Source organism: Alternaria conjuncta, assembly GCF_024043145.1.
Source record: "Alternaria conjuncta strain BMP 0040 chromosome Unknown scaffold_6, whole genome shotgun sequence".
NCBI classification, from domain to species: Eukaryota; Fungi; Ascomycota; class Dothideomycetes; order Pleosporales; family Pleosporaceae; genus Alternaria; species Alternaria conjuncta.
In genome coordinates, this window is record NW_026250095.1 from 1840019 (window position 1) to 1973795 (window position 133777).

General features: G+C 53.4%; 47 protein-coding genes across 47 annotated transcripts in view; 27 read left to right on the forward strand and 20 right to left on the reverse strand.

The window, feature by feature from the left end:
• Nucleotides 1–1520: 1520 nt before the first annotated feature.
• J4E85_005027 (uncharacterized protein) lies at nt 1521–2518 on the reverse strand (the record flags this gene model as incomplete). Its single annotated transcript, XM_051469277.1, has 2 exons — nt 1521–2024; nt 2192–2518. 2 exons carry the CDS (start codon nt 2516–2518, stop codon nt 1521–1523), a joined length of 831 nt encoding a protein of 276 aa, XP_051327492.1.
• Nucleotides 2519–2975: 457 nt separating this feature from the next.
• J4E85_005028 (uncharacterized protein) lies at nt 2976–5724 on the forward strand (the record flags this gene model as incomplete). Its single annotated transcript, XM_051469278.1, has 6 exons — nt 2976–3004; nt 3058–3141; nt 3189–3315; nt 3364–3532; nt 3581–4183; nt 4229–5724. 6 exons carry the CDS (start codon nt 2976–2978, stop codon nt 5722–5724), a joined length of 2508 nt encoding a protein of 835 aa, XP_051327493.1.
• A 729-nt stretch (nt 5725–6453) lies between these two features.
• J4E85_005029 (uncharacterized protein) lies at nt 6454–7642 on the forward strand (the record flags this gene model as incomplete). Its single annotated transcript, XM_051469279.1, has 3 exons — nt 6454–6515; nt 6604–7102; nt 7157–7642. 3 exons carry the CDS (start codon nt 6454–6456, stop codon nt 7640–7642), a joined length of 1047 nt encoding a protein of 348 aa, XP_051327494.1.
• Nucleotides 7643–9489: 1847 nt separating this feature from the next.
• Nucleotides 9490–11043, forward strand: J4E85_005030 (uncharacterized protein; the record flags this gene model as incomplete). Its single annotated transcript, XM_051469280.1, has 1 exon — nt 9490–11043. One exon carries the CDS (start codon nt 9490–9492, stop codon nt 11041–11043), a length of 1554 nt encoding a protein of 517 aa, XP_051327495.1.
• A 396-nt stretch (nt 11044–11439) lies between these two features.
• On the forward strand, nt 11440–12890 carry J4E85_005031 (uncharacterized protein; the record flags this gene model as incomplete). The annotated part of the gene is made up of 3 exons (XM_051469281.1): nt 11440–11517; nt 11572–11837; nt 11975–12890. The coding sequence occupies 3 exons, from the start codon at nt 11440–11442 to the stop codon at nt 12888–12890; spliced, it is 1260 nt and encodes a 419-aa protein (XP_051327496.1).
• A 982-nt stretch (nt 12891–13872) lies between these two features.
• On the forward strand, nt 13873–14934 carry J4E85_005032 (uncharacterized protein; the record flags this gene model as incomplete). The annotated part of the gene is made up of 4 exons (XM_051469282.1): nt 13873–14058; nt 14154–14380; nt 14454–14733; nt 14791–14934. The coding sequence occupies 4 exons, from the start codon at nt 13873–13875 to the stop codon at nt 14932–14934; spliced, it is 837 nt and encodes a 278-aa protein (XP_051327497.1).
• Nucleotides 14935–15495: 561 nt separating this feature from the next.
• J4E85_005033 (uncharacterized protein) lies at nt 15496–17322 on the reverse strand (the record flags this gene model as incomplete). The annotated part of the gene is made up of 3 exons (XM_051469283.1): nt 15496–16089; nt 16145–16782; nt 16839–17322. 3 exons carry the CDS (start codon nt 17320–17322, stop codon nt 15496–15498), a joined length of 1716 nt encoding a protein of 571 aa, XP_051327498.1.
• Nucleotides 17323–20855: 3533 nt separating this feature from the next.
• J4E85_005034 (uncharacterized protein) lies at nt 20856–21964 on the reverse strand (the record flags this gene model as incomplete). The annotated part of the gene is made up of 2 exons (XM_051469284.1): nt 20856–21487; nt 21538–21964. 2 exons carry the CDS (start codon nt 21962–21964, stop codon nt 20856–20858), a joined length of 1059 nt encoding a protein of 352 aa, XP_051327499.1.
• A 1615-nt stretch (nt 21965–23579) lies between these two features.
• Nucleotides 23580–28006, forward strand: J4E85_005035 (uncharacterized protein; the record flags this gene model as incomplete). The annotated part of the gene is made up of 4 exons (XM_051469285.1): nt 23580–23668; nt 23719–24266; nt 24318–27720; nt 27775–28006. The coding sequence occupies 4 exons, from the start codon at nt 23580–23582 to the stop codon at nt 28004–28006; spliced, it is 4272 nt and encodes a 1423-aa protein (XP_051327500.1).
• Nucleotides 28007–28695: 689 nt separating this feature from the next.
• J4E85_005036 (uncharacterized protein) lies at nt 28696–30735 on the forward strand (the record flags this gene model as incomplete). Its single annotated transcript, XM_051469286.1, has 1 exon — nt 28696–30735. One exon carries the CDS (start codon nt 28696–28698, stop codon nt 30733–30735), a length of 2040 nt encoding a protein of 679 aa, XP_051327501.1.
• A 339-nt stretch (nt 30736–31074) lies between these two features.
• Nucleotides 31075–32821, reverse strand: J4E85_005037 (uncharacterized protein; the record flags this gene model as incomplete). Its single annotated transcript, XM_051469287.1, has 2 exons — nt 31075–32723; nt 32779–32821. The coding sequence occupies 2 exons, from the start codon at nt 32819–32821 to the stop codon at nt 31075–31077; spliced, it is 1692 nt and encodes a 563-aa protein (XP_051327502.1).
• Nucleotides 32822–33452: 631 nt separating this feature from the next.
• Nucleotides 33453–35093, reverse strand: J4E85_005038 (uncharacterized protein; the record flags this gene model as incomplete). The annotated part of the gene is made up of 4 exons (XM_051469288.1): nt 33453–34796; nt 34845–34877; nt 34924–34985; nt 35042–35093. The coding sequence occupies 4 exons, from the start codon at nt 35091–35093 to the stop codon at nt 33453–33455; spliced, it is 1491 nt and encodes a 496-aa protein (XP_051327503.1).
• Nucleotides 35094–36702: 1609 nt separating this feature from the next.
• Nucleotides 36703–37932, forward strand: J4E85_005039 (uncharacterized protein; the record flags this gene model as incomplete). Its single annotated transcript, XM_051469289.1, has 1 exon — nt 36703–37932. The coding sequence occupies one exon, from the start codon at nt 36703–36705 to the stop codon at nt 37930–37932; it is 1230 nt and encodes a 409-aa protein (XP_051327504.1).
• A 559-nt stretch (nt 37933–38491) lies between these two features.
• J4E85_005040 (uncharacterized protein) lies at nt 38492–40056 on the forward strand (the record flags this gene model as incomplete). Its single annotated transcript, XM_051469290.1, has 2 exons — nt 38492–39416; nt 39617–40056. The coding sequence occupies 2 exons, from the start codon at nt 38492–38494 to the stop codon at nt 40054–40056; spliced, it is 1365 nt and encodes a 454-aa protein (XP_051327505.1).
• A 1620-nt stretch (nt 40057–41676) lies between these two features.
• J4E85_005041 (uncharacterized protein) lies at nt 41677–45717 on the reverse strand (the record flags this gene model as incomplete). The annotated part of the gene is made up of 3 exons (XM_051469291.1): nt 41677–43069; nt 43237–45340; nt 45474–45717. 3 exons carry the CDS (start codon nt 45715–45717, stop codon nt 41677–41679), a joined length of 3741 nt encoding a protein of 1246 aa, XP_051327506.1.
• A 349-nt stretch (nt 45718–46066) lies between these two features.
• On the forward strand, nt 46067–48426 carry J4E85_005042 (uncharacterized protein; the record flags this gene model as incomplete). The annotated part of the gene is made up of 3 exons (XM_051469292.1): nt 46067–46581; nt 46631–47405; nt 47458–48426. 3 exons carry the CDS (start codon nt 46067–46069, stop codon nt 48424–48426), a joined length of 2259 nt encoding a protein of 752 aa, XP_051327507.1.
• A 387-nt stretch (nt 48427–48813) lies between these two features.
• J4E85_005043 (uncharacterized protein) lies at nt 48814–50835 on the reverse strand (the record flags this gene model as incomplete). Its single annotated transcript, XM_051469293.1, has 1 exon — nt 48814–50835. One exon carries the CDS (start codon nt 50833–50835, stop codon nt 48814–48816), a length of 2022 nt encoding a protein of 673 aa, XP_051327508.1.
• Nucleotides 50836–51288: 453 nt separating this feature from the next.
• On the reverse strand, nt 51289–52233 carry J4E85_005044 (uncharacterized protein; the record flags this gene model as incomplete). The annotated part of the gene is made up of 1 exon (XM_051469294.1): nt 51289–52233. The coding sequence occupies one exon, from the start codon at nt 52231–52233 to the stop codon at nt 51289–51291; it is 945 nt and encodes a 314-aa protein (XP_051327509.1).
• A 2539-nt stretch (nt 52234–54772) lies between these two features.
• J4E85_005045 (uncharacterized protein) lies at nt 54773–56017 on the forward strand (the record flags this gene model as incomplete). Its single annotated transcript, XM_051469295.1, has 3 exons — nt 54773–54780; nt 54835–55054; nt 55079–56017. 3 exons carry the CDS (start codon nt 54773–54775, stop codon nt 56015–56017), a joined length of 1167 nt encoding a protein of 388 aa, XP_051327510.1.
• A 2376-nt stretch (nt 56018–58393) lies between these two features.
• On the reverse strand, nt 58394–59502 carry J4E85_005046 (uncharacterized protein; the record flags this gene model as incomplete). Its single annotated transcript, XM_051469296.1, has 2 exons — nt 58394–59095; nt 59152–59502. The coding sequence occupies 2 exons, from the start codon at nt 59500–59502 to the stop codon at nt 58394–58396; spliced, it is 1053 nt and encodes a 350-aa protein (XP_051327511.1).
• Nucleotides 59503–62114: 2612 nt separating this feature from the next.
• J4E85_005047 (uncharacterized protein) lies at nt 62115–62681 on the forward strand (the record flags this gene model as incomplete). The annotated part of the gene is made up of 1 exon (XM_051469297.1): nt 62115–62681. One exon carries the CDS (start codon nt 62115–62117, stop codon nt 62679–62681), a length of 567 nt encoding a protein of 188 aa, XP_051327512.1.
• A 1253-nt stretch (nt 62682–63934) lies between these two features.
• Nucleotides 63935–64858, forward strand: J4E85_005048 (uncharacterized protein; the record flags this gene model as incomplete). Its single annotated transcript, XM_051469298.1, has 3 exons — nt 63935–64207; nt 64263–64492; nt 64549–64858. 3 exons carry the CDS (start codon nt 63935–63937, stop codon nt 64856–64858), a joined length of 813 nt encoding a protein of 270 aa, XP_051327513.1.
• Nucleotides 64859–66347: 1489 nt separating this feature from the next.
• Nucleotides 66348–68116, forward strand: J4E85_005049 (uncharacterized protein; the record flags this gene model as incomplete). Its single annotated transcript, XM_051469299.1, has 3 exons — nt 66348–66896; nt 66943–67642; nt 67695–68116. The coding sequence occupies 3 exons, from the start codon at nt 66348–66350 to the stop codon at nt 68114–68116; spliced, it is 1671 nt and encodes a 556-aa protein (XP_051327514.1).
• A 754-nt stretch (nt 68117–68870) lies between these two features.
• On the forward strand, nt 68871–70775 carry J4E85_005050 (uncharacterized protein; the record flags this gene model as incomplete). The annotated part of the gene is made up of 2 exons (XM_051469300.1): nt 68871–69425; nt 69690–70775. 2 exons carry the CDS (start codon nt 68871–68873, stop codon nt 70773–70775), a joined length of 1641 nt encoding a protein of 546 aa, XP_051327515.1.
• Nucleotides 70776–73848: 3073 nt separating this feature from the next.
• J4E85_005051 (uncharacterized protein) lies at nt 73849–76251 on the forward strand (the record flags this gene model as incomplete). The annotated part of the gene is made up of 5 exons (XM_051469301.1): nt 73849–74373; nt 74427–74531; nt 74578–75510; nt 75563–76001; nt 76052–76251. 5 exons carry the CDS (start codon nt 73849–73851, stop codon nt 76249–76251), a joined length of 2202 nt encoding a protein of 733 aa, XP_051327516.1.
• Nucleotides 76252–76770: 519 nt separating this feature from the next.
• J4E85_005052 (uncharacterized protein) lies at nt 76771–78778 on the reverse strand (the record flags this gene model as incomplete). The annotated part of the gene is made up of 5 exons (XM_051469302.1): nt 76771–77732; nt 77788–78127; nt 78188–78513; nt 78574–78589; nt 78689–78778. The coding sequence occupies 5 exons, from the start codon at nt 78776–78778 to the stop codon at nt 76771–76773; spliced, it is 1734 nt and encodes a 577-aa protein (XP_051327517.1).
• A 561-nt stretch (nt 78779–79339) lies between these two features.
• On the reverse strand, nt 79340–81269 carry J4E85_005053 (uncharacterized protein; the record flags this gene model as incomplete). The annotated part of the gene is made up of 2 exons (XM_051469303.1): nt 79340–80013; nt 80060–81269. The coding sequence occupies 2 exons, from the start codon at nt 81267–81269 to the stop codon at nt 79340–79342; spliced, it is 1884 nt and encodes a 627-aa protein (XP_051327518.1).
• A 502-nt stretch (nt 81270–81771) lies between these two features.
• YSH1 (endoribonuclease ysh1) lies at nt 81772–84826 on the forward strand (the record flags this gene model as incomplete). The annotated part of the gene is made up of 5 exons (XM_051469304.1): nt 81772–81921; nt 81974–82071; nt 82330–83461; nt 83518–84199; nt 84255–84826. 5 exons carry the CDS (start codon nt 81772–81774, stop codon nt 84824–84826), a joined length of 2634 nt encoding a protein of 877 aa, XP_051327519.1.
• A 1524-nt stretch (nt 84827–86350) lies between these two features.
• On the forward strand, nt 86351–87886 carry J4E85_005055 (uncharacterized protein; the record flags this gene model as incomplete). The annotated part of the gene is made up of 1 exon (XM_051469305.1): nt 86351–87886. The coding sequence occupies one exon, from the start codon at nt 86351–86353 to the stop codon at nt 87884–87886; it is 1536 nt and encodes a 511-aa protein (XP_051327520.1).
• A 439-nt stretch (nt 87887–88325) lies between these two features.
• J4E85_005056 (uncharacterized protein) lies at nt 88326–89534 on the forward strand (the record flags this gene model as incomplete). Its single annotated transcript, XM_051469306.1, has 4 exons — nt 88326–88501; nt 88620–89039; nt 89092–89423; nt 89476–89534. The coding sequence occupies 4 exons, from the start codon at nt 88326–88328 to the stop codon at nt 89532–89534; spliced, it is 987 nt and encodes a 328-aa protein (XP_051327521.1).
• A 3326-nt stretch (nt 89535–92860) lies between these two features.
• Nucleotides 92861–95336, forward strand: J4E85_005057 (uncharacterized protein; the record flags this gene model as incomplete). The annotated part of the gene is made up of 3 exons (XM_051469307.1): nt 92861–93788; nt 93841–94038; nt 94087–95336. 3 exons carry the CDS (start codon nt 92861–92863, stop codon nt 95334–95336), a joined length of 2376 nt encoding a protein of 791 aa, XP_051327522.1.
• Nucleotides 95337–96245: 909 nt separating this feature from the next.
• J4E85_005058 (uncharacterized protein) lies at nt 96246–97133 on the reverse strand (the record flags this gene model as incomplete). Its single annotated transcript, XM_051469308.1, has 1 exon — nt 96246–97133. One exon carries the CDS (start codon nt 97131–97133, stop codon nt 96246–96248), a length of 888 nt encoding a protein of 295 aa, XP_051327523.1.
• Nucleotides 97134–98678: 1545 nt separating this feature from the next.
• J4E85_005059 (uncharacterized protein) lies at nt 98679–99666 on the reverse strand (the record flags this gene model as incomplete). Its single annotated transcript, XM_051469309.1, has 4 exons — nt 98679–99043; nt 99092–99155; nt 99213–99525; nt 99629–99666. The coding sequence occupies 4 exons, from the start codon at nt 99664–99666 to the stop codon at nt 98679–98681; spliced, it is 780 nt and encodes a 259-aa protein (XP_051327524.1).
• A 612-nt stretch (nt 99667–100278) lies between these two features.
• J4E85_005060 (uncharacterized protein) lies at nt 100279–100833 on the forward strand (the record flags this gene model as incomplete). Its single annotated transcript, XM_051469310.1, has 4 exons — nt 100279–100321; nt 100376–100411; nt 100564–100679; nt 100780–100833. The coding sequence occupies 4 exons, from the start codon at nt 100279–100281 to the stop codon at nt 100831–100833; spliced, it is 249 nt and encodes an 82-aa protein (XP_051327525.1).
• A 2527-nt stretch (nt 100834–103360) lies between these two features.
• Nucleotides 103361–105470, reverse strand: J4E85_005061 (uncharacterized protein; the record flags this gene model as incomplete). The annotated part of the gene is made up of 5 exons (XM_051469311.1): nt 103361–103786; nt 103838–104271; nt 104410–104809; nt 104864–105064; nt 105114–105470. 5 exons carry the CDS (start codon nt 105468–105470, stop codon nt 103361–103363), a joined length of 1818 nt encoding a protein of 605 aa, XP_051327526.1.
• Nucleotides 105471–109092: 3622 nt separating this feature from the next.
• J4E85_005062 (uncharacterized protein) lies at nt 109093–109767 on the reverse strand (the record flags this gene model as incomplete). The annotated part of the gene is made up of 1 exon (XM_051469312.1): nt 109093–109767. One exon carries the CDS (start codon nt 109765–109767, stop codon nt 109093–109095), a length of 675 nt encoding a protein of 224 aa, XP_051327527.1.
• Nucleotides 109768–110198: 431 nt separating this feature from the next.
• J4E85_005063 (uncharacterized protein) lies at nt 110199–111242 on the reverse strand (the record flags this gene model as incomplete). Its single annotated transcript, XM_051469313.1, has 1 exon — nt 110199–111242. One exon carries the CDS (start codon nt 111240–111242, stop codon nt 110199–110201), a length of 1044 nt encoding a protein of 347 aa, XP_051327528.1.
• Nucleotides 111243–112327: 1085 nt separating this feature from the next.
• Nucleotides 112328–112889, forward strand: J4E85_005064 (uncharacterized protein; the record flags this gene model as incomplete). Its single annotated transcript, XM_051469314.1, has 3 exons — nt 112328–112549; nt 112604–112766; nt 112816–112889. The coding sequence occupies 3 exons, from the start codon at nt 112328–112330 to the stop codon at nt 112887–112889; spliced, it is 459 nt and encodes a 152-aa protein (XP_051327529.1).
• A 2756-nt stretch (nt 112890–115645) lies between these two features.
• J4E85_005065 (uncharacterized protein) lies at nt 115646–116899 on the forward strand (the record flags this gene model as incomplete). The annotated part of the gene is made up of 3 exons (XM_051469315.1): nt 115646–115997; nt 116044–116256; nt 116307–116899. The coding sequence occupies 3 exons, from the start codon at nt 115646–115648 to the stop codon at nt 116897–116899; spliced, it is 1158 nt and encodes a 385-aa protein (XP_051327530.1).
• Nucleotides 116900–118372: 1473 nt separating this feature from the next.
• J4E85_005066 (uncharacterized protein) lies at nt 118373–119026 on the forward strand (the record flags this gene model as incomplete). Its single annotated transcript, XM_051469316.1, has 3 exons — nt 118373–118624; nt 118673–118791; nt 118843–119026. The coding sequence occupies 3 exons, from the start codon at nt 118373–118375 to the stop codon at nt 119024–119026; spliced, it is 555 nt and encodes a 184-aa protein (XP_051327531.1).
• Nucleotides 119027–119668: 642 nt separating this feature from the next.
• On the reverse strand, nt 119669–120310 carry J4E85_005067 (uncharacterized protein; the record flags this gene model as incomplete). The annotated part of the gene is made up of 2 exons (XM_051469317.1): nt 119669–120088; nt 120221–120310. 2 exons carry the CDS (start codon nt 120308–120310, stop codon nt 119669–119671), a joined length of 510 nt encoding a protein of 169 aa, XP_051327532.1.
• A 932-nt stretch (nt 120311–121242) lies between these two features.
• On the reverse strand, nt 121243–121738 carry LSM7 (Sm-like protein lsm7; the record flags this gene model as incomplete). Its single annotated transcript, XM_051469318.1, has 3 exons — nt 121243–121370; nt 121420–121491; nt 121543–121738. The coding sequence occupies 3 exons, from the start codon at nt 121736–121738 to the stop codon at nt 121243–121245; spliced, it is 396 nt and encodes a 131-aa protein (XP_051327533.1).
• An 896-nt stretch (nt 121739–122634) lies between these two features.
• J4E85_005069 (uncharacterized protein) lies at nt 122635–124566 on the forward strand (the record flags this gene model as incomplete). The annotated part of the gene is made up of 2 exons (XM_051469319.1): nt 122635–123274; nt 123329–124566. 2 exons carry the CDS (start codon nt 122635–122637, stop codon nt 124564–124566), a joined length of 1878 nt encoding a protein of 625 aa, XP_051327534.1.
• A 359-nt stretch (nt 124567–124925) lies between these two features.
• Nucleotides 124926–126276, reverse strand: J4E85_005070 (uncharacterized protein; the record flags this gene model as incomplete). The annotated part of the gene is made up of 2 exons (XM_051469320.1): nt 124926–126129; nt 126191–126276. The coding sequence occupies 2 exons, from the start codon at nt 126274–126276 to the stop codon at nt 124926–124928; spliced, it is 1290 nt and encodes a 429-aa protein (XP_051327535.1).
• A 324-nt stretch (nt 126277–126600) lies between these two features.
• J4E85_005071 (uncharacterized protein) lies at nt 126601–127093 on the forward strand (the record flags this gene model as incomplete). Its single annotated transcript, XM_051469321.1, has 2 exons — nt 126601–126798; nt 126860–127093. The coding sequence occupies 2 exons, from the start codon at nt 126601–126603 to the stop codon at nt 127091–127093; spliced, it is 432 nt and encodes a 143-aa protein (XP_051327536.1).
• Nucleotides 127094–127320: 227 nt separating this feature from the next.
• On the reverse strand, nt 127321–127626 carry J4E85_005072 (uncharacterized protein; the record flags this gene model as incomplete). The annotated part of the gene is made up of 2 exons (XM_051469322.1): nt 127321–127520; nt 127569–127626. The coding sequence occupies 2 exons, from the start codon at nt 127624–127626 to the stop codon at nt 127321–127323; spliced, it is 258 nt and encodes an 85-aa protein (XP_051327537.1).
• A 5841-nt stretch (nt 127627–133467) lies between these two features.
• The window catches only part of J4E85_005073 (uncharacterized protein), a gene marked incomplete at both ends in the record, with an annotated part of 1113 nt that continues 803 nt past the window's right edge, over nt 133468–133777 (forward strand). Inside the window, one exon of the mRNA XM_051469323.1 lies at nt 133468–133777. This exon is cut by the window's right edge and continues 553 nt beyond it. Within this exon, the coding sequence (XP_051327538.1) occupies nt 133468–133777 (310 nt within the window).

Sequence of the window (133777 nt, forward strand, 5' to 3'; positions counted from 1 at the left end):
GGGGCGTCATCCGTGGTTTCCTTGGAAGAATTTGCCCGAAACAACAACAGTCCATCGTTCGTTCTTGATCTTGACCGAAGCGGGATTTGAGGCGTTTCGGTAACGTCTAAGCTTGATTGAGAAGAGACGTATCGACGATGCCGAAGAGGGCGTTTCGCGACAGAATCGATTTCGTGCTCTGCCATTTGGGGAGTCCGGGTGATTGACACTCCTTCCATCGATGCGTCGTTACAAGCTATGTACGCACTGATGTCTTCATCGCATCCTAACTGGCTGGGTGTGCATACAGGCGCGTCTTCGAACAAGGTTGTATCTGAGGTCGGGGATGCTGTGTCACTGGAGTCTTCAGGGTGCGGCGTCGGAGGAAGAGATCGTGGGGCGGGTGCATCCATGGCAGGGAAGCAGAAGGTGGTGAAAATCTGGTACTCGTGGTCGGTCCCTTGCCACGCCTTTGTGACAGTATCGCGTGCAGGCAAGCCGAATCCGTCAGCACATGAGGTTTGTGCAGCATTTGCTCCCGTGGCCACCGCGCCTCTGTCTGCGTTGGGTTGCAACGCCGCCAGAAAGGTACTGCCAGTGCGTTCGCTCATTAACATTGGCCTCCAAACGCCCGGCTTGCGGAGACGTCCTATCGAAATTCTGTGTAAGCTTTTGTATAATAGACATTGCATCTACTCTGCACCCGACCGGGACTTACTAGGTGCTGTACTAATCTTATCCAAAGCGATGGTCCTGACGCCGACTGCGACTGTGTCGCATCTCTCGTTCGTGGTCGATGTGACGAGGGACTGTACATGATTTAGCGCTGGCTGAACTTGCGCCTCCGTTGTTTGCTTGTCTGGCGTTTGTTCAATGGCGGTGCTTGAGAGATCGACTTGGTGCTCCGGGCGAGGGCGATTGACAGCGTCACAAGATGGCTGTTTTCTTCGGCGCAGGTATTCGTTTGCGATCGCACAGCGAGCGACAGTCGACGGCTTCATCATGGCTATGAGTCTGGACAGAGTTCGGACGCATATGACGATGGCGCGCAAGCGGTGGTGGGGCGGTTGTTGTGGTCGGGTGAGGATCACGCGTATCAGGAAAACATGACAACAGACGGCTGCAAGCTCCACTATTACCAGCCTGAGTGACTTCAGATGATCGAAAAAGAGTAGAACGATTCGCAACGCGTAGTGCAACCAGACAATGTACACCATTGCTGTGTCGACAGGTGCATTACGGAAGGAGACCCGGTCAGCGGCGATGTTAGCCTGTAGTTTGATTCTCTTAAAGTCGTATACATACCTTGCTATCTCGATCGATAGCAATACAGGATCGCCGAGGAAGACCAGTGGTGTCGTAATGAGGATGGCGTCAAGTGAGATGTTGTTGTAACCACTACCACGTGGCAACCGACATTTGGAAGGAACGCAAGGCAACATGACTTGACAAGAGATGCAACAGAAAGAACGATCACAGGAATGTAGAAGAAAGACAAAAGTATCAGCCGAACTCTTCTCTTTCCTTATAAGGCTGCATCTTCAGACACCTCCTCCTCTACCCTTTGTGCGCGCTACCCGGACACTGTGAGGAACAAACTTCAGTGCAGACATGCTAGAAGCCAGACTGTCCATGGAATCGGTCGGCTGATCAGTAGTGGCTGTCTTTGGGGCAGTGATACCTGCTGCATCTTCTCGTGCGAGCCCGCGGCCTCCGAATCCTCCACGCCCGCGAAGCCTGGTGGGGTAGCGACGCGTTTCTCCTTCTTCCTGAGCTTCTTCGTGATCCATCTCCATAGTGTCACAAGTACTTGCGCTGGACTCACCTCTCCGCCTCCTTGGAGAACCAGCAGCGCCATTCGCCGAACTCATTGTCGAGCTTCTTCGTCGGTGAGAGGGTATTAGCATGCTGCTTCGGCGATCGATACCGTCTTTCACAACGATGAAGTCGTATTCGCGAGGGAACTGGTGCTTATCAATGCAGTGGAGGCGGCGCTTCTGTGGCGTGCTGCACATGCGATCGCAGTCAGGTAAAAGACATGCATACTGCGAGCTATCAGCTACAGTGTCTTTGTGAAGGCGCTCGTGCTCCGCATACCTCACCAGTCTGACTCCAAATGGGTGGGCGATCTTGTCAAGAGGAAGGAACCACTCGGGAGATCCGGAAAGGGAAGGAGCAAACACGTGACAAACAAAGTAAGGAAATGACCTACCGTTTTCTCTCCCTGGTCTCGCTTGGCAGCATTGATAGGATCGTGATATTCTGCAATATGCAGATGTAGAAAGTGCTGATCCGGAAAGTTCTTGTGGCATTCGCTGCATCGGTTCATGTGAACTTGCTGATAGTGCACATCGTGGTCTTCAATGGAATTGAACGCAAGCGGTTCGTGCGGAGGCAGTGAGCACTTCATGATGATGGGGTCGTCAGAGACGGCAGATTCGGTATCTAGGTGGACAATCTTGACGTCGACCGATGTCTCACGCGAGTAGGGTGTGCTGTCTGATGACGAGGAATCGCGGTGTGAGCGCTTGATCCCCATTGTATGTTGATTGGGGTTGATTGTGACTGTGACGAGGCGTAGATGAAAGGGGCAGTACCTTTTACCGGGGAGAGTGCCGTCTCGCAGGGCTGTTTCACTTGGGTGTTGGCTGTGCGGTGAAAGAGAGAGGGTTGGTAGCCAGCCAGGCCGGGACGTGGTACCTTAGCTCCGAGACTGCTGCGCCCGCTAGTTCTCGCGACTCATCCACCAACCTCACTTTCTCACACCTCTCACCACGGCCATCGCCTCCGACTCTGACGCCATAGCTCCGCGTCTTGGGCGCTGTTTGCCTCCGAGACCCTCCCGCTCGCTTCTGTCCTTTACGCAGGGCATACCCCTTCACCATAAATGGAGCACGCCAGCCACAACGTCCGCCGCCTGCTCCGTGCCTTCGTCTGACCTGCCCGCCGACCGTGGGGTCACATATGAACGTCGCCGGCTCCTGCACATAGAAGGCATGGCCGCCAACACCGAACAACTCGACAGGTGCGTCATTGCGCCATTCCGGTGATGTCGGCCGGGTGCTAATAAAAGTATAGACGGGCGAAGGCGATCGAGAAGGACCTGTATAAGCGCGCTGATGGCGGCTCTCCGTGCGCCGAGTTAGCTGCGGTGCTGCAAGAGTAGGCATGATTGCCACCTTATACCGGCGACGACTAATGTCCGACAGGTACCGCGCCGCCTGCGAGGCCCTTATCTTCTCCAACTTCGAATACGCATCCGCCCGTGAACTCCAGACGACGCTGTGGAATGCGCATCTGAAGGTTAACACCAAATTCAGGCAGGAACATAAGCTGGTGCGTCACCACGCGAGAAGGACGAGGGGCATCGCTAACATATGGCAGCTCAAGCGATCCAAGGACCATGTTGTCGAGATCCGCAAGTTCCAAAAGACCTATCTGCAGTTTATCAAGGCCAGCCAGCGCTTCTACCGCCAATACATACTGAACCTCGACACTCAGTTCGACGGCATCCCAGAGCTGCGCAAAATCGCCCAGAAATGGAAGGATGATAGTAAGCACGCCCGGTGTGCACCACGCGACTTTGCTGATAAGAGAGCAGCCTCCAAGTCCTCCCCGCGCCAGCGCATCGCCGCGAACCTGAAAACGCAGGTCCTCATCTCTTGCCACCAGACGCTCATCCAACTCGGCGACCTTTCCCGCTACCGCGAAACCGAACTCGTTGAGAAGAACAAGGACCGCAATTGGGGCCCGGCCAAAGGTTACTACGACCTGGCCGCAGAGATATACCCAGATTCCGGACATGCGCCGAATCAACTCGCAGTAATCGCCCGTGAGGATGGCGATCACTTCCGCTGCGTATACCACCTCTATCGCTCGCTGGCAAGCAAAGAGCCGTACCCGTCGGCCAAGGCCAACCTCGCGACCGAGTTCAAGCGCGTCATAACTGCATGGGATAATGGGCAGCTCATCAACAACCACAAGTCAGCCGACGGTAACACCGGTCGGGCTTTGATTGCTTGGTTCATCAGACTGCACAGCAAGCTCTACAAGGGCGAGGAATTCGCGGCGCATGATGAGTTGGAAGGCGAGGTGCTCAGCCACTTGGCTATCGAGCTCAAAGAGCGCCCGTTGGACTCCATCTTGACTAAAATCATCCTCATTAACATGTCAGCGGAATACTTTGCGACGGTGCAGTTGCAGAGTAAGTTGTCCACTCTTCACAAGCTAACTTCGCTAACCATAACAGGCGAGAACCCACCCCCGAACATTATGCGCACCTATTTCTACTACCTTCGTCTGAACGTCAAGACCTTCTTCATCCTACTACAAGTCCTGCAGCCGGAGTTGGACCGTCTCTCCGAGGGCAACGATGTGAAGCACCAGAATGGCGACCGCGCGGCCCACCTATCCGACAAGATTACAGCCGTGGCACGCCGCATCCTCCCAGGACTTCGTCTATACAGCACCTGGTTCACGCGCTACTGGAAGGTACTCAACGCCAACATCGCCGATACCTTGAATCCTGTCGACGTCCAAGAGCTCTGGAAAGCCTACGCCGCTACCTTATCTCTTTTGGCCTCGAGCTTTCCCGTCGACCAACTTCCCCAAGAAGACTACATGTTGGAGGAGGATACGGATACGATTGGTTTTGAGCCGCTCATTTCCCCGGATACAATGAAGCTCTGGTATAAGGGAGATGTAATGAAGCAGAAGTGGACTGAGCTGGAGCGCAACCACCCCAACGTCGAGATGCTCATGCGAGTTAAGGATTTGCTGATCGATGGTCTGCTCCTCACACAGATTGATGATGCACCACTGGACTTGGCGGGCCCGCGATTTATATACCGAGAAGAAGGATTACCATCGGAGCTTCTGGCGAGCCCAACGACTCGGCCTGATGGATCTCCTGTTCTTTCAGTTCAGGCTACCGACATACCTCTGTTCAAACACACAGAGGCGCCTATTCCAGACGACCAGAAGTCACACTCCGTTGCGGCAGCGTCAGAATCTGCATCCACTACGCTTGCTAAGGACAATGCGATGCGCAACATGGTGGACGACCTAGTAGGCGACGAGACCGGACTGGACCCTTTAGTTGAAGAAGATGAGAATATCCCACCTACGCCACCAGAGCAGACATTTGATGACACGGCCGTTGTCAACGACAACACGTTTGTGCCGGGGGCATTGTCGATCAACGACTTGGTCAACTCGGTGAGGAACTACAAGCCCTTGTCTCCTGCCCCCATGCCTGCAATGCTCTCCACGCCGATGGGTAGGTCGGGTTCTACGTCTTCCATCCGTCAGCCACCGAACCTACCTTCTGTGCCAGATGGTCAGTGGAACTCCAACTCCATCTGGAATCGCACGCCCGGTCCGGCGTCTCCCTCTATGCTAAATACCAACGGTCTTGGCAACGATCTCCGTCGCCCTTCAATGAATGATAAACCCCGGATGTCTGGTCATGTGCGAGGGGATTCAGCAAATTCGCTTCTGAGTGTCGAGGCTGGTACTCCTACTGCTACTAGAGCTCCCAGTGGTATCGGCAGTGGCGCTGCATGGGGAAATCATGTCAGCAGTCCCTCGAACTGGGGATCGTCATATGGCAACGACTTGAACAACAACCACCAGTATGGATACGCGAATGGAGCAAACATGGCGAGTCCGCTTCTGTTCAGCTCGTACCGGGGCAATGCCGAGAGCTCCTGGGGGCGCACTCCTCCCAACGGCCAAGGTGGCTGATCCAACGCCAGCGCAGCCGTAGCAGGCTGCTCAATGCTGTCTTATCATCAGTCGTTACCGTCGCTAGACATACGGTTCGCCAGACTACCAACCTGGTTACTACAAGACTGTCGTGTCGGAGTTGAAGAGCTCCGTTGGATGGGTTACGAGCGAACTCTCCAACCAAGTGAGCGTGGGTGCTCTTCCGCATGCGGCATGTGTGCTCCCATCATGCTTCGCTTGCATGCCATGACTTGTCCAGAGCACCATCGAAGATCAAGGGAAGGTAGTTAGATGGGGCGATTTGCTTTACAGACTGAAATTATTGCGTTATTGCATGGGTTGGTCCCGCGGACCAGCCAGGCTATGGTCCGACTTGAGAAATGGCTCGTCTTCCAGATGACCAAAGGCTTTGAGCTTCTGGGTCGGAGGTGAGTCGAGGCTCAACGTTTTATGCCTAGTCTGGCAGATCTACTTGACTTTATAGATTTAACAAGGAGTTATGCGTATGACCACAGGCCTCATAGTTGCCGTGATTTTAAGCCATGTTTCTACAGGATGCTTTCCTCCTATGCACGACAAGATGCTCCACCCGGCTGCACTTACCTTGCTCGATTCGGAACTTTACGTGTCGGTGCAATTGTTAGCGCGGAGCTTGCTGCCCCTCGTTGTCCGAAACCCTGCCCCACATTCAGCACTTTCACTCCATTACGACACCAACAACGTCTTTTACCACACACAACAAACACAATGCCTGGAAACTACGAACTATTCTGCCTCGAGAACCCGCTTCTGGACATCCAGGGTGTCGGGTAAGTCTATCGTCCTTTAGCTAGAGTCGCAATGCTCTGCAGCAAGTGCGGAGGAGCACCAGAGTGAGCTTTTGCTGACAGCTAGCAGTGACCAGGCTCTTCTCGACAAGTATGGCTTGAAGGCCAACGATGCGATCCTCGCCGACCCCGAGAAGCACATGGGCCTGTACGAGGACCTTCTCCAGAACTACAACGCCGTCCTGATCGCTGGTGGTGCCGCCCAGAACACTGCCCGCGGTGCGGCTTACATCCTCGAGCCCAACTCGGTCGTATACGTTGGCTGCATCGGCAAGGACAAGTACGGCGAGACTCTCGAGAAGATCTCAGCCGATGCTGGTGTCAAGACCGAGTACCTCTACGATGAGAAGACTCCCACTGGTCGCTGCGGTGTTGTCATCACCGGCCACAACCGCTCCATGTGCACCGACCTCGCTGCTGCCAACAACTACAAGATCGACCACTTGAAGGAGGAGCGCATCTGGAAGCAGGTCGAGAACGCCAAGGTCTACTACGTTGGTGGCTTCCACTTGACCGTCTGCGTACCAGCCGTCAAGGCCCTGGCTGAGCACGCTGCTGCCAAGGACAAGGTATGAAGACCATGGGTGTGTTGAGAAAAGATCAATGTGCTAACAGCTTTCTAGCAATTCATCCTCAACCTTTCCGCGCCCTTCATCTCGCAATTCTTCAAGGATCCTCTCAACGAGGTCCTCCCTTACGTCGACATCGTCATCGGCAACGAGACCGAGGCCGCCGCATTCGCCGAGGCACAGGGCTGGGAGACCAAGGACGTCAAGGAGATCGCTAAGAAGCTGGCCAACACACCCAAGCAGAACAGCAAGCGACCTAGGACTGTTGTCTTCACTCAAGGCACTGACCCTACCATCGCCGTAACCGCAAAGGAGGGCGGTGACGCTGACGTTAAGGAGTTCTCCGTACACGCCATCAAGGAGGAGCAGATCAACGACACCAACGGTGCCGGTGACGCGTTCGCCGGTGGTTTCGTCGCTGGCATCGTCCAGGGCAAGCCGCTCGACAAGGCCATCGACATGGGTCAATGGCTTGCCAAGCTCAGCATCCAGGAGCTGGGCCCTTCATACCCCCAGCCCAAGCAAACTTACAGCAGCTAAGCGTCTTCACACTGAGTGAGCGCTGAAGCTCGTGTATTTCAACAATCTACGAGGGCATGCCATCGTGAGCAGGTTCGTGCTTGCCGTACCTAGCGACTGCCATCGGATGCGCGCAGCTAGGTATAGGCTTCGTCGAGGCATCTTGCCAAGGAGGTGTTTCTGGCGTAAGACAAAAAAGTAGAATCTGGCCTTTCAACAGCCGGAGATAGATACCCTCAGCTTTGATGCTGCTAAATGAATGAACAAATGAACAAATCAAGACAGACACATATTTCTTTAGTCATCGATGTTGCGCTCACGACAAGGGGCTTTATTTTAATAATGCTAAACATGGAAGAGGAAGCGTGCAATCGCATGGGAAGTATGACCTTGAGGAGATCGCTGTCATAATATAGATCCTAAAAAAGCCTTGTCAAAGCAACAGACAATGTTGATTATTCTCTAAGCTATGACGAAGAAGTGTAAGTCTACCCCACGAGCAAAAAAAGGGCGGAGCCTCTCTCCATGTTAAGGGGCCTCGAAATGCGACGACAAAAAAAAAGAAGTTGTGATATGCCCACTACCCGAATCTAGAGAATTGTTAGAGGGGGAATTCGAAGTGTGGAACTTATGGGTTGAAGCTTACCGAACGAGTGATCTTCGCATTACAAGTGCGACGCCTTACCGCTTGCTATTGGAAGTTGTTAGGACATGTTTCATGCAGTTGGATGAACAGTCGAACTTACGCCAAGCGGGCCTGTTACAACAGGATTGATGGCAAAAAGTCCAAAGGGTAACACTATGTTCTTGGGCAATGGCGTGAATTTTGAAGATTTGGTGGGCAATGGTGGGCCAAGAGGGGTAGACTGGCCGAGTCCGCAGCCAGTGCGGGGCAGGAATGACACCACGCTTCAATGCATTGATGAGGGTGCTTAGTGGGGCTGTACTATTTATTGGTTTCAGCTGGGTTGGTTGCGCTTCGTCAACTGGTGGTAAGAGTGTAGGTACATCACTGAGATAAGGGGAGAAAGTGAAGCGCTCAGTCCGTGATCCTCGATTTCGAATACATATCGAAGAGGTTCCGCTCAAGCTTGGGTAGCTGTGGCTACCTGATTGCTACCAACAGGACCAGCGGTGGCTTCATCGGTTACGGTCGTGGCTTACCAGGTGTCTTGAATTACAATAATTCTGGAGAGATGTATGATGCACCTTGACTGAGTATTGCTGGTATTGGAAGTTGTTGCTTGCTGGCGTGCGCCCTGACTATTTGCACGTCTTGCTACATATTGGGATTCAATTGGGCTTACTTGTGGAACGAATATTTTTAGAGATATGGCGGAAACCTTTAGGCGTGATTGCCAAATACCAAAGAGCCTATTTCGAACTCTGAGATCGTTGATCGTGCGCAAACGATTCCAAGGTTGTGTCAAATGGATGGCACTGCTGCAAATGTGACTCGGCGCACGTACCTAGGTACTTAACAAGCGGGTTCAGAACATCCATGGGTGGCCTGGAGATTCGGTATGTAGCATCCACGATATTAGGCGGCAGCCTCTATCACCCATCCTATAGTTGTTGGGAGAGCAATCGCAACAATGCTGATTCACCAACTACCCCGTGGGTTATTAGTTTCGTGGCGAAGGCTGATCATTCAAGGTTAGCCTCACCTTTGTCCCGTAGTTCGAGCGTAAGCTCCGACCACCGCTACATCACCGCCGCTGTAAAGGCAACACGTAGACCAACTTTCACCCCACACCACATTTCCACACTACAGTCCTTTCCGATATAAACCTCTGTCGCAGAATCTGGGATCTATTCACACACAACTCAAAACCTCAATCTAGAATCAGACAAGCCGGATACCTAAGATGGCGGACAGCGGCGTGGATATCGCATCCCTCACAGCCGACCAGCAAGCCGCACTCCAGCAATACACCGCCGTTACCGATCAAGCGACGTCCGACGCGATACCAATTCTCCAGCGCGCGCAATGGAATGTCAACATAGCAGTAACCCGCTTCTTCGACGGCGAACCGACCGAAGACCCAGTCGCTGCCGCCGCCGCTCAGTTACCACCGCCCCAAGACATCCGCCGACAAGAGACACTGTTGAATGGTTTTGCTTCACCACGATCCTCAACAAGTAGTGGGAGGAGAATCAGGATAGAGCCTGCGCCGAGGGTGGTCCCGCAGCCAGAAAGCCAGGTCACCACACAAGTTCCGCTGGTGCTTGCGATATTCTTTGCGCCATTCTCGCTCGTGTACTCGTTATTCGCGAAGTCTTTCCGACTATTAGGCTGGTTATTCCCCTTCCTACCCCGCGCATGGGGGAGGGTGACGGCTAGCAATATCAACACACCCGCCTCTCAACGCAGCGCAAGCGGACGCCGACCTTTGAACCCACGAGATACAGCGGCGCGGTTCATCCGCGAGTTTGAGGAGGAATATGGGAGCCACACCCTGCCGTTCTTCGAGAGCGGATACGCGCAAGCCTTCGATCTGGCCAAGAAGAACCTACAATTCCTGATGGTCGTGCTGGTCAGTCCCGAGCACGATGAGACGTCTTCTTTCATAAAGGACACACTTCTCGCACCAGAGGTCGTGGAGTTTGTACGGAACCCCGAGAACAATATAATACTGTGGGCGGGCAATGTGCAAGATTCGGAGGCATACCAGGTTTCTGCTGCGCTATCGTGCACGAAGTTTCCTTTTACTGGCCTTATCGTACACACACCGCAAGTGTCGTCGACAGCTATGGGCATCGCGGCGCGCGTAGCCGGTCCTACAACTCCACAGCAGTACATCGCAAAGCTAAGACAGGCGATGCAGCAACACACAGAGCCGCTGAATCGCGTACGCAGTCAGCGCGCTGAACAGCAGGCGACAAGGAATATCCGAGAACAACAGAATAGCGCATATGAACGCTCACTTGCAGCGGACCGAGAAAAGGCGCGCAAGAAGAAGGAGGAAGCGGAGCGGAAAGCCCGAGAAGAAAAGGAAGCACTTGAGCGCGAACAAGCCATTGAACGATACGCACAAAACCTCGCCCAATGGCGCAAATGGCGCGCCGCATCAATTCGCTCTGAGCCCAGTCCCGAGGAAAAGGACATCGTACGCATCAGTCTTCGCATGCCTAATGCCGAGCGTGTGGTCCGCAAATTCGCCGCGGATGCTCATATCGAGGAACTCTACGCGTTCGTGGAATGCTACGATATCCTGCAGTCTGGAGAAGCCGCACAGGAGAAGGTCGAAGAGCCAAAGGACTTTGAGCATGAGTACAAGTTCCAGCTGGTCAGTCCTATGCCGCGCGAGGTGTACGAACTCAAGACTGGTGGCACGATCAAGGAGCGCATTGGACGAAGTGGTAATCTGATCGTTGAGCGGACGGACCTTGAGGATGAAGAAGACGAGGATGAGGAGTAATCGCATGAATATAGTCATTGCGCTGGCGTTACGCATTTCTGCTCGACTTAGCGTGGGACTTGGACATCCACTGAGGTTTTTGATATGATAGATACGTTGGTTACGAATGTGAGAATGTATGTACGGCCAAACACGTACATCTCTACTATATGCAGTTCTATTTTTGTCCTTTTGAGCCAGATTGCCCTATAAGTATTTGCAAGACGATGAACACAGCCACAACTGTGCTTCGAGTGCTTGTATCGGGTAGGCTACGGCTGTCTCGGGTGCACGGGCCATATCTTAGTGCCGCTCCCGGTTTCGTCGACGGGTGACGCATCACAAGCGTAGATCGTTCAATCTGCCCATCGCGTTCCTCCAGACAAGCCTCCGATATGATCGCATCAACAACATAACATGGACAGAGCTAAGACTCGCAAGCCTCATAAGAAGTCGCGAAACGGCTGCTTACCGTGCAAAGGCCGACATGTCAAAGTGCGCCTTCCCATTCGAGTTACGAATTCTACTTGCGACTAACAAACTTCAAAGTGCGATGAACAGAGGCCCAACTGCGCAAACTGCGTGAAGCAAGGCACGGTGTGTGAATACCGACCTTCCACCAACCGCGAGAGTCGCGAGGCGTCCCACGTATCGCCTTTGCCGGCTGGAACACCAGCTTTTACGCCGTCATCCACAGATGGTCATGCCAATGCTCTTGATCAGCAACCATTACCAGAGTTTGGAACTATCGATCTTAATGGCGCATCCAGCCGGCCTGATCTGACACTGAATATACCCCAACTACGGTTGCTCCAGTACGTCCTTTCAATTCGATCTTGACGCTTTGAGAGTGTCTCACTCTACCTCCAAGACCGGTCATAACTTTCAGTCACCAGAACATATTCACTGCTTACGGAAAAGATCAAGAAATTTGAACTGACTCCGTCCGCAGTCACTATACTAATGTCACCGCCAAAACCCTCGCAGCGAATAATACTGATGCTGAGGATGTGTGCTCGACCTTTCTGATACAGACAGCTTTCGATCATCCCTACCTTCTTCAGGCAGCTCTTGCTCTCAGCGCGCTACACCTGAGTCGGACTTCAGCTCCAGAAGAGGCTCCGCAATACTCGTACCAGGCCGAGAAGTACCATGACGCAGCTCTACTCAGTTTCCAAACATCGGTTCGCGACATCGATCATTCGAACTTCAAAGCGGTCCTTCTGTTTGCCGGAGTCCTATTCCCACACGCATGTGTAGCTTCAGTTGCAGCTCACTCGGATATGGAGCACGCGTTCGACAGCGTGCTTTCTAATCTGGTTTTGACCCGGAGGATACGGCCCATGGTGACTGGCTTTTACACGGAAATGAAGGCGAGCGAGTTGGGCCGCATGATTCCGGACGACGTCAAAGATATTGATTGGATGACAGAAGAACAACCACCCAATACTGAACTTGTGCAACTGCGTAAGTTCTCGGAGGTCGTCCATCATGTCTATCCTCCCGATATCGTGGATGCATATGGCTTTGCCTGCCATATCCTCGAACTGGTCTTCCAGGTCGCGGAAAAGTCTGATAAGCCGCCTTCCGACGCGTTGCTGAAGATTTGGATCCACCTCATCTCAAATCGCTATATCGAACTTCTATCGGAGAAGCAGCCGGGATCTCTAATCATCTTTGCACATTACGCGGTCATGATGCACAGAGCGGCAGCGAGTTATTGGTATCTGGAGGGGCTCGCAGAGCAGATACTCAAGATCGCGGATCACATGGTCCCTAGCGAGTGGAAGCAGTGGCTTCAGTGGCCCAAGGAGCAGATACGAGGTGGCTCTGTTCCGCCGACACCATATTCTGGACATGCGACATGAAGCCTTGGAACTTTTCTTGGCATTCGACATTTTTATCATTGTGCGCCGAGCTGTGTACGCTCCCGACCTGCTGCAAAAGGCGAGATGTTCCTCCATGGAACAAATCCTCCGACGCAGGCTATGCTGCCCGTTGCGGAGACGCGGAGGTTGCAAACATGCCTGACTACCGCCAGCTTGCGTACAGCTATTGCATCGAAACAACATCCCTACGCCAAATCAGTATTGATTATTCCTTCTACCAGACTGCTTTGGGATATGCTTGCGAAGAATGTGTGGCTGGCTTGACGAAGTCTTATGTCGTAAGTGGAATCAGGCTAGGCTCGAGTATCCGCATGTTGACTGATCAGGTAGACTGCCTTTACATGACTTGGCTGGTCAGCGTAGAACACGACCATTCGAAGCGATGATAGTTATCAGGGGGAGGCTGTGCGAAACGTGCGAAGCAGCCGACTTATCTACTTGCACGCACCACGTCAAGATTTACGACGTATTCTGGAAGAGACACTGAAGACTTCCTCCTGCTACCCCGTGTTTGACACCACTACACGCGAGGAACTAATGTAGGATGTTCGAGGAAAGAACAAAAAGAGTGGAGCTCAGTATTCTGGCAGCAATGCGATTGGCGCGTCGTATCTGTACGCGCTAGTCGTATGCACGGGCCCTTCTCCTTCTCTATCCGGGATATGTACGCATTCCAACAGAAGGCGGGAACGTTGCTCGGGCAATCTATGTACGGGTCCAGGGAATCTAGATATGGGATACGCTAGGTGGGCTGTGCCCCGCGGTAATTCATGGCGAGTTCTATACATAAATACATTGCTATACTCTACTCCATCAGCCAACCTCAGTCCACATACCAACAGTTCAACAGTGTACTGCCACAAACACTTCTCACTTCCTCAAACACATTAGCATAACTGCTTCATCTGGAATTGCAGTACCTCACAGGCTCCTGCCTCATACCTCCAACCTCCCACCCAAGATGTCGACACCGGGACCAGTAGACGACTCAAACGCGATACCAGAATATGTCCTCTGGCCGTACACACCCACGATCGCGGCCGGTGCCATTACCGCCGTGATCATGTTCATACTGTTCTTCATCCACACATACCGCCTTGTCAAGAACAGGACATGGTTCTGCATACCCTTCGTCATCGGAGCTCTGGTACGTATTCAATCCCTCTCCAACCCTCCAGCCCTCCAGCTTCTGGTTACAAAAGCTGCTTAACCCAAGAAAACACATGCTAACACCCACTCCAGTGCGAAGCCATAGGCTACTCCGCCCGAGCCGCAGCCCACAACGACACCGAGAACAAAACCCCGTACATCATCCAATCCACGCTCATCCTCCTCGCACCCATCCTCTTCGCAGCGTCCATCTACATGATCCTCGGTCGTCTCATCCGCCGCACAGACTCTGCTGAGTACTCATTGATCAGAGTGAACTGGTTGACCAAGCTCTTCGTTGGCGGCGATGTTCTCTGCTTGTACGTCCCCCCCCCCCCTAAAAAAACACAACACAACTCCCAAGAATCCATCATGCTAACATGGGTATTACAGTATGATCCAAGGCGGTGGCGCCGGCATGCTCGTATCCGCCTCCGACGCCGCGGGCTTCAAACGCGGCGAAAACATCATCCTCGGCGGCCTCATTCTCCAAATCCTCATCTTCGGCTTCTTCGTCGTCGTAGCGGGTATCTGGCACGTGAGACTCCAAAAGGGACCTACGGCTGCGTCGGCAGATATCCCGTGGGAGAAGTTGATCTGGTTTTTGTATGCGGCTAGTGTGTGCATTACTATTCGTAACCTTTGTAGGGTTATTGAGTATGCGATGGGCAAGGTATGTTTGGTCCTTTCGATTGGTGTTTGTTGAGTGATTGCTAATGGATGGATACAGGATGGTTACCTGCTGTCGCACGAGTGGCCGATTTATGTTTACGATTTCTTGCCTATGATGATTACGCTTATTGTGTGTGTTTGGTGGTACGACCCGAACATTAAGCCGGCTCGCAAGGGAGATATTGAGTTCGCTCGCCGATAGATAGGCTTGGGATTGGTTTTTGTCAACGGCAGCATATTACAGCGTGAGGCTGGGAGGGCATGGTTCTACCGGGTCTGTCAATTTGACGACCAGAGCGGGAGCTTTATTATTGGCAAGCCGCGTGTTGTTTTCTTTGTGTAGCGTTTATGTTGATGCTTTGGAGTTCCGTGGGGAAGAGCGATTAGCGAAATAGGTTTATGGAATTCTTATTTGGATTTAAGTGTAGATACCTAGCATAGCACATAAAGGCCTTATTTATCTGACTCTGTAGCGAGTACATCGCTCATATTATCAACTTTGTATTAAGTACGGATCTCTTCAAGATCATCATCCCACCTTAAGCACGGGGAAATTTGAACAGGTCTACGGTCTACACGAAGACAGCAACATGCAGACTCGGTGACCCAACGTCAATGTGTGCTCTAGGGTGTTCACTTATCTCCTCGGGCGAGATTGTTCACTTTCGCTTTTATTATTAACACGGATCTACACATGTCCTACGTCTACCTCTGAATCTCCCTCTCTTCGTGGTTCCTCTCTAGGCCAACCCTTCCAAGCAGGCTACTCCTGCCTCTCCCTCGCATCATCAATCGCCTTGTCCCAATTATAAAACTTCATATAAATACCCTCCGATATCGTAATGCAGCTCGAGCCCACCGCACACCCAGTCCAAAGCCCCACCAACTTCATATCCTGCTTGAAACAAAGGAAAAGCGCCAACGGCACCGCAATAACATAGTACACAAAGAGATTGCACCAGCCGCCGATATTCTGTTTACCCAGTCCGCGGAGCAAGGCGTTTACGAGTGCGGTTGTGGAATCGGCGAATTGGAACGCAGCGAGTAGGGGCAGTACCGTGGCGACTATGCTGACGACTTCCGGGTCGCTGGTGAAGGCTTTGGGGAGGACGTTTCGACAGGCGGTTAGGAAGGCGAAGTCGATGAGGCCGATGGCGAGGAAGGTTAGGATGTACGTTTTTGTGGCGGTGCGGGCGGCGGAGAGGGAGCCGGCGCCGATTAAGTTGCCCAGGCGGGTTGAGACGGCTACGCCGACGGAGAAGGGGACGTGGTAGATGGCTACTGCTAGTGTCATGACGATTGACTGCGCTGCTAGGTGAGCTGTGGAAAGATAACTTGTCGAAAAGGTAAGAATGTCCTACAAGAGGATTAGCGTGTGTTCCATATCCGAAGATTCAGTGCATGAAACTTACAAAAGCCAGCCACTCGGTCTCAACCATGACGATGCCTGGGATTGCGAGTTTGGCCATTGGCCCCCAATGGGTGAACGCATCCTTCGTGAAGCCGCCCCAGCATTCCAGCGAAGACGGGTTAACGAAGTATACGTAAATCCAGAGCAGTAATGGTAGGAGGCTGTTGGAGATGACAGTCGCAAGAGCGGCACCCGTGAGATCCCAATCCAAGACAAAGACGAAGATATAGTTCAGAGCTATATTGATAGGCGTCGCAATGAGCAAGACAAAGAGCGAAGCGTTGAACAGGCCTTGGGCTTGCGTGAATCGCTTGCCAGCTTCGAAGATGGCGTATCCTGGTGCTCCTGCGAGGAGTAACGAGAGGTAGTATCCAGCGAGATGCGCAATCGCCTTCTCGGGAACCAGGGCAGCCAAAATCCAACCTGAACACAGCCAGATTGCTCCGATGGGGATGGTCACAGCTAACATGAAGAGGATCATGCGTTGAAGGTGGAGTCCTACCATGGTCTTCTTCCCGGAACCATAAGCTTGCGCACAGAGAGTGTCTAATGATGTGGCCAGTCCTTCGTAGATTGCTAGTCCGGTGATGTTGGCTGTCATTGTGGCAAGAGAGACCGCACCAAGCTCATCCGTTCCGACTATACACAATAAAAGTCAGCTCGCATCTAATGGGATCTGTATTACGAAGACTTACTATGCCCTACGACGAATATCGTCACCAAACTGAATGAGTACTGCAGCAGGTACGTCCCCATCAACGGAACGCTGTACTTCAGCAGCAACTTGGCTTCCTGCCCCGCCGTGGTCCCCAGCTCTTCTGTCGTCCCATCTCCGCCTAGCAGACTCTCAATCTCAGAGGGATCCGGAATTGCGCCATATTGATTCTGCTTCGCCGCGTTTTCGTGCGCCCTAAGTAAGCCGACGCGCTCAGCCGTGCTCGTCGAGAACCTGCGCGCCTCGGGAGCGTCCATTGTGTTATAGGTAACGCCGCCACCAGATGTAAAAGGGAACGGAACAAAACCCAGTGCTAAAGACGAGATGTCATAGTCGTACTCCAAGTGCGTGACCTCGATGTGCTGGACTTTGTCCTGGTGTTTCGCTCTCACAGTCGTCGGCTCGGGCAGCCAAAGTGGGGCTAGGAGCTGGGCCTCTGCCGTCAATGGCGCATCTCGGCGCATGGCGATATCGGGCAGCTTGCAGCGAAGCAGTAAAGCGTCGGACGACTAACGAGGGGCGGGCATAGTCTTGCCTGTGCCGTGTGGAGTTTGAGTGCGACAGGTGCCCGGATGCGGGAATGTTTGTCCAGAGTCTGCAGCTTTTCACGAGGTTTTTGTGGTGCGAGATGGGCACTGTCGTGGGCTCATTTCCCGCGCTGGGCTGGCACCAGGGTCTCCGCTGCTCTCGTTGCCATGTTTACTGCGAGCTGTGCCTGCACCGACCATTCGCAACGGCGGGCCGCGAGACATAGTCTGGTAAGAGCGAGGCGTTGGGGTGCGTGGCGATGATCGTACCATCGTAACGCCCTTCGGAAGGAATCCCATTGGCGCGCACTGGTTCGTGATTCTATCATCTCCGAACCTCCCGGTTCGCGCTACTGTCGAGCACGTATGCTGGATTACCTCACCGAGCATTTCCATTCAAGCGCAAACTGTACTGAAGACGGGGAGGACGATTCGACTAGATGCTGTCTATCGCAGCGGGAGCATGCGCGAGGCGAGAATTGCGAAGTTTGGCTGACCTGCGTGTAGCTTTTCATCATCTCAGAAGAGAACTATCCTCAGTCAGCATAATGTCGACTATTCTTTGCTCATAAATGATATCAACAGCTCTGATTGTTTCCTACGTCACATACATCGGAGCTGCACTATCGTCGTGCAGATGCGTTGTCGAGCATGAAATGGAGCTCAAGGTCTCATACTGCGTTGACAAGAACGAAGGAAGAGACTTGATGTACCTGTACTACAGACCCAGACTGGACGTCAGTGTAGCGTCGCCATGACGGCTGAGGCCTGACACAAGGCAGAGCGAGCCACAACCATGTTAGTCTCGACACGGGTGAGCGACCATGCCCAGGAAAGCCGTCTTGCACTCTACACCCAACTTGACAAGTATCAAGAAAATCGACTCGAGTCCAGGCTGCAGTATTCGTACCCGCTGCTTTCATTAACATCTACCACATCTTCCGCATTCTCTCCACTGTGTCGTTGGCGCGTTGCGTATTCGCGGGTTTCCAGACTGCGGTTCATGTAATCTGATAATCGGATCTGATCAAGAGTCTACCGCGAGTTCAATCACTTCCTACATTACTAGTACCATATGTCAGGAGTGACTCTTCATACCCTTATAAGAAGGCAGATTATCTAGTATACCTTCCAGGAAATCCCAAATCTGATACATAAGATTGCCCTGCATACATATGATACGAAGCCAAACCCAGATTCCAGCGAAATGGAAACACTGCAACCACATCTGCATAGCCGCGAGCACGTACATTTGATATATCTCGAGCGGTTGCGTCCTTGTACATATGCTGTCATTGCATACTCTTTCGTAAGAATACTTCAAGTTGAGCGTGGGCTAGCCCGTCTCACCAACCACGTACGAAGTGTTCAGCAATGATTGCTAACACATGACCTCGGGAGACATCGCTCCAGTGTCTTTCATCTACCAAGTACGCCAAGAACGTCTACAGAACAGCAAATCAAACATACCAATTATCAGTCACCGTCTGACATCACATCACATGACCCTTTGAGTCCAACGACATCACCAGGCGACATTCATGTAACCATCGTGACAACCGTAGAATGTAACGCTATTGCGCTCACATTCTCCCGGTGGCACACACACACACCACCCATCTTACATCACCCAAGCACCCATCATCATCTTTATATCCATCATCCCACCCTTATTCCCAGCACCGCTTACCCCATCCATCAGCTCCGAGCGATCCGAGTCTCACTCGCCACAGCCCTACCCAACAAAATCCCATCGTCGAATTTCGCGTGTAGCCCAAAAACCCGCATGTGCCAAACGCGTACGGTACCCTCAATATTCACGACTCAGAAAACCTTCCGCAGCACCCACCCCACGACCTCGCGCAAAGCAAGTAACCCGGCAGTACCCAGCGGGGCTGCACCAAGGCACTTGCTCATCCTTTTTCTCGGCGGCATTCATGGCGGAAAGCAGGGAAGACATTACGTCAGGGAGGTTTTTCGCCCAGTCCGCCGAGAGGAACAAGCGCGGGGTGGGGTGGCGCGCGCAGAGAGGATCGACTAAGCGGTTGTACGTAAGAGGTAAGCCGTCCTTTGTGCTGTGCCGTGTCGCCTCGCGACGAAACGAGACGACATCGTGCGATCGGATGGCGTGTGGGTTCCGCAGTGCGGAATGCACTGTAGGTAGGATGCGATGCGAGTCGGATGAGTATTCCCTGGCGAATCGATGAGGGTATATCCCTATCCTCCATCCTTCCCAACGGAAGGACCGGCAGCGCAAACTTCTTTCACTGCACTCATGGCGTGACTATCTTCCATGCATCTGCATATCGAAGGTTTCTTCCATGGGAGGTTTTCTACTGGTTCGTTGCTAGAAACGACTTCCTTGTACCTATATAGAATAGGTTTAGATGTATCCCGGGGTAATACATTGTACTACAACGCATCCAGCATAACGTGCAAAACGTACGCCTAGGGTAGGCAAGCTGCAAATCCATCTATCAATAAACGCCCGCCCCCCACGAACCTACGAAAACAACGAGGAACGGGCAAAGTGGGCCGAGCGCGCGTCTGCATCTTGCATCAGCATCGGGCGGCGCAACAGTAAAAAGAAAGCGGTTGACAGGACCCCGTTACTGTACATACATACAATACTTCCGGAGTCCCGTACCGTACAAACCTTCACGCGCGCGTTGAGCTGCAATGCATAAGTATAATGTGGAGTTGAGCAGCACTTAGGCCCACCGCACCGCGTGGGAGGAGACGAGACAAAAGGGAAAAAAGGAACATTGATGTTGATCAGAGATGATCGGAGAGCCGTGCACGCGCGACGTCGACACTGTGCAATTAGAGCGGTAAAGGAGAAGAACAACGCGACGACGCAATGCGACGCGTGTTCTGGGCGAGGATAGACGGTCGTGTTTGATGGCCATTGGGGAGTGGGTATTTCTTTCTTCTTCGTGGCTGGGATGCGCAGAGTGAGGCTCAGCGAGTGACGGTGCATGGCAATGCAGGTTGTGATGATCGCTGGCTGCTGGGGTGCACGTGGGTGGCTGTGGCCGGCTCCGAAGACCGCACGTCGCTGTTGAGTGATTGAGCGCGTGCTGCCGACGCATAACGATCTTCACGTCAGACATTGTTGAATCGCAGGTGTATTGTGAACTCGTGAATTATTATTACGGAGTAATAGGAGTGCACCTGTGATCGCACAGACACGAGACGGAGCTCAAACGTGACAAGACTGAAGATGTAAAGAATTTGAAGAATTTCATTATGTGATGACGTGAAAGTGAAACCGTTGACGATGTCAGATGTAGTCTATGAGACATTCCAGCCCAGAACGTGAAGGGAAAAAAGCCAAGCCTGGCTTGTGAACATGGAACCGATCAGAGGGTTCTTACATGGAGTAACGCCGAGAAATGCAATGGACAATATGTACAGACCGAATGCATCGAATATCGACAATGTGAAGTGAACGCTAATGCAGAGAGAAATCAATCAGGCCTCGCGAGGATCGCGGCAATGGCGTCACAAGGAGCGCAGGGCTGAGGTTTGCGTTGCGGAGCTTCGGCAACTTGAGGCGGACATACGCACTCGTCCTCAGCGGAGCTGGAGTCGGAGACGGAGATCTGACGTGCTTGCGTCAGGCCCGGGGCGTTCATTGGGACGAAGAAAGATTCGCGGCGATCGTACTGCGGGGTGCAAGAGCCGTCTTCGTTTTCTAGGAAAACCGATGCCCGTCTCGAGAAATGGCCTCTGGACGGTGCGTCGTCGCACGAGGGGTATGCAGTGCCCCAGAAGGGCAGCTTTGGAGGCGTGCCTTGGCCGTTGTATGGTACGTAGATGGATCCACCACGCGGCCTCAGGAAAGGGCTTGGGTCGTCAAAGTCCTCGAATGGACTCTCGCTGGCACTCTTGTCCGACTCCTCTTTCGTGGCCTCGAGGTGCGACCTTTGTAGTGCGATCTCGAGCTCTTCTGGCGAGAAAGGTTGCGAGGGATTACGAGTGCGGTCGGAGCCGGTGGCAGGTCTCGAAGGCTGTTGGACGGAGCTGGAGCGGCGAGCGCCTTGTGATTGTTTCCGGCGGGCGTCGCGAGGGTCTTCGGTTGGATTACGGGAGAGGCCCACTAGGCAAGTCAGTAACGCAACGGTTATATGCAAACATAGTCAAACACACCATTGAGCACATCTCCTTCGTCATCGGACGCCTCCTTGATGTTTGCCGGCCTGTCGTCACCGGCGATGCTCGCTCCGATGCCGCTGTCTACCCACTCTTCAGCATCGTAGTCGGAAGAGCAACTTCCTCTCCGACTTCGGTGCATACTGCGGCTGCGGCTTCTTCTCCTAAAGCTGCTCCTGCGGCTCGGTAGCCTGCTACCCATGGGTGAGTACAGCGAGGCGTTGCTGTGGCGGCGCCATGCAGTCGAAAAGCTGAAAGCCTCGAGCTTTTTCTTGTGTTCGGGGTCGACGGCGCGACGGTACTTGAGGGGAGGCATCTTCTCGCCAGGCTTGTAGAAATCCGACTCGGGCTCCTCTGGTTTTGCATTCTTGTGTGAGCCAGCAGTGAGGACGCGCTTTAAGCGAGTGCGGAGATGGCCAGGCATTGTGGGCGAAGAATAACAGAGCGGATGGGTAGTGGCCGGTACGGAGCTGCGAGGGTGATTAAGTGGTAGAAGTGATTAAGGTGGTAAAGTGTGGGTGTTGTGTGAATGCTGGGAGTGCAAAAGCGTTGTTGAAGAACAAGCGCAGAGGCACTCGGAAGGATGGTCCGGTATGATGTCGGCAGCAGGGTGAGGCTGATTAGGGAGTGGGTCGGAGCACAGACGCTGGTGCTATCCTTGCCCTGGTCGGGTGCTGGGCAAAAGATGGAGTATCCGAAACTGCGGTGGGACGCTCCAGAGGTCGGGCGCTGAGCACTGGGGAAGAGGGAGGGTTGGATGATATGGCGACAGCTGCAGCGGATGAAACGCGCAGCAAGGCTAGAAGAAAACGCGGAGAAGCGCCCTGCACTCAATACGGCGCTGTTGGGCGTAGGCTTGGGGGTGACGGAGGCTCGCTACGACGCTGAGCCGAGTCGCGAAGGGGGGGTCAACTGCTCCCACTGCGCGACACTATTGCTGCATGCATCCATGCCTGGCGGTAGAAGTTTTCTAGAATGGAAGCAGGCGCGAAAAGCGCAACAGACGGCGGCGTGAAGCGACTGGGTTGCGGTCGGCCGAGCACCAGCTAGCGACAGCCCAGTGCAGCAAAAGGTGGGCCAGACTGCGCGTGGGTGAGCGCTAGGCTGATGGAGGGTGAACTGCCGTTGGGAGTCGCATCCATGGCTTGCCACTATCGTTAATTCGCGCACCCAGCCCTCATTGAAGGCTCATTCGCTGACTGTCGGATAGTGGCACGCAGGTGCGGAAGGTGGTTGGCATTGGGATGGTGCGTTGAGGTGCACGCCGAGCCTCAGAGCAGCGTATTCGAGGCTGTTCGGATACGCCTGGACTCATGCAAACTTCTAAGTTCTGTCAAGATCTGACGTCCCACCACAGACCAGGCCCATTCAGATTCAGTTGCCGCGTGCCTGCATTCGGCCTACCTCAATACGTCTTGGTCAGGTGCTCGGAAATTGCGCAACTGTGTGGGGTAGATTCGTGTGGGACGCATCGGTGAAGTCATCTCTATATTTGTATGCCACACCGCAACGCGAGAGTGTCGAATATGTAGATATGATACGCCAAGTCATTCACTCTACCATCTATCAAGCAGCACTGCCTTCAAGGTTACTCATCACCTGGACATCCAAGTCACTATGTTTGCCGAGGATCCGCCGACGGCCTCCGACCTCGAATCGAGTGATCGTATACCAGGATGACGCTGCCCCGCATGTCAAACAACTTGCTTTGGCTCCGTGTGCACCTTCACCTGCACCAGCGACAGCTCGAACCGCTGCAATGGGCATGAGGCGCGTCTGTTTGTGGCTGGAACGCGGTAGCTAGCCATGCCATTGGAAGGTGGGGGTCTAGCTCCTGCCGCCAACCCCTCTGCATGACCTCATCGGCGTCGAGCTAGGTAGCTACAACAAACGCCAGCACGCCGTGGACCTCACGAGCTGTGCCCTGCTTTCTGCTACTCTAGTCCCGCGCTTGACCTGATCCTTGACTACAACTAGAGCCTTCCAAGCTCATCCTTCCGCTTCATTGCATCCTAGCTACCTAGGCAAACAGCAACACCATGGAGAAGATCAAGAGCGTCCTTCACGGACACAAGAAGGATGACACTGTTGCCCACGATGCGCCTACATCCTCTTCCACTGCTGAGGGGTATGTGCTTACATCGCCTTGATTGCAGCCCGTGCTAATATCAATCCCAGCCAGGAACACCCAATCTACGACAGCCAAACATCCGAGCGCAAGGCACGGAATGACACTCCGGGAGAGCCAATGTACAACATAAAGACAACCAGTGGCGCTCCATACACAGAATTGGCTCACGGAAGCGGCTCAGCAGGCCTTCACGGAAGTGGTGCACATGGAACACCCACACATGTTGGTACCGATGGCCCTATTGGGACGACGGCAGCGGCGACCGGAGCTCATGACCCAATCCGGACGCAAGATTACTCTACTACCTCGCAGCCTCTCCAAAGTGGAACCGCGACTGCTGGAGGAGCTCAACGTCCCGATGCCTACCCCCATGGCCACACCGCAGACCCAAGCGTCGCGAGCATCAAGAGCGGCGTTATTGGATTTGGTCCGGGAGCCAACCAGGGACATGCTGCCATGTCGACACACAACCCCACTCAGGAGTATCTGGGTCAAGACCAAGTAGTTGGAGGTGGAGATCATGAAACTGCCGGAATGACCAGGGGAGCGGGAATGACCGAAGGAACAGGCGTTAATCCAGGCCAGACATATCCTCGTACGTAGATCTAATCTACTATCTAATGCGCAAGACCTGACCAGACCGCAGAATCCAGTGCCATCGGTGGTGATTCAACAGGCGCTAATCCTGCCTACGCGAGAGAAACCCAACCATATGAGAACACGCTGCGACAGGAGAGCTACACCGCCGATACTGATCGATCCTTCCCTCTCGCGGGCGGTGTCATCTCAAAACCTCATCAAGATCCCACATCTACCCAATACCCGACTGAGCACACCTCCCCTCTCCAGAACAAAGGCATCAGCGAACTCGACTCTGGCACAACAGAGAGGGGAGTCGGTGTTCATGACAGCCCTTCTCAAGATAGTTATGGGAGGGAAGGGTTGGCTGGAGCAGCCGCCGCCGCTACTGCCATTGGCGCTTCTCAGGCACACTCACAGCCAGAAAGGCAGCCAGAGGCACAGGGTGCTCGGAACCGAGGTCTACATACTCGCCAGCTTTCATACAGACATGTTGCACCGGGAGACACTACGGGAACTCCTCAGGCAGGCACTGTTTCGAGCCAGCCGACGTCCAGCCACCATCCCGAAGCTTTGGCAGCTGCTACTGCGGCGGCCACCACTGCAGCCGCCTCGAATTCTTCCGCTCTTCCTGCATCTACTCAGGGGAATGAGCACAGATCCCGGGATGTCAACGCGGCAGAAGCTCTTCAGCCTATCGCTGGAGCTCCGATGACTGGAATGTCGAGCACTGGTGAGCGCCCAGTAAACCCCCGACTTGAGTCACATAGGCACATTCCTGGCGAATACATCGCTACACCTAGCGACGAGAAGACATTCCTCAACTACGCCCCCGTTATTCAATCCTCATCCACAGACACAAGCGCACCGATTGCGGCCGCGGAGCCTACGTCTACATTGGACCCATCTCACGTTCAGCATTCGAGCATTGACCCCACATCTACAAGCGAACCTCATGAGCTGAGACACACTGGAACACTTGGAGAGCCTCAGCCAAAGTACGCAGATGACCACCACTACGCTCGCGATGCTGCCATTGCTGGAGGACTTGGTGCTGGCGCAGCGGGCTTAGGCGCGCATGCAGCTTCGAAGGATCACGACACCAAGGACGTTGCTGGTAGCCAGCCGTTGTACGAAGAATCTAGCCCGTACAGTAGCAAGATGCTCGACCCTCGTGTTCTAGGCGCTTCTAAGCCAGAGGAGCAGAGATTCGATGAGCAGAGGTTCGATCCATCGGCCAAAACTGAGACGGCTCCTACCAGTGGTTCAGCTATTTCTGGCCCTCCTGTCTCGCATAATCAGTCCGAGACCGCAGACTCACAGCACAGTTACGGCCGTGATGCTGCAGTATTGGGTACAGGTGCTGTAGGAGCCGCTGGAATGCACCACATCCTTCACCAGAACGATACTCCTAGCACTACTACCTCTGCAATGCCCGAAAACTCATCTTACCCTTCTGCCACGGGATCGAATGTTGCTGCTCCTCAGCCAACCTCAAACTTCTCTAAGCCGCTCACCACTGCGAGTACCTCTGCCTCTCAGCCTGTTGCGAATGATCATTTCTACGGTGCCACAGGAGCCCCCGCACCAATTTCAGACACGAGTGCACAACAACCATCAAGTGGTCTAGGTCAGACATCTAGCGCCAGCGCGGTTCCTGAAAGACATCCAGAGCACCACTATGGTCGCGATGCTGGCCTCGCCGGAGCTGGCGCTGCTGCCGCCGGTGGTCTCTATGCTGCCAACCGTGACAACACCGACAGCGGACCAGCTTCCAGCACTATCGGACCTCATTCGAGCAACGCTGCCAACATCGTGGACCCTAGGGTTCAGCCAGAGCCAAGCAAACAGATACACCACAACGTCGGACCAACAGCTGAGGACCCTGCTTCGCGCACGATCGGCCCGCACAGTAGCAACATTGCCAATATCGTCGACCCAAGAGTTAAGCCTGATCCATCCAAGCAAAAGGAACATACCACAGTTGGACCGCATCAGTCAGACACATTGAATCGCCTGGATCCCAAGGTTGACGAGAAGGCTGGCCAGCAGAGTGAGCATCATTATGGTCGGGATACTGCTTTGGTTGGAGGTGCAGGCGCCGCCGGTTACGGTGCATACCAAGCCGGAAATGCGTACGGCGATCACAAGACGACACAGCCTGAAGCATACGAAGCTGGCACTGCTGGCACTGCGTATGGTAACCAGAGCATGACACAGCGAGCACAAGACGCTATCAATGCGTACGGAGACCACAAGATGACTCAGCCTGCCGCTTCCATGCCAGACCAGAGATACGATCCCACGGCTGCCGGCGCACGAGCAACCAACCCAGTTTCTCCAACAAGTCAATACAACTACAACGACCCCACTACCCAAAGCAATGTCAACCGCACTGATCCCAACGACCACATCAACAGGAATGTCGCGCTTGGAGGAGCAGGTCTTGCAGCTGCCGGATTGGGAGCAGGAGCTTACGCTGGATCCAAACATGACGACAACACTACTCAGCTTCCACTTCGACAGAAGCAAGACATTGCGTCTTCCGGTCAGACTGCGTACCCAACGCAAGGAATGGCACAGGCTTCCTATCCTGTTCACGAGACTAGCACGAGTACATCATACCCCACCACAGGTACCATCGCGCCTTCCGGTCAAACCGCGTACCCAACGCAAGGTATGGCACAGTCTTCCTATCCCATGCACGAGACTAGCACGGGCGGATCGTACCCAAGCTCAGGTACCATCGCACCACACAACACGCATACCCAGGAAATGTCATCTCAACCCTGGGGAGCTGGGGCAGTTCCCGTCAACGACAGTCACGACAAGCGTAACGCGGCTCTTATGGGTGGCGCCGCAGGTGCAGCGGGCCTAGGTGGTGCAGCTTACATCAACTCTCAGAACCAAGACGAACGCGAGGCGGAAGAGCGTCTGAAGAAGATTGCCCATGATCGCGAGAAGGAGCAGCATAGACTCGACAAGGAACAGCACAAGCATGACAAAGAAGTGCACAAGCACGACAAGGCCGTCGCAGCACACGAGAAAGACGAACATCGTCTGGCCAAGGAACATGAGAAGGAGCAAGCGCGTCTGGTCAAGGAACAACATCACCGTGAGGAGGAGCTTGAGAAGGAGAACGAAGGCGAAGAGAAGAAGAAGCACGGTCTGCTTGGATTTTTGCATCGTGACAAGTCCAAGAAAGAAAAGTCGACTGCCAGTCCTGAGTCTTCACCACGCCAGTCTCGAGATTACAGTCCTAGACACTCCAGAGATTATGGCGATGATCACCCCGATTCACCACGCTGGAAGGGCAAGCACCTTCTTCACAAGGACCCACCGAAAGGCCACCCCGCCCGTGAGGCTATGGAGCACCAGCAGATGACCGATTCAACTGGTTCGGTAGGAAAGAGGGAGCACATGGGTGTTGATGGTCCGATTGGCAACCCAACCATGATCTCGGGCGATCGGTAAGTTCATTCTGTTCATTCCAACAGCTTTGATTAATTCTAACATACACACAGCGAAACTCAGCATGGCGTCTACGGTGCGCATCCCATCTCGGATTTAGACCGCGACACCACGGTCACTGAGCCACACACTGGTCTGCCCATGAACACCGGGCGCTTCGGCACCGGTGCTGGCGGAACTGACGGTAACCCTGCCATCCATGGCCACCACGAACATTCTGGTCCGGCACCGGGTCAGAGCACTACGGATTGGGAGGCCATCAGGAAGGGCAACACACCATACTAATTTCTTGATGGAATGATGGATTATGATAATCAACGTATACGAATAATGATTTCACGGGATGCACGTATGAATGCAATGGCTAGCTGAATATGATCTGATTCAATTTTCTCATCTTAGCGTTCTGACTGAGTAACATCTGAAGTTGAGCACATTAGCGCAAGGTCGTGAATCACAGAACCCAGTCTTTACCCCAGACTACTACCTTGATCTTCACCCCACGAACACGAACAACAACCGCGGCACCGGCTGAAGTCTGCATAACAATTTCTATACAACCAGCTCTAAATCTTGTGTAACGTTGCGACGGAGAAATTGTGTCCGTGATGATCTCACAGATCGCGGGGAAGAAGTGGGGCTCCTCATATGGATCCTGGCTCGGAAAGGCGCCGTCGGTTGATTCGCGATGGGCCAGATACGAAGGCACGCGTAGCTCCATGCTTTTTACAGAAATACTCCGCGGCGCGAGAGCGAATAATGGCACGGCGCTAGCGGTATGCACGGCGCACGTCACGAATGTAAATCTGGAGAAAGAACGATGGTGACGAGGATCCTCGCATTCGGATCATGGGATGCGCGGTAAACTTAATCGCAAAGAGGAGGACGGACTATGTAAAGAAAGGGGATCGCTACATGCTGAAAGGCATGGTAGTGTTTGGGATTTCTCTAACTACAGATTCTATCTGCCCATCATGAAGCTCTGCAGCTCACTTGCTTTCATACCTTTGTTCCAGCTGGGTTTCGCACTCCTCGATGTCGACGCTATAGTAGACAAGCACTACGGCAACGACGCAGCATGGTACCGCGACCGCATTCCTCTTTTCGAGTCGAGCGACCAGGACATAACTGATGTGTACTACTACCGATGGTCCATTTTCCGCGCCCATCAACGCGATCTCGGTGCTTACGGCTACATTTCTACTGAATTCCTTGACGACGTCGGCTGGCAGACCAAACCTTTCGCAAGTCTAAACGATGCAACAGGCTTCCATCTCTTGGAGGGACGATGGTGCCGCGACCGCCGCTTCAAAGAAGACTACGCGACATTCATGTACAGCAACGACAGCAACAGTCGCCAATTCTCCGAGAGCATGGCCGCAGCAGTCTGGCAAGGCTATCTCGTCGACGGCGTAAAAGAAGACGCAATCAAGCGCCTCTCCGATATGACGCGCGTATATGAAGCCTGGGACGACTCTTTCGACACGTCAAAGGGGCTCTACTACGTCGAGCCCATCCGCGACGCAACCGAATACACAATCTCGTCCATCGACTCGTCGGGCGGCTACGACGGTTTCTTCGGCGGCGATTCCTTCCGGCCCAGTATCAACAGTTATCAGTATGCCAATGCGCTTGCTATCGCCAATATGGCGTCTCTAGCCGGCTCCGTGAACAGCACCGTTGATACATATACCACCCGCGCCGAAGCACTCAAACAGCGCGTTCAGGAAGCTCTCTGGAACACAACCTTTTCCCACTTCATCGACCGCTACCAAGTCGACAACGAAAACGTAACTTACTGGGACCCGATCCGCGGCCGCGAACTCGTCGGCATGGTCCCTTGGACCCACGACCTACCCGACGATAACGCAGACTACGCACAAGCCTGGAGTCACATCCTCGACAGCGGAAAACTAAAGGGAGAAGCCGGTCTAAGGACTGTAGAACCCAGTTACGAGTACTACATGCGGCAGTACCGGTACGAAGGCCCCAACCCAGAATGCCAATGGAACGGCCCCGTGTGGCCATTCCAAATGACACAAGTCCTCTCCGGCCTCGCCAACTTCCTGGATCACTACGAAAAGGGCAAAGAGACGGGTGTTATCAACAGCGATGACTACACGAACCTCCTCCGTCAATACGCACAGCTACACCGGAACCCCGACACAAAGATTTTGGATCTAGAAGAAGACTACTACCCCGACACCGGTCTCCCCATCGTAGGTCTCAAGCGCTCGCACCACTACTTCCACTCCGGCTACGCCGACCTCGTCCTCTCCGGCCTCGTCGGCATACGACCTCGCTCCGACGACGTACTAGAAGTAGCCCCTCTAGCCTCCGCCACCCAACTGTCCTATTTCCGGGCCGAACGCATCCTCTACCATGGCCGCGAAATCGCCGTACAATGGGATAAAGACGGCACCCACTACAGCGGCAACAGCACAGGACTAACCGTCGAAGTCGACGGGAAAGTCGTTGCTACAAGCCCCAATCTCAGCCGCCTCACGGTTGACTTGGAGAGGAAAGCGCCCCCAGCCATCACCCGCAAGCTAGCAAAGTCCATCCAACTCAACTCCACAACCGCCTTCCCCCGTGCGTCTGCCTCAGTCGGTAACTCCAGCCAAGCATCCACATACCCCGCGATCGACGGCCGCATCTGGTTCTATACGGAGCCGGACGCGAAGAACGGGTGGGATACACCCGTTGGTAACGGCTCTTCCGTGTGGTTTGAAATCGACTTTGGGAAGAGTGTTAGTATGAGTAGTGCCGAGCTGGCGTTTTTTGCGGATGAAGAGCAGGGGTTTGCGGCGCCGAAGGGGTACAAGATTGAGGTGCCTGCTGCTGGTGGAAATGGTACGGAGTGGACGGATGTGGAAGGGGCGGTGTATGGGGATGCTGTTGCGAATGGGATTACGGGGGTGGAGTGGAAGGAGGTTGAGGGAGAGAAGGTTAGGGTTATTTTTACGCCGGAGGTGGGGAGGAGGGTTAGGATTGCGGAGTTTAAGGTTTACTAGTTGGGTACGCGGAATTGTATGATGCAGTTTTGGTGCTTACAAGTTCCGCGACCTCGGAGAAATGGTCTTAAGAAAAGAGAGACAGATGGGTGTTACGTAACGCAAACTATGCTTACTTTGCAAGCTTTGGTGTGATATCTAAATCAATAGTAGCATGAATCCATTTACGGGTTTTACTTCCCTACTCGACAAACACATCACGTCAACCCTACGCAGCCATCGTACTAATGCGTTGAGTTATATCAAGATAATATATATTCGCATGAAAATGGGTATGTACAAACTCCCACCAACGCCTCCCAGACAACCCACAGCTCACCACCCATCCCCCCTCCACCATCACCGCCTCCCCGGCCCCAACCCCCCAGCCCACCACCCCGAATCAACCCAATACCTATTCTCCACCTGCGCCGTCTCAACCGCCCTAACCAGTTTCCTCCGATCAACATGCAAATCCGCATGACCATTCGTCGCCTCACCAGGCGTGCGCCTCCCACTCCTTTCCTTCCCCAATCCAGCAAGTCCAGCAAGTCCAGCAAGTCCATCTTCAGCCGCAACCTCAGTATCAGACGTCGACACCGGCGACACAGACCGCGGTGTCGAGGAAGTAGGCGAGGGGGAACTGTACGGAGAGTACGATGTCGGTATAGCGCCTAGGATGCGGCCAGCGGCGAAGACGCAGCCGCCGATTGCGTGCCGGATTAGGGAGTCGCCGGTTAGACTGCCGATGATGAAGACGTCGCGGGCGACTTCGAGGGACGTGGCTTCTGCTTTGGCGCGGAGGGTGCGGCCGGAGATTAGGTGGATGGAAGGCGTGTCGGGAGGAGTAGTGTGCTCGGGTGTGTTGAGGATCTCGGCAATGAGGTTGGTGGAGAGGAAGTCTAGGGTTCCGCGGCGGCCGACGACGTAGGCTAGGCCGCCTACTTCGCGCGTGATGGTTTCGCCTGATGGGAGGCGGAGGGTGACGGTCGCTGTTTTTCCAGACGTTGATGCGCTGATGACTTCGGCGTTGGGCAGGCCTTCGTAGAGGGACCAGTCGCGCTGTTGGAATGGGTTTGATTTCCGTCGGACTGAGGGTGACTTTGCGGTTTTCTTCTTGGAGGCGATTGCTGCAAGCTTCATTTGGCGATAGACTGTCGCATACTCGGGGTATGCGGTATGGTGGCAGCCTCGTAGTGGAGACGGCCTCTTCTCAGGAGCCCACTGGTAGATATGTATGATCCTGCGAGTCGGAGGTGCTGAAATGATGACATCGGCAGCGGAGAATCCAGATCCAATGACAAGCAGAGGCGCTTCTGGCGACTCCATCTGCGCAACGGGCGCGAGGTACTGAGGTGGCGGGATGTTGACCGTGAAGATACCAGAGGCAAGCACAAGATGCTTGCACCGGATCCCAAGACTGCCAATGGAGAACCCGCGAACCGTTCGATGTACGTTCTCGACCTTCAAGCCTGTATATATGCTATCGGCGATGCCCACCGCCTCCGGGTATGTCCTCAGATAGTCGGCAACTTCCACCCTGGATGGTCGCACGAATTCGGCTTCATCCTCCCTCCCACTCTTAGCCAGATGATCCGCGTACGAATAGCCCGGGAGGCTCAGCTGTTCCGCATAGCTCAGTGTCCCAATGTCAGCGCTCGCAGAGACAGGGTTCTCCGCCCACTGTCCGCCTGCATGCGCCGTGTCTCCAATCGCGACATGAGGTATCGCCTTGTCAGGCTCGTATCGCCACTCAATGCAGGACGTGGGATTCAACTCGGTGTCGGCATTCGGGCGAACGAGGGTATCGAGCAGCGTGTTGACGGGCAGCGCCTGGGTCGAGTAGCGCAACGAGGACAGGAAATGCGCGTAGAGGTCTGGCGTCAGATGCAGCAGGTTGGGCGATTTCTGCAGTTTCGCGTCGAGAATCGCGTCATGATGGCCGCCAATGTAGTAGGGGATATGGCCGTGTAGGATGTACGAGAGGATGAGCGCGGACGGCCCATTGCCTGGAATTTGTAATCAGCATGTCGCCTCGGAGCGCGTGGTATTCTCAGGGCGTACCAATGATCAACGTGTCGACGCATTTCGGAAGCGAACGAGCCATGGACTATTGCAGCTGAAGGCCATGGGGAAGTGAAGACCGGCAAGGGCGAAGGGAAGGGCGGATGGGGCTGTCAATAGTGTATGTCTTCAACATGACGGCTTCTTATTTTCTTCGGCGCTAGAAGCGGCGGAACAGGGACCGCAGTGGGGGACGTCGGGTCTCGCCTTCCAGATTGGAGGGGTCGGTTGCGAGCCGTCGCTGACCAAGCTGATGCATGGGTGAAAGTGCCGTATCATGGTGATGATTCAGGATTCAGGCGCAGTGTGGAATCGATGGATTGCGTGATCGCTGCACGAGAGCGACGCGTGAGACGCACGCGGTCACTGCATGGCCGTGGGGGTGCGCTTGCAAGTGCGGGGCAGGCAAAGGTAGAATAGCATTAAACTCTAAATCCAGATGAAAGTCAACTATGGTATCTCGTCCTAACTGTCGCGCTCCAAACCGCCCTGTAAACTACGAGTTGCAAAACTCTGCGCAAGAAAAAGAGCGTGCACTTTGTGATTATCGATCTTGTGACTATCGATTTCAAAGCACCGGGATTACCCGTGGGATCCAAGAGTGAAATCGGTCCTGCCAAACGCTACCCCACATCTCACGTCCGCGTCTAGTCCGCGAGACGACCCATGGTTCTCTAGTATCTGTACGTGACGGTATTACGCTCTGCAACGGGCGAAACGTCAGGGGCCTGTTGCTGAGGCACGTTGAGATCGGGAGTCCGAGGTCGTTCGGCCCGCGGGCGCATGTGGTCATCCTCTTCTTGAATCGTCGGTTGCGCACCGTGCATGGTCAGATTGTTGGCAGAGCTCTCTTGCCGGCCCAGGTATGATGGAGTAGATTGAAAGCCTGGGTGATATGGGTCTGGTGAGCCACCGTAATTGTTCGTCGACGTAGAGTTTTGGTACGATGCTGGAGGTGTGTAGGTAGTCGTATAGTGATCGGCAAATGGGTTCTCTTCTTGCGCGCTGGGTTGTGTGCGGCCTGGTGCAGCTTGCAGTGACGGGGGAAGAGAGCTGTTGTCATTGCCATGGTTAGTAGCCAGTGCGCTGGGTTGTGTCGTTCCGAAATCCATAGGGGCCAGCGAAGGCGCGTCGTTGTGCGATGGGAGATTTGACAGCCCGGGAGACTGCGCAGGCACACCAGCTGGACTACTGGTGCCGTTGGGTGGTGGCGCGTAGGCTCCGTTCTGCACTGGTGGAGAGGGTGAGGCACCCATGAATTTACGAGCTTGGAGGATGGCGCGCTGGTGCTTGGAGGCAGCGAGGGACAGCTGCTCGTTGGTTTCGATGAGAGTGAGCATAGTGTCATCGTCAGGCGCTGGGTTGTCGCAGGCGATGTAGCCGTGTATACTGCGCTGGGCGGCCGTGCAGCGCTCAGCGAATTCCTTGACCAAGTCGTTGCCGAGCAGTTCATTCGCTGGTGTAGACTGTACGAGCTGGAGGAGTAGCTTGGCCGATGTACGTGCTTCCTCGATGCGCCCCGCGAGCTCCACGGGTGGCGGCAACGACTTGGAAGACGACTTGTGTCCGCCTGAACCGAAGCCGCCGTGTATGTTCTGTGAGCCCGACCAGCCTGGCGCATTGAGCTTCCGGGGGCCAAACTGCTTTGCCGCGGCTGCCATGAGACCCTTCTCCTTCCTGTACATGGCGAAGAGCGTGTTCAGGTTGGTGTCGTATGCCTTCTCGCGCTCCATTGAATCCAGCGTCTCCTTGACGATTTGCGCGACACTGGGGTCTTGCCCATGGCGAAGTAGGTGTTTGACCGTGTCTGCGAATTGCTTGTCGAGGTTCTTGGTGAAGGAGGGCCCTGGGTTGTCGGCCAGGATCCTAATGAGCATGACAGAATTGTACTGGACATGAGGGCGGTTGAAGTTCTCTTTGGAGAGGAAGATGCGGATCTGTCTGGCGGCGGCTGCGGCTGCGCTGGGGCTTGCGACGGCGGACTCGACAATGGTAGGCAAGTGGAGGACCTCTTCACCCTGGGCATGTTAGTATGCCGTGTGGAAGTTATGGGTTACCAAACATACCGAGTTGGCGGCACCAGACTCGCAGAAGAGCATCTACTCGCTGTCAGCTTGGTGGATGCGACGAAGCGGTATGACCTACCACTCCCTTGGTAGCATTGGCCTCGGGCGTGTCGGCGTTTGTATCAATATTGACATCCTGGGCTGCGTGCGCTGTCAGTGTTAGGGTGGAATAAGGAAACGAAGGCGATGCGACGCACAGGATCGTTTGCGCATCAAACTGCCCAACTTGAGGCGCTTCTTGAGGTCCATATCTGCCTTGGTAGCGGGGCCGTTCCGCAACGTAAAACGGTCGCAAGGGTATTTGAGGGCAGCTGCGCAAAAAGAAAGCACAGAAGCGCAGAGAGGCCAGAGTCGCGAGGCCGGGGCGTAAGCGTAAAGGAGGCAGATGCGGTACTATCGAGGTGTTGATCGAGGCCTCCAACGCGCCTTCCTCGCGCGGACGGACGGTTACCTAGGTAGGGCTGCGCCTCTTGTCGCCAAGCCATGACAGACTCGCGAAGCACGACGGCCGACGTAAACAGCCGCGTATAACGTGTGGCGACGCTGCACCCATCTCAGTGCTGTTCTCCCATCTACTCCTCTCCTTCGGCACATCTACGCGTCCTGGATGGCGTAGGCTGTGCCAAGACCTGCCATCGGCCTTTACCTGCAGACCCCACTGGCCCGTAGTCTGCGTTAATCGGACCCTTTCCGTTCATCCACCTTGGGGCCATCGCAGAATACGTCGACACTGTAGCACATGACCGGGTTCCTAGCCTGTGGCACCGCCGCGTGATACCATGTCGCGCCTATTCGACGGGCGACACCAAGATGAGGAGGCCAAAGGCGGTTGAACACAGAACCAAACCAGGGCAGCGATGACAATAATTTCCTTTGTCGCCGAGCGAGGTATGACGGTGACGAGTTTGAGCACAGTACCGATATAGCCGTTCCAACGCGACTGTATGCTGCAAGATACGTCAACATCACGTCGCAGCATGACTCTTCAGTAGCACCCGATTTCACCTCGTCCTCGACGAAGTCTGGCGCAGCCAAGCATGGCTTTCATCAACCGACACTGTCAGCGATACCCCATCTGAGCGCAAGAGTATTGAGCGTCACGCGTACCTGCAGATATCAAGACTCACACCCGTGAACTGACCCAAGATTGATGAATCAGTTACGTCACTCCGCTAGCATTGGCACGATGGGAGGCACCCAATTGCTGCAGCCTGCTGCGACTATACTATTCCGCTGTTAGTGTTGGAGGCTGCGACTACCTCAAAAGTGTCGCGGAGTGCTTCGCTTTATCTGGCGTTAGCGTTTTGCTAGACCCTCACATTATTCTCCGCCTGCAGTGTGGCTACCTGCACTTGCAACACCAGCTGAAAGAAGCTCGTTTGGGTTAATCTGTACTTTGGAGCATACCCCAGGTATAACAGTACCCATTCTGAGAGACTCGTAACACAAATTACCTTTACCCTGAGGGCGCAATTTCAAGAAGAGGTCCAAGTAGAAGGAAAAGTCTCTTGTGAGGTCACAAATAACTTGCGATTCATCATCTCGCTCAGCTGCTGAGTTGTCACTCCTAACTCAAGGCGATACGCCGACAAGGTTCAAGGATCGGCGCGCTCGGCAAGCGATCATTCCTACAGGATGCGGAGCCATGGCTTGGCTAAACGTCATTCCTCATGCACACTGGGCCCATTCCTGAGACACAGCAACAGCCACTCGTCAAGTCCTGGTCAAGTGCCAGGCACAAAGTATATGACCTCGACCATGGCCCTCGCCTCCCTTTGTCCCGTGCAATACACCCACCTCCTGACCTCACCAACCCACCAGGCACCCGCGCCTTTGTCTAACATTACCATCATACAAAATGGCTCCCGAATCCGCTTCCGCCATGGCTGGCCGTGTTCGAATGCGCACCGAAGAAACCGAACAAGACCGCATCACCAGAGAAAACTCAGGCTTCGCCGCATTTGAAGCAGACATGCCGAAACTTACCAGCCGATTCAGCTTCTCCCTCAAAGACAACCTTTCGTCATATTTTGGTCGCAAGAACCCTTTCTACAACAACGTTAACCCAGAGACCGACTATGTGTGGATCTTGGATACTACAGCATACCAGAATCGCCTAGGAAGGTGGAATGCCGAGTTTGTTGCTGCCTATTTCGTCAAGAACAGTGGCAAGGATCTCTCCAAGATCGTCGCATGGGTCAGTGAGAAGATCGGCTTAGCAGACGACGAGCAAGCCAGGGCAACCGTCGCGCAGAGGCTCCAGCCTTTTGCGGACCAGATCCTTCCCGCGCATGCCGTCCAAATCGATCTACTGGGTATCAACACCAGACTGGGTCCCAGCGGACGCGACGGCATCAGCTCCGATGTCTTGGCTATTCCAGGGAACGACTACAAGGAAGGCCAAGTCAACAAGTTCAAGGCCGTCAACGCTGATGCGACGCCATTCAACATCACTTTCGCCAAACCCAAGGGCTGGGCCATCCTTTCCGACGTGGACGACACTATCAAGAAGACGCTAACATCTTCACCCGTCGGTATCCTGACCACCACCTTCGCCGAAGAGCCAGAGCCTATCAAGGGTATGCCAGAATTGTACAGGCACATTGTACAAAAGCTCGACAACCCGCCCTTCTGGTATCTCTCCGCATCACCATACAACCTCTACCCATTCCTTCGCAAGTTCCGCGAGCAATACTACCCCAACGGCACCATGATCCTACGCGATGCCAGCTGGATGAATCTTGCCGGCTTTCTCGCAAACTTGACTCAGGGCACCGAGGCCTACAAGGTCGACCGCATCGAGAAGGTCCACGGATGGTTTCCCAAACGCAAGTTCATTCTCATCGGCGACTCGACGCAAACAGACCCTGAATCTTATGGTGAAGCCTACCGCAAGTTTGGCAAGAACTGGATCGGCGCTATTTACATCAGGAAAGTCACGGGCGTAGCGGAGATGGACGAAGGCAGGAAGAACGACCCGGAACGATTCGAGAAGGCGTTTAAGGGTGTACCTAAGGATATCTGGTATATCTTCGAGGATGCGCAGGAGCTGTATGCGAAGATTGATGCTTTGCCTAAGATTGAGTAAGAGTTTGATGTCCAGTTTATGAATATTATGGGTCACGAAGGAGCTCATATTGGGCGAGCTTCTTCGTATGGTTCGGGATGGGTGTGACTATTGCTCCTCCGATGCTTTTTGTTTTACGCGAAGTCATATCAACGGGTCAATTATGGCACACGGAGGAGAACATACTGGAGTACGGCGTCCCGTTTATTGTTTACTTTACATAGCCAAGCAACACTATACCCAATTCTATGTTTTATCTTCAACTTTCCTGTACTTTCCTGTTCTTTGAGTTCCCTTATTTTACACGGCAAACACTGACACTGGGAACGATCAAAAGGAATGGTTATCGTTTGTTCTTGCCTATTTATCGCCATGCCTGATGCTGGCAAGCGGAACTGTGAAGAAACTACAGCATTCAATCTCGAATTCAGATGCACATCATTCACATTGCCACAGTACTGAAGGCTCGAAAACATGTCACCGCACCTGCAACCTCAGCAATGGCAATCTGGACTTGTACACAATCCCGCCGCTCAAAGTCCACAGTGCGACTACATTCTTATCTATCCAGCTGCTCGATATGGCAGCAGGCCCGCTACACCTGCAACAACCCGGACCGATACCCCTATATGTCCTTCTCGTTCTCGTTGTCGGCATCTGCTGCTACTTCTTCTTCATAGGCACTGCCGCAGTACGGCTTTGGTTCTACAAAGGCGCCCTCGGCCCCGCCCCAGAGAAGTTCATCGTCATCAGAAACGAGCCTCAGGAAGAAGATCACCATGCAGCGCCAATCCACAGCAAACACAACGAGCTCGGAACAAGCGCTGAAACCCTAAGGAAGCGGCGCATGACCGTCTTCACCCACGACTCCTTATCAGCACCGACAGAGACCATAGCACACAGCACCGCGTTCTCCGCCCGAAACCTCTCCACCGCCACAACAACAGTCAACCTCCAAGACATCTCAGACATCTCAGACCTAAGCTCCTTCACAAACCCCCAAACACGAGCCTACCTAGCCGAAGAACGCCGCATCTCGCGCATGCCCGCCTTCGACGCCGACGACTGCGGAACAGGCGACTACTTCCCAGACATACCGCTTACAAACCGGCCCATAGAATCCACAGCCCTACATTTCAACGCCCTCTCCCCTTCACACTTCGGTCTCACACCCACACCCCGCAGCAACTGGCTCACCATCTCCCCCCAATACATCGAATACCACGCCGCACGCACCCACCTCCTCGCGCGCAACCGCTCATCCTGCATCCATGTCACCCCCGAGGGCGAACGCGCATGTCGCGAACTACTACAGGAAGTCACGTCTTTCCTTGTGGAGATGTATCCGCACCAATTCCGTTTCCTGACGAAGACGCGCAGGAAGCATGTGCTCAATGAGCTTACGAGAGAGGATTTCGAAATAGAGCATGGCCTGGAATGTCATCCGTTGGAAGTAGTTGCTAGGTTATGTGCGGAGGATTTCATGGTTTGGGGAAGGAGTGAGAGTACGTTGAATTGGTATTTACAAGCTGCTACGACGCTGTTTCCGAGCGGGTATGTTGTAAGTCCGTATATGGGGAAGACGGTTGATGTTGTGGTTGGTGGGGAGGGGAAGGGGAAACCACCGATGATACCTTGGTCCAGTCAGTCAACACCCCTGTCCCTTGAAACAGTTGAATGACGGAAACTAACATGCCCCTCACAGACCTCCCCTCAATCCTCAAACTCACCCTCCCAACACTCTCCCCTTACTCCTCCACCGGCCCCCTATCCCACACGCAAACCTTCATCCAAACCCGGCCCCTCCGCGCAACTCTCGCCTCAACCCTCCACATCCCGCGGCCCATGGACTTTTTCGCCGGCCACATAGCTGATCTGCAGCCTACTGAACTGCTCGTGCGTACAGAAACGCAGATGTATGCGCGTTTACCTAAATCAGGTGCTGTCATTGTGACCACGCGGACAAGCACCGAGACGCTAAGTGAGATGAAAGACAGGATGACGATGAGGGAGAAAGAGGCGTTTTTGAAGGAGATAGGGGAGTGGGGAGAGGAGGAGGCGAGGGTTAAAGGGAAGGATTTGTGGATTGGGGTTGTGGAACGGTGTTTGAAAGGTTTGTTATTCCGAGTTGGGATTGCTGGTTGAATAGCGTAAGCTGACGAATTTGTGGACAGGGCAGAAAGCGTTTAGGGACGATGTAACGGTTTATAGTAGGGTGTCGGTGATGGGAGGGATTAAAGGCTGAGGCTGAGACGGACAGTGGGCGACGTTTGGAGCTTGAGGCAATATGCTGTTGAGTGTGATATCGCACTAGCGGTAGTCGTATGAGGACGTATGACTATGTAAGCTATCCTAAAGACGACGTACATTCCAAACAAATCACACTACACAAATACAAAACCTCATCACTGTATCCGTTTTCTGCAAGTAGCGAGGTGGCTTTGTATCACAAGACGCCTCAGTGGTGCGAATCCCAAATCGCTACCACACAATTTCCGCAACAGTGGAGCACGGAAAAAACATTTCCTCGCGCACAAAATTCCAAATTGAACACTCTTCAGACACCATATCTCACACAAACGAAAGATGGCGTACGCAATCCCTTCCAGTTCCCTCAGCACGACAGCAGCAACAGCAGCAACAGCAGCAACAGCAGCAACAGCAGCAACAGCAGCAACAGCAGCAACATCCGCTCCCTGGCTAACAGAACACCCGAAATCGAACCTCACCAATATATCCTCCGTGACAATAACCAGCATGTTCACTCCAACATCCATATCCAACTACGCATCCCCACCGTCAACCACACCCCTCCTCCCCTCCCCACCCCCCACACAACCCACCAACCTCACCTGCCTTCTCCTCCCCCCCTCCTACGACCCCCTCCCCCCAGTCGAAAACACCCCATATACCTTCTCCACCTGGCCTCAAATCCGGCAACCCGCTCTCACCGCCCTCACACCAGAGCGCTACAGTCTGTCTTTCCAAGACCTCAACGCTTCGTATGTCGGAAGTGGGTATCTGGGACATTACGAATTGCGGGCGTATGATGCGGGGGAATGCGCGAGGAGGTGTGATGGGTGGGGTGTGAATGGATCGGAGCGGGAGGGATTTACAGGATCCTCCAACCCGTCTTCGTCTGAACAAACGCCGCCATCCGGTCTTCCAACACCACCACCATCCCCACCACCATCCCCCCACCCCCAAATCTGCGCCGGCTTCAACCTCTACTTCGAGCGCTCACCATCCATCCACCTCGGTCCGAACTGCAGAGACGCAGCCAGCCGGACGATAATAAAATGTGCGCTGTGGGGCGAGGGGGTCGAGGAGGAAGGAGCCACGAACACCGGGTATACGGAGTGGGACTTCAACGTTGTTATTGCGGGGTCGAATGGGTATAGACTGGGTGAGGAAGATGTCAAGAGCGTTGCCTGGAGGACACGGAGTGGAGGGTTGATGGCGATTTCGGTGGCTGTTGTGCTGGGATGGTTGGTCATTGGGTTTTGATGACGGAGACAAAGTCATGCCGGTAGCTGACAGTGACACAGTAGGAAGCACCACCGGTTCAGACTCATGTCATAATTGAACGCAGCTGAAGAGGACTCTCGGGTATCATTTGGGTCTATTGTGACCTACGTTCCTATGTACAAATACAATTACTGCTCCCCATTCATCAAAAAGACGCTAGAAGCGCGGGTTATAAGTACCAACCGCTTTTCATGGCCCGTATTTCCAAACGCCGTAATGTGCACAAACATGCTTCTACTAGAAGGCATAGAGACCCCGCATGTTCCAGATCGCTTCATCAATCATGCTGGGGGTCCATTCCGCACCCGTCATCTGCCCAGCGATGCTCTCCCGCTTGTCGCGTGACAGTACTAAGAAGCGCTCGATCAGATCGCCATCAATGACACTCTTGACCGGTGCAAAGTAGCTGCGGAAGGCGAGATGATCCCGGCCAGACAACGGCTTATCGTCCGACCGAAGTTGAAGCTCCAGTTGCTGGAACATCTTGTGTTGTCGGCGGGAGTTGAAGGGGATGAGTGCACCAAGAGTGCCTTGAAGACCGGCCCAGAATATGATGCGCTCACCACCAGACAGGAGAACCGTCTTTTGTATCGAGACAGGAATGTCGTTTGTGAAGTAGTGTGCGATGAGGTCAAGACGGTTCGGTGTACCGCCCAGGTAGCCCTTGTCTACTAATAGGTCGGAGCCGTCGGGCGATTCGTCTGAAGACTCGGAAACTTTCTGAGGGCAGCGCACGAGCCAGATATTACCGAACTTGTCACCACCGACTGTGGTATCGTAGTCCAGCATTTCTGATGCGGAGGTATGACGGGCGATGGTGTCATCTACAAAAGGAATGAGACGGTTGGGGTGGACTTGGTCCTTGTGTACAACGTAGGTGACGGATTGCGCCTGGTCGGAAACAACAAGTCGACTGCCTTGAGTCTTGAGATCGGTGATACGTGTCGCTACGCAGTTCGGAGCCTGAGCTTTACGAAGGACCGACTTCATACCACAGTCGTAAAGACACAGGTGACGACCAACACCAGCGATGAGCTTTCCCTTGAAAGCCAGTAGCGCTAGAGGTGGATCGCTGACCTCGGTCTCGTGGAAGAACTCCAACTCGCGGCCAGTGGGGTTAATCTTGTACACCTGTATAGAAGCAGATGTGTATTTGAAGGGATTGAAGCTCAAGTCTTTAGCAGTACCGACAGCTAGGAAAGCTTCGTCACCGCGGCTCTCAAAGAAGACTAAAGCAGCACTGACAAGTGACTGGTTGCCGTTGAGCTCCACTGTGTGGGTGACGGTCTTCTCGCTCACAGGGTCGACCACTTGGATGCAAGAGGCCCAGCTGCCTTGAGCCCTTGGGTATCCAAAGTCGATCGCCGGGAGTTCATCGCCATTGGCATCCTCAGTCTCCATGGAGCCGTTGGTGCCGTCAGTCTCTTCCATCTTCACACCAGCCTCTTCCTTCTTTACACCAGCATGTGCTATCAGCTGCTGGCGTCTATCGGCGCTGATAGTGTTGTTATCGCTCTCGATCACGTAGAAGACACCCTGGTCGTGCCATCCGACCATCTTCCTGGGGGTGTACTTGAGTGGGATGTTCTCGTAGGTCGTGTTGTCCGTCAAGTCGTTGAAGGTGAAGATTCTGTTTCGTTAGCAACTGTTCATTCCTTTTGTAGTTTTGACAAATATGAGTTGGTAACTGCTTTCAGTAGGAACAATTGGAAATTTTGTTTCAGCCTCATCTTGATTCGACGGTAGGAAACATATTTTCATCATTGCAGTTGGAGCGAAAGAAATAGGGGTGCTTACCGTAACTCATTAGCGCTGACGCAGATGATTCCCTTGAACTGAGAACCATCAAAGTTCCAAGCGGACTTGAAAGGGATGTAGTTCAAGGGTGTCAGCTGCAATACGCCGGTCCTGGGATGGGTGTAGCCTAGCCATGGCCTTGAGGTCATTGCAAGGATAGCAGGTTCGCCGGCAACAGTCACCTTCGCAAACTTGATAGGCTCGGGACCAAGGAAGCGCCTCCGGGTGTCACCGATGTCTCCAGTCATCTCATCCAGTACTGATCGAATGTATACACCGCTTCGAAGACCAATGTGCAAGAACTGGCTGTATCCACGGGGCGACTTGTCTGTCATGAGGTTGATAGTCAGGTCGCTCGGCGGTGATGTAAGAGCTTGAACAGAGATGCTTCGTAGGATGTTGCCTTCCATGTCAGGACTCAGATTGAATATCCGGACAGTCTGGTCGCTGCAGCCGACAGCCAAGAAGAAAGCTCGCACGCTACCCTCCGGGACATCGGGCATCGCCAGGCAGTTGATGGTGCTGTCCAGGGCAATCTCCTCCTCGGCCATGGCAAGTGAACCATCGGAGTCGCACTCAAAGTACAAGATCTGGCCTGAACTCAGCGCGATGGCAACCTGTCGGTTGTTGGTGGCGCAGGCTACGATGGTACGATGGGCTGGGGGTTGCCAATCAGTCAAACTAGCATGTGTCGCGCTCGCATCTTCGTTGGGAAACTGGATACCCTGAATGTGGCGGATACCCTTGGGATGGATCTGGATGATACAGTCCTCACCAAATTGTTGCACACCGAGCGTGTTCGTATCTGGGAGGAAGCCAGTGTTAGAGGCTTCCTCGACATCATCGCCGATTTTCAGAACTAATGTTCTGCTGTGAAGGCACATGACGATGAGGGTGTCAGTCTCGTCTTCGCTGGTGAGCTTTGTAGTCCAAACATCTGACGCGTTTTGCGGCAAAGGCGACTCGATGAGGTCCAAAACCTCTAGAGCATTCCTGGTGGTGCGGAACGAACTTCGGCCTCCTGTGCCATTGATCGTGTAAACCTGTGGCGCGTCTTCGAGGGCAGGGTTGGCAACCTCCATACCCATGATTGGGTTCAGACTGGCCATCGACTCTACCGCTGTGAGGTTGACCAGGGCTCGAGGCTTGAAGAAAGGAGGCGCGAAAGCAGTCTCCGGATCGACAGGGAACTGGTCGCTCTCGAACACGGGGTCCTCTGTCTCGTCTCCCAATGACTCGAGCTCGTACAGGATGCGGTCCCCAGATTCGCAGGCAGCATACACGAAACCTGCCCTGAGAATGCAGATGCTGGTGACGACAGGAATAGTATCAAAGTACTTGATCTTAATCTTGTCGACTGTGCCATTTGTTGCTTCCACGGTAAGCTTGAAGACATCGCCGTCCTCTGTTTGTAGGAGGTAGAAGAAATCGCCGCCCTTCAGAGAGTACAGGGTACCGGCAACAATCATGCGCTTACGGTTGGGGTCTTCGGTCGCTCCCTCACGGCGGGGGATAGCCAGTCGGTGGACACTCGATTTGTTGTTGAAGATACGGCGGTAGGTGATGCTGTCTTCTCCACAGCACAGGACACCGCTTGGAGCATTTGGACCACCGGGTACTCGGAAAAGGGTATTGGCGGTCCGATCAACTGGCTCTGACCATTTCCGGACGATGTGGTTCAGACCAAGGTCCAGCTCGTAGTATACCAGCTCCTTCTTGATCTCGTCATACGCCTCGCCGGTAGGATCGGTCTCGGAGTTGGAGTAGTCCACCTCGAGAGTAGCGAACATGGGGTTGTCGTATCCGACATCAAGCCCGATGAGGCAGTACACTAGCGTCTGTGGCTTGTGTGCCTCTAGCGGTGAGGAGATGGCAATGTCCGTCTGGCCACTTCGAGTGAGAATGTAGACAAGCTTGTTCTTCTCCGTCGAGGCAATCATGATAGCGCGCCCTTTCGGATCGGCTGCCAGATACTCGCCCGGCACTACGCGTCGTATTCCAGACTTGCCGAACGTCTCGAAGTGGACCGTCTTGAAGGTGTGCTCATCGGGCATGTACTCATACGTGACTAACCGTCCTGAATCGGTGGTTATGACGATATGGTCTGACGGAGTCAGCAGAGGTTCTTGTTAATTGCAATCCAGTCCACCGCGGGCTCAGTGAGCTGGGAGCTCGGAGGTGTCGTGTGCTTTGAAAATCACTATACTGCTTGTAGCGGGGAAGTAGGACTGACATACCTTTGGTTCCGCCCGCGATCCTGAACTTGGCGATGCGGCGAATGATGCCAAAGACATCCTGCGAGTAGAGCTCTTGGAAGCCCTTCTGCCGCCGCGAGACCTCCAGGATAGCTAGCCGTGAGCCGCTCGCTGTGAGGATTTGCTGCTTTCCGTTTCCGAGAAAGTCGCCGGAGATGGCGTCCTGTGTGGCTGTGGGCTGTTTGACCGTCAAGGCGTACAGGGACATGGAAGAGAAGCTCGTCATGATGGGCGGCGGTGGGCGCTGGCCCAGTTACTCTCGTCGCGTCGAGGTCTTGAGCGCGTGTGGGAAAAGTTCAAAATTAAGTCGCGACAATCGAATGTAATGCTCGAGCTTGCAGAGTGCAGTGCGCGCCGGTGTCAGGCAGCGCGGCTGAAGAGTTGCGGGCGCAAGTTGTCGAGGCTCGTGAGAAAGATTTACGCGCGAAGAGGCCAGAGCTTCTCGGCCTAGTGTCGGTCCGCCCTGGCCAATTGGTGGGATGGGCCCCACTAAAATTTCATGTCGCAAAGTCCTCGAAGGCGCATACAGACGACGCTCTCGATAACTGATACAGTCACGACACCGTATATACACCATGAAGCGCAAAGTTGGCGCCCTAGAGAAGCTCGAGTCGGACCATGCGGCACTCCGGTTCAAGCTGAAGCGAGACCCCCAATCGTACAGAGACGACTTCGAGCAGCAGTACCAGCAGTACCGAACCCTTCTCGACCTGTTCCTTGCCGACCCCAGCACCTCAGACAGTGGTCTGGTTGCGCTGAAGGATCTTATTGAGTTCGTTTCGCACACTTCGGACCTCTACCCCGATGTCGCATCCGAGTTCCCCAGGGATCTCGAGCTTCTGCTCACCCACCATGAGGTACTTGAGTATGATCTGAGGGACAAGATCGTCGGCGCATACTGCTTGCTCAAGCGGAAGGAAGTCATAGACTCGGTCAAACTCCTCAACACACTGTTCCCGCTCCTTGTGGCGACGAACAGCAAGAGTCTGCGACAATTGCTCTATACCAAGATTATCTCAGATCTACGTTCGTCCAACGCGAAGACTGTGAACCACAAGCTCAACAAGTCTATGCAAACGGCACTTTACAAGTACGCAGTATCCTCTCAATGCTTGGCGTTCCCAACTAACCGTCCCAAGTCTCTTAGAATCCGACACCTCCTCGCCGAAGGGTCTCTGGGCCGTGAAGATCACCAGAGAGTTGTGGAAACGACAGATATGGACAGATGCGCGCGCCGTAGAGGTCATGCGACTGGCAGCACTGAGCGACAACGAAAAGACCATCTCGGGCGGCCTCAGGTTCTTCCTCGGTGGTGATCAGGAGCGAGAAGCCGCCGCAGAGGAAAGCAGCGATGACGACAACGATGTGGACATTGGAAAGCTGAAGCACGCGGCCGGAATCAACAAGAAGAGCAAGAAGAAGGCGCGCGACATCAAGTCCGCAGCTGTGTCTCTCAAGAAGAAGGCAAAGAAGAAGAATGCACCCCACCCCCTCAACTTCAGTGCGCTACACCTTCTCCACGATCCTCAAGGCTTCGCCGAAACCGTCTTCTCAAAGCACATCCAGAACACCAAGAACAAGCTTGCTCTCGAGACAAAGCTACTGGCACTGCAGCTTGTCACTCGCCTCGTTGGATTACATCAGCTCACAGTCCTTCCGCTATACTCATACTTCTTGAAGCACCTCACTCCTCGGCAAGCCTCAGTCACCACTTACTTGGCGTGCTTAGCGCAAGCGACACATTCATATGTACCGCCAGACGTACTTGAGCCACTTGTGCAGAAGATCGCGAACGAGTTCGTGTCAGAAGCCTCAGCCTCTGAGGTCGCGGCAGCAGGTCTGAATTCCATTCGTGAGATCTGCGCTCGTCAGCCATTGGCCATGACAGATACTCTGCTTCAAGACTTGGTCATGGTAAGTTGGCTCCTTGAAATCCGATGCCATACTCTATACTAACGCTTATTAGTACCGCAAATCAAAAGACAAGGGCACAATGATGGCCGCCAAAGGTCTGCTCTCCCTCTACCGCGAGGTCGGCGCCGACCTCCTCAAGAAACGCGATCGTGGCAAGGACGCGACAATGGGTATCCGCGCTGGTACTATCAAAGAACGTCGCTATGGTGAAGAAGCTATTGGAGAGGTTGAGGGCATCGAGTTGCTCGAGAAATGGAAGGAAGAGGAGCGCAGGAAGAAGCTCATAGAGGCTGGTCTGGATCCCGACGCCGACAACGGCGACGTCGACCTCGACGACGAAGACGACTGGAAGAAGTGGGACGTGGAGAGCGAGGGCGACAGCGACGACTCAGGCGGCTGGATCAACGTCGAAAGCGACGGCGAAGACATCCAAATCAGCGACTCTGAAGACGAAAAGGACAAGAAGGAACGCCCCGCAAAGAAAGCCAAGCTCGACAGCGCCACCCCCGGCCCATCAACAGACGACAAAGAAAACTCCAAGAGCGCCGAACCAGAAACCAAGTCCCTCTCCAAACTCCTCACAACCACCATCCTCACCCCCGCCGACCTAAAACAACTCCAAGCCCTCCGCGCCTCCAGCACAATAACCTCCACCCTCGCCGGCTCCTCCAAGCGCGCCCAGCTCCTCGCCGCCCGCCACGCCGACGAAGCCATCACCGCCGAGACCATCGAGCTCGCCGCCAAAATCGGCAAGAAGAACACCAAGGAAGAGAAGATTGCTCTTGCCAGGGCCGACCGCGAGACGAACCACACGTCTAAAGCGGCGAAGCACCAGGCCAAGAAGGTGGAAGAGGGCAAGAGTACGACGAACAAGGAGAAGGCGCGTAAGAAGAATTTCCTCATGACGCTGGGTAAGGCGAGGTTTAAGAATAAGCGCAGTTTGGGGGATGTTAAGAGGACGATGCAGGGGCATGTGGAGAGGAAGAAGAGGGGTGGTAAGAGGGGGAATAAGGGAAATTAAGTGGGGTTGTTGAGGTGTGCGTAGATGAGAGTCTCAGTGGGCTAAGCATTGTTATGTGTATCAGGTGGACCGAAAATGGCATCGTCTTTCATGGCAGACGAATGGAAAAAAGGAAAAGTAACTTGATACCCAGATAGTATATGGATCATGAAACATGCAACATGAGTTGTCCCGTTCCTAAGTAGTCCTAGGATCTGGCGTGTTGTCTGAAATCGCACCTTGAACGCCCAGCCCGCCTTCTTTTCGCCACTTGCCCATGGTAACCATACAAGGGAATGCTGTCCCCCATACATCGAACATACATGTACATTCTGTTCAGATGTTCCTCAACTCCACAGTAGACACCCGCTCTCTGCGCACCTCTCACACGCATGCTGCCCAGCCCACTCACTCATCCACAGTCTGTGTCGGGACATTTTCTGCTTCTCTTTCTCCACCATCTGCGGCAGCCCGTCGTTCAAAGCGAAATACCGGTCTTCGGGTACTGAAATTACCCGAGCTTTCACTGTGGAAGCTGCTTGAAGCATCGCCTTTACCGGAGACTTGGAGTTTGCCGTGCTCGGAGCTGGGTACAGATCGTAGAGGGGTGATGTGCTTGCTGTGGGAAGAAGTATGCTTGCTGTTGTCGTGTCGAGACGAAGCGTCATCCTTGGTAGTTGGTGTGACTGGAAAGCTGACGGAGCGGGGAGATAGTTTTGTGGGAGTTCTCTGGACTTTGGATGGAGTAAACGGGTGACTCGTGTAGCTTATAGTCGCGGGGATGTCCTTGGCCCCCGTCGACAACTGTTCAGATGTCTGTGGTGCTCCGCGGAGAATAGGTGTGATGGGAATACCCTTGTGCCTCGTTGACGTTGCTCCCGGGTCCGAGATCGACTGTGGTGGGGTTTCGACGACAGCGTTGTCTGCGCTCGCTTTTCCCTGGATGGGATGACGAGACGTCGTTGCACTCGGAAGTATGTTCGTGGGATCAGCTATCCTTCCATTAGAGGTGCTCGCCACCGGCGACGATTGAGGTACAGCCGCGAACGCGTCCGCAACACCATGTCCTGTCCCATCTTGCCAGATGTCGGCATCAGCAGAAAGAGCCTGACGCACTGTATGGTCCTTCTCATCCTGAACCTTCATAGCGGGAGTGATGATAGGCTGTGAGTGGGTCGCCAGACTGACAGTACCGTCACCGTTATTCTTCGTTCTCTTGCGCGAGCTCTGTGATTCAACCTCCATCCAAGCACTCATATATTGATTCTGGATCTGAACCATCATCGATATATCGTTCTGTAAACCCTTCTTGTCTGTAGAGTGAGGATAGACTTGTAGCAAGGATGTGATAAGTGAGGTGTGCTCGATGAGGTGACTGACGAGGAGGTTGGGATCTGGGTCTCGATGTACCGTTGGCGTGTGATTCCTATGTTGGTCAACGTTGCGTGCCCTGGATACAGGCGTGGCATTCGATTGAGTAGTTGGACGGCTCGATTGCGGTCGAGCATGCCGCTGGTGATCTCTGACTTCATCATCGTTGGTTACAGCAAGGTCAGCATCGGCGAGCTTCCTCTTCTGTGGCGAAGGTCGTGAGTACTCTTGGATGTGATGGACAGCTCTCCTACGGAGCGAGTCCTCGTTCTGAGAGGGAACCATTGGCAAGACGTATGTGTTAGAAGGAACTTGGACATGATAGTGTTGCGCATATGATTGTTGGTGTTGTGGCGCGTGTTGCGCAAGAACCGGCGCGGAGAGTGGGTATTGTACTTCGAAAGGTACGTTGAGCGTGTGTCGGCCCCACGCTGCGTTTGAACTGATGTCAGGCGCGGCAGTGATTTTCGCGCTCATCATGCGATAGATATCATGGCTCTGGTGCCCGGTGAATGTGCTACCGTTCGCAGGCATGGCTGCTAGTGCTGGTCTGGAGACACCGTAACTGTATAGTTCCCTATATCCGTTGCCGATGAACTGATGCGGTTCCAACAGCTTTTTGTGTTTCTGTCTGCGCTTCGGGGCTCGCGTTGCTCGCCTTGGAGGTGATGGATCCTCGTTGACGATGATGGGGTTGTGGCTGCTGCCGCTCATGTTCGCGAAAGGCCTAGGTGCGAGTCTTCGCAGGGCGGAGGAGACAGTTCGATCGGTGGGATCAGTTGAGCCTTGTCGTTTTTTCGGCGTCGTGATGGTGAGTACCACTGGAGATTCGCCGGTACTCGGGGATGTGAGACTGAGATCATGCTCACTAATGTTGCCGAAGAGCGCCATTCTGGGAGGAGTGTCTGGCACTCTTCGATCGTCCGGAGCTTTCACAACCTTCTTGACGCTGGGAACGATGATATGTATGGTGTCGCTCGCCTGTCGGAGCGGTCTGGGCCGTCCAATACCAGCCGTGGCCGGCTCTGCGTTTGCAGTGCCTCGCCGAGTGGACACCATGATGTTCAATGTTTGTCCTAGTTCGTCAGACCTTCACCGCTCAGTTAATTTCAAATTCTCCTCACCAGTTCCTAACTATCACGTCGCCGAAATGGTACAGCGCTGTGCCGGATTAGGGTGGTGAAGATGAGAACGTGATCACTGGCGACGCTCTTTTTGCGTCCGCGAGATGGAGCGAACCCGACGACGATAGCGGCGAAGGCGAGAATGAAGAGCGAAGTGATGAGTCGCAAACAAAGTTATGATGTTGCCTACATGTATGTAGAAGGTGCACTATGTGTGGGAAGGGACATCCACTGCTTGAGAGGAAGGCGCGACGCACCGCGATCAACAGCAAGAGCGAAATCTCAGCATAACACATCGTAAACGAATACAAGTAAAACAAACGACGAGCGAGAAAAGAAAGACAACGATACCTCATGCGCTCGCTGTTGATGCTTCGCGCGCCAGCTCTCATCCTGCGGTCAGAAACGCGCGAAGTTTAACCAGCTCTTCCACATCTTCCCCATCATTAACGACGCGATTGATAGCACCATCATCCCAAGCGATGCCATGCCAAAGCAGCACACCCATATCTCTCATCACTCTCACGTCGCCCATTCGAGCTTCCAGCTCCGGTACGGCGTCGATCAAGCGCGACCAAAAAAGCTCACGAAGTTGCGTCGCACCGTTGAGGTAGTTCCACGTGAGCGCAGATCCGGGGAGAGATGTTGTCATGTTTCCAAGGAGATGCTCGAGTCCGTATAGGCAGGTCCCGAAAGGTAAGTACTCCGCCTCCGCCCAGTCTACCAGGCCTGTGATCTCCCAGGTGTTCTGGTCAACCAGGATATTGGATGGGATGAGATCCCCGTGATTGAGTACTACTGGGTAGTCTTCCATCCGCTGTATCGCGCGCATTGTCTCTCGCGCTCTTTCGCGTAGGTACGTATCCGGTAGCTCACTAGCCAGCCTCCCAAGTCTAGAGATCATCGTTGAGCCGACTTTGCCGCGGCACTGCGCGAGCATCGATGGACGCTCATCCATGGGTGAATCTGCCCGTACCGTTCGGGTGATATCATGTACTTCCTGTGGTGAGTGCCAGCTTTGTGCAATAAGATCCGCGAAACTTGTGATGAGGCCCTCTAGTCGCTTTCCTGCACTGTCATCGAGTGAATGTCCATGCTGCTGTAATCGGCTCAGCGGCGTGCCGTCAACCTTTCTCATCTCGTATGCGCATATGCCTCTGGGTAGTGATAAATCGAGATCCTCGATGGTGGGGGCTAGTGCTGGATGCGCTGTGCTAGCAGCGCGTACAATGTTGTGGTCGAGGGCGTGCTGCGGCGGCCGAAGCTGGACGATGAGAGCAGGCTCATCTTCACAATCCACCTCTGCGGTAGCCTGATGCCGGGTGTTTTCCATCGCAAAAGCGACTTTTGGTGGCGTGACCAGAAGGGTGTAGCTACAATAACCCTGTTCGCTATACTCATCAACTTCATAGTCTCCATAGCGATCTCGCACAGCTTTCAGGCAAATATCCTTATCCTCCAAATGCAATCCGAAGCGATTCCAGAAGTTTGGGGACGTCATCGATGGTGCAACCTGAGCGTGTTTGGGATGAAGCCCAAGGACTCGAGCCCCGTCGCGAGTTTGAGGCGACGCGAATCATCCCGTCTCGCATCATCGGTGACATTCTGCCGTAAACCCTGTCGCGACAAACAAGAGAGCTAGAAGTCAAATGGTGTGTCGCACACAGTCGTGGTTCGTTGAGAGTTTGCACGTGGAAGTTGGCGTGGGAGGAAGCAACGAGGGAAGCGGGGATGTGGGGTGAACAGTCGCTCCCACGTAAGCGGACGAGGCGTCGTCGCAATCTTCTCCACTTTCCACCCATCACACCAGCCTAGTCGGAAGGTCAAACGCTAATCGACCATGGCGGAAGAGCCGACAGTGTCTCTACAGTCTGACAGGCTCCAGCCTGGCCATGACATCTTTTGCACACCCAATAACGACTCGTTCCATGCGAGTAGCCTATACTCAGAACTGGATGTCGCTCAGCAGGAGATTCGCCTTATCAAACTCTGGCCTGGTAGCGGAGACGATGTCATCGAGTGCACGCTGCTTCCGGGTGCCCCATTGCTCGACCTGAAAGGACAATATACGGCCCCATCTTACTGCGCTGGCTCTGCAAAGATTACTGAATCAATCGTCCTCAACGGTACAACCTTCAACGTGTTCGCAAACCTGGCACATGCTCTGAGAGAGGTCCGTCAATTTTGGAGCACTACATACGGTGACAGAGAATGTATACTGTGGGTTGACCAGATCTCGATAAATCAGTACGACATCAACGAGAGATCAACACAGGTGCGGTTCATGCGCGAAATCTACCAGTATGCAGAACAAGTCCTCGTCTGTCTGTCGACTAAGAAATCCGATCCGAGTGGCATGCACTGGCTTGTTCGATTAGCTAAAGACATTGGTACCGGCGAACACGATAGATTGCCAGAACGTATAAGCTCAACAAATGTTGATTTCAATGCTTGGCAAGATGAATACTTGGCCAAAATGGCTAGACGCTGGCGCAGTTCTACCTTGGATTCTACCTTGAAGAGTTACATCAGTCTTAACTCGGAGAGCGAGGAGTTCCTGGAAGGATGCCGTGCTTCCTATGATGTCATTGGAGTACCCTGGTTTACTAGAGCCTGGGTCTTCCAGGAGTTCATTGCAGCGACCAAAGTGCATTTCATGTATAGCGGAGTACATGCATCCTGGGAGGCACTCCAGCCAGCATTGACAGGCGTTTGTGACGGGCGTAGTTACTTCGAGGCTGTGAAGCAACGCAGTGGCCAGTTAAAGATGAGCGCTACCATAGAAAGAGTGGCATTGGCAATCGAGCGCAAATCCGATTGGCGTGGGGAAATGGACTTGAAGAAACTATTAAGACACGCCCGGGCCTGCAATACTTCTGATCCTAGAGACAAAGTGTTTGCATACATTGGTCTGGCAAATCCGGCTTATGGGATTCTACCAAACTATTCTCACTCTATCGATGAAGTCCTTATCGATACGACCGTAAGAATAATAAAGACTGAGAATAGTCTGGAAATACTGGGGCATGTCATAGCTTCAGGACCACCTTTTGGCCGCGGTCTACCGTCGTGGGTAGTTGACTGGAGGCGTAAGCATCATCCTGCCATTGTCATTGAACATGTGCGATCGTACTATCCTTTGCTGGAGAAGGTTGAAACAAATGCTTCCTTTCACGAACATGATATCTTAAGTGGTCTTCCACGAGCGTTGCAAGTCGACGGAGTTTTGGTCAACAGACGAGACAGTCTCTTCAGTAAGCGGAACCCAACTCCATGTCATGAGGAGTGCTCTTACATGTCTTCAGAAATCGATGGGGATGAATCCAGTATGAATGGGGTTTATGACGAGGAATGGCTCCTCAAAGGTCTTGTGGTGCCACTAGTTTTGCGTAGTCAAGGGAACAATCGGTATATTTTGGTACCATTTCCAATACCCAGGGGTCCCATAATTCATGAGAATGAGGATGTAAACCGTGGGAACTGGCAAACCATATACATAATATGATGAAACCCACTGGTCTTACCTTTCACCTGGCATACATGTCGTACCTATCATCCTTTTTAGAGACATGCGTCGTGAGTTCATTGTGACTATCTGTCATGGATATTACACATGTTTCTTAAGCAGCTTAGTTTACACTATGCAAACATATATTCACATTAGTTTCACAGCCGCACAATAGCATCTGTTGAACAAACCTCCCGGTTCTACACAAAAGTTTACCAACCATGGATTGGAAATACTCGGGTCGAAGAAGAAACATCCAATAATCATCGATTCCAGCCGAAGGATTACGGATTCGAAAAGACAGATAACTCCAAGCTCCGTACAGCCTTCCATACGACGTGTCGACACATAAAACGAGACCAAGATGGAGACGTGCGATACCTGTACAAATCAAGGGACTTGTTCCCATACATGTGAGAGCTGCAGTGCGGAGAGTAATCAGTACACAGCCGCATCGCCTACAGCACTACGAGAGTCCATCGATGCTACGCCTCCAAACATCTCTACTTCCATGCAATCCCACTTTACACCTGCAGGTCCTTCCTCGGAGCACGAGCTGTTTATTCCCTCCCTAGAGGAGCGACAAGCCGGCGAGGATGTTATCATGGCAGACATGCTAACAGCAATGCAGCTAGATGGCATGGAGGTAAGCACTCCTTCCCCTGATCAGCAGTGGACGGCCATGGGCATAGAAGCTGATTCGGAAGCCAGATCTATCTCATCTGAGCTGGACGAACAACAAACCGAAAGCCTTCATGCTTCGGACAGGTCAGTTCATAGCGACTCCTTGACAGCGACAGGCTTCGCAGATGACGAGCGGACCGCGCAGCCCGAGGAGTACGCAGACGATTTCGACTCGCTCGAGGATTTTGATATTGACTTCAGCGGGCTTCTCCCATCGGATTTCCCTGATTTCCCCTTCGATGATCTGAACAACGCCGACGACGAAAAATGGGCAGAGATGCTAAAAGAAGTCGACGCATGGAATAAAACACACAACGGCGCAGCCGAAGAAGACACTCACACCACCACCGCTCCCGGCGAACCCTTCACATACGCCGTCGACCCCTTCACCCCAGAAATCTGCAAAGCCGACCTAATCCGCTGCCCCATCCCCATCCCTACACCAGAAACCGACATCCTCGCCCACTTCTCCACAGAATACGCGCGCTCAATCCGTCTCCTCAAAGTAAAATACCGGTGGTACCACACTTCCCCCTCAGACTGGCAAAAAGAAGTCACCACCCTAATCTCCGGCATCGACAACGCATCCAACAACCTAGAACCCTGGCTACCATTGCACAGATGGCTCGTACTATACCGTCGCCTCATGCAAGGTGCGACGGCGCGTGAGCGCTACAAGACTAAGAATTTCTTGCTGAAGAAGTTGGAGGCGATGGCGAAGATGCGGATGGAGGAGAGTAAGGCGGCGGTTGTGGAGTTACTGCAGGCGAAGGGGATGAAGATGGCGCATGGGGCGCTATGTGGGATGAAGCGTGCGGTTGATGAGGATTGTGAGAGGAGGGGGAGTTTGCTGCTGGGGACTATTCCCGAGTTTACGAATGAGCTTGTTGGGGGGTTTTCGGGGAGGTGGTCTTGGGTGGACTGATAGAGTTAGGTCAATATCCAGGTAGAGCATGGAAGTGAAGCTTCGAATGGATAGACGGATGCGAGAATGAGACTGTTACTGAAACTACCTCTGCAAATTGACCACATGCCGTAGTTTCAACCTTCGCTAGGTCCTCACCACTTCGGCATATCCATCCTCACAGTACCTCCCCTCACCTCCGGACCTCATCTCCAGAGGCTCGCAGTTATTAGACTACACCTCGTAATCGTGGTTGACGATCAAAAGCAACAAAGATAGCGCCCGGGTGCCGTACCAGCTTCACCACGGCCCATGACGTCACACCCCCAAACATCCACAGAAAGATCGCCCGTAACGAACACATAGATCTTGGTTCCATCGCGCACAGCTCCCACCGTTCCAAGAAACTTCCCGGCGCACTCTACCAGCAATCGCGCGATCATGATGAACTATTGTATACACCGATGTACTCTTGGCCTACGCAGTTCACTGCTGATCCCTTTCGTCTTATCTGCATCATTCCGTCGCGCATATTCCAACTTCGACCAAGCGCTCACTCGGATGATTTGCGCAATGCATGCTTTGCCAAGCTACAGCAACGCAAACTTCCGACGTCGAAGGAAGGGGGACTCAAAAAAAGTGCCAGGATGCTGATTGGCTGTGAAGACAACAATTCCATTCGTGCAGGATGCGGGTAAATCATCCTGCAAATTGAGAAACTCTGCATCCATGTCCTTAGCCAACAAGGACGATGTTGCAAGTAAATGAAAATAAAGACGACGAATACATGCGGATCTAGGATCAACGTGGGTGTTGGGCGAGATACCAATGCGATGCGCAGAGTTGCGCAGTTTTGCTGATCACTGATCGCCCAAAACCTTGCGAGGATCTTCCACTGTCAAGGCGCCTGATAGCAAACTTCGTGTCCAGCATCATGCTTACTGTCTGCAGACTTTCTCGCTTCCTGGTTCCCCATGTCTACCATAGCGTATCTCCACATTGGTTTCAACCGGTCAGACCCTTCTTTTCCAGACATGCACAACCATTCTCACATACACGCCATAACCCTCGCATCGAAAGTCCAGTCCAAGAAGACGTGGCACAACACCACCATCTCCACTCCAACACCCTCATGGATTTCAGACTACCGCTCTTAGCCCTACGAAAGCAAAACTTTCTACCGACATCGTAGGGCTGGACCAGCGCCACATTATCCCACAGCTGAAGAAACAATCGTGACAAGGCCATATCCATTCTATCCGCCCGAAGCTACACGTTAGCCTTCCCGCACCGCGCTAGTCGCCACGCTACATCTCTCCGACACCAGCGATTGCTGTGGCGCATCTAGATCCACTTGCTAGTAAATCGTGGAGAGCTGAAAAAAGTAAAATGCAGAATGCAGAATGGGCGGCAGGCGGCTAACGTGAATGTCTGCGCATGTCCAGTGTTTTCGGGTCAGTCATGCTTAGTCGGTGACAGCGATGGGCGCTGGTGGTGTTCGCTTATCTGGCTGAGGAGGCATACATGTTGAGATGATAGGCTGGCAGCATTGATGGGCTTCTACCTGGGCTTTGTTTGCTGACGCTGGGCTGAGACATGGGTGCGTTGGAGTGCGGAAACGGACATCGGGGTACGCCGTAAGACTGAGGTTTGAACCGAGTGCGTGAAGTCGTCGCCGGCTTGGATTTCGTTCGACAAGCACGGGCGGTCTGGTAGTCTCTGGTCTAGCCACGCGGCAGGTGAACGTCCGGCCCTTCTCACTGTTAGTGACCGCCCGGCAAGTTTGTCGATCTGAGATGGGGCGCGCGTACCCGAGACAATTCTGAAATGGCAAAGATCTGTGAGAATCTGGATTGAATGAAGATCTCAATGGCGTAGTCGAGCGTGCATCCAGGCTCGTGGGTCTGCGATTGCGCTCACGGCACGGGAGACGGCACCATTGCGGTGAGTGAAGCGCAGGTGCTTCCTCGGCGAAGTGCAGATCAGCAGCATGTGTAGGAACTGAGAAGGCAATGTGATGTACTGAGGCAGTGATGTGTCATTAATGCTTCTATGTAGCCCAAATGCTCACTCGAGCTTTGCGACAAAGGAAATGCAAAAGGGTATATTCGTATGAACAGCATGTGATGTGTCGCACCCCAAACGCCTGGTAATGCAATTTTGTCGCACTCTGCGACTCGACCATGCCCATGTGTAGCGCCGTATGCAGAATCTGACAGATGCCGTGATGGTGGAGTACAGCAGGTGAGTCTGTGTTGCCGACTCAGTCTAGAGAGTGGTTTCATGTGCCGTGTGGAACGCCGTTGAAAACCGATATGGTGAATGCTAGGTCTTCGTTTGCTGATTAGGGAATGACTGCTAGACAATGCTGTCGATGTAGCGGATGTTCGTAGATGATCATTTGCGGAAGACGCTCATGAAGCTCTTGCGTTTGGTCATTCCTGAAGTCATAGGCCTGTCGGCAGGAATAGGAGGCGGCGCTGGGTGCGCGGCAGACGCGGACCTCTTGCCGAACTTGGAGAGTATGGGTTCAGACTTCTTGTTGACGATCCTGCTGTCGTCAATCTTCTCGTTGACAGCTACTCCGGAATCGCGGGATGCGTCGTGAGAAACCTCAGTGGTGACGACTGGTCTTGCGCCATGGTCAGCCTTGGATAGACCACGAGACAGCTGCATGGTACTCTTTGCTTTGAAGACACCAGATCTGCGCGAGCTCTTGGTCATGGCACGCTTGATGTTGCTACCAGTCTCCTCGGCTTGCTGTCGCTCCAAGCGCTCAATTTCGCCGAGGATAGTCATGCCGTTCATGGCAAGGCTCTCTTCGGGGATGGGTACGAATTTGACTACGCCACGCTCCGGCGCAACGCCAATTGACTCAGCCATGAACGTCTGAATCAGGGCGGCATTGCGTTTGTTGGTCGTGGGTTGCAGTTGCACAGGCAGAGCGTTAATGGTGAGCATGTAGGTGGGCTCAAATGAACCACCGAGGAGCAGACACGCTGAGTGGTTGACCGTTATCATGATAGAGGCTTCTGGCCTTTGATAGCGCGTCGAGAGGTGGTGCGAGAGGTCGGTGACCAGGGTGTATTCGTCTTTGATCTACGCTGGGTTAGTGATTTGCCAAAAGAGTGGAGCTCGGCAGAATAACAACTTACGATAACGTTTGTCCGCAGCTCGGCTACAATGGGGGCATCCTTGGTCACACGGTCGCGAGCCGACGACGCCATGCCGTCCTTGTAGGAGAATTGATCCTCGTAGAACTGTGCACGCGAGCGCGAAGTCATGGGCCGCAGGGGACCTACTTCATCCGCGGCGGCACTCGGAGCGCGGTTCCGGGAGTCGTGCTCGATGTCCTGGACCGACTGGGGCGACGATGCAAAAGAGAACTGTGAGTGCGCGGGTGAGAGCTGTCCATTGGCCTTCTCCGGCGAGAGGAGGGTGGTGCCTGCCTGTTGGGGAAATGCATTGTTGCCGGAGTAGGTCGAGGTGGACGATGGGCGTGACATCTTGGCTTGGGTCGAGGTAGAGTTGTTGACTGAATGGGGCATGGCAGAGGAGAGAAAACGATGGGGAATTGAGGATATAAGAGTAACGACCAGGGTTGTCTGTCTGGTATGGGATTTGCCTAGATATGGATAAAGGCGTTGGTGCACATGCAAGAGCGCAGATCCCGGCGCGCTTCTCTATCTTGCAGTGTGAGACGAGGTCCGGAATGAGACGCGGTGGCGTTTGGTTATCAGCGGCCTGGGGGAAACGGAAACTGGGAGAGAGTCCGTGGGGAGTCCGTGTATCGATTGACGGTGTGGTGGAAGATGGTGCGGCAGGATGCAAGTGATGGGCGGTAGCAGTCCAGGGTTGAGGAATGGATGACGACTGAGCAAACACCCCGCAGTTGCAAAAGGAAGGCGCTGGTCGGAGAGATGCAGGAGATGGGCCCTGGGCAGAGCAGGCGAACCACTGTATGATATATTCCCATAGTCGCCGCATGCCAGTGCACTTGAGCACCAAGCAGCACCAAGCCTCAAGCATCTCGGGTAGAGCGACAGGGGTGCGGCCTCAAGTTGCAGCATCACCTGCACACGGGCCAGCCGCCCGCCATGCAGTTTTGGGCGCCTGCACACGATCGGACTGGGTATCTGACATGAGGCCTGGCTGAAGACGGCTGTGCGCTGCATCCTTATCTGGCGATGCGTCAAGTGTCGGCGACTCCAGCGAGCCCTCAGCTCTCAGGAAAGCCATGTTTGCTGCTCCAGGCTCGCCACCACCCGCACCTGCCAGCTGTGCCGACCGCGCTTTCCTCATCCCTCGCTGCGACTGCCAGTTGAAAATAGCATCGCCCACAAGGGAAAGGGCAACCCCGTCCCCCCTGGTCCAGGACGTTGGCCTCAATCTCAGCGACAACGCAACACCACTCTGGTCCACTCAATCGAGGTTTGACGCTGGCTCCTAGCCCGCGCACTAACCCCGTCGCCGGCCACTCCTCCTACCCCGCCAAACTCAGCCTAGCCTGGAGCCGCTCTTCTTGGATGCTTGCTCCGGAGTCTCGACCTCTGTTCGACGGCCGCGCCTCTCGTGCTATGTCTCTGGTCTGCCTGCACTCTTTCGTCAGGAGGTACGCGGGCGGGAAGAAGCAGCATCCGCTACTCTACCTGGAGCCGCCTTGCTCGCACAGCATCGGCGGTCACTGGCACATGTCGTGGCCACATTCCATCTCCGCAGTTCGGCGCGCTGCCGAGCAAAATCATACCAGACACCAACGCCGACATGGTCACTGATGTGCATATGCCTGCCAGATGCAGAAAGGCACGACACTGCACGCGTCACAACCCAATCACTGAGACAGCCACCGGCATTCATCCTTCAATCACTTCCACGCATCATGGGTACCCAAATAATTTGTGTGCAAAGGAGCGGGAGATAAACAGCTGATGCAGGTACTAGTTCTTGTTTGTCCCAGTCTCGACCCCAAAGCGACGGGACCTAGCAATCTCCACTTATATTCAATGGACCGTACCTCGATAACGACTCAAGCTATTGCTCCTTCTCTGCCACGTCTGCGTAAGGAGTTGGGAGATAGCCAACCGCCCAACTTTGCTCCTACCATGTTCGCTGCGCCTCGACTTCTCCCGAAATGACTCTCCCAATCCACGGTGAACCACCACCAATCGGAACGCAGTGCGCAAAAACCCCCCTGGCTTTATAAAATCCTCTTTGTTCGTGGCACAGGTCCATATATGTACTGTGTCAGGCGCTCTGCACGTCAAGACCCTTTCGAAATGTCTGCTGCCAACGCCGTGTAACGACGTACCCTACCGGTCGCATAGTACCACCTCGATCTCATTTCCCCACAATTGGCTCTCAGCCTCCCAACTAGATAACTAGTCCAACGGCTGGCCTCTCTCTTTGTCTCGATGAAACCGCCTCATCGCGCCATACTCAAGTCACGATTACACCGACTTCATTAGTCTACATGCCCCATAGTGAGGGTTCGATCCAATGCGGACACTACGCAAGTAACCGTAATTATCAATACGAAATGAACGGCGCCACCGTGCGGCCCGTCTTCTGGCTTGCGATGAAATGTCAAGCTTTTGAGGTGGGCTTGTGGCGCGTAAACGAAGGAAGGATGGTCTGTGTTCTCCGTGATCGTATAACGTTGTTTCTTACACCTGCTCAACGGTCGGTTGGTGTAGTTTGGCTTGGCAATCAGAGACAGACTCCGGAATGATTACGGTTGTGACAGTGTACATACCCATGGCGGTGTAGCATAGCGGAAAATTGGGAGATGTGATGAACCAACATAAGGCGCCCATTCCAAAGGCTGTGCAGCACCGAGGACGGTGCGCAATACCGAACGAATGGCCACACACGATATGGGGCGCCTCGATTTATGGCCTGAGAATAAAATCAGAAGCCTTTTGGGGTCATGGAAGCGAACAAATGCTACAGACGTCGATGTCAGAGTGTTGTTGTTGTATTTTATGACGTACACGTGAGAGCGCGCAGCGTGTTGCGGATCGCGCAGGCACCATCACCAACATCAAGTGCTGCCTCACTCCACATTTCGTGACCTCCATTGACCGCCCGCAACTCAACGCAGGCTCCATTATACCTCGCAATGCCACCCAAAAACGCGACAGCGAATGCCGCGCGCCGGAAAGGCCCGTCTTTCAACCCACCAAGACCCGTGGGTGCGCCTTCTCAAGCATCCACCGCGACGAAACGCGCCCCAGCGGCGGCATCCCGCGCGACAGGTGCCGCAAAGAAGAGCAGCGCGGGGCCCTCGAAGACTGCCTTCACACCAGCTGCTGATGTAATCGATCTATCCGACGATGGCCAGGACGAAGAGCTAGCGGAGGATCTGAACATCTCCGACTTTGACGACATCATGGACGATGCACCCACTGCCAATCCACCGCCAGCAGCCGCCGCCCTCGACGAACCCGCTATTTCCCGAGCGCTCCTCGCACGCCTACTTCTAGAGAACTTCGAAGACCCGAACATACAAATACAAACAGGTGCGATGAAGCTGGTGGGCAAGTACATCGACATCTTTGTCACGGAAGCTTTCCTCAGAAGCCAGGACGAGATGAAGGCAGCGGCAAAGGATGGCGGTAGCATCGATGGTTTCCTCCAGGTGGAAGATCTGGAGAAGCTGGCACCCCAACTTGTGCTCGACTTCTGAGTGCTGTGCACACGAAGACACGAAGATCCAGCGCAGACCAGCGACGAGATGAGAAGAACAACTAGCTACTATCTGGATATATGCAGGCTTATTTGGATATGGGGTTAGCATGTAGCTCCAGGCGACAACCAACGGGGAGCTTCACACCGTCCATAGCGCTGGTCTCGAGAACTGCGCCGCACCATACATGCGCTGCTCGCAGCCTATCCTTGGATGACAGAACTGTAAGGGTATTTTTGGAACACCACAAGTCATTACGAGCGAAGACGGGTGTTCGGCCCACGGCCAAGGCTCGTGGTAGTAAGAGGTGGAGATGTCAAAAAGCCGAAACATGGACATGTACTCATCTGTCGTTTTCAGAACGAACTACTCTTCAGAAGTCAGGCCGAAAACACCTATGAACAAATGAAGGACACGTCGGCCTGGCATGTTTGAAACATGACCACATGACGCCTGGCTTCCAAGATCTTGTCGGTGACTGCTACTCCTACTGCACAGCCTGACCGACATGTAATGCACAATTTCGCAAACAGATCTTCCGGTTGCCTGGCTTGATCGGCCTTGAGATTGCCGTTGCCGCGCGTGGTCTGAAGCATCATGGGGTTCGGCTCAAACACACCCGGAACGTGGAGCGCGTCGCACCGTCAACACCTAGCTGCATCTCGACGAACACCAATATTGCGATATCGTCAACGCGACACTAGAAAAAGCATGTGTTTTTTGCTTTGCACCGCACTGCACTGCGTTATCGTCGACTATCTCTTGCGTGCTTTTCAAATGTTGCGGTCATCTCACAGCGATGATGTTCGCGCTGCAAGCTACAGACAGATATACCCGTTTTAAGCCTCATTTACAGGGTCCACAGCCGAACCAGGAGGCTGAAGCAGTTCTCGCCTCTAACGTGTCGCAACACCAACCCCATGTATCGGAATAGCTAGTAACCGCCCTAGCCACGCATGCAAATCTTTCATGCCTTAAGATGGCCCTATAGCCGTCACCTCAGGCTCTCTTTTCTTCATCTCTGCATCCCACGTTTCTTGTCACTTGTGTTGCATTTTCCTTTGCATCTATCTTTCTTTACTTACCTCTTCACAATCTTTAATATACAACTGGCTAGTCCAGCTTGCTACTTTTCACGACCCAAAGCGCTAGTCGCCCATCCACTCTCTTGACGAGACGAGCATCGCAATACGAATCGCATACTTAATACCAAATTCGCCTTTACGCAAACGAACACCACATACACTGTCAACATGTACTTCTCAAGAGCAACCATCGTCTCCGCCATCTTCGGCCTCGCGTGCGCACAGGAGTCCTCCATGTCCATGTCCATGGGCTCTGCTACTGAGCCAACCCTCTCCTCAGCAGTACTCGGCAGCGTCTCGACCTCTACGCCCGCCGCAATGGCAGGCATGGTCATGACGCATGTAGTCCAAGTCGGAGGTCCCAACGGAAGCCTGACCTTCTCTCCCTCCAACATCAAGGCACAGCCCGGAGATCTTGTCCAGTTCCAATTCCACCCCAAGGTACGTCCTGTCATACTTTCTACTTCTATCTCTCCAACTAACAATACCCCAACAGAACCACTCCGTCGTCCAATCCACCTTCGACAACCCATGCACCCCCATCCAAAACATCATGTCCAACAAGACCGACGCCTTCTTCTCCGGCTTCATGCCCACCAACGCCTCCCTGACCGCCACAAGCCAAGTCCTCACCTACACCATCCGCGTCGCAGACGAGAAGCCCGTCTGGTTCTACTGCTCCCAGGGAAAGCATTGCCAGGCTGGTATGGTCGGTGCTATCAACGCGTAAGCCACACTCTCTTGTATAACCCACATCAATCCACTAACACCATATCCAATAGTCCCGCGTCCGGCAACAAGACAATGGAAGCCTTCGTCGCCCTCGCCGCTCAGGCTACTGAGAACCTCTCCCCCGGCCAAGCTGCTGGCTCTGGTGGCGCATCTGGAAACACACCTACCTCGCCTTCAGCTGGCGGCGGCGCAAACTCTGGCACCGATGGCACCTCTGGTGGCGCTGCAGGTGGCGATGCTAGCGGTACTGCCAGCGGTGCTCCTGCCCAGCAGACTGCCAACACCGCGGCTGGTTTCAGCGCCCAGAGCTTCATCGGCTCTGCGGCGGCTGCTATTGTTGCCGCTGTCGCCGTCTTGTAAGGTGGACAATTCGAAGCTTCTTTTTCTGGTGTGATTACGGGGGGTTCATCTATCGTTGTGAAGATGGACGGTTGGGGGTTGTATGCAAGAATGGCATTATTTTAGTTTATGTGATACCACGTTTATATGCATGGCTTGCAATTGATCTAGAGCTGGTTTTTCACTCTTGGATCTGCGGTCATTGGCGCTTTTTGCTTTGAGAAATTGGTAGAAAATAATAGAGACGAATATTGATTGCTCGTATAAGCTTGCTTCGGACTATTTGGTGAATGAGCCTGCCTGAATTGGCCTTGCTATCTTCAGGCTCTGTCTATCACCTGATGAACAATCTTACTTTGCGAGTTTAAGTTTTCTAACTTCTGCGACGAGACTCGAAGATGCCTAATATGGCTAGCATGCACCCTCTTACCAATCAACGTCAGCGGGGAACACGTGCGTAGAACAGTGGATGCACACAGGTCAAGCAGTGGAGATATGCGGGTGGGGAAAACGTGCAACACGACTCACAACACCATGCACAAAAGAGCCCGGGTAGGTTACTCCAAGGAGTATGTGCGACGCCCGGTCGAGACCGACCTGAAAGCATCGTGAGGATTGGCTCTGGTGTTGCTGCCGCGGCGGATCTCGCGTTCATGCGCCATGATGTCATGCAACTGAGCTAAGAGTTTTTCACCCTGCACCTGCATCCGTCGCCCGCAGAGCCTCTTCCCATCTATACCCCAATCGGACGACTACGGCATGATGATCAATTGCCAGACCGCATTCTTACATGCCGCTGCTGGAGCCGATAAAGGCTCTTTCTTGCTGCCTGCCTGAGGTGCCACTGACCCACTCAGACGCGACAGTCTGAAAGATTTCGTCAACGTCGCAACGCGATTAGAGCGAGGCAACTCTCTTACGAGCGTACCTGTATTTGTAACGGACATAAGGAAGCCAAATAAGTCAAGCATTATCGGGTGACCGCCTTAGCTGCTTGAGAACTTGTGGGCTTTCGACCCACTTGGCCCAGTCTTTACTTGAGCCGCATGCAGATCTGCGGACGTTTGGCCTGTCGGGAGGTGAGCGCACGTCGGCAAGAAGTGGATTAAGCACATAACGACTAGTTTTTCGCTGCATGGACGAAGCTTACCGTCACATAGTTGGGTCCACAAGACTCAACCGCCAAAGAGCACCCCGACATGGCCAGGCTAGGCCCACCCTGAGACACACTTCATCGCCCAGGTTGTCGATGTCGTCGATGGCATCTATCACCCCGATCTCAACGTCAAATTTTAGGCCGATTTTGTACGAAATGGGTTCGCAACAATGGATCCCATTGTGACAGGCCCCTCTCTGAGTGGAGAGTCGTTCTTCGCAACGGGCTTTCTCCTCAGACGTCATTCTGGAGGTGGATGCCAAATGTGGACTTTTGTTGGGTTCAAGAGGGCCTTGATACCCCAACCCGCACCCCGACTCTCATCTCCAGCTTCTTCGTCCAGCCCACCTTACGATGACGGAACGCGAGTCCAGGCGCCCTTCGCCCGCCCGAGCTGGGTCAGGCCCAATTTCTGAGAAAGATGATACCTCGCGACGCCCAAGCATCCCAGCCGAGACTAGCGAGGAAGAGAAGTGGCATGTCGATGTCCCTGTCGACCCTCAGGGAAACCACCATCCTTCGATGATCCGTGCAGACGGGAAGCGCGAGCTGAGAGAATGGGAGTGCTGGGATAAGCTCGCATACTCATGGCCCAAGTGGAAGAAGGCCATGTACCTGGCTTCCATTGCTGGAATCCAAATCTCCATGAACTTCAACACGTCGGTCTATCCTAGCGCCGTCAACCCCATCTCCGAGCACTTTGGAATTAGCGCACAGGCAGCGCGCGTTGGACAGATGATCTACTTAGTCTTCTATTCCTTTGGCTGCGAGCTGTGGGCGCCATGGAGTGAGGAGTTTGGTCGATGGCCAATTCTGCAGCTTAGCATGTTTCTTATCAACATCTGGGAAATTCCATGCTCTGTCGCACCGAACTTCGCCACCATTATAGTCTGTAGAGCTCTTGTAAGTCTCCTCCGTACTTAGTAGTTCCAATGCTGATGAGTATTAGGGTGGTCTCTCCACAGCAGGAGGCAGTGTGACTCTAGGTCTTATCGCGGATATGTACGAACCAGAGACGCAGCATTGGCCGCTGTGCTTCATCGTCTTGTCATCTACGATCGGAACCTCTATTGGTGGTGTCATCGGCGGCCCTATCGAGAAATACCTTTCCTGGCAATGGAACTTTTGGATCCAGTTGATCTTCGGTGTTGCTGTGCAAGCGGTACACTTCTTCATGCCTGAGAGCCGAGCTACCATTCTCATCGATCGCGAGGCTAAGAGACGTCGCAAGACCGGCGAAGATCCCAACATCTACGGACCGAATGAACTCAAATCGCCACGAATTTCGCTCAAGGAAGCCGGGAAGATCTGGCTCCGACCGTTTGAGATGTTCGTTCGGGAACCTATCGTCTTATGCCTGTCGCTACTTTCCGGTTTCTCCGACGCTCTGATCTTCACGTTCCTAGAAGCATTTAACGTCACATTCCCGAACAACTTCGGTTTCGGCACACTTCAAGTCGCCTGGGCTTTCATTCCTATCAACGCCGCGTACTTCTTCACCTACTTCTTGTACTGGCCCTGGTTCTGGCGCGATGATCACCTGCGCAAGAAGAACGGCCCCGACTGGATGACACCAGAGCGACGATTGAAGCCGCTTCTTCTGCTTGCGCTGTTCGAGCCTATCGGGCTGTTCGGATTTGCCTGGACTTGTAAGTTGATTTCTGAACACCATCAATTGAACTTCAGCTAATGGTGACACAGGTATGGGACCACCACAAACCCATTGGATCGCACCGATGATCTTCTCCTTCCTCGTCGGACTGGCAAACTTCGCCATCTATTACTCCTCCGTCGATTACATGATCGCCGCCTACGGACCATACTCGGCTTCGGCCACCGGAGGAAACGCGTTCGCTCGTGATTTCCTCGCCGGTATCTCCGCCATGTACGCCACACCCATGTACAACAACCTTGCATCGTCGAGCCCCCAGAAGTCCGAGTACGCCACTACCCTACTGGCATGCCTGTCTTGTTTGGTCGTGGCACCAATCTACGTCTTCTACTGGAAGGGACCTCAAATTAGGAAGGCCAGTAAATTCGCCTCCCTTCTTGCGGAGGACAGAAAAGCGGAAGGCGTCAGGCGACTCAGTAAGGCTGATAACCTTGAGAACCTTACCGCGTAAGCTTCCAGTCACGAAGTTTATGATACCCCAACCATCCTACATGACGGGTTCGGACACGTCATTGGAGGTATTGATCTTTTCGCGCAATATACCCGAGTCTTGGAACATTCCTAAGTTGGCCACGACTCTGTTTATGTTCTGAACATCACTTCATGAGCATGAACTGGATATCCTTGTCGTATCATAGCTATGCGATCACGAAGTCGCGGCAGAATGATGTATAATGGGCTGGCTCTCAATTCGTAGCGGGGTCAAGACTCACAATTCAGAGGGATCACGAAACTCCAGACAGCCTTTAGTAGAAGATGATCAATATAACGACATAATACCAACCATCAAGTGCGCATCTGACTTTCACTGCAACTGATATGCTGTGTCTTCACTTGGCACCACAATTCCCATTGCTATGAATTCGACCACTCTGACCGAATCGAACCGCCCAACATCAGATATCCACTCGCTCTATACTCACAATGTCAGCGTGGCATGACTCATCTTGGCCATCCGCGTTCTTGCACAAGAAGTAAATCGTAGATGTTCGCAGACATCGCTAGAAGCAATCCCCTGTATAAAACAGTGACCTGAACTATTCCCGAATAGTCCCAAAGCAAACATTACCGTGAAAGTCTGAAGCTTAGTGAAGTATTCAGCTAAGACATATCGCAAAGACACTGAGTTATCGATTTGCGATTTACGGTGCCATCGAATACTCAAGAGCAGGCTCGAAATCTATCACACATACGCATTTACCAAGATGACTTTCGGCGCAACTCAGATCTTGTCAATCTTAAGGATACGCAATAACAAGCCAACGAAACGTCCAACCGAAACCCCTACCATCACCACACCCTCCGAAAAACCCGAAGTCCCAGAAACCCAACAGAACTTCGTACGTGTCTACCCTTCCTCAGCACCACCCCGGTATACTAACCGTCCCGCCGGCTCCTCCAGGTTCCGGGAAAGGCTGAGCTTGGATATGACGGCTCCGAAGAACTCTGCTGAGCAAGCTGAGCAACCGCGACACTTGATGGAGAGCATGGCTATGGTGCCTGAGACCACTGTGGAGGAGCATAGGCGAGAAGATCGCCAGGCTTGTGTGCCCCAGGTTAAAGAAGTCGTCTCCAGTGTGTCCAATCTCATCAGGAGTGCTGTGGAGGTTGTTAGGCAGCGTTCAGGGACGCCTTCGCCTTCGCCTTCATCGGTTGGTGACTCCTCTATTAGCGACGAAGAGCCTTTTTCTGTACTTGCCAAATTCAAACTGGCTGGGGCGGAAAAGCTAAATATGCCGCGGCCGCCTCCTCCGGCTGCGGTATGTCTTCAACGTTCCAACGCTGTTAGGTACCGGAATCGTCCGCGGCCGCAGTCGCGGGATCAGCAAGATGATATGCTTTGTTATCACCCTGGTGGTGAGGCAGATGCGTATTACTTGCAAGATGTCGGATACGGGGGGCCTGGACGCCATTCACATTCAGTGCCCCCGAACTTTGCTTTAACCACCAATTCACGGCAATGGGAAGCTGCGAACGTCAAAGGAACGCCATACTCCCATGTTGAATGCTACGAGCTCCCTCAGGTAGGTAGCCCGCAGTACCTTTCTTACGCCGACATGGTAGACGCTGGATCCCGTCCGCGCCTGCGTGTCATGAATCTTACGCTATCTACAGCCAAGGACACGAACTTCCGCGCAAAGCTCGCAGCTTCAGCATCGCTGTGCTACCGGACTGATATTGATATTCCAGACGACGCCTCAGTTTCATCATCGTCGTCATGGCCAGACTACCCGGAATATCACGTCGATAGAAAAGATGATGTTTCTGATGGTATATCAGAAGCATTCCGAGCAGCTCGGCGTTTCTTCCTGGATGAATGGTCGGTCGAAGAGGCTGGTCCGGCGAAATCTCGTTTTTCGCTTTGCTCGTCCGAGGATGGTGAGCTTGGGGATTGTGGGAATGAGCGGGAATGTGTTGTCGATGGCGGATCAGATGATGCAACAGAAGCAGTACCGGCTGTTCGACGGTTCTCCCTAGATGAGGGGTCGTTTGAAGAGGCAGGGCCAGCTGGTTCCCGTTCTCCCTCGTCCGCGATCTCGAACGGTGGTACAGAAGACCTCGGGATTGAGCGTTGGTGGGCTACCGATCCGCGTCCCGTCGATGATAACAGCTCCGCAGACGCTGACGACGAAGGAGATGAAGAAAACAATTCGTCTTTTCCGTACTATGTACGTCAGGGGCCACTGAGAGTCCGCAACGCGTCAGTATCGACTTCATCAGAAGGCTCTGTCCCAGCGAGCGCTCCGACCGACTGGTATTACACACAAGACAGCGCTGGAACTTCAGAGGGTAACCTTGCTGATGACGACATGGCGTTCTACGAAGGACTCTACGAAGAACCAAGTCCAGACAACCACAGCGGATCGATCGATCAATCGCAATTCGCAGATTTCGACGGGGATTTCACGGAAGCTCCTTCGCTTACCAACGACACCTCACCGGAGAACTCCTCCAGGAATGAATCGAGTAGCGGAAGGGTGTTGAGGGTCGTTAACCAGACCTCGCCTCAAGATGGCGCCGGGACCGAGAACGATGACTGCCCGAGTGAGAGCGAATCCGATGACGAATCTCCACAACGGGGTCGGAGTAGAACTAGGAGGGCACAGTAAGCCGTGTGGGTCTGCGATCGGTCTTATGTTCGCATCCAGTCAATTCAACGTGAACCACACGTGAGAATGAGACTGTAGGATGAGGTAGGAAGAATGCCACCAGAAAAACTTCAGCAAATAAGGTAGGAGACTGAATCCAGAGCCATGCAACCTTTTGACGAGTCAATGACTGTGAATACTGGTACGAAGTTCAGGCGGTGAGAAAGAATATCGTGGGAAGATCGACAGAGGGTCTGAACGTTTACTGCTATGAACAGTGCGGGAGACGCAGAGGTATTAAGGGAAACATTGCGTTCGGAGATTTTGCGAAATAAGATTGAACGTATAACTAGAGCAGAGGTTGGTTTAATGAAAGAATGCTTACTATGTCTTTGGTGTATTTGCGTTGATGTTTTTGGTGATGTACACAGCGCGTGCACGCTGAAGCTTCAAGGTGCGCTGCAGCTGGCTCGCGTCCCCCCTTGCCGACAATGCAGATGAGGCGCGACATTTGTCACCTCTAGATGAACTGGTTCATTATGCGAGCGCTTCTAGTCTCGACCGCTCTTCCTATTTTCATCCTGAAACGCGTTCCTGAAATGTCAGGCAATGTCGCGTCGCGGGTCAGAGTTTCGGAACTGTGGCGGTGCGATGGTCCTTCCTCTTCGGAACTTTGGAAGCACTGGTATTGGCTGCAAGCCTTGTTGAGATATGGGAGAACTCGACAGAATCTGCTCTGCAGAAGACTCCTTCGATACGAGGATGTTGGTCAGTATTCGTCCGCGATACTCGATAAAATCCAACGGCATGCCGATGTCATAATGTCTGCCTTACCGGCCCGGCAGCGGCGTAGCCAGGAATGGCGCCTCAGCGCTAAACCCACTTGTCCCCCCGCTATAGCCACAATCGTCACAGCGCATGGATGTGTCCGAGTGGGCGGATCCATGGCCGACAGCTACCCCCCAGCCATCTGATGGGGGCAGCCATGGACTACTGCGCCGCTGCTGCGGAAGGCCTTGGACGCCTGTCGCAGCTGCCTTGTGCTCTCCAACTTGATGTGTGCCTGTGACTACGCGACTGCTAACCTCCTGTGCTGTGTAACGTGCCGCAGCCTCTACTGATCGCGCTCAACAGCATCTTGGTGACATAGCTTACAGCAGCTTCTTTGGCAGTGCTTGAGGGAATTGGACGCTCTTTTGGCAGTGTTGGAGACATATTTGAGAGAGAGGGCATTGTACCTGGCTTTGGAAGCTCGTCATGGAGGTATACATCAGCCTGTCTTCCCTTTTGGAGTCACGTCAGCTAAACATTGCGCAGAACACTACTACTACACCATACCGCGACTCTCCTGCACGAGTCCGGAGAACATCGTATACCCACCAAACATCACCCAGCTCCTCAGACTCATCCACGACCATAAAACCGCTGTCCGCAACGCCTCCTCCCTACGCAGACGAAGAGCCCTACCGCGACGACCCTCCAACACCAACAGAAGCATCACCCTCGACGCGTCAAACTACTTCACCGACGCACCAACGGCAGTCACGACGCAGTCCACCCTACCAACCATACACAGACTCACCACCCCACACCCCAGACGCCGACGACGTTCCCCTCGCCCACCTCGTCTCCCACGCGTACACGCAGTCGACGGAAATATCTCACCGACCCAACGATGCTTTCTATCCAGCCGACGCACCCCCTCCATACGCAATCGCAGTCCGACAGTCTTATCGCGACACGCTTGTACAGTACGTACCGCGCGGCCAGCACGGGGGTCGCGAGGAAGACGAGGAGAGCCAGATTGGTGTGGATGTGGTGAGGCCGGACGATGTGAGGTACTCGGTTGAGAACATTGTTGCGATGTTTGTGGTTGCGGTAATGTTGTTAGTTGTGTCGGGGGTGTTGGCTTGGCTGGCGTTTGGGAGTGGGCTGGTGGGGTGATGGGATGTGGAGGGAGGGGGCGGTTCTGGATACAGCAATGAGATGGGATTGATATGATACACACGCGAGCATTCTACGCGACTTTTGGATAGGATGGTGGGATACTTGTTGGCGTTTACATTGGATACATCGGATACGTTGGGCGTGTTGGACACATTGGCTACATTGGATACATTGGATGGTCGCATCTTGAAAGCATTTTAGCACATACTTCGCATAGCATCAAGACATTGCCATTGGAAATTTTGATCGAGTCTCAAACATACGCATGCAAGTCCAAAATGTACTGGTTAACGTGCTGCACAATTCGACGCTAGCATACCGTGACCGAACAGGCCCGGTTCCAAGTTTAGACACCAGCCTTACGGACCCTGGTGTGGAGAGTTTAGTGGGTCCGTAGCATGGCAGCGATGGGCACCGGAACAAAGAAACGCGAAGATAGGACGAACTCGCAAACTGCACAGAGATGTCAAGCTTGTACCTGCGAAATTCGAACCCATTGCTCGCATAGGGCAAGGCATCCGCAACGTACAACCTCAGGCATCTAGAGTGCTGAGGTGAGCAGTGTGCAGCGGACCCACCCAGCTCGGGCTTGTAAGACGGATGCATCGTTGATGGATTGGTCAGGCCGCCAGAGTGCTTGAGGAAACTGTCTTGTCCTCTTGAGAGTCGGCCCTGCTCAGCACGTGGTGTTCGGCCGGGAATAGTCGTTACATGTCGCTGGGGTACCGCTGGGAACTGGACAGAACAGACGTGTTTGACAGCGGCTCGACGTGGCTGGTCGTAGGCAATGGCCTTAGTATGTGGCGTAGGATGCCCAGGATGCTGACCGGCGGAGAGTGACCCGCTCTTTGTGTACAATTCACCCCGCCGCGTCAATTTCGCCAGCAAGCGCCGTGGCCAGGGACTTGAACTGTTGGGTGTGCGCGCGCTGCATCTGCCGTGTCAAGCTCGAGGATACTCTGCCTATCCTCCAGCTGCCCCAGCCAATTCCGGGACTGCGCCGCACCGCGTTGGCGGGCTTTCCTTCACACAGCCTTGCAGCTTGCGCCGTTTGGACCGCGCCCAGCTTGCTGTCAGCCGCAGCACCGCTCCCAGATATCCTGCACCGCACCCCTCCCGCCTGACCAGCCCTCCTCCCTCCTCTCTCATGAGTTCCATGAACGCCCGTTTCAAGAACCTAGTGGGTTCGAAACGCAAGAGTTCCTCACACAATCCCTCGCCCACGCCCCAAGGCAATCCCGCCCCCACGGGAGCGCAACGACCGACGTCGCTATCGCCCCAGGCTTCGAATTCCAGCAGCACCTCGCTCCCCATGAACCAGCAAAACCCCCTGGGCCGCCCGCCCTCGTACACGTATGCCCCGCCCGGCGGCCTCGGTGCGCCGCAACAGCAGCACGGCCGGCCCGCGAGTCCTCTGCCGCCCATCAACACGGGCGCGCCTGGCTACCCGCCCCAGCAGACCCCCATGGGCTACCCGCCGCAGGCTGGCCCGCCTGGCTATCCTCCCCAGGGCCCGCCGGGAGCTGGACAGTACGGCCAGGGCTACGGCGCTCCACCGCCGGGCGCTCCTGCCCCTCATGGTCCCCCCGCAACGTACAACAGGCCCTCGGGCATGGCAGAGGTAGCGGGTGAAGGCCGCTCCAAGGCCCAGCTCATTGTGGGCATCGACTTTGTGAGCAGCCCCAGACACCCCCGGACGCGGCAGCCGCTAACCATGCCACACAGGGCACCACCTTCTCCGGCGTCGCATTCGCCTTTGCGACCAACACCGAGGCCAAGGAAGACATCATCACCGAATGGCCTGGCGCGGGCAACCAGACAAAGCAGAAGGTGCGCTAGACCGACCCCTCCACATGCACCCGCTAACCCTTCCCAGATTCCCACCGTCCTGTACTACGACCAGTACCAGAAGGTAGTCGGATGGGGCCCTGACATCGCCGATGCTCTGGCCCCCACGGGCTACCCGAAGCCTGGTGTGCAAAAGGTCGAATGGTTCAAGCTGCAGCTCATGCTGTCCGGAAACACATACATCGACCCCATCAACCTCCCGCCGCTACCCCCCGGCAAGTCTGAGATCGATGTCGCCGCCGACTACCTCTTCCACCTGCGCCAGGCGATGCGGAACCAGCTGCAGAAGACACTTGGTGAGGTCTTCAACCGCGAGGAGCGCAACATCAGATACTACCTGACAGTGCCCGCCATCTGGAACGACGCTGGAAAGGCTGCAACGCGTGCGGCTGCCATTCAGGCTGGTTTCTTGCGGGACGAAAACGACAACAGACTGACCCTCATCACCGAACCCGAAGCCGCCGCCATGTTCTGCTCAAAGACCGGTCTGCTCAACCTCAAGATACACGACGCCGTCCTCATTGTCGATTGCGGTGGTGGCACCGTCGATTTGATCGCCTACGAAGTCGAAGAAGAGCAGCCCTTCTCCGTCGCCGAGTGCACAGCTGGATCCGGAGACTCGTGTGGTTCCACCGCGCTCAACCGCAACTTCAGCAACATCCTCCGAGCCAAGATCAGGAAGATGAAACTCCCAGATGGCTCCAAGACAGCCGGCAAAGTGTACGCCAAATGCATCATGGACTTCGAGAACAGGATAAAAGCCGACTTCCGAAACAATGGTCAAAAGTGGGCTGTCGACGTCGGTATCGAGGCTGAATTCCCAGAGGCTGGCATTGAGGAGGGGTACATGACCTTCACCAATGAGGAGATTCTACAGTGCTTCGAGCCTGTGGTTAACCGCATTCTCGAGCTTGTCAGGAACCAGATTATTGCTATTCAGGCACAGAACAGGTCATTGCAGGTAAGCAGTCACAGATGTCGAACCACATCACTCTCAGTGCTGATTATAGTAGAACGTCTTGGTGGTCGGTGGTTTCGGTGCCTCCGAATATCTCTTCCAACAGATCAAACTCCACGTCCCGCCCCAATTTCAGTCAAAGGTTGTCCGTCCCATGGACTCCGTCGCCGCCATCGTCAAGGGAGCCGTCACAGCCGGTATCACAGAACGAATCGTCACACACCGTGTTGCGCGTAGGCATTACCTCATGGCCACCCTCCAGCCATTCAAAGAGGGCCATCATCCCGAGCAGTACCGTGTTCCGTCTCTCGATGGCAAAGACCGCTGCAAATACACGCGCCAGATCTTCGTGCAAAAGGGCCAAAGGGTCAAGATTGGCGAGCCAGTCAAGGTCTCGTTCTTCAGGCAAGTCGCGCCTGGTGCGACGCTCATGTATGAGGATATACTCTACGCATGCGACGACGATGTTTGCCCAGAGTACACCAAAGACCCTCGTGAGTGAAAAAGATACCTGAACGAAATGTATGTACTAACAGCGAACTAGGTATCAAGGAAGTCGTCACCCTCACCTCTGACCTCTCACGAAAGAACCTCGAAAAAGACTTTGAACGCATGGATACCCCTCAAGGTACTTTCTACCGCGTCTACTTTGACATTTACCTCACGCTCGACGGATCCGAATTCAACGCCGAGCTCGTCTGCCAGGGCGAGGTCATGGGCCGCTGCACTGCTCGCTTCAGATAAACAGGGGCAATCGCATCTTGATAATTACCGAGCCAAACTACGCACGACTATGTTTTTCGAAAAAGTTGTTAATCTGCGGGAGAGCAAACATACTTTTGGACATTTTACTACCGGGATACGGGCACGATGTATGGGTAGACGAGGACCATGATTGCGACTGTCTCTTCTGCGCGCGTCCTCTTTTATCTGTCTTTTTTGGAGGCCAGTTTTTATCTTCCTGACGATCTGGTCCAAGGCGATTGATGATGTTATATAAGCATACCCCTCTTCAAACGTTTGAAATAGCAAAATCTTTATCATTGTTTCAATTGGTGTTGCTTGGTGTTTCGATCGTTCCTTGTTCAAGTATCGTTCACGCTTACGTTCATCAAAGGAACGAGACTGTCGACATGTGGAGTGCCTTCTAATCATAGTGATGGCAACAATACAACTATGAGAAGAGATACTGTTGTACATTGAGCAGAGAAGCATACAAGCACAAAACCTATCGTACATAACCCGCCATGCACCCCACCCCCATCAATCCTCCAAATCAAACGGCCAAGTCTCTCTAATCTCCGCCTCCGTCAACCTCTCCCCCTCCTCACTAACCCACACCCTCTCCCCGCGTTCCCCCATCGCCCCCTCCATCGCCTCCTCAAACCACTCCTTCTGCGCCTGATTCGTCACGTCATACATATCCGCCCACACCCACCCCCCACTCTGTACACCTAAAACTCTTTGCATTTCAGTCTTCATGGTGTGTCGCGCCTCAAACTCTTTATACTTTTCCCAATGCGCGGCATATTCTTCCCGGCTAGGCATGGGATACGCACATGGCCCTACGGTTGAGAAACCTAATTCCCCCCATCGCCGCGACGTTTGGATGAGTTCCTCGCGGAAGGGGGTGGCACCGTGCAGCCAGGATCTGTGGCCGTAGGTGAAGGGGCGGAGGTAGGCTTCGTCCATTGTACGGGGGATGAGCATTGTAAGGGGGAGATGGGAGTGGATTAGGTGGTCGAAGGTTTCTGCGCGGAGGGTGCTTGAGGGCGTGTGTGTTGGTTGTTTTTGTTTTTGTTTTTGTCCTTGTTCTTGTTCTTGATCTCGATCTCCTGCCTCACCTTGTCCATCATCCTTCGCAACGACTTCCACTTCTTCTTTCCGTGCAAAGTCAGGCGTGGAGTCCGCATACCAAAACGCGGGCTGTACGGCTGAGGACTGCCAGTCTAGTATCGCGGTGAGAACCGTTGGATCCTCTTCCGAAACGAATACATTCCGAGAATGCAGATCTGGGTGGAATAGTATGGGCGTGGACACCGTTTGCATGAGTGTAGTTTGGATCATCTGTTTTGCTATTGCGCGGCAGTATTCTAGGAGGACTTTGTGTTCTGAGATGGTGCCGTGGTAGGACGGGAGGCGGAGGGAAGAGGCAGTGCTGGCGGGTGGGAGGCGCGAGAGGCCTACGTCTGTGAGGGCGGAGCTGAAGGTGGAGAGGTTGGGCCCTGGGGTGAGGATGAGGATGTTGGGTTGATACTGGAATGATGGGGGTTGGCTTACATGGTCCTCGGTTGGGCTTGATGTCATGATAATACTTTGGTGAGGTGGGTGAACAGTCCCAATACAGGTCGTCGCAACTAGGTCCGATGCAGAAGTCTGAGTCTAGCGGGATCGTAGAACCCTTGATGTACGGTGTGTCGGTTCGATATATACTGCCGTATGCGGGGAATGCGAGGTTGGCGGCTTCTTTCATTTTCTGGTAGATGGGTTTCATGCATAAGGCTCGCTGGACCTCTGTCATGTCGTGCCATTTCAGATTCAAGCAAACGCCTGGGGCATGTTCCATGATGATGTATTCGCTTCCAATGGTGTTGGAAGCGTCGTCGCTCCAGTCCAGTATCTTGGGAATGGGGATACTGGTCTTACTTTGCACTAACGGAACGTAAGGTCAGTCATTTACTTTACCATACTTCTTGTCTTGTATCGTGTAAAATAACGTACAGTACTCCACAGTAGCAACCTCCGAACCCGTCGTATACCTCGGAGGGCCCGCCACAGAAAACGGCAGTTTCGCAACGAGACGTTCTCCATTGTCAGTGTGGAAAATGAAGACGCGGTTGCTACCGCCTTCAATCTTCTCACAAGAGGTGATGGAATGAGCACCGGGGCATAGTGCTATGATCCTGCGGCACAAAGCGTCAAAGTCGAATTGTATGAACCGTGCCTTTCGCTCGATTGCATCGTTACGGAGCCAGCGCCCTTTTGTGTAGTTGTAGGGGTCGAAATCTGTGTGAAGGTTAGCATTGTGATAAGATAGAGTTGGCAGGGATGGTGGAAATGGCGTACCTTCACCGAAAGAATGCTTTGAATGCGTTGATGTGGATAATGCTGCTCGGGGAAGACGTATTTGTCCAGGCCTTAAACTATGATTTGTATAGACGGGAGCTCCAAGCCAACGTACAGGTTCTCTGCTCGAAGCTAATCGTTTGTGATGCGTTCGAACAACAAACAAGGCAAGAGTGGTGAGCGGCCGCCTTGAGATATGGTACATTTCGACGCATCAAGCAACGGTACATGAATAGATGGATAATCAAGTCGTGGTCAAGAGAGCGAAAGCGCAACCGCATTGAGCGGGCTGTTGACAGGCATCCAAAATGCTTGCAACTGTGCCGCAGTCGAACATATGAGGCTGAGCATATTGGCGCTAGTCCGGAACGCTTGCTATTGGTGCACCTGGCGCTTACACTGGTCAAAGGCATCATGGTAGCCTTGCGGACATGATCGAATCCTTTTTTATCACCAAGGCTACCGCTAGAGAGTTGTTTTGATCGCCGAGTAGCATTGTCGAAAGCACAAATTCGAAAGCTGGTAGGTGGTATCTTCTGTAGATATTATTCTTGGGGATCATTTAGCTACTTCACCCTAGTGAACGTGATACCCTTAGCACGAAACCCATTCCATTCGAAGGTACCCAGTCATTCATCTCTCATCGATGAAAGTTTTACCCCAGCCCTTGGGGATATAATGCAAATAATATGTCACAAGTTCTGTCCTCTTCACTTGACATCCCTCCGTTTAACGCCAACGCTGATAATGCAAATAAAGGTAGAGCCTAAGCTCTTACACCCGGACCAGGTACAGCAGGCGCCGCCTTGTTGACCTCAGGCTTAGTATCCTTTTCTGTGTTCTTCAGACGCGCCAAGATGACTGTGAGCGTCTTCTTCTCTCTTCCGTCGTTGTCCAGCACATGAATGAGATCACGGAGCTGAATGCCGGCGCCTGTTTCGGTCTGCTCAATGGTGTCGCCGAACTTGCGCTTCTTGCCCATGAGAGCCTTTTCGGGCGCTTGGACCGCAGGTGTAGCGGCGCCACTGCCACCTGTTGCTGCAGCCGGTCGTGGTGTAGATGCACCTGACGCTGGTCCTCCGCCACCGCCCGTCATCCACGAGTATTTCTTCTTCTTGCCACCAAGCGCCATGCTGGCGGTCTCGTTGGCTTTGCCAAATACGACAACGTCTGACTGACTTTGCTTCTTGGCGAATGCCAAAGCCTTCTTGGTCACAGGTTCCGGCATGGGTATTGGGGCAGCTGGGGTATCTGCTGAGGAGGCCGAGGCGCCTGCCTGACGCTTTGCGCGCTTGCGAAGGCGCTCCTGCTCCCACTTGTAGTCATCATTTACACGCTTCGTAAGCGCAATGGCAACGTGATTGACGTTTTGGTATGTTCGCTGAGGAGTCGGGGGTGCTTCACTTGGAGGCGTTGGTAATCGTCCCGCATTGGGGACGCCTACATCGATTAGCAATAGATTAGAAAATATTCAACACAAACATACCCTTGCTGGCTGTCGCTGTAGGGCTGACAGCGCTGTCTGTTGCCTCCCACGGCGTCTTCAAGATGTTGACTGGCGGGGCCATCTTCTCTGATGCGCCCTCATCCACCACAGCAAGATCAAGCATCTGTGGGGGAATGATGCCATGAGAAGTATTTTGACGACCTTGGCATAAAGCAAAAGAATCCTCAACTATAGTCCGGACACGCTCCTCGGCAGCCAGCGATATCAGCGTCAGAATCTCCACAAGTGGAGCGTTCTGGTTCAGTAGACTGGCAGCCTCTAGGCCTACGATTTGTTCGCCGTTGGCGCCGGCTGCAGTCGTACGTGCGATCTCTTGCTGACCCTTGTCCGGGATCTTGTCGAACAGGCCATCTACATTGATCTGAATTCCGTGTTCATAGCCACGTTTCGCGATGCGATGTCTTAAGACACTTGCTGATAGGAACGGGTCGTTCAGCGGCTGCTGGGCTGACTCGTTCAGGATCCTGGCGGCTTGCTCGTGCTTCCTGATAAACTCAGCTTCATGCTGCTCCTTGGTCATTTCTTGACTAAGTGCGCCGGTCCCTTGGAATGCGCCATGGCCCGACTGCTGGCTCCAGTTGTTGAAGCTAGCATGTGGTGATGCTGTGGAGCCCGATGCTTGCGAGTTGAAGCTCCTGTAGTTGTGCAGCAGGTTGTCCTCCTCGGCGCGCAGATCGATACCAGATCCTGTGAGCACATCGCTAATGTTATTGACGTCCAAGTCGCGCGCATTCGCCTTTTCTAATTCCGAACTATCGCCAGTCTTGCTATAAGGGACCTTGGGTGGCGGCATAGAGCCCTGGGGCGCTGGCGGCTGTCCATTCGGGTGCTGATACGGCTGGGGCTGGTGGAAGGGCGGAGGCTGCATCGCGGCGGGCGAGGTGGGCAGCGAGTGGTAGCCAGGCGTCTGAGGGGAAGCGGTATAGGGCGAGGGAGGGTATTGGGGCGCGCCAGGCATGCCAAAAGGCGACTGGTACGGCGCAGGCGATGGCGGGTTTGGCGACAGGCGCTGCCGCTTATTCGGAGGAATGCCGCTGCCCATGGTTGGGGACAGGGCGGTGGGCGACTGCTGGTAATTCTGCGGTGAGAAAGCGCGCGGCTGCTGCTGGTGGCCCAGATTCTGCGTTTGCACGGGCGGCGGGGGCTGCTGGCCCGGCGGCGGATACTGGTAGTTGTTCGGGTAGGCCATGGTGGGCAGCTCGTCCCTTTCGGGGAGTCGCGCTGGCAGAGGGTTTCTATCGGCGCGTCATCCGGCGGCAGTATAGTCGGGGCTCGATGGCGCTTGCGATGGGACGTGTTCGGCGGGCAGGCGCGGTGGGTGGAGTTGGCAGGCGCGTCGGGGTTGGTGATGTCGCGGTTGACAGAGCGGACGATGAATCTGGGAATGACGAGCACGGACAAAGTCTTGGCAGTCGCGCGCCAGACAAAGAGAGCCGCAACGGTCAACCAACTACCACTCCGCTCTCACTCGACGCTGCCACGACTTCTCTCTCACCCTTGGGCGTTTCCGTTGAGGCGTTGAATATCCCTGCGACACCAATTCACGATTAATGAGCTAGGTCCAGGCGCGGTCTATAGATATCTTACGCGTTCTTCTTCGGCTACCACCTGGGCATCCACCAACCCCGTAGCCTCACCTCCGTCGCCCGTATACCACCTAGTAAAACATCCACATCTCAACCCACACAACTATGGCGTCGAAGAGAAAGGCGACGGCTATGGCGCCCGAGGACGAAGACCCAATAGATCCTTCCGACGAGCTCATGTTCCTCTGCTTAGGAGGCGGTAACGAGGTCGGCCGCTCGTGTCACATCATCCAGTACAAGGGCAAGACCGTCATGGTGCGCATTTAGGACTCGTATATTCTACGCCAGCCATACTAACGAGGGACAGCTTGATGCCGGTATGCATCCCGCACACGAAGGCTTGTCCGCCATGCCATTTTACGATGATTTCGATCTTAGCACCGTAGACGTGCTACTAATTTCACAGTATGTATCCGCGCGTCTTGCTTGCCATAGTAGTTGGGGTTCGGCGCATCACTGGAGTCGGACCATGAGCGCGCAAAGGGCACTCGCAATACAGCGACTTGTATATCACTATGAATGGAATATAATTTGCTTCCTCCCGCTCGACTTCGATGATGTGCCCCTCCCTGGTTCCCGCCAATGTAACTACAACTTTGGGCGCTTCTTCCGGGCTCACCCTGAGTCCTCCAGTCGTCCTCCAGCATGCTGACATCAGGCTAGTTTCCACGTCGACCATGCTGCCTCTCTACCCTATGTACTTGCGAAGACCAACTTCAAGGGTCGCGTATTCATGACACATCCGACCAAGGCCATCTACAAATGGCTCATCCAAGACTCTGTCCGTGTCGGTAACATGTCGAGCAATTCCGAGACCAAGATCCAGATGTACACCGAGGCGGACCATCTCAACACCTATCCCATGATTGAGTCAATCGACTTTTACACCACCCACACCGTATCCGGTGTACGGATAACACCATACCCAGCTGGCCACGTACTTGGAGCGGCCATGTTTCTTATGGAGATTGCAGGCCTAAAGATACTCTTCACCGGCGACTACTCGCGGGAAGACGATCGACATTTGGTATCAGCTTCAGTACCGCCAGGCGTAAAGATCGACGTCCTCATCACCGAGTCAACATTCGGTATCTCGATGCATACGCCACGTGTCGAGCGAGAGGCACAGCTCATGAAGGCTATTACCGACGTGCTCAACCGCGGAGGTCGTGCTCTACTTCCAGTCTTCGCCCTGGGTAGAGCCCAGGAGCTTCTTCTTATTCTCGACGAATATTGGAGCAAGCATCCAGAAGTTCAGAAGATACCCATATACTACAACTCCAGCTTAGCTCGTAAGTGTATGCAGGTCTACCAAACGTACGTCTCGGCCATGAACGACAACATCAAACGTCTCTTCGCTGAGCGCATGGCCGAAGCCGAAGCCGCGGGAGATACCGGTCGACGTGGAGCTTGGGACTTCAAGTTTGTGCGTTCACTGAAGAGTCTGGAGCGTTTCGACGATCTAGGTGGGTGCGTCATGCTTGCCTCGCCAGGTATGATGCAGTCTGGTACATCGCGCGAGCTGCTTGAGCGATGGGCGCCCGACCCAAGGAACGGTGTCATCATCACCGGTTACTCTGTCGAAGGCACCATGGCAAAACAAATCGTTCACGAGCCGGACCAGATCCCAGCAATCATGTCCCGCGCTAGTAACGCAGCACGCCGGCCAGGTCAGAGGGAGAATGAGCAGGCCATGATTCCACGACGGTGCACAGTTCAAGAGTACAGTTTCGCGGCGCACGTTGATGGAAAGGAGAACATGGAGTTTGTGCAAGAAGTCGCCGCTCCGGTCGTTGTAAGTCTAGCTTAGTCCACGTCCATGGTGAAAAACACTTACTTACTGAATTTCAGATTCTTGTTCACGGCGAAAAGGGTAATATGACACGCCTGAAGTCTAAATTGCTTTCCTTCAACGCCCAGAAAGCCGTCCCCACGAAGATTTACTCGCCCGCCAACTGCGAGGAACTCCGCATTCCTTTCAAGACCGACAAGATCGCCAAGGTAGTCGGAAAGCTGGCATCTATTGCTCCACCTTTACCTCGCTCTCTGTCTTCCAATGGTGAGAGTGAGACTGCCGAAGACCAAGAAGGGGAGAAGGTGGACATGATCAGTGGAGTTCTCATCCAGAACGACTTCAAGATCTCTCTCATGGCGCCCGAGGATCTCAAGGAATATGCCGGTCTGACCACAACCACCATCATGTGCCGTCAGCACCTCACTCTGTCAGCCGCCGGTATCGACCTCATACGATGGGCTCTCGAAGGAACCTTTGGCGCTATCAAAGAGAGCAGCCTCACGGATGCTGCCGTTGACGGCAAGATGAATGGTAACGGCACAGGTCACAAGGAAGAAGCAGATGAAGAAGTCAGCCGAACAGAAACAAAATTCACAGTAATGGACTGCGTAAACGTCCTGATCAAGAACGGAGGAAGAGTAGAAGTAGAATGGGAAGGCAACGTAATCAACGACGGCATCGCCGACGCCGTCCTCGCCGTCCTCTTTACAGTCGAATCCTCACCAGCAGCTGTCCGACGTAAGTCTCCTCCCCTCCCACCCCCAATCAACCCTCATACTAACCCACCCTCCAGAATCCTCAAAACAGCACTCCCACAGCCACGCGCCCCAACCAGAAGAAGAAGACGACGACATCACCACCACAAAACTAACCCACCGCTTCAAAAACCCGCACCCGCACCGCACAACCGACCCCTCCACACGCCTAGCCCGCCTCTTCCTCTTCCTCGAAGCCCAATTCGGCGAAGAAGCCGTCCGCCCCATCACCCTCCCCCGCAACAGCACCACAACCGCTACTACAAACGGGACTCCCGCCGCTGCCGCCCACCCAGACACTAACCCAGACACCATGGACACCTCCTCTACCTCCTCCCCCGACTCCACCGACCCTTCCCCTTCCAACATCACCGCATTCCCGCCTCCCATTGCACCCGACGACCAGTTGTCGGCGGAGGATAAAGCGGAGTTGAAGAGGCTGCATAATCTGGGGATTCCGGTTCCCGGCGTGGAGATCAAGTTTGATAGGTTTGTGGCCAAGGTTTGGTTGGAGGATTTGGAGGTCGAGTGTGCGAATAATGCGCTTAGGGCGAGGGTTAAGGCTGTGGTTGAGAGGGGGGTGGAGACGGTTAGTGGGTTGTGGCGGTAGAGTGGGGGTGGTTTGGGAGGGATTGGGAGGGGATATCGGGTGTTGAGGTATGGGAGACGGATGGGGAGGAAGACGAGTGTGTAGATCATGGGAGGAGGTGTTTTGACATTCAATCACAGTGGAAGGGTTTTCATGTTTTTCTCATTTTTCTTGTGCGATTACTTTGCGGAGGATTTTCATTCGTGGGGTTCACTAGTATGGTAGAAAGTTCAAACAGCAGTAACTCCAAATCCGCTACCACCATTCAGACCAAGCAGCACAGCTCCGTGCCTGTGACTGCGCCTCCTTGATGACAATCGTCTGAGTCGAAACTTGAGGACAACCCAATCCTATCCCTCCAAATGCCACTCCGGAATATCAGTCATGGCTTTTCCATCATGCGTGGCTCGCAGCACCGGCGTCGCGGGCATGCGCGGCGCAGTACGCGATCGCAGGTACTGGATCACCCTCAACAACAGCTTGGAGTGTGAAGCACGTCCCAAGGTGAAGCGGTCTGTGAGGTCGATGTCTTCCCATTCTTCCATGTCGATCTCTGGGCTGTTTGCGCGTGAAGAGAAGCCTGATTGTTGCGACTCTGATGTTGGCGCGTCAGAGGACGCGGTGTCGAGGGACGTAGTTGACGTAGTTGACATAGTTGCCCATGTGGATACCGAATATATTGAAGCATTCGAAGACGAAGTCCATGACGATGTCCGCGATGAAGTTCGTGACGATGTCCGTGAAGAAGTTCGTGACGATGTCCGTGAAGAAGTTCGTGATGATGTCCGCGATGATATCTGCGAAGAAGCCCTTGAAGGATGGGCTGACGGGAACGGAGACGGCGAGGAATGCGGCTCAGATGGCATGACGTCGAGCTCGTAGTCTTCGGCGTGTTTTGGTTCTTGAGATTTTGGCTTGATGGTACTCAAGTGCGCGTTGACGAGCTGTGAGAGCAACATGACTGGAACCTTGGATGGTTTCGGGTGGTGGTGGATGAAAAGCGTTGTGTGAAGAGTGCTTTTGAAGGGCCTTGTGACTTTTGTGAAAGACTTGTGTGTGAAAGAGTTTTGTGGAGAGTTGAATGTGGAATTTTGAAATAGTCACGGCGGCCTCTGTTTATATACTCTGATGTATATGGTGAACCGTGGACGTGACATGCGATCCAATGTAGACATGCGCGATCCATGGTTGTGTCGAAAATCACACTGGCGTGGATTGGCCCATTCGACGCGCCGCACCCATGTGATTAGCATAGGTAGAATGAGCAGGAAGAATTCGTGCTGTGATTATTTCGATGCGTAGACATCACCGCGCGGGTATGAATTCCGCATCCCACGCTGTTGGTGTAGCATTGATTGTGAAGGCAGTGACGACTGGAGTATTGTATGTAGTCCACAACCATGGTCTTGTGCGAGCAGAACCTGCCCCAGTATTATCCCCAATAAAATGTTAGAACGTCAGTCAGCTTACGATGCTTTAATGTATGGTACTGATGTACCACCAATCAGTGCGAGGAGTTTACGTGGGTCGGAGGCTCTAGCGCGGATGCGCGAACGGTTGCGTCAGGCCAATCCAAACACTGCCGATGACTGCGAACAGGAACATTTCGATGAGCGCTTTACTTTCGAAAGGGGCAGCACAGTGCCCTCTTCGACTCGACATGATGATGAATACGAGGCGTCGGACCTCGATCTCGAGGACGTCATAGCCCAACTCGACGACCTATGTCGAGAAGAAAACGCTTCATGCCCACCGCATCTTGACATCGATGAAGAAGTGGCGGACGGAAAGCAGTACCGGGATGTGGCAGCGGCGTTAAGGGCTGATGAGCCAGGCATGGATACCTCAGTCCTGGAGCGAATCAGGAACGCAGACGGATCAAGTGACCGGGTATTCGACGACTTACTTGCTCCGTTACGTTTAGAGCCACTACTGTTGGAAACCGAAGAGTCAGAAGAACACATGTTAGACGCAATACTCACTTGGAACAAGCGCATTGCCGATAAGCGTAACAGTGACTCGACCGAGCGCCGGGCCCTGGTCGCTGCTCTAAAGGAAAGAGTGAAAGTTGTTGAAAAGATTTTGACGATTGTCAGTGACAACAGAAATAGCAACCAGGACAATGAGACTGGACAAAATGGTATCCTGGAACCTTCTCAACGTCAATTACTGAAAGCCATCCACGCATACCGACCAGAAACCAGAAGTTTCAAGAATCAGGATCCATTTAACATGCTTATCATCATGTTAGCGCACATTCGACAGGAAGAAACTGAGATTGCCAATAGGGACGATGGTATATACCTTGCTCTCAAGGTGCTGAGCGGACAGGAGCAGCTGGAGCACCGATTCGACCGTGAAAAGAAGAGACGTGCGTATCAGAGGAACAAAAAGAATGCAGAGGAAGATGCTAACAAGGAGGAAGTCAAACGATGCGAGACCAAATGGAGAGCCTATAACAGGAAGCTGGCAGAAAGAGCGCGACAAGGACTGATGGCCAAGATCCAGTGCGCGCGGAACGAGTTGAAAAAGGCCGAAATCGACGAGCTGCTGGATCTGGCTGTACTTCGATCAGCACAGCCACGGGTCTCTCGAGAACCTCATCCAGGCGTCTACACTCCATCGCTGGAGGAGATATTTGACGCATGTAACAAAGCAGACGACTACGACAGTCTCAACCATGAGTTCGCAGAGCACTTCCCGCATCTGGAGACCAAGCTGGAAGTGACCTTAAACAATGCGCAAGACATGAAAACAGTTCATGACACCGTGTTGTTCCGGATGGTGAAGCTCGCTGGTGCTGATCTGAAGGGTCTCGATAAGGATGAGAGGAAAAAGGTAATGACGGCGCGCCTCAACGACCCCGTCACGGCGACGGTAATCGAGGAGACACTAAAAGGCGTGACGGACACACGTCGAGCAGCGAAGCAGATGCTCGAGCAGCTCGGGCTGATAGGGCAACCCATGCGTGAATTGCTGGAAGCTGTAACGGCGAAACGCGACGACCTGGCTGGATTGACACGCCTGATCAATCGCGAGGAAAGTCCGAATAGCAGCAACGAGATCCAAGAGGAGGAGTAAGAGGACGAAAGGAAGTTGGCGATGCTGGCGGAGATAACGCCCTTAATTCCGGTTGTTGAGGTTTCTGATTCCGATCGATCTCAGTACGTCGCTTCATGTATGTCAAATTTTGCGTCTCGTAAGGCTGAACGCCAGCGGTGCCTGGCTTGAGCGATGTAGAATAATGCGCAATCTTGGTACTGCTATAGCACCAACCTGCGCATCGGAATTCGGGTGCGGGATTAATTGATACCGGTGGCACGCACTAAGGCGCGGTGATGTGAATGGAGGGTGTGCTGCAGGGCGGATATCCGGATTGCAGTCGGGAAAGAACGGGTCCAGCGCCAAGCACAAAACTTCTCATCAACTATCGCGGCTTTCTAATCTCCGCCTGTCCATCTTCACCACCACCAAACCTCTCCACTCCACTTCCTTCGCTTCTACGTTCCATACCAGCGAAATGGCCACCTCTCCTCCCCCCACCGCCACCGGCTCCAGCAAGGTCGATGCCGCAAAGGCTAAGCTTGCGGCCGCTGACCCTACCGCGCCCACTGGCCTGGCCCTGTACTCGCGATTCGCTTTCGCCGGTGCCGTCTGCTGCTCCGTCACCCACGGAGCCCTCACACCCGTCGATGTGTACGTTATGCCGCTCTCAATGGCTCGGGACGATGTCAATGGCAGCCTCGCACACGCTTTGCGACAGTTGACAGGTATCGAAAATGACGACAGAATGCCAAGCTGACATGTGCAACAGCGTCAAGACCAGGATACAACTTGACCCCGCCACCTACAACACCGGTCTGATCGGTGGCTTCCGCAAGACCATCGCCAATGAGGGTATGGGCGCTGTCTGGACCGGTTTCGGTCCTACCGCTGCCGGTTACTTCCTCCAGGGTGCCTTCAAGTTCGGAGGTTACGAGTTCTTCAAGCAGCAGTCCATCAACCTTGTCGGTTACGAGACTGCCGCCAACAACCGCACTGCCGTCTACCTCGCCTCTGCCGCTGTCGCTGAGTTCTTTGCCGATGTCGCCCTCTGCCCTCTCGAGGCTACCCGTATCCGTCTCGTCGGTGACCCAACCTTCGCCAACGGTCTCGTTGGTGGATTCTCCAAGATCCTGAAGACCGAGGGTGTCGGTGCCTTCTACTCTGGTTTCGGACCCATCCTGTTCAAGCAGTATGTACAATTCCTTTGATTGGGAGTTGATTTTTGGCTAATCATCCATCAGGGTCCCCTACACCATGGCCAAGTTCGCCGTCTTCGAGAAGGTCAACGAGGCCGTCTATTCCGTCGTCGACAAGAGCCAAACCTCCAACGGCATGCAGACCGTCTACAACTTGGGCTCTGGTATCATTGCCGGTTTCGCCGCCGCCATCATCTCCCAGCCCGCCGACACCATGCTCTCCAGGATTAACAAGACCAAGGGTCTTCCCGGAGAGGGAACCACCTCCCGTTTGATTAAGATCGCCAAGGAGCTCGGTCTCCGCGGATCTTTCGGTGGTATCGGTGCCCGTCTTTTCATGGTCGGTACCCTGACCGCTGGTCAGTTCGCCATCTACGGTAAGTTTTTTTCTCAACGCCTTCTGTCGCGCCCAAAGCTAACTCCTGGAAGGTGATATCAAGAAGGCACTAGGTGCTACAGGCGGTGTAGAAATCGCTAAGACTAACTAAGTTTTCGTCTTGAGCGATGCGGAGAGAGTGACGGAGGAGATGATACCAAGACAGCCATGACAGCGGGTCTCGAGGTGGACTTGTCACATAAAAAGTCTGTCTTTTCTTGCATAATGGCTGGCATGGATTTGTTCGATATCACATTTCTTCTATGTGTTTTGCGTTTATTTGCAGTCATTCAAGTTAGATCTTGCTTCGCTTAGACGGCGATTTTATGTAACAGTACGATCGAGTAGGAAACATACTGCACAATAGACCCAACTCATAATGTCCAAGCATTGCATTCAAGTGAGATCGAACGGCATTAGAAACAGGGCATTTGACAATGCTGATGATAATCTTAGCATCGAGGACTTCATGTCCTATAGGATATCTGAGGTCCCGGAGTAAGTCGTACAATCAAAACATTATAGCCGTACAAACAAGACAGCAGCACCTTATTCAAGAGAAGAACTAGACAATCTAGAGCCTACGTTAATGTTAAGTTACATACTTACGATTTGCTGAGAACTCTAGGCCATTATGCAAGACTAGAGACAGTACCTAAATAAAACTAGTTAGACCTAACCTATCTACTAGGATATTAAACATTAACAACGTCGATTGCGAAGACAAAAAAGACAAAAAGCTATTTCTAGGAGACGCGACATATGTCTATGAGTGCCAAGACGACCAGGGAAGCAAGTTGATAAAATAGAGCAACCTTTCCAATAATGCAACGGGGAGACATAACAAACGAATGATGAATATAGATTATGTCTCTAGCTACGTGACTGATATTGGAAGCATTTTACATGTGGTAGAATCGATAACATGGCCTTAAATCCCACAACAATTGATGTCCACGAGATATGACCCTCCGTTGACACCTTCTCTGCTTCCACTGAGTTGTTCTACAGCTCATCGCGTACTCTTGCTGACCTTCTTAGTTACCCGCTGCAACCCGGCCGTTCTTGGGGTGGCGTCGTCTGAACGACGCTTAATGCGGACTGGTATCAGACATCCATGGGTGATCTGGAGATGAGCTTCAAGTTGGAGATCGTCCATTTCCTCCTCTTTCGTACAAGTCAACGGAAAGCATGGGCAGGTGACGAGCGAGTCGCCAACAGATTTGAGGTGGCCGCGGATATGCTTTGGGTGGCCCTCGCGGGTGAATGTCGCGATGCGTTCGTGGGCTGGAAGAGACTCGTTATGAGCACAGAAGGGGCATAGTCTTGGTATCAGATGGCGTCCAATCTTTACTCCACAGTATCCGTGCATCATGATCATGGTTTGCACCGTGTCTAGATGCGTGACTGCGTGAGAGATGGCCTCGGCGGGGTTGACTAGCCATTGATCACAGATCTGACACATTTCTGCGACTGGAGCCTTGGAGCCAGTGATCCCGTGGGCCGACCACAAGTGGACTGTCCTGTCTTGCTCATCGATGAAGTCCGGACCGTCTCGAGCGAAGCGGCCAATCCGCGGATTCACGGCACAGCCGCCGAAGTAACAAGTTATATGATTGTCACCGTCGTCATCCTGCGATCCAGCTTCTTCCTGGCATGACACGGGCTCACCTCGTGTTCCCATCTCTTTGGCGTGACTTCCGGGGGCTTCGGTCACTGTCCAAAGGGACGGGACTATCAGAACGCACCGTACACTTCGCGTTTCCCAAGGATGGACCGTATCCCCAACTACCAAATCATCTCTTCTTTGTCGCTCAGACGGTGGCTGCGGTGAAGGACATCGAGGTGCCTGAACACTGGGAGATTGGAAAGGTACAGAGGAAGTACTTGGTTGACCATGGATGCACCGGCTTCAATGGCGTACGCCCTTGAGATGCACACCGGCGCACTTGGAGCAAGGGTCGTCTATGAGTGCACTGCACTCCTTAGTACGGTTACAGCGGTGTGTTGTGGCTGAAGGAGAGGCCTCTGGTGTAGTTTAGACTCGATCAACACATCTATGCAGATGTAATGAACTCTCAATTGTAATCGACCTCGCTCTGAATCTCTTCGTGTATTGTTCTAGACGTGTCGATCTGTAAAATAGTGCACATGCAAGAGAATGAGAAGATAGTCGCGGGTCTGAAGAGAGCTTTTGAAGATGGATGTCTAGACGGTGTCCACACTACGTCGTATCGTGCTAGTGTTGTTGGCGGAAATGTTGCATCTTGGACTGCAAACACGCGGAGAAATTTCTCTCGAAGTGCTCTGTATCATATTGTCGACTTTTGGGGAGAATCGAGGGAAGAGAAGTAGTGCAAGATAGGCAGGCAGGGGAATTCGACGGTCTTAAGAGCTACTGGACTACATGACTTAACGTCATGACGGTGTCAGATGTACCTCACAACGTGCTAATGCCTTCACTAGTGCCACGGGGCCGGCACTTGGGCGGCATCGTATTACTCGAAGATGTTAGATCTACAACTGCTATATTGTGGTCTAGAACCAAAGGTGTGGTACAAGTCGCGATGTTGAAGAAGTACGCTTTGTATCCGTCCAGAAGTGACGGTACCCGGGTATGCCATAGGCTGTAAACTCGGCGCGTTGATACGTGGAACATTTGTTTTCGAGGCATTTGGGAATTGACACGTCGTTGGAATAGCCGCCTGGATTCAGGACGTGTCTCAGGTATCTGAGGTCCTGGTTTGCATACCGCTCAGTGGGCGCAACGGGGCGATGTTGGTGCGACTTTAGAGGCATACATGGCATCCAGATGCGAAAATCACGTTCGACTTGGTGGGCCTGGGAGGTTCTCACCGAACTTGAGAGTGATGTTCTGATGTCGAAGAATGGATCCGGGAGCCGACTTGCTGTCGTGGCATTTGCAACGGGAGACCATTGAGCGATATGTCTCTCTAGAGGACGCAGGTTTGAAGACGCTCAGTGAGCGTAACGGGGCGATGTTGGTGCGATGGAGGGTTTCTCACGTCAGCCCCGCTTGCTGTCGGTGATGCCGCCGGGCGTCGCTTCCCCGACTGCCAGCTCCCATCTGCACCTGCACATCTACAGCATGTCAGCCTTTCCTGGGCACTCTCAGCCTCACCATCAGTAGCTCGCAATGCCTTCTTATATGGCCGCCTGGGCCATTCCGGTAGCTCAGCGACATTGCTACGAGGTTTCGCTATTCCCTACGTTCTTCTCTCGAGTTCCACAGGATCCTTCCCGGGTGCAGCCAACCGCATTGAGTAACGAACCCGCAAGCTACCCATGACAGAGCTGTTGGTCAGCTTCTCATCAGCAACGCAGGGCTGGCATTCCTCCTTCTGTGCAAGTCGCAACTTGCTTCTGCATTGAGGTTCTTCGTCGCTTAATGCGAAGGATTTCCGGTGTAGCTAGCCAATGTCCGACCGCCCGGGCGCATCATCTCGCGATTTTGCATTTCAAACCTATGACCAAGCAGGTGGAGCTCCGCAACAGCACCCGCAGCACTTCTACGGTGCCTATCATGCCGAGCACGACGCAAACACGACCGAGGCCGCGAGCCAGGCGCATAGCCATGACTTCGCCGCGGGGTATCACGACTACACTGCGGCACAGCACCCAGTGATGGCAGGTCACTTCGCAGGCTTGGGCTTTGGCTCCTCTGTGCCTACCGGCTGGGACGCGCTCGACTTCACCGACTTCACGGACCAGTACGAGCCGCAGGGCGAACTTGTCCAAGAATACCAAGGCCAGGCAGATGCCATAAACAACTACAACATCCCGCTTCCTGTCTCCGCAGGCGAAGCAGCGTACCAGGCATTCTCACAGAGCCAGAGCGTCACTCCAGCGCCAAATGTCGCGCAAAGCCAGAACCAGCTGTCGCCTCCGCTGCCACCAGCTCCAGCACAACAGCAACAACGACCGACTGTTCAAGCAGGCACGAAGAGGAAGGCCGACACAGAGTCTCCCTCAGCCGCACAGCAAGACAGTGCCGCAGCGGAGAACCCCCCGAAGCGCCAGAACGTGTCGCGACAACCATCCGACGCCTCAGCTGCTTCGCCAGCCGTCACAGCCCCGGACCACGCTCAAACGCCAACCATGACACGCTCCGCTGTTACCTCCGAAGCCACACCACGGCAAGTGTCACGAGACAACACAAATACAGAGCGACGGAAGGACCAGAGTAAAGGTACCGGGCCACAGGGAAGGGTCATCGATGTCTCGACACCACGTAAAGTGCCTGGGTCGCCCGGCGCACTCGACATCCTTCCTGCCGGCAAGGTGTTCCCAATACAGATTGGGTCGGAGCTGTTCAGACTGTCAGGAGCGTCGATTTCGTCAGATGGTGAGTACACGCTGAAGACATCAAAACGGAACAGCAACTAAGACTATTAGAGCACCCTCACACTTTTCGCATTTCTTCGGCCAGCAATTGCATGACAATGGCGGTCGTGCTGGTGGCGTGAGGACGCTGTACATCGACCGCGATCCGGATACATTTCGCGATATCGCGCTCCACCTCCAGGGCTACCACATCACACCGAGAGACGGCGAACATTTCGTCAAGCTGTATGCAGATGCGCAGTTCTACTCGCGTAAGCTTAGCCATCCATAGCAAAAGGAATATATGCTAACATCAGCAGTGCCTCGTCTCACCAAACAGCTGTTCAGCACCGACATCTTCGTGCGCATCGGGGGAAGCCCCTTCCAGATACAACGCGATCTCTTCTCTGCCCCCGGAGACAGCCCGAACTATTTCTCGCTAGGCTTTGCGCATTTCTTCTCGACGCCAAACGAGGCATTCCCGGGACTGGACCGCGATGCCTTGCTTCGACCGCCGTCCATCAAGCCTCCTTCAGTGCCGAGTAGAGACGGGGAGGTCTTCCGCGAGCTAATACAATTACTGCAGGGCTACAATGTCGAGATCCGAAGCGACGCGCATCGCTCTCGCCTACTCAGAGATGCGCGATACTTCCATCTCAAGGGCCTAGAGCAAAAGCTCATACCCTGCGATATATCTTATAACCTAAAACGTCAAGAGTCTGAGATCCTGATCCGTCTTGAAGACATCCGACAATCGGGTATCTCCTTCACTCCTGATAAAGACCTCGGCGAGTCGGGTTCAGGAAGTGAGTCAGGTTCGGAAACAGTGTCTGGTGCTCAGTCAACAAGCGTCCCACCAAATCCTCTACTCGTCAGCAGTGTTGCAAGCCCCGCCCCATCAACGGCAAGCAGCAGTGCGGTTTTGAAGGCGGGATATGTGTCGTACGCTCGACCATATACGGACGACCATGCGCAAAGCAACACTCTCGTCGTTGAAATTGCGTCAACAGAGGCCACGACATTGTTCATTCCCTTGAAGATAGCGATTGACTCATCTCCTGAATTCGGAGTTGAATTTCGTGCCACTTTTCATGATTCGACTCTTGCACGAGTAACGTCTCTCTTCTCCGTCATAGCCTCTAAGATGGGCTTACCCGCTACACAACCCTTAGGTCTCATGTACCTGCAATCTGGTGCCGGTGTCGCCGCCCAACCCGTCAGCCCAGCCAACTCAGGCGTCAGCGAACGTCGCGTCCGTGTACGGGTCTATGAAGATACCGCTCTAGAAATCGACGGATCACCGGCGGAGCTCACGCACGATGAATACGGTATGATCGGCATTCGCAGCATACATCAAAAGAAGAAATGGTTCTGGACTGAGGAGAGAGGGGGAGATGCCGAAGATGTACAATGGACAGTCAGGCGCGCGCACTGGCGCATCCGCGTCGAACCTGTCAAGGGCGACGCCGAGGGAAAGAGGATGCAAGTCATCTTGTGTGCCGTCAAACTTGAAGCTTTTACCAACGAGCGGCCACGCAATTCTTCGAGGAAGTTCCTGGGTGGTGGCTAGCATAGTGGATCAAGCGGGCTAGGGTCGACGCAGAATTCTCGCGAATGTGCAGTCGACCTGCCAATATATCGATATTTTCCAACCAATTCTTCCACATACGACCATAGAATCTTGAGACCACAGCTTCCCGTCCGCTCAGCCCTAGTTAAGCAAGATATCGGCAGATTAGTACTCAGGTGGGTGACCACTGGGGAATACCCGCTGTTGTATGTTTTTGCACTTTTTTTTGCAATTTTTTGCCCCACTAACGTTGATTTGAACTGCCGAACTTGTGCCGACATGATGGGAACACCTTACACGAGAGGAAAAACTATACAGGTCTAGAGCCTACATCGACGCTAGGTTATCTATGTTGTACGCTTCTATGTTGATGTAGGCGGTGGGCCTATTCGGAGTCTTTTTTTGATTGATGTGGGAATAGGTTGTCAAGTTCCTCTGCCCAAACCAACAAGACGTAAACGCTGGCTATTTGCAGCTTGGATGCTTAGCACAAGATACGTCTGGACTTTCTCATCGTTGTGCGTGGAGGATACATAATATCACGATGGTAAAAGGTGATGGCTATCATGAAGCCAGGAGGCGTTCGCTGCATTTCGTAGTGAGCAGCAAAATCACTTAGTGGACGGTTGCTGACTTCAAGTGTTGCTGAAAGAGTGCAGGTCATGTGGGCTCTGCATCGTAACCTTCACAGTACTTGCAAGATCAATCTGGCTAGCTAGCGCGAGGAAGTTCAGTCTATATTCCATAACAAAATCATCTAGCGAGCGTCTATATACAAAAGAAAGCGCGATCTAATCCCAAACGCCATCATATACTCACAAACGAACGATCATCTTTACCTATCCCTTGGGAGATCCTACCTACAATCTCATTTCAGACTGAACAACCAACCTCATATGTCGCCCAACCCTAGTACCCGCCTGTAGACATCGGGTATCCGCTCGTAGCAGTAGGGTAACCACTCACCGTCGAAGAAGACTCACCACCCCCAGGAGCCTTGTAAGGAATCCCACACTTCTTCGCGCAACTCTCCACAATAGCCGTGAAATCGCTCGTCAACTGCGGCCTCAAACCCGCAATCTGTTCCGGCGTCAAGAACTCACTGTAACCCGCACTAGCCTCGAGAACCTCATCCGGCGTACCGGAGAAGAAGCCCCTGGCAGCTTCCACACGGCCAGGGTCGTTGACATCGAAACCCGCGACGAAAACAGCGGGCTCGCATTCGGGGTTGAATTGCCAGTGGATGAGACCCCTGGGGAAGAGCATGCCGGTGTAGTTGGACAGTGTGGTTTCGATCTGTTTGTAAGGGCCGCGGACGGGTGGTGCGCCGCCGACAACGTTACCGAAACCGCTGTCGTTTTCGAGGAGGAGTGCACCGATTAGTGTTCCTTGGGTTACGGTGAGGAACTCGTTGGAGCGGGGATGCCAGTGCGGCGTGTTGAGACCACAGGGATTCACGAAACCCACGGCTGCTGCGAGGCCCGTGGAGCCCAGTGCTGGGAAGTTGTTGATGGTAGATAGGAAGATGGAGCCGGCGGTGGGGGGTGTCACGGTGTTGTTGATGAATTGGAAGGTGTCGTTTGCGGCGTTGGGTGGGTTGGGGAAGAGGATGGCTTCGCGGGCGGTTTCGGATTGTGCGAGGAGGAGGGCGTTGCGTTGGGTGGTTAGTTCGGCGGCGGTGAGGGCGTTGACGGTGTTGGGATTTATGGTTCGTTTGGAGTGGTAGGGAGGTCCGGGAGCGATCGGGTTGGCTACTGCGAGGGTAGCCAGGAGGGTGGTGATGAGGATGGAGTGCATTTTGCTGGTTGTATTGTTATGGATGAGGTTGATTGAGAAGATGCGAGTGTGGTGAGGAGCTTCTGGCAGGATGTTGGCATTCCTTATATGCCTCTATAGAATCTTCCTGACCGACTGTCTTCCCTCTCGTTCCCACTCCAGCTTTTTGTCAAGGCGTTTTTTACGCCCGGTCTATTCCAGCCACGTCTGATCACACACGCATCAAAACCAACAACTTCTACACATGTGACACTAGGAATGATACCGGATACAGCCATCATCAACACTTATTGGACGTGCTTGTTCTCATGGCTATGAAATTCACATCAGCAGTTTAACTATGAATGCCTGAACGTGTGCAAAATAGACGAGACATGATGTAGGTGGTGGTGGTGATGGTACGAGGATGGACGCCTACATGACTGTGAGAATCAATAAGCATTCCAAGGTTGGGTGCCTTGGAGAGCTTGAGTCCAAGGCCACCACCAGAGCCTGTGTTCACCGAATGACTCTCAGACGGGAGCTTTGATCCTGATTAATCAGGATGAAGAGCTCGCAAAGTGGTTGACCCATCAATTTGAGTACACCGGTGGAAAACTCCTAGGGCTACGCTGCCGCCGTAACGCACTCAGCTTTTGTCGCCCCAAGTCACGGTCGTGCTCGGCGATGGAATTTCCATTTTCCAACACTCGTAAACATGACTCTTCTCTTGCGCACTGTCCGAGTGCACAAGCATTGGGAGACAAGAGATGGCGTTATCATGACGTTTACGCGGTGAACGTTTTGCTCCTTACTACAATGTTCGTCAGTGCCCAATACGATGAAGTAACTCTCTAAAATACGCAGCCCACATTGAAGTGGATGAGAGACCGAGCTCAAGTTCCAAACCAATAGAAGTGTTACACGTGACCTCCAATACGAAAGGGTGTTGTTGAGTGAGCAGATGCCAACACTGTCGTCGGCACCTTCCGCTCGAGGGCCCATACCTCACATCTTTTCGTGCGTATGAATCTATGCGAGAACGATATGGGTACTGTACTCGTGATCAACTTCGTCCCCACGAAGCCCAAAAATCACTGTAAGCAAGCCGTATGTCTTGGCCGTGACTTTAAGCTTACGCCACTTCGCCCTAAACTGTTCACTCGCGTATCAAAGCCACCTGTGGAAGCCTCTTTTGGGCAATCTCCCCCAGTCGCATGTGTTATTCTCTGTGGCGGTGTTGGAGTCTCGCTTTCGTAGTGACTGTGCGCAGTCGCGGTCTGGGCGTTAGAGCTTGTTTTCGATTATTAATGCAGCGTAGACTTGATTGCTTATGCCACTCGGCCGATTTGTTGTCGCTCTACGTCACGGAGCGGCTTGTGTGGGCGTGTAGTGGTGTCGTGTGGGAGCTCTCGTGGGTAAGAATCGAAACACTATGACTAGTTAGACGGCCGGTGTATGTTTGGTAAGCAAAACAACTGTCGTGTAACATCATGCAAACAAAAGAACAGACTCGATGGTTGTAATTAGGAGTCACCACTCCAGATATTTGATCTGCAGTAGCATATACATCTTGAGACCAGACCCTTACAACTTCGCGTCACTAAACGGAACGTATTTCTCTCCACTCGCCTCCTCCACCCTCTTCGCAGCACGCATATACCCATCCGTCTTCTGCAGCCTCCTCATGTACTCGTACAACTTGGGGTAACTGGTCTCGCTCAACGGCAGCCTCTGTGTCGCACCCTCAAGTCCGAAGTGAATCATGATATCCGCAGCGGTAAGTTTGTCGCTGCAGAAGAACTCGCCCTTGCTGGGAGAGTTGACAAGGTAGTCCTCGAGGAAGTCAAAGTGCGTCTTCAGCTCTGGGTCGACGAAGCCAGAGTCAATCTTACCGGCGACCCCGTTAGTGATGGGCTTGAGGAAGAAGGGGACGGGGGCGTTTTTGATGTCTGCAATGGTGAGTGTGTTGAAGTGGGAAGGTAGCAGGGTATACTTACTTCCGGTGACTAGCGCCAGGATCAGGATGGTGAAGAGACTACCCTCGGTGTAGTCCATCAGGAACTGCATACATGTTAGCTGTTTTGTCCTGTTGATAGTCGACTTCTAAATCTATCTCACCTTATACCTCATCCACTCCTCAGTCTCAGCGCCAAGCACACCCTCCTGTCCCTCAGGGTACCGCTTGGGAACCAAGTCCTTGCCAAAGTGGTCGCAAATGTACTCCATAATCGTCTCACTCTCAGCGATGACAATGTCCTTCTCAGAGTTCGCAGGCCTGATGGTAACGCATGGCGATTTCCCCAAAGGATGGATGGCCTTTAGCTCGGGACCCGCGCGCTTGTTCTCATCGCGCTTGTGCACCGCGATGTCGTACTCAAGGCCGAGCTCTTCGAGCAGCCAGACCACGCGCTGGCCACGGGATTTGTTCAACCTATTTGGCTGATTAGTCGTGGTTGCTGATGGCGATGGCGCAATGTGGTGGGACCCGTGGACCGCACGGGGATGACAGGCATGTGACAGACTTGGTAACTTACCAATGGACGGTGATCTTTGCTCCCTGCTGGTTCGACATGTTTGCGACGGTCCTTGGTAGTTTGGATGTTGGAATCTGTGGTTACAGCAGATTCTGGACAGTAATTGCAGTGATGAAAGTAAGTTTTCAATACCACCGAGGTTCTTGGACGGATTTATCTGATGCCGTCACAAGCTTCGGCGTTCAGCGCCCATCGGTGGTTGGCTGCCCGCTCGGGCACTCGGTCATCCATGTATCTAGTGTCGGTTTCGCCGACCCTCCGCAGCATCGATGAGAAGCAGGAACGAGGCATCAACAATTACTACATGTAGTAGTTTTGTAGACACTGAGGGTGTGTAAGACGGGGCAAGTCGGTCGAGATGTTATCAAGGGTTGTCGCGTGGATAGAACATGCCGTTGCAGAGGCCTGAGCGTAAGACAAGGCGACTTTGAAGGACATGGAACTACTCCGACAGCACGCAGAGCTTAATGTACACTCATGACGGCATTCTCATATAGCCTGTTGCTGTTTGGTGATTGTACATGATGATATCCTGAAGCGCCAAGACCCAGCGGCACTTGCCGCACCTCCGCCGACCTCACCGCGCGCACCTCGTCAACCGCAAGCTCACCAACTGCGCAACACCTCGACACGCGCAAGAGTCCGCAAACATGCAGCCAACTTTCCGCCGCATGGCGGGTCACAACCACGGCAGTGCGTATCACCGCGGAGAGGGCTATTGGGGGCGCAATCGCTGACTGTACGCAGTGATCCACGCGGATCCCGCCATTATCAAATGGGCCAGTACGTTCACCACCGACCCCGCACCCTGAAGACCTCTGCGATATCCCGAAAACCGGCGCTTTGAAAAGAAGGATTGGCCTCAAAGGCGCAAGAGTTGGGACATGGGCAATAGAGGAGGGGGATACGCAATACGCGGTACTGACGAGGAACAGACATGACTGTCAACCGCCACAAGTACTTCCGCTGGACGAAGCGCACAGCTTGGCTCACATTCGCCTACGTCGTCGCGGTGCCCGCTATGCTGGGTACGGCAGGATACATGACAGAGGTGAGTTTGGACAAGGACGCATTTGGGCGGTGGGGAAGCGGCATTCGAGACGCTGCGTATATGGAAAGCAAGACGTATGGATGCTGACGAAAATTTACAGGGCAAGTGGGACATGCGCGGCAAGCGGAGGGGCGACATGATCTCCGAGTTCTAGTCATTATCATTGGAAGAACAACGCGCGGAGGAATAGACGCTGTGTACATATGGAGAATATCATAGCATCACAGAAGTCATACAACCCCTTCTATCACTTTCAAATGAGCGAAAAACCAGCAAGCGTGGGCTAATTGCCGCGTACGGAGCGATGAGACACCGAAACCGTCAGGTTCTTTGTGACACCAGGAGGTCTTCAGACGTCTGTGACTTGATCGATCCACCACTCGTCAATTGCCCTGAATACTACCAACATCACACAAATTTATGGTCATTCGCTCGACGAAGCGGTATTTCTGCTACATTGCCGCATCGTAAGAACGACGCGCAAGACGAATTCCTAGCACATGGCTTGGTGGACATGAACGCAATTGTTGTTTGCGGAAGCAGAGAAGGGTAAAAGGTCTCCGAATGACCTGTATTTTCCAGAGACTTCTCCTATACAAACACCAACGCTATAAAGGGGCCGGGGCCGCTGTTGACATGAGCATCATCAGCTTTCACTATGACGAGTTCTCAACAGGCTCATTCCCCCGAACGTGCGCAAGATGCTGACACAATTCATCCCTCAAGCAACATCTTCCCGTTTCTTAAGCTACCTGGTGGTAAGATTAGACCAATGACTGACGCAGTCAGCTGTTTGCTGAACCTTTCTAGAACTACGAAATAAGATCTACGGCTTCCTCCTAGCATCTACACCACATTCAGTCAGCAGGGGTGACATGCCACTTATTCAGTTTACAAACGTGTGTACACAAATCCGATGCGAATTCCGACCATTGCTGCTATACCAGCATATCGTTAACATCGACGACGCATGCCACTACATTGATACGTTCCTCATTACCACGAAGGTCGACGTCGATCGTCACGATAAGTTCCTGCCAGTGACAGATGTACATCTGGGTGTTGGACAAGGAAGATACGACGAATTTGAAATCACTGATCTGATTCCACTCTTGCGACTTCTCATCAATCATCCAATGGACATCAAGGTTACTTTCAACAACGATCCAGACATTACTGCTGAGCCGTTAGAGCGGCTCTTGCGATATCGAAGCAAACATTGGATCTCATTGCTCACTCGCAACGACCTTGTTGGCATTCTGGAACTGAAAGCGCGGACGTGGGGACATGGATTTCCCGTGTTTGTCCTTGCAGGTCTCAGGAATCCTGGCAATGGCCAGGCCACTTATTCTACTATCGACAAAGTCAGCTGTAGCTGGTTCGTTGGACCCAGCGGCTGGCTCGTCGAAAAGATACGCATCTTCGAAGGTCAGAGAGGTTGCCTGACGATGAATCTATCGGGGGGTTGCAAGAAGAAATGACGGCAGAAAGCGAGTTCGTACAAGGAAACCGGAAGGAAGCGGATAGTCGTTGCTTAAAGACGTGCGTACCAAGTCATGTCACCCGGTCAACTCTTTAGTATTAGGGAGTGAGCTACTTTGCACGTTTCTATCGTGATGCAATCTGCGGACCTGTTCAGTTTTTTCCCTGTCGGAGGGTATGTAGACGGCAGGCGCTTTGACGACTAAGAGACAAAGCTTTCACTTATGTGCTTCTCTTGCAATCCAGTGCTCCTCGCGCGAATACTTGGTGATGCCCGACATCCTGCGCCATGCTGTATTGGAAAATGTATACTGCATTTCCGTTCGCTACTTTTTCTGCATCAGCGCATAGGTATTGATGTAACAAATCAACAAAGAAAAACGCACTGTTCATTTGGAAGTGCTTAATTCTATCGTCATCAACTGCAATTCTCCCAACGCAACGACTTCACCAATGCGAGAACACGCACCACCCCGAGAAAAGACGTCAGGTACCTTTCCCCTCCCAAACTCTCTCCACGAAGAGGTTGGAGAAAACAACAACACCCCCAGCCCCCCGGCCCTCTAGTACAAAACCGCGCAATGCCTCCAACTCTCGCCCATCGCACCTAGCTTATGATTTTGGCCTTCCTTTTCCCGGGAGCCCGGGTCCAACACATCGCGACCTGAACTAATGCTGCGCGTTATTAGGTGCTGACTATTGTACCACGTTCTGTGTCATGCACGCGGTACCGCCCCAGAGGCCGAGGCTGTACCAAGGAAAAGCAACGGGTAGCGGGCGGAACATCGGATTTGCATCGCAACCTCGGGATAGTTGCTCCGGACATGGAAAATGAGGTGGTCGGTTGCTGATCTCCGAGGGGAGGAGGCTGGGGATGCGATAAGGGACTTCGGGTACCTGACGCGTTCCTCCCTAGGAATGCAGGGCCCTGGACATGACGACCTGGAATTGTATTAGTTGGCTCGCACATGTTATTGATCTCAAGGTGGCGAAGAGGAGCTTGATGGAACTTGTTGGTCTTTTCAGAATTATCATTATTACCATAGGTAAGGTTTCGCGGATAAGCAGCGCATATCTATGATGCGAAAACGAAACGCCGTCTTGCCCAGGCATACACAACGGAATGTCGTGTTTTAAGTAAATGAAGAATAAGAAAGGATACAGTGAATGGAAAACGCGTCGTAGCAATCGACGGAAGACTACCTCCGTAGCCCAGAGTCTCCAGGGAATAGGATGCCGTTGGGGTGGAATTCCCTGTGGTATGTTTGCCAGTTCTTGCATGTTCTCTTCATCTCAGCGAAACCATCCTTGGCCTTAATCTCAGACGAGCGCTCGAGGAACTGGACACCAAGACCTGCAGCCACATGGAAGGGAATGTGGCAGTGCATCAACCACGCGCCGGGATTGTCGGACTCGAAGGCGAGAACAAGGTAGCCTCTGGCGGGGAGGTTGGCTGTGTCACGGCGGATGGGGTTGTTGGTCTTGAGGCGGGAGATGTCGCCATTCCAGACTGCGTTTTCTTGTTGATCCAGAACGTAGAAGTCGTGACCGTGGAGATGGATAGGATGAGGCAGTGGCGGCGCAGTGTTGTTGGTAGTATCCTGCTGAATGACCCAGTACTGCCACTACAAATATCGTTAGTCGGGATATCAACGTGTTAAGCGAAGGCGACTTACCTTGTGCTTCTCATCGACTTCAAACACGTGACGGTTGTTACCGTACGTGACGTTGCCGTCCAGCACGTGCTGTAGGGTGGGTCGATCGAGATCAATTGCCATAGGGTTGCCGTTGACAAGCCACTGCACCAGCCCTTGGTTTTGCGTCACATCGCTAGTGTAGTTGTCGTTGAAGCCGAAAGTCAACGACTCGGGCATCTCCTGGGGAACGATCGTCTTGGCGTATGGAACGATATTGGCCTCGTCGTAACAGCCCACCGGTAGAACATTGCCGGTCGAGTTGGGCTGTCCAGCGGGAGCGCCAGCATATCGGAAAATGCTCCTGATGTTTGCCGCATTCGCGTTGGGACCATCACATCGACCACCAGTACCTACTCGCCACCAGTAATTGCCAATAGGCTCGGTTGCGTTGATAATGACCTCATAACGTTGACCTGGTGACCATGTCAGTGAAACGTTCCCCAACTATAGTTATCGTGGGCGCATTCTCGTGGGTGGGGGCGCGTTGCACGAACAGACGTTGTGAGCGTCGCCACGAACGGGCAGACATGAGATGATTCGGGTCAACTTACCGACCGAGAGAACGAGGTTGTCGGTCTCGAATGGTTCAATGGGTGTGAAATCAGCAGAAATGACCTTGAACTTATGTCCATCGAGACCGACATGGAGGTAGTTGTTGATGCCGGTGTTGACTAGGCGCAGCAAATGCGCCTTTCCTGGGGTAAGGATTGTCTCTGCGTAACTTCCACCGGCGGCTGATGTCATCGTGCCGTTGATGAGAACATTGTCCGCAACTGGAGGACCGTTGGCGTGGACAGCTGCAGCGTTCACTGTGAAAGTGGTCGCGTGGAACCAATCTGTCATTGGAAGCGCACCAAGGTCAATGTCGTAGTTCGCTGTTGCTGGTCCTCGGATGACCAAGGGGCCCACGAGTCCATCGCCGTACTGTACAGAGTAATGCGAATGATACCACTATAACAGTCAGTCAGGTTCCACCCATGTAATGCGTAACGGAAATCAACTCACGGTTGTGCCATACTGCGTGGCCTTGAACTTGTAGACCTTGGAGTCACCAGGCGCGATTGGGCATTCGGTGATACCGTTCACTCCGTCTTGCTCGTTTGAACCAAGTTGCCTCAGACCATGCCAGTGCAGCCCAGTACCGTTGCTTTGGAGGTTATTAGTTACGGTGATCTCAAGATCATCGCCCCAGTCCGCTAAGATAGTCTGTAATATATTAGCAAGGAAACGAGATGACTCAAAGTGTCCCACTTACAGGTCCTGGCGTTTGACCATTGATGAGTAGGATTGGCCTCTCGAACCCATCCGGGGCTCCAGTGGCGTTCGAGATGGTCAAATGGTACTTGACAGTCTTTCCAGTGTTCGGCCAATGAAGGTCCATATCTGTGTCGATGCTGAAGTCGCCATTCCAGCACCCTCTCGACTGTGGGCCATGGTTACAATTAGTCTTGTAGCCGTCTCGTCTTTCGCGCCCACTCCAAAGACCGTTCTTCTTCCATGGGACTTCAGGCAGCCTGGGTGTGAGGTGTTCGACGGATGGCACAGCGAACGAAGTCACTGACGGAAGGAAAAGCCCTAGGGCGGTGGCCAATCTGAAGATTGAGACAACCATTGTGGAGTATGGAAGGAGGAATGAAAGAACGTAGATGTAAACGACAGCTGCCAGACCCTTTACGCACGGGACCAACGAGTGCAGATAGGCGCAGATCAAGCTGTAAACGAAAAGCGAAGGCTGGCTGGTTTGATTAACAAAGGGTGGTACGATAGATTATATCCCCAGTATGGCAACATTGCCCTGCCTCTCTAGTGGACCGATTGATCGGCCGAAAGACTACCGATGCCAGCAGTGGAGAGTTCCCACCACTAGTCAATGGTATGATCACTCCATGTAGAGACTGTTGCCGCAAGAAGCGTCCAAGATCGCCATGAGCGCGGTCTACGGCCCATGAACGGTAAGGGCGTGGGCTTAGTATGAGGGCCTGCCCAGAGCTGTGAGCATAAGAGACGGCTACATTTCAGCCCTAAGTAGATGAACGGAGAATTTTAAGTGGTCGCTTTCGTCTCAAATGTCGGCATAGCTCGTGTTACACGACTGAATGCAGCTAGACCTACCGAGCCTCGGCGGCAGATGGACTAAGAGAGCGGCCTGGATACTTGGTAGAGCTGCAGCAAGTGCTGAGTCGTACATGGCGGCGGCAGCCTCAGCAGGCTGTGATGCAGCAGCAAGCGGTGATGTGCCTTGGGTCGCGCAGAAAGTGGGGCATGCGAGGCATCGATTGACATGTAGACACAGGGAGCGGATGCCGCTATGGGTAGTGTGCAGAACAATCGCCCGAGCTAACCGTGGGGTTGAGAGCCGTCTCCGGTGCTTGTAAAGCTTGATAGTCGTGAAGCGAGAGGAAGAAGGATCCCAGAAGCGCAAGCGAGCCAACATGTCGAGACGATCTGAGCTAATTGCCGCTAACGCTAGACCGTGCACGGACTAGCCTGCCATGCTGTGTCGGAGTTCGTGAGGGGGGCCGGACCTCATGGACCGACCACAACATCACCACATCGCAAAACTGGCCACTGAGAACACGTTTTCCTGGAGGGATGTGTACTTTGCGCTTAGTTAGGCGCCCCAAATCGGCTGTAATCGCCTCCTTCAAAACGTGCCGTACCGTTTTCATGACGTTCAGGACCGCAATTAGACTATTGACATGCACCACAGCTGCACCGGCAGTCTTGGATAGCCACAGGCGCCATAGTGTCGGCGATGTCTTCATGTCTCGAATGATATCGCGATGTCTCAGTGTTGCCACTCTGGATACACGGCTGAAGCGGATGCATCCTTCCATATGTGGTCCGAGGGAAGGCAACATCGCCGGATGAAGACCAAACGCCCATGCACTCTTCAAGATCGAGGGCATCTGCGCGGGAACATAGTATCACTGCTCAGCAGTGGTCAAGCTAGTATTCTCCATGGGTGCGAAGATACCACAGAGTCGTTCCCACGTCATCCTTGCCAGCCCTGCGCATCGTCCACTATCTGCATGTTGCCGGTACCAACACGAAGGTTTTGACAGAAGCGAACGGCTTACGGCCCAGTGTCAGATTTGGTGCAGTACTTTCCGCGTCGGTGGTTTGATCACTGACAGCAAAGAACGCCACAATATTGAAGGAATGAGGTGCGTCTGCTTACCTGCATAGTGCAGCGACTGACGTTCAGCTCGCAATCCTTCGTGGCATTTCCTCAGGTGAGAAGTCAGCCTTACAGCAATGCTCACCGAGTGTCGGTCAGAGACGAGCTTGGCTCAAACAAATTTCCTGTCTGCCAACTACGTCTGTTCGCCAGTAGTGTTATTACGTTATGGGTAGCAAGCGACGACTACATGTGCTCTGAGGCTCAACTAGAACCTTGGTATACATCGCCCGCGGACCGACGTCCGATCATCTTCAAGGCATGCGCAATGTTCAGAGAGCTATATTTGCACCGAAGAACAAATCTGGCGTCGACCTTCCGCCTCTAACTGGGACGCCCGGACTACCGAACCCCCACTTGTGGCTGCATGCCGTAAACCGTGGTTAAACCCGGTCACGGAGTTCGTCCTAGGGTGCCGCGGAGGTCTCGAGAGCAGGCTTCTCCATCAAGCCGGATAAACAAGGCCCATGTCTGCACAGAGTCGTTTAATCTTGTCGGCTATCTCAATCAAATTGATCCTCGACATGGAATCAATCTTCCGACCTACATGGCTCGCAGAAGCTGTATGACGTCCTTCATTAAATTACCCGGCAATTCGGATTGTGCGAATTAGCTACGGCCCAGCCATCATGTCTCCATGATCTACCATGCGGAATGACCACTGCCCACATATCAATGGAGGTACAAAACAAGCTGGTTCCTGAAAGGATGCTCGCAAAATTGCGACATGGCCTAGGCTCACACATTGCTTTCGGTGCAAGGTCTTCTGAAATACCGCGTACCGTAAATTTCTCTAGCAAAGATGTTACTCTGGGAGGGACAACTCATCATGATAGAGATTGTTGTAGCTCCAGACCAACCTCGGGAATACTCAACACTAGCAAAGTATGTTTCTCCCTGCTCGCTGACCGAGCGCCCGGCTCTAGGATAGCTTCCATCCGTTCCTGCATCATGATCATCCCGCGGAGTCCCTGTGGCGACAAGATACCTAGTCCTTCCATCAAGATTAGCAACAGGGTACCCAGACAACCGCGCGTCTACATGGATTACGAATGCATAACGCCTCAACGCCTACATCCGCCACTGTGTAACCTGTGTAGACAGCGAGTCTTCTGCGGGTGAACGTAGTAGCTTGTGATCGAAACGAGATTAACGATGGCGGTGATGTACAACCTCGCGTGCGTGCAAAACACATGCTGTGAATCAAGTGGTTGGTGCTGCTAGCCACGTTAACTTCCGAGCGCCGTGTCACTACTGTCGCCTCAGAAACGTGCTGTGCATGTTGGTCGGATAGATGTGAGACACCGACAGAAAGGTACAATTGCGGAGTCGTCGATGCTGTGCAGCTGTCAGGTACGACTTACAACTTCCGCAAACCTTATGCGTCTCTTCGCTAAGGCATGAAATGTTTGACGTATAGGAATGAAGCCTGCTTTTGTGAATACCTAGCATTAGATCGCGACAACGGCCGCTGTTCCCTTAGCAACATAGAGCGTCAGTCAAAGCGGTGGGCGCCGCCCATGCATAGCGCGAACGTCTGGCCTCAACAGATGCATGCAAGGTCGATCAGTAAAGAGACGTCGTGTTGTGAAATTGGACATGGATGCCTGGAGGACGGGAGGTTGGGGGAGGCTGGGCTACGACAAGCTCGTTTTTTCCGCAGCCATGCCTGGGGAAATTGCACATGGGATGTATACAAAGATGATATCATTGACGTTTCAGCTAGTCCAACTACAACATATGCGTCAGGAGTTTAGAACACGGATAACAATGAAAGACATGCGAGCTTGTGTAGTACTGTACGCTCCAGAGTGTTCAATTTCTTTCTTGTGTGAGGCGCATACTTGCGCGCAACGTCGCCAGCTGCGCATAAGGCACCAGTAGCTCCCAAAACCTGAGCGCTCGCAAGACATCCATGTTCATACGATGCTAGACTCTAGATATGCTTTGCCATAAGTCCGTAAGATGTCCCATTGATCTCCATAATCTCCGCTTATCCAACCGCAGTGCTTCATTCCCACACCCCCCTCAGCCGCGTTCTGCATCAAGCCGTCTACTCCTCGCGGGTCACAGCCCAGTGGATGACAATCCCAATAATACTGCTCAAACAGATACCAAGCATAATCAAGAGCCAGAACATCAGGCTTCGAGACCGACCCACATCATGAGAGCGCAGTGTCTCACCAGGTGCAGCCAACTCGATGTCGGGCGTCCGATAAGTGTGATCGTGAGACACTTGTTTGTCAGTCTGAGCAGGTCGCGCAGATGAACCTTGCAGCCGCTTCAAGAACGATTGCTGTCGTGGAGGGCGCGGCGGAAGCTCAGTTGGGAAGATGGAGGAGACTTGCTCTGGCGATGTACGTGGGAAAGAGGTGTAGTATTGCAGGTGTCCAGATCGAATGCAAACTGGTGGAGGCAGATGAGTGTTGCGTTTAGCAGAGCCGGGGTGAGACTTTTCGCCGTCTGCGGTCTTGATAGCGGAGTCCATGGGCTGAGGCTTTGTGTGCTCTGATAGCGATGAGAGGACGACGTCGGCAATGTCATGAGGTGGTGGCTCGACAGCGGACGCATTAGAAGAGGTGGTGACTCCTTCGGTAGCCGCAGATGAGCCAGAGGCCGACATGATCGTTGGTGTCTGACTGGCTTCACCGGTGGGAGTGTCTTCTTCGACTGTCGGGAAACGGCGCGGGTTTTCCATCGGTGGAGTGAGCTCGGCAGGAGGAGTCATGGCTCTGGAGAAGGGCTATGATTGAACTTTCTGGTGTGGTGTAGGTCAGAGTTGAGAGTCAAAGGTAACGAGACGCGTTTGATGTGATGCAAACTTGGGCCTGAGTAGTGGGCCCATTTATCGGAGGTGAGCGCTTGTTTTGAACTGACCCTTTCACTGACGTTGCGCTCACCGGGCTGGTGAAGCCGAAAGAGGCTAATGGGGGAAGTCATTTCATCTTTCACTCAGCTACATGGTTTGCCATGACCTAGCTCAAGCACGTGGAAAGAGAAAGAACGGCAAGAAACCGAGCAAACACCTATGGAACGTCATAATAGAAACAGTTCATTATACAGCAATACAATCAATCCAAACATCCGAGAGAAAACTACACATGACATATCATAGCCTGGTCAGCTGTCTGCCTCTTTGCAATCTTAACAGCGTCCGCCCTACTCAATATCCACCTTGCGGATCTCAACGTACCCAGAGTCTAGCTTTGGTACCTCGACTCTGAGCACACCATCCTCCAGCTTCGCCGTGATGCCATCAGCATCAACGCTGGCCGGGTTTGCCCTCGTCCCAAGGCGAATCTTCCTCTCGAAAGCCCCCACCTTACGCTCGTCCAGGGCCAGTGTCTTCAAGAACTCTTCATCGCCAGGGCGGTATATCACACCAGCGATGCTAAGCTCGCTCTTCTCAGCATCCCAGTTTACGCCAACATCTTCCTTCTTAGCGCCAGGGAGCGAGACGTGAACGACATAGGCAGACTCGGTGTCAAAGATGTCGGCGTCGGGTGTGTAGTCGTCGGCCTCGGTGGGCTTGGCAGTGTTGGTCGTGTTGGAGGGATGGCTGTCAGTGAACTGGTTGAACAGCTGGGCGGCAAGAGTGGAGGGGTCGAAGGAGTTCCAGGCATTATGACCGGCACCAAAAGGTCCGCCGCCCATGCCTCCGAAGGGTCCTCCGCGTGACCATGGCCCCCAGCCTCCGCGGTGGCCGCGATGGTGTGGTCCATGACGAGGTGAGCCGCCGTAGGGATGGGAGTGATGGTGTGGGCCAGAGCCTCCAGGGCCGCCTTGGCCACAGCGTCCTCGACGCCCTCCACCCCAGCGACCATGTGGTCGGCCACCGTTGTAAGCGTCGTTGTCAGACCCAGAGTTGCCCGATGGGCCTTCACCGTTGTCGTACTCAGTGTTCATCGTAGCATCCTTTTCGGCTTCTGGCTGTTCATTGCGTTCCTGATTTGGCTCTCCGGTAGCTCCCTCATGACGACGTTCGGGGCGACCATGAGGAGGCCCACCACGGTGAGGCATTCCCCTTTCGCCACCAAAGAAGTGACCCCATCTGAACGGTGCAAAGGGATCCTGGGCATCTTGGGGTGGCATCTCGCGATTGTTCTCGCCGTCGTCGTTACGGTTCTGTGCGAAGAATGGGTGTTGGGAGCCTTGTTGTTCGAGACCGGCGATGAAGTCCCAAAAGGGAGCTGAGTTGTTCATGTATGTGACTGATGGCATGATGATGACTTGTATCGTAAAGTAAAAGGAAGTGCGGTGTTTGGATTGAATATCGTAGCCTACCTTTTTGGGCGTCTTATACAAAGCAAACGGCTCCAGGCATCAGGTCGCACGTGCGAACGTACGTATGTGCACCCCTCCTCTGACTTACTTGCCACCCATATGGGCAGCCTTTCGGGTTACCAATCGCGCCATTTGCATGCAGAGACCAATCACCCATGATTTTGGGAAGTCGAAAGAAGGATAAAGAAATAACCAGAAGGGCCATCGACGATAGGCTTCCAGGCCGCGTGCCTAGAGTGTCGCCTGGCCGCGTGGTGAGTAGGCAAACGGGCGTTGCGCGTTCAGACGGCTGGCAGGTCGGGGCTTGATTTCCTCCGATGTGGCGGTGGCTGTGGCGGTAGGACTGTGATTGGCCACAGGTATTGCACGGTGGTGTACGCTGGGCTTATGGGATAGGACATGGACGCCGACGGAGGTATCACCTGCCCGCATGCAAAAGCAAAAAGAGAAGGTGTTGGAAAGATTTCGAATGGACATGAGCGGGAGGCTCAAGGTTGTAGCGAGTGTCGCGAGTGGTGACAAGACCACCGTATACAAAGCGTGAAACCACGAAACGTCGACAAGTATTGTACTATATTGCAGTATCCAGCGCGATCTGAGAGAGATACTTTGCGTGGTCTACAGGATTGAAGCCGCCCAAGGTCTCGTATTTCTTACCCAGGTAGGTAGACATACGTTTGTCGGATGTGTGGTAGGGGGCCAAGCGAAGGGCTACTGTCCTGTGTATCTCTTAAACCAGGGTACTGAAGACGAAGAATGCACCCAGATGTCACGATACATGAGGATGGGGGCGCCTAGTGGCGATGTCGAGCAGTCGCGATGCGGAGGAGGGGTAGCTGCAGCTTTCCGAAGTGCAGGTTGCTATGACGCCATTAGTCTGCAACAAACTGCGCGCCCCACCAAACTTCTTCTTCTGCCCACGACCCTGACGACCAATCTTCATTGCATCACCCGTAAACTTCATAACCAATTAAGAAGACCCCAATTGTACCACCCAAGTCAACATGTCTGGATCCATCCCCACCTCCACCTCGGTCAGCGAGTCAGCCGTCATCGACGCGTCTTTCAGCGATGTCTGGCACCTGATCAAGCTCCAGGACTTCAGCAAGTTCTGGTCCAAGCTCGACAAGAGCGAGTTCGTCAAGGGCACTTCAGAGGAGACCGACATCGTCAAGTGGACCTTCAAGGACGGCGCCGAGCTTGAGGTCAAGCAGGAGGAGCACTCGGTAAGTGGTGCATTGGTGCAAACAACACCAGCAGCCACTGACTCGTAAATGCAGTCCATCGACCACTTCATCACATACTCCGTCATCACTTCCAAGCCCGAGCTCTCTTACTCCTCCGTCGTGTCCACCATCCGCGTATACCCCGTCACCTCCGGCGCACACGAGGGCAAGACCTTCATCACATGGTCTGGCAACTTCAGTAGCGATGCCGATGCCAGTGAGTGGAGCTCATTCTCTCTACACTCGAATGATACTGACACACGCAGGCGTTATCCAGGATGCCAAGTTCAAGCGCCGCGAGGCCCTTGCCGACCTCGCCAAAGTCGCCTCCAAGAAATAGGTTTCGAATGGGCACTTAACTTTCTCCGATGTTGAGAAGTTCATGCAGTAGAAGACATGTTATAGTCATTTCGTGCGATGGCTTGCGAGGAAGAGGATGATGAGAATCATACGGGCAATAAAGTCCAGGGTTATTGTCTAGCATAGGAGTACCAATCATAATGTGACTATGAAGCATCGATTCATTATGCTGGCTTTCGTCACTGCTTATGTAACGGCCCATGTGTCTCCGCATTGTCGTTGCTGATTACGGCTAGTTCGTGACATGTCTTACGGTGCAGGCAGTGCTCAGCCTCGCCGCCTGCATGGAAGCGAATCCTTCAATCACCACTGCATATAGTTAAAGCTACACCGCATCCACGACAGCACGTCTTCGCTGACCTAAAGTCTTTGTCCAGCCACACGTTACCTTTCTACGGTTGTCAACGCATCTTGCTAGAGTCATCGTCATGGATAGTGCAGGAGTTGGAGCCAACGTTTACAGCAAAGCAGAGTGTAGATCACTCCTTCCGACCGGGACACAGAGTTTCACGCTGACTTTTGACAGTGGAAAAGCAAGTGAAGCTGGAGGAACAGTGCAAAGCCGAAAAGAAGAAGGATGATATTAAGCACGAGGAAGAGTTGAAAGAAGGCCAGGATAGAAGCAAAAAGGGAAGAGTTCATCGGTGGATAAACTATGCGATGGCAAGTCTCAACGGCTGAGGTTGCACGGCACAACATGAAATACCTTGAACTACTGTACACCTCCTGTCTTACCTCCATACTCCATCTGTCCTCTTCTTCAAGACTGGCTACAAGAGCCAAGACTCAACGAAAAAGATGTCTTCAGAGACTGCGGATCGACACGGACATGTGCAGTATGAAGAAAAAGAATGGTATCGGCTTTCGCCTACCTTATGAGCAAATCGCTCGCAGCCAGCTCTCGCATGCTGCATATCCCTCGCCGTGCGATGAAGCATGTCCATCTTTACCGCAAGTAACACCTGTGACCCACGGCTCCCTCCGTGCGTCGAACCTTTTCGATTCGCTTTGCCCACAGTTCCGCTGCGGCACACGGTATTTTCTATGACATGCGTCGGGTCTCACGATCCGCTTTGCCTACAGTTGCCCGTAGGACATGTCGCAGACATGCGTCGAACCTCACGGCTCGCTTTGCCTGCAGTCTTTTGCAGCACATGTCTGGTTTTACAGTATGCGTCGAATCTCACGATCCGCTTTGCCTACAGTTGCCTGTAGCACATACCATCGACATGCGTCGAACCTTTTGGTCCGCATTGCCCACATTTGCATGTGGCACATGTCTCATATAGACCTATATGCGTCGAACTTTTCAGTTCGCATTGCTTGCAGTTGCCTGCAGCACATGTCTTTGCTTCGAGCTACATGCGTCGAACTTCTCAGTTCGCATTGCCTGCAAGTCGCAGCACATGTAGCTCTAGCTAACGTGCGTCGACCTTTCGGTCGCATTGCCCGCATTTGTTTGCAGCACACGTTTGAAGGAGCAAAATTCAACGGGACCTCAGTAGCGACGATGTCGACTTACTGGACGGAGGAGGCGCATCGAGTGGCGCATAGATGGGAGGCAGGAGGCCTGAAAAGAACGAGATCCCTCTTGTGCGATTGAACGCGGGTGTTAGAGGAACTCCAAGAGTTGTAGTGAGGAGAAGAAGGGGAAGTACGGGATTTATATATGCAGAGAAGAGAGGCTAGCCCTGTGAGTTCACGTGCTGACTCACCTGGCACTAGGCAGCAAGTCCAGCGTGAACCTGTGAAGAGTAAAGGAAAGAAGTAGTGAATTGTTGATGGAACTTTCAGCCGCCATCGCGAGCGCCTCGCTACTTCTAGAGGCAACAGCACTCTCAATACGGCTCGAATCGCTTCATCATTGACAGTCTTTCTCAGTGTACGCTTCAACTTACTCCACTAGACATGGCAAACAACATCAATCCGTCGTACTATTTCACCCCATTCCCGGAAGACCTCCCTCCACGCCCGAAGTTGAAGCGCAACATTGTGCATCGCGCGATCTCGTCTGTATCCTCCCTGTTCTCTTTCTGCTCAAAGAAGCCACGAGAGCCCAGGATAGAAGAAGAGCTTGAACGCTGTGGCTTTTCAGCCCAAGAGATAGAAGACTTCAGGGCAAGACAGGAGCAATGGGATGAGCTATCGCAAGCGTGATGGCGGGGGTGACGATGGCATCGCGTAGCTAACGACCGCGACGGCCATACGTAGACGAGGTTTGCTAGTTATAAGATGAATATTTCCGATACGCCGAAATTGGTGAAAAGCTTGGAGGTCTGTCGGTCACCGTGATGTCCAGTGCTGACAGTGAGCTTATCGATACCGGCGCTACATGACTCGCGCGAGCTACGGATTGCACAACATCAGCTCAAAGTCCACGAACACAACTTTGCATTGAGAGCCATCGTATACTCAACTTGTGACTATCCGCATGTACCCGACAACGAGATGATCGCCAGGCACCGGCCTCAAGCCACATAGATTACACCGCAATCCGCGAACTTGGGTTCGGCCTGACAGGCGCGCCGAGCATTGGCATGCAGTCGCCTCTGGGCATCGTCACTCGAGTGGACAAAACCCATGTGGACCTTCCTCTTTGCGCAAAGAGCGGAGCTAGTATGGACCATGGAACTGCGATGGCTGGTCTCTTATCGCGAGAAGTCAGCACTATAAAGTAGAGCTGGTGAGTCGGACATGTCAATTGTACCTGCGTAGCCTCAGCCAACTAACGCGACCATGCAGCTCATCTCTCGCGTAGCCGCAGCCACGGCAGTCCTCGCCAGCAGCGTTTCTGCTGTAAACTTCACGGGCGATGTCGTGAACGGCGTCCCGGTCATCAGCGGTCTCGACCTCGCTGATGTGCCTCCCCAAACCGTGTCCAAGTACTACATGCGAGCTGGCGAGCTCAATGGCGGACATCCCGTGCATATCCCCATCATGGTTGCGCGCGGAACCCCGGAGAGTCTGCATACGGGAAAGAAGCTGTCGCTTTCAGCCTCCATCCACGGCGATGAGTTGAACCCGGTTCGCGTGGTTCAGCGCATGTTTGAGCAGCTCCAAGACCAAGTCGCGACGCTCAATGGCACAGGTATGTACCATGAATCTTCACGGAGATCATTGCTAACGTTACGCAGTCATTGGTATTCCGACGGTCAACCCCATGGGAATCTACCTCAACCAGCGAAACTACTTCACGTCTGGTGCCAGTGGTTCTCTCACAAACGTCAACCGCATCTTCCCAGGTGTCTCCGCTATGGAAGGAGGCAGTGGCCCTGATATCTTGGCGTACAACATCTGGAACCAGATCTGGGCCAACACGTCAAATGTTGACGTTGGTATCGACCTGCGTAAGCTCACTACGTCCAACACTTACCAAATCTCAGCTAACATGGTTTAGACACCCCCAGTTCCGGCGGAGAAACCTCCCTATGGTGCTACTCCGACTTCCGCCTTCCCTACGTCGAGCGCCTCGCCAAACTCCTCCAACCCGATACCCTCAAGATCGATCCTGGTGAGCCAGGCTCCATCGAGACAACTTTCGTCGATTACGGCATTCCCTCGCTCACGGTAGAGATGGGACAAGCAAAGGTCTGGAACAACAGCCTTATCGACCGCGTAGTCGACTACGTGAACCGCGTCATGGTCGACCTCAAGATGACGGGCACAAACGAGACCGTGGAGCCCGATCTCAGCAACACATACATGATCACCACTTTCCACGACACATGGTCACAGTACGGAGGCTTCGTTGAGAGGCTCGTACAGGTCGATGAGCCTGTTACCAAGGGCCAGCCCATTGCCCATATCCGCAACCCCTTCGGCGATATCATCGAGACGCTTCTTTCACCAGAGACTGGACGTATGTTCCAGAGCCCGCGTGACCCTAGCATCGAGCCTGGTGGCAGTGTAGGACAGATTGCGTACAACAGCACGGATCCTGAGTGTGCTGATGGGTGCATTCTGTCTGGTCCTCAGGGCAGCAGGAGATAATTTAATGTTTATGTAGCATTATAGTAATACGCTTACCGCACAATTTACTCGAGCATCTGTTCGTTTGCAAGGTCAAACAAGTCTTCGTGTTTCTTCACACAGGCAGGTGAACGTGCGATCCCCGAGAGGCATTGACCAACAGCGGATGTCGTACAAACAAAAGACTCACACCTTCCTTAGACTTCTCCTGATGCCTGGACGACTTCTTAGATACACCTCTGCATACTCTTCACTCGCTTGCGAGCTAACAATCGTCACTATGTCCGCCGTTCTTACTGCGACGCTTACTCGCGTCGGAGCGAATTCGTACTACATCCCGTTTCGCTTGACGTCAATACCCCCACGGTCCCGCAACTGTGTCTTTGGCTGCGCGCCTGATTTCAACGACGGACTTGTTCCAATCACGTTATTTGTTCTTGAGAACGTGATGGATGCTTCAGAACACAAACTATTCACCACCAGTGAGTCCTGGCTCAAAACAGACGATGTGTTTAACAAGCATTTCCTGAAACATATCTACTTCTTGGTTTCCACAAACACGAAATCTTACCTGGACAGTTCGACCATCATCATACCGAAAGAGTGGAAGAATCAAAGCGTTCACACCGTGGTAGTGAACTCAAATAGAGACTTGATTAGCTTCCGCAGTGGGCCATATTTGGCCTCCGACGCTGGCATTCGTCAGGCATGGCGTCTGTTCGACGACACGAACGAAGCTTTTCAGTTTCCAGTAGTGCCTGATGAGCATAGAGAAAACACGTATGCATTTTCTTAGACCAGCAACATACGACTACTTCTACACTAAACTGGGCTGAAACTGCGTCTCTAGACACACCACCCCAGGAACAACTGCGATTCCAGTCCCCAGTCGTTGCTATTACGACAAGCCTTCCGACACCAAACCTCTATCTGGCATGAGAATAGCTATCAAAGACAACATCGATCTGAAAGGCGTGCGGACAAGCGCTGGCAGCCGGGCCTACCAGACTTTGTGTCCCGAGAAAGAACGCAATGCTGCATGTATTACAAAGCTTTTGGAGGCAGGAGCAGTCATAGTGGGTAAAACGAAGACAGTGCAATTTGCCTCTGGAGAAAATGCCCGAGATTGGATTGACTACTCTGCACCGTTCAACCCTAGGGGCGATGGTTATCAAGAACCTAGTGGCAGTAGTACTGGAAGTGCCACAGCTGTGTCAGCGTATGACTGGATAGATGCCACGTTGGGGACTGACAGTAAGCTCATTCATTCTTCGAAACTCCGGTAGGATTAACGAGTCCATAGCCTTTGGAAGTGTAGTAGGTCCGGCAGCCGATCACGGCTTATTTGGACTTCGCCTATCCTTAGGTGGCATATCGACGGAGGGGATGGTACCAGTGTCAAAGTAAGCATGAAGCATTAGTTCCACCTGTGCATGGAACTGACAGACGACCAGAAAACTCGACACTGTCGGCTTCTTTACACGCAGCATCCAGATGGCTACCACGATATCTCGAACGTTGAGCGCTCGCGATACTACCAAGAAAACGCGCGCAGCCAAGATTGAGCTATTGTACCCTACTGATATCTTCTCTGGATGCCAAAACAAGTATCTATCCCACACAGGGCGTTTCATACGTCACTTGGAAGACTTCCTGCAGGTCAAGCGAAAGAGACTCGATATAGATGGCCTGTTCAGGCGGCAAAGCATCGCTGGTGGGACTTCACTGAAGAATTATCTAGATACCGTAAGCGCCTCCGCTCCTATCTTCTCGAACATTTGCTGATGTTCATAGCAGACTATGGCGCATATTCAGCTATATGACTGCTACCAGAATTGCCAGACATTCGTGCGAGACTACGAGAAGGAGTTCCATAAGAAGGCATTCGCCGACCCTTATATCAAGTACAAATGGTATGTCGTTATGTTAGAGATGAGGTAAACTTGAGCTAATCGTTCGGGCAGGTCTCTTGGCAAGGACCTCACGGTAGAACAATATGAGCAAGCTGTTAAGGAGCGAAACACCTTTAGAGACTGGATGCGCACTACGATACTACCGCCGCCATCTGATGGAAAAAGTTTGGACAAGATACTCATCCTCCTAAGTGGAGATACGGAACCTATGTACCGACATGGATATCATAAGTAAGCGAGTAGGTGACGGAGGAGGCTAAACAAAGTTGACCCCGCTCAGGAGATCACTTGAAGAAGGTGCAAACAAGAAGCAAGGTTTTGGTTACAAGCCAAGCCACATTCCTATTCTTGCGGGCTTGCCCTTCTTCACCATCCCCTGTGAGCCTCGATCTATGAAAGCGTTCTCGGAGACTTTACTCACATGTTGCAGATGGCCAGTATCCGTATAAATCGATAGTCACTGGCAATGTAGAGTACCTTCCAGGTGCCATTGGCGTAGTTGGCCCACAAGGTATGTTCATCGATGACTTTGTTCGATGGATTGGTCGGGTAACCATATTCAGGCAGTGAAACTGCTATGCTTGAACTGTTTCAAGAGTTTTTCGAAAGGACTCCCGAGTTGTGTGGTACTGTGTTGACCGGACCGACTGCATTCCCCCATGGGATATGAAACCTGTACTTGGCAAATACAACAAACCCTCGATCACATCATAAGGGGAGTTGACGGTCATCTAGTTGGTCGGTTATTTCATTACTTCTATCTAGCCTTGGGCTACTGTAGCATCCAAGGCAACTTTTATCCTTTATCAAAGACTGATCGATACAGCCTTGCTAAAAGCGATACGTTCATACAATCATCCTTCGTGAAGAAATGTACCTAAGCAGAAGAAGGCTCCCTCTCCTCAGCGGGAGGGCCACCAACGTTACCCCTCTGACCAGTAGGTACATCATCAAGATTCCTCTGAGCAGCATGTGCAGGATCATCCTTCAGTTCCCTGATATCACCACCAGTTGTCTGGTCCTTGACGCCGCTAGCCAGGCCGGCCAGGCCCTGGCCCTTGCTGGAACCATCGTGGAGTTCTTGCGATGTTTGGCCTTGGACGGGCTGGCCGAGACCAGTGTGGACGTCACCTGAAGTGGCGCCTTGGAGGGTGTCGGAGGCTTGGTGGTACATCTTCTGGTTGTTTAGGTCGGGGTTGGGCTGGAAGGTCTTGGATGCTGGTGCGGTGCCGGCGGGGAGGGTTTGTGCGTTGAACTCGGGGACGGCGTCGTTGCCGACGAGCTTTCCGGGTTGGTGCTGGGGTTTGTTAGTTGGGTTCGACGATGGTGTGTTTTGGAGCTTGGTAGTGTTGACGGGGGCTCCAATGAGTTCAGGAGATGATCAAGCAAGAATCTGTGACGAAATTGAGAAAGGTCTGCATGTACTTACACCACCTTTCATGAGGGGCTCACTGGGCGCGACGTGTCCAGCAAACTGGCGACCGTCGCTGACAGCGTCGGGGTTCTGGTTCTGGCTCATGGTTGCAATGTGTATTTGATATAAATCGCGAGCTTTGAAATGTAATGTAGTGGATGGGTATATGTGAGGGTTGTTGAGTAGGAAGAGGGGTGTCGTGTGCTATGTGAAGTAAACTTTCACCATGGGCTTTCTATAATCCCATATGATAGCGTCACCACCTTTGACATCAACTCGACGTCATGCAGACTTGCGCTAGTTCAGCCATCTGTGGTAATGGGCTCTGCTGAGAAGAGCGGGTACCTGACGTCGGCAATTTGGTCCGGTGTCCTGCGATTCGATCAGACTCTGCTTGGTGATCGGCGATGAGTAAAGGTCGAGCGTGGTGAGGGGTTGTGTTGAGTGAAAGGAGCAGTGTCGGAACAGCATTCCGAACATTCCGACGTTAGGATCGACCAACACACGTGTAGCACCATGACGTTGACGAATATAAAACAAACTCTTGGCGGCAGTTGAAAAAATCGCGTAAATAATCAGAGATTGTGGTGTTTGCGACAAGAACACGGTAGCTGTTGGTGATAGAAGCGATGCAGTCAATGCCTGTCGCGACCACTGACATGATCTGTCTGGCAGGGTCAGCCGCAAGTACGCCAAAGTCAGTAAGGCTTCTGCAGTAAGCCTATCCATTGTGTCACGATGTGACCGTACGATTTTGTGTCTCACACAACTGAACTCAGACATCCAAGTGATGATTTTGACCAGACTTCATAACTTTTGTGTATTGCTTGGCCGTTGGTTTCAAGAGCATGGTAGCTCTGAAAAGCCGTAATATTGTGGACATCACTTGTGTGTCGTAAGAGGGTTTTGCATCTGCCTCGTGGGTATCGTACTGGGTATCACTGCCCGTCCAACTTCCCCGGGCCCAGATCCTCGCCGCTGCTCTGCCTAGAGCAATTCGCCCCAGGTCTGAAGAATTCCTATTGCTCATCTCTTGCTCATTCTTCCTCTTGTATGAACGGGTTCGGGATTTCCTCGCTTCCGTCAACGGGCGAGATGACGACGAGAAGAGTGCCGCGCGCGACAATAAGGCCAAGCTTGCGATACCGGATGTTGCCGTCCTCGTCTAGACACTGTCAGATAGGCCAATGTGAGGGTAGTGCGCTAATAAATACCAGTCAAGGCCTCTTTGACCTCATCCAGGACAAGGTTCATGAGCTGGTCGTAGCCCTTGAGCGTGCCAATGACTGCAAGAGGTTAGCTCCAACGCTCCTTCCCAACTGTCCTGCTCTGCGTACCTTCACGTCCGCCACTGAATTTGACGGTGATCTGCTTGTCCATGTACTTGCTCAGGTCAAGAATGTTCTCTTTCTTCGGGCGCTCAGTCTGTCCGCCCGCACCGCCCGCTTGTGCACCGCCACGACCGCCACCGCGTCCCCCGCGGTCGCCGCCCCGACCTCCGCCTCGACCCCGGAATGCGCCTCGCTCAGACATAATAGTAGCGTGGAGAGGGAGAGACGCGTTTTGGATGTTGAAGCTTGTGGTGACGTGCAGCCGCCGCGCCCAGTAAGAAGTGGTGGTCTGTGCCGCTCCGGGAAAGGCTCCTCCCACCCCACATTCCGGTCACGTGCGTGGCTTTGGTGTCAGGCGACGCAGGGGTGGAAACATGATTTCCGCCATGCTTCCAGACCTCCGCCGTGCTGTGGCGCTTGCATCGTAGCAGCTAGATTCACCCAGGACGCGTGGGCCTGCGGCATTTTTCGTCATCCCTCCAGACGACGACGACGCCAGCCCGGGGTGCTCGGTGCCGGCCTCTTCTTCAGACGGCACCTCACACACTTCTGCCACAGGCTTGCGGGCGTCTGCAAATAGGCTGTCGTGAGTGTCCGCCCGTGGCAGGGCGCTCAGTGGCTGTCGTGGTCGGGTCGGCAGAATCTGAATCATCAGCGATGCGCATTCATTGCAGGTCGGCGCCGGGGCCGCTGCTAGCTGCAGACGCGTATTGATTGGGTGGGAGGCGTACGCTGCAAAGCTCTTTCTTATTTCCGGTGCGCTGCGTGCCTTCCCTTGTCCGCCCCTCTGCCTTCCGTTCGGAGCACTTCAGCCACCGAGCAGCCGTTTGGCTTTCCACCCGCGCCCTCGCATCTCTCGCTGCGATTCTCTCTGCGTGATGTATCTTGTCCTGTAATTCGGGCCTTCGCGACTAGACGCGAGCGCCTGCAGTGTGCTGAGCTGAGCTGTGAGCTGTCCCTCGCCTAGCGTCCTCCGCTCCACCCTCGAATCTCTGCCATCCGTCCACTCCGCCCTCGCAGCACTCATCAACCTGGTATCCCTCCCACCCAAGCCAAGGTATGGCCACCGCCGACTCTCACGCTGCGGCTGAGCGCACCATGTCGTCGCATCCACCGCAACACCATGCGCCGCCGCTGCCCGCCGACCTCAAGCGCAAACGCAGTCCTTCGCATGAGATGCACCTGGCTGCGGCCGCGCCTGTCCCCAAAGCCGCTAAGACCCACAACCACCTCCAGATCAACTACCTCGCCCGACACCTCGAGAAGGACCTGCCCCTGATAACGAACGATGACACCTTACCCAACATCTTGTCAGTCCTCAGTGACTACCAGGGCGTGCTCGATCGCCATGAGAGCATGGCCTGCAACCTGGGCGCAAGACCACTAGGACCCATCCTGATCAAGCGATTCGAGCGGCTGTTCGACGGACCACCGCGCGTGCTAAAGAGTCACGGAAAGGATGGGACCACTGTGACTTGGCTGGACGTGGTCGAGTTTGCGCGCAACAAGCCCGAGCAGTTCCAGCTGGATCAAATGAGCGAAGGCGTGCGCGTCTGCCAGTTCTACACGAAGCAGTGCCGGGTCCAGATCTCAGAGGAGGATTTCGTCTTGATATCATCTGGCATCCCACAGAAGATGATCCCACCCCAGCCCATCATCGAAGACGAAGAGAAGGAGCTGGGTACAATGGAGATACTGGAGAAGAACCTGAGCCAGATATGTTCACTTGCCGATCAGGGTGAGTCTGACCGACCATCACTAACCAACATCGACACTGGCTAACATCGCGCAGTCGCTGCCCGCACGCGACAGCTCAACCACAGACTGAAGGGCCGCAAGCAGGCTATCCTCGATCGACGAGCGACCGCGAGCCCAGCGCCTACCATTCCTCGGCCCACGAGCCCCTCGAATGTCGCCCTTATGAACGGCGGCAGCTCGAGCGCCCCGAGCTCAGGGTACGGCCAGGCGCATGGCCAAGCGCACACGCAGGCTCCTCAGACATCTCCTGGCGGCGGTGGTGGTTTTGTCGCTGTCAATGCGCGTCAACACCATGAAGCCAACGGACACGGTCACAGCCACGGTCATAGCCGCGGCCATGGCACTTCATCATCCACCCGGCATGAATTGCTAGCCAAGTTTCACACCACAAATGGTCGGAGTTCGTCCTCGCAGCCGCCCAATAGCACAACCGATGTACGAAGGCCGTCCGTAGGCAGCCATACCAACTCTCACCCCTCCACCCCGGCAGCGATTCCCACAAGGGCTGTTCCCAAGCCCGCGGATGGCCCTCAGGGGTCCCTGCAGCACATTGCAAGACCATCGCAGCCTCTCAACGAGTCTGAGCTGCATTCCATGATGAACTCGCCCGTGCCGATACCAAACACTCCATCCAACCTGCTTCCTGCCTCAAGTCAACGCGCCAGTCAGCAACCCGAAAAGGACGATGGGGGCCCTTTCAAGGTCGAGATGGTACACAGGATGGAAGGATTGGCCAAGGGTGAGCGCATAATACCACCGTGTGATCGCTGCCGGAGATTACACATGGACTGTCTGAAGAATCTCACAGCATGTGTTGGCTGTACGAAGAAACATGCCAAATGCTCATGGAAAGAGGTCAAAGAAGGAGAGTTGCGCGGCGGATACACGTACCCCCCTGGCACCACCAGCAATGGCCAGAGTGAGACTAGTGACCACGAGAGTGGCGACCGCGCGAGCACGGCGAGTCCCGCTGCAATGATGAGTCCTTCGCATCATGGGCTTACGCCATCACACATGCCGCATGGTAACGGTCAGCACACTCCGCAGCATCAGCAAGTCCATCATCCGTCAGACCAGCATTCGCAACCACCCCCACAGCAGCGCGATGGTTCACACGATGCAAGGGTACCATCGGGCCGCAATACCCCCCACGAGCGGGAGCGGGAAAGGAATGTTGAGACGCAGCTCCAAGAAGCTGCACAGTCTAGCCTTGCACATGCCAATGCTCGGCTGGGTGGGTCTGAAGGCAAAGGTCCCACCATGGTCGCCTGAGTTCTGTTGCCACCTTCGTAGGCTTGCCATGCCAGTCTCTGACCTTCTGTCACATTATACACCTGTCAGAAGTTTTTCCAATTGAGCGTACGAATTGGTTTCTCGGTTGCATTTCTTTGTATATTTGTTGCATGATACCATATTCGCTCTTGCTTTGGTTTTGAGGCTTAGGCAGCAGGTTCTCCCCTTCTTCATACTTTACTTTGCCATTTCTCGTGAACGATCAATTTACAATACAATCACTACAACTAAAGCTGTCTCTGCCCACGTGACACCAACATCTGTGACATCGTGATGATGAGAAGCTCGAGCGGAACAGTACTGTAAGCTTTCTGTGATATACGTGTGCAAGTGTTTCATTACTTCTTCCTTGCTATCCAGAAAGATGGACGATATGTAGACTGCAGCATACTGCGCGTGTTGGAAATATACCCCGTTTCAATCGTCCCATGCTCCTGCTTCTCCATCACAAAACCAAAATGTTCGACCAGTGCTACGACCTCCTCATTTGTGAGTTCCACCGAACCTGGATCGCCAATCCCTGCATCAACATCGGCTCTTCTCCTTTCATCCTCTGCTGCCTCATCTTCACCTTCGTCTCTCCGTGGTGGCGCATGCCACAGCAGAGGACCAAGGTTGATCCAGAGACCACCAGACTTTAAACAGTTGTGAACAGCCTCGATGTACCGGATAATGTTCGGTGCAGTGTCAATGAAGAAAACGGTCGCTACCGCATCGAACTCGCCAGCGTAATCCTCTCGGCCATACACGACGCAAAAGTCGCCCGTTGACATACTCATCCGTTCACTTGCCGGCACTTTCGAATGCCCCTCTTTCGCCAGCTCGGTCGCTGGATGTACATCCGGCACTGTAACCGTTCTCAATTGATCTTCCCGAGACACATGATTCGAGCTATTCAGCGCCCAAGGAGCAATCTTGAACTGCCCTGCTCCTTTAGTCCCATTCAGAACCAACGCGCTTGCCATGAGCATATGGTACGAGATCTCGTTCCCTTCAACGCTGAACCCAGCACTGCAGATATCGAAGACCAAACGACCGAGTCCAACACCCGGGACCAAGACTTTGAGATTCGCGCGATCTGAATCGGAGGCTGTTCCAGCCTGTGATGTGAATTCTTGCTCCAGCGCCGCGACAACAGGATCGAAGCACTTGGTCCTCTCCACTGCCCCCTCTTGACTCCATTCACGCCAGAACTGGTTTACGCAACTTCGCGCTTTTTCCGCGTCGCCTTGGCTGGTCTTTGCTCCTAGCTCGTCCATGACGATTTTGAAGATCTTGTACTCGTCGTGTGCATACTTCTCGGGGACTATCGAAGCCACCCATTCACTATCTAGAGTGGGTGCTAAGAAGGCTTTGAAGCCTGCTACAAAGATGGCTTCAGCCAATTCGGCATTGCTGTCGATTAAGTCGTCTACTTGAGAGAGCGTTGATAGGATAGAGAAGGGTGGCCGGGATAGCAGTGTCCAGTGGGCTTGTGGGAGGGAGTAGAAGGCGCGTCGGCGGAGGTGTGTTCCGTTGTAGTGAGCGAGGCGGCGGTATGAGCTGTTACAATATCAGTACTTTTGGCTTTTGGCTTGTGTTGGTGAGGCACGTGGGTGTGTACCGGAAGGAGTCTAGAACTGAGATTATGAGCTTTTGTTCCTCTGGGTCGTTGGAGGGGTCGTAGGGTTCTTGCATCTCCGGTTCCATGTTTTATGAGGCAAACCAGTGTTGCACCACTTCTTGCTCACTCCTATGGCTCTTTCTTCCGTTTTGGCGCGTTTGCGCAACGGTCTTGTCTTTGGTGTTGGAGACGTGTGCTGCGAGTGATATAAAGGAAAACTTGGAGTCTTGACTATGTCGTGATTCCAGAGTTGGACAGCTGACCGTAGCGTTGTGTGATACAACTGAGATTGTTCTCACGCAGGGACCTGGTCGCGGGGACAATCTCGCGGGTGAGGTTCGCGATGTTGCCCCACCTGCCTCCGGCCATCATCGCAACTTCCCTTTCCTAACTTCTTGTCAACACCCGCAATGGCTGCTTCAGCTACAGATACCAACGCGTCGCGCGCGCCTATCGAAGTCTCGTTCCCCCTCCCCAAGGCGCCACACACAAACATCCACCTCCAGCTCACCAGCAATGGCCCAAACCTACTGCTTCTCCTCACTACCGCGACACCCGAGTCCGCGTCCTCTGCACCTCTCGGATCTTTCGTCTACGCGATGCCAAATGTAAGTCACTCCATATACTTCCCTCATCCTCACAAGTGCGTGTGCTAACGCGTGTTCACAGAGAGCCAAACCTGCCGAAACCCTGAGCACCCCCCTCTACACCCACGGCGGAACGTTAGACTTCGCGACTCGGTTATCCAAGGTCCTCGCACGCAAGACGGGGAAACCGGTATATGTGGGCAACTCTTCGAGCTTTGCGAGTGCGGGTATGGGCGGGACAGTCGAGGAAGAGATGGAGGGTTTCAGGAGGGTCGTCGAGGTTGTCATGGGGCTGCTTAAGAAGGAGCAAGAGTAGGCAGAGTCGGCCCTGGATTGATAATACATTTGGAAACGGTGCACACTTGGGTGTAAAGGTGTGCAAACAAGAGGGCTTCACGACAAGATAGAGATGATCAGGATTGTGTTGATGGTATCATTTATTGGTAAAGCTGCACGATCAGGGTCGCGAGTCTAGGCTTAATGCCTCCCTCCTCTTCGATCCGCCCATAGGCATCAAGGCCTCTATCAAGATTTCATAGCTGCTTACTCCTGGCCGAGCCTCTCCTTAGCGCTCTGCTTGGCCTCGTCAGAGGTGTTGGGGTTGTTCAGGGTAGCCTTGAGGCCACCGGCGACGTTGTTGGGGTTCTTGTCACCGCCGGAGGAGGAGACAGCGTTGGCGTCACCACCGTTCTCGATCTCCTGGAGCACCTCCTTGGAGTGCTGCTTGGACTCGTCGGAAGTGTCTGGAGTATGTCAGTCTTGAACTTCAGAAGATGAGGCGGAAAACGTACTGGGGTTGTTGAGGTTGGCCTTGTGGCCTCCGACGACGTTTCCTGGGTTGGCAGACATGTTGATGGTTGTGGTGGTTGATTGGAAGTGTGTTGTGGAAGTGTGTTGTGGAAGTTGTGAAGATGGCTGAGTTGGTGAGTTGAATGATGAATATGAAAGGGCGAATCTAGGTGTTCTTATACACATCCAGCTGCCTCGACGTAGCGTGTGTCCTATGCCCCCCAAGGACGCAATGCGAGGTATCGTACGATCGCCTTCATGTCATGGTGTTTGCTACGTCAACGATCGGGGTTCTGCATGCTTGGATAGGCCTGAGGTTAGCAGATCCCTCGTCTCACTGCGTTACCCGCTGCCGCGCAGGCTGGGAAGTCTAGGCTACAGGCACGCTGTCGCTTTCACTAGCCATTTGCGTTAAGTGAAGAGGTCATAGTTAAAGGGGTCGTTCAGGAACTCCTCTCGATCCGTCATAGTCCAGGGCGAACAGTCCATAGGTGTGGCTACCAAGTGGACCGGAACATGGGGAAGTTTCAGGCACACAGCCATCTACATCATGGTCAATAGCAAATGCCATCTCTCTAGTTCCTGGAGACTTCACTCACTAGGCGATCGATCTTAGATCTAACATGCAGGTTCCCGATTAGTGTGCAGAGGTATGGCGACATAGGCACGGGAAGAGCATCTAGATGTACTAGTCGAAACTTTACTGCAACGCTCCGAACTTCGCAATGCACTTTGGACAAAGAAGCGATGTGACTGAATAGCATGGTTGACGTCATTGACGCGTGCATGTGATCTGGCGTCAACGCGAACGCGATGCTAGCGTGACTGCTGCATGCAGCAATCTCGCGTCCAGACCGCTCAACCATCGCGATCAACATCTCCCTATGGCGTCTCGTATGCTCACCGTTACTGCAAAGAGCTCTTGACTCACAGTGGTATCTCACTGCAAGCGCAGTATTGCTTTTGTTCGCCCGTCATCGTGTTCGTCATGCCACAGCTCTGACCAGCATCTGTGCGTCCAGGCTGACACTTCATCGCACACCGACTAGCTGCGGCTTAGCCGTGACACCTCGATTCGCGAAATGTGGGCAAGCGGAATGCGTCCTGGGGAAGATGGCGTTTTGTTTACTGATCGTTTCAACAGAGGACAGTCCTACTGGACTACGTCACGTGCGTGCGTCGTTCTCATTCTCACGACTTCGCAATGGCCTTTCAACAGGCCTCCCCTCGCAGAATGGTTTGAGGCAACTTCCCGAATCGTCTGTCGTATCGCTAACAGAATATCTTTGACCTTGGAGACGGTCTTCCTACTCAGTCAAGCAGAACGGGACTCTGATACAGAACCTTACGCGTGTAAGGCTGGAAGCTTTGTGCAGTTACTCCACATCTCTCTCGGTCCCAAGACAGCATCTCTTCATTTTGATTTCAAGAGAATACCTTCTGGCGCCTCGAGAAAGCATCCTTGGCACGGCTTGTAATATCGCATCGCCATTCGTAAGGACGGTATGACCCGAAATGGCGAACCTTGCCGACTATATCGGCGGCCCAGCGATTGTTCGCTTCGCGATCTTCTATCTCCTACGCACCACAAGTGTGCTTACCACGACTGTTGTAAGGTTGTCTACCAAGACCAGTATCTCGCGGCTGAAACAATAATCTTACTTCAACTTCCGTGTCACGAACGGCAACTCGCCGGTAAGACCGTGTTCGCAAATGCCTATCGACACTCGCGTACGCGTTCATATCGATACCTGGTTCCATCAAACATGACAAACGCGCGGCCTCTCATATTCTCGGGATACCTCTACACCGCTTGATGTCAATATTGTGGGATGATTCAGCTCCGCGGGAAGCTGGCACCGTGGACTGGTATTCTCATGTCGAGGAGCAGCTCGAAGCGCAGTCGTAGCTATTGCAACGGCTGACATACACTCGAGTTGTCACCTGGTCAATACCGCGGTGCAGTGTTCACACTTCTTTTGTGCATCGGCGCTGTGTATGCTATACGTCTTCGAGCGATGACTACTCACCCGCGATCGCTTCTCGCCGCCTTTCGATGACTGTCGCAGGCGATTACATTAGCCATGGATCGCATTCAGTAAGCAGCAGAAATTTGTTTCGCGGTGAACACAAATACCAAATTTGTCCTGCCGCGAAACGCGATTGTGTCAGCATATGTTAAGCAATCACTTGAAGCAATTGCAAAGTCCGGTAATTAAGAGAGATTTGCTGCAGTCAAGGCTAATTAAGGGCCCTTCTTGGCTAACCCGAAGCCCGACGCATCTCCGCAACAGCTGAAGTCGGTCAACTTGAGGTCAGATCTCTTGGTTCCGGTCACCGATGCACATGTTAGGATGAATATGGGAACAGCATATGGCTTGTGCGATTTGCATGTGCCGACTGCTTTCCTTGAAGTGCACCAGATTCACAGGCGGGCTCTGTAGTATATGTGGCTGTATGACGGCATCCTCACCGCTGTCCAAATTCCTCGAGACCCGTAGCAACCCGATATCTGAGATCAGATGGCCACCATCGTGGAAGGTCGCATTGAATGGCGTGCCTTGCATCCGCCTTTGGTAATCTTCTGGAAGGAAGGAACAGTCCACAAAGTGGCACCCCTGCCAAAGGTCATCCACTAACTCATCAAGCGAGCGCAACCCTATCGCTGACAAACTCTCCGAACACCACGCCCACAGGCTTCATTGGACATCACCACCTCGTAGTTATCCTTTCATGCGGCGGCGATGACTTCATGCATACAGATCGGGTCGCAGATTTCGCATAACAGGATGCGGGCGCGCGGCCTAGAGTGCCAGCTTGGCGGGAGCTGAGTAACATCCTTCCGTAGTGACTACACCTCGTGTTACCAGCTAATATTAGCGACCGTTAGTGCCTCTGACTCGTCGGCGCATTCGACACGAACATTGCAGGTATCGAGTCTATTGGACTAACCACCTACTTTTCCAATCGAGTTTTGAAATGCGCCAAAATGATCATCACAAATCGAAACAGTCCATCGGCCATACCGAGCGTAGTAGTCGCTAACCGGGGTCCCGCCAAATGCGCAACGGCAAAGTCGCGTGAGCGCCTCAAGTCACGAATACGACCCGCGTTAAACATTCGGCCGGCTCTTTACCGTACCTGACTATTTGCAATGCTTACCAGAGTGAAGACATGGTGGTTCCTTGGAGAGCCACCCGATACGAGAAGACACCAGAAGGAAACTTGATCGTGTATATCTTCGGCGAAGTGAAGAACAATGCGCTAACAAGCTATACCGCAATACAGATCTGTCACACATTGTGTTAAAGACTTCCTCCTACGCATGCCAATAGGTGGATTGATCTCACCACACATAACATTCCTCTACATACACGTGCCAGTTGTTGTGCTTGCGGCTCAAATAAGCATCTGACGACAGCAGCCCTACAGTATTCCCGCTGCACAGTCGCTACCGGTGTCTACACATCTCCTCAAGAAGGACATAATCCGGGCGCCACACGTCTAAAAAGGTTCTCTCCGTGCACGCTCGATACCCACTCACCGGTCCCGCCGCAGTGTCACTACGTTCTCCAACTGGTCGGATACAACCTTATGACACAATACCGAGCTTGCAGTACCGACACTACGGACGCTTGGATAGCCTACTTAGAGCAACTACACGCTTGACTCCGAAGCGTGTAGGAACAAGCCACATTCTGGTTATGCACCACGGGATCGGCTCGAAACCTTCGATAATTCCTCTGTTTAGACACCAGTCTTGCTATTTTCGACGTTCGGAGATCGTAGAGCCGGGCCTTCATAAGCTCAAAACCCGGGGCCAGAGAAGAGGGATTGGAGATATAAGATCTGGAAACCTTCAACTTGAAGTCTCATCACCAACAACAACACTCCAATCAACAGTACCACCAACACTCTTTCGCCTCTCTCACCAGATTCCTGACAACACTCAGTCAGCAACGACGTCACAAGCACACATTATCAATTGTCAGAGTCAAGCATAAGCACAACTGTCTTCTCTTCCGATATATGAGCAATCGCCCATCCGACACACACAGTCCATCAAATTCTCCAAAGTCTATCAGTGCCTGTACTACCACAGAAGCAACTCAAACAACCATCTCTTCTACGTCAAACCAAGACTCGACGGAAACTCCTCAATCCACGACTGAACAATCCTTCTCAACGCCTACGATCATCATCACAGGATCACCTACCTCACGCACGCCAACTCCGGACTCTACTGCTCGACAAAGTCGTCCCTTAGCCTTACGCTATCACTCAGAATATACCTCGAGTCCACAGTCCCCAAGACCTCAAGCCTCTTCTAGCTTTCACGAACGTCCACAACGATCTCAATCAGAGCCACTTGAAACCAGAACTACCACAACCAATACCACCATGTCTTCCTCTGGATCCTCCCCATCAGGTACCTCAACTGCCGGCAGCAACTCCGGATCTGGCCAACTCCCATACGCTCCATTCCCGTATCCGATGCCTGCCAACCCCAGGGGCTCGGGCCAAGGCAAATAGATGTCCTCGCCCTTGCTACACTACTGTATCGCATTGACGGCATCTCTTGGCTTCATCGATTTGACAGACACGAATTCCCTTTTGCAGATCAATGGCTCACTGGGTGCCAATCTTCTTCCAATGTCTCAAAATTTCTAGTCTCACCCCGGTATTGCATGGCATGAAAGCATCGCACTTTCGGCGTCGGGAATACCCTCTTCTTCTTTAGATTCTCTATGTCGGTCTTTCTATGGCGCATTCTACACTCATTTCTCGCTCGACATTGTGTTTCTATCTGCTATTTGCCAATTTACATCTTCTTTCACTCATTTTCCGCATCTCTCAGTCGCTTTGGATTAGGTTCATACGGCTGGGTCAAAGCTCTTGTCATTCGGACCAGCTCGCATGGGTGGCGTTTGGTTTCTCCCGCACTGTAACTGTCACTTCGCGATCCGATCGCCTTCACACATCCTTTGCTTTCGGGCCGTTGGCGTTTGTACTAGCGCGTTGGCTATCGATTGTATGAGCGCGGCTCGATACGAGAGATTTCCAGGGCAGGTACTTCGGCCACTCTCGTAAACGTCGTTCTGAATCCTCACGATATCTATTCTTGCATCCTCTGGAGTTACGGTGTGTGGGGATAGATCTGTAGACTAGACACTAGATAGCTGTTAGCTCGAAAAATGTACAAGATACTTCCAGGCTATTTCTCGTGACGTTCTATTTTTAGACCTGCCCAGGTATTGCAGCCCGTATTCAAAAGGCGGCTCCGTGGAGTTCAAAGATACGATACTGACAGCCACCCGTGCTGTACATACGACCTGGCTATCGAAAATGACAGTCGAGAGCTAAGCGATGTGGATTGCATGAAGAGCCAATACCGCGCTGCAGAAGGTACCTCCATTGCCGAATGTGAGGCGGTGATAAGTCCGGCGTCTCATCCCCGAGCTGAAGGAGTATAGATGACCGGCAGCCCAGATTTTGTATGATTGCCTTGGCGCACGAGCTCTGATGGTGATGTCGTTCTGAAAGGTGCTGGGAGGCTGGGAATGTGACGGTTGATCGTGGATGATCTGGTGGGCGGAGATTGATGCGCCGATCTGACTAAGCAGCGGCCGTTTGAGTCGTGCAGCGTCATTCGCACCATCTTTCCTCTCCGAGTCGGTTCACGCGACATCGCGACATTGCTGCCCTGATCAAGTGATCTCTTTCACGTGTTATCCATCTCCCGAACGCCTCGTGCCTTCCCGCTCGACGTCGCGACAGTCGCACAACCGCCCACGGCTGCCTCCCTGATCCTCATCATCTCCGTAACGGCGTATCCGTCCCCGAAGCTCCGCCGTCGTCCTTCCATCAACCACGACACTCGCATCACCTACCAGCGCCACCATGGCACCATCGCGGTCCCGAGCGCCACTGCTCTCAATTCTCGCCCTCACATCCCTCCTTCCCTACACAGCCTATGCCTTTGACTGCAAAGACATCCTCGCAGATGGCCAGCACTTCAACTTCAAAGAGCTTGGCGGCCCGCACGTAGTCCATTACAAGGAGTCTGATATCGCCAAAGAACTCGAGTGGAAGTACAACTTTACAATCGACATCTGCAGCAACCTCAAATGGCACAAAGGCGGTAGTCTGGCAACCGAGTGCCATCACGGGTCTAGGGTGTGTGGAATCAGAGAGAATATCGATTTGAGCA